The 144,179-nt window shown below is 46.1% G+C and overlaps 2 pseudogenes; both read left to right on the forward strand.

Moving 5' to 3' along the window:
• The first annotated feature begins 23,458 nt into the window (after positions 1 to 23,458).
• Positions 23,459 to 68,933, forward strand: LOC109769224 (putative F-box/LRR-repeat protein At3g18150; annotated as a pseudogene).
• Positions 68,934 to 79,649: 10,716 nt separating this feature from the next.
• Positions 79,650 to 96,759, forward strand: LOC141022244 (uncharacterized; annotated as a pseudogene).
• The last annotated feature ends 47,420 nt before the right edge of the window (positions 96,760 to 144,179 follow it).

The following is a 144,179-nucleotide window of genomic DNA, read 5'->3' on the forward strand; positions in this document are numbered from 1 at the left end:
TTCAAAAAGTGCCCATGAAATACAATCGAGAAATGAAGGCTACAATTTAAATACAATCGATCTTAGCTAGCTATCTGTTCACAATCTTCTTGCCCTTATTTTTCGTAAATGGAGTTCTTCTCTTGAACGGACGTCCTTTAGGTAGGGTGGTCCTGCTTCTTCTTGTGGTGTATGCTGATACTTCATCGTCGTCGTCATGTTCCATCTTCGGGTCGCCGTACTTGTCGAAGTCTTGCTCATTGGCAACTCCATCCATTCCGATGATCTTCCTTTTGCCTCTCCTCACGACAACACGACTGGGCTTTGACGGGTCGGTAATGAAGAAGCATTGGTCCACTTGGGAAGCCAGTACCCATGGCTCATTTTTCGCGGTGACGTTCGCGCCTGCGGTCTTGGATTTGGCTTCGGGTATAACCATGGTGGTGAAATACCGGTCTTCTTTTATGACGCTCTTGGCCCATCTGACACGGAACATCGGGGCCTTCTCTCCAGCGTAGCTCAGCTCCTAGATCTCCTCGATCCTTCTGTAGTATCTGTCCTTGTCATTACCGGTGTAGGATTCCATCGTTACCCCGGAGTTCTGATAACCATCGCTCTTCATGTCCTTGTCCTCGGTGTAGAATGTGTAGCCATTGATATCGTACGCCTCATACGTCATTAGGTTGTGCTCGGCGCCCTGTGACAAGGCGAATATGAGTTGTTCTTCCGCGGAAGAATCCTCATGTAAAGGGTACGACAGAAGCTTCTGCTTGAACCAACGCGTGAAACATGAGTTGTGCTCTTTGATTATATCTCCGTCCGTCCTCTGTTGGCCTCGGTCATTGTACGTCTTCTCAATAAAGGTTTTGTGCTCTACCACCCAAGGATCGACCACGTCTACGTGTTGTAGCGCAACTAGGTTTGCTCTTTCAAAGTCGGCGAGTCGACCCTCGAAGTCGATAAGCATTTCGCGGCGACCCTCACGGTGACCCCATCCAGCGAGCCTGCCGAGGTGCCTGTTGACGGGCAGACCAACGGGGTTCTCGATGCCTAGATAATTCGTGCAGTAGGAGATGCACTCTTCAGTCAGAAAGCCCCTGGCTATGCTTCCCTCTGGACGTGACATGTTGCGAACGTATCCTTTGATGACACCATTCATCCTTTCGAACGGCATCATGCTGTGCAGGAACGTCGGCCCGAGTTGGATGATATCCTCCACGATATGGACCAGCAGATGCACCATAACGTCGAAGAATGCGGGCGGGAAGTACATCTCAAGCTCGCATAGTATCACCACGATCTCTTCCTGTAGCCTTCTGAGTTGCCTCACGCCAACCGACTTCCGAGAGATGACGTCGAAAAAGTTGCATAGGCCAAATAGCGTTTCACGGACGTGCGCGTCCATGATCCCACGGATTGCAACTGGAAGTATCTGCGTCATCAGCACGTGACAGTCGTGAGACTTCATCCCGCTGAACTTCTGCTTCGCTGAGTCTAGGTATCTGCTTATCTTCCCCGCGTAACCGTAAGGGAGTTTTACTCCTACGAGGCAGGTGAAAAACTGATCGATCTCCTCTTGACTGAGAGTGAAGCACGCGGGAGGGAAGTCATCTCCGGTCTTCTTGGCCTTTTTGCCTTTGCGACGACTTTCCATGTCCTGCTTCGCCTCATCATCATCATCATTAGCGTGAAGCTCGTCCCTGATGCCCATTGATTTCAAGTCTGCCCTTGCTTTCGGCCCATCTTTGGTCCTCTCTGGCATGTTGAGAAGGGTACCAAGCAGACTCTCGCACACGTCCTTCGTGATATGCATGACATCAAGGCTGTGAGGCACACGGTGGATCTTCCAGTACGGCAAGTCCCAGAAAACAGACCTTGTTTTCCATACCTTCAGCAGCGGCTCTGGCGCCTTTCGCTTCTTTCCCCGACTATGGCGCCTTTTGCTTCTTTCCCGGCAGTGGGCAATCTTTCCAATTTTTCAACAGCTCGTCTATTTCCTCGCCGCTCCTCATACGCGGGCGTCTTTGGGGTTCGGTTTCACCATCGAACAGATCCTTGCGTTTCCTCCACGGGTCATCGTCGCGAAGCCACCTTCGATGTCCCATGAATATGGTTTTAGAAGACTCGGGATATCTATCTAGCTGGCGATACGTTGTGTCATCCATGCACCTGACGCATCCAAAAAATCAGTGGACCACCTGCCCCGCGAGATATCCGTAACCGAGATAGTCGTGCACCGTCGTGAGCAGTGCGGCTCTCATAGGGAAATATTCTTTCTCTGCGGCGTCCCACGTATTGGCTGGCGTTTTCCACAGCATGTCTAGCTCCTCTTTTAGCAGCCCCAGATACAGATTGATGTCGTTCCCTGGTTGTTTCGGCCCTTCAATTAGCATACTCATGTGAATGTACTTCCTCTTCATGCACAACCAGGGGGGAAGGTTGTACATCCACACAAATACAGGCCAGGTGCTATGTGTGCTTCTCTGGCTGCCAAATGGATTGACTCCATCGGTGCTGGCGCCCAGCACGATGTTCCTTGGATCCTTCCCAAATTCTGGGTGTTCGAAGTTCAACGCTTGCCACTGGCTCCCATCCTTAGGGTGACTCAGCATCTTGTCTTTTTTATTTATCTCCGGATCATTTGCGTCATCTTCTCGCTTCTTCTCCTCCCTATCCGCGTGCCAACGCAGGAGCTTTGCTACCTTAGGGTCCGTGAGATACCGCTGTAGACGAGGAGTGATCGGAAAGTACCACACCACTTTTCGAGGAGCTTTCTTCCTCTTCTTGTATCGAGTGACGCCGCACACTGGACATATGGTAGACTCCGCGTGCTCGTCCCGATAAATGATGCAATTTTTCATGCACACATGGTATTTCACGTGCGGTAAATCCAGAGGACACACGATTTTCTTCGCCTCCTCGAAACTGGTCGGGCACTTGTTCCCCTTGGGAAGACGTTCGTGCCAGAATGACATGTTCTCGTCGAACCATGCGTCGGTCATTTTGTGTTTTACCTTCATCTCCAGAGCCATGAGCATTACTTTCAGGTGGGTATCCTCGGGCCTGCATCCTTCATACAATGGAGTAACCGTGTCTATCTCCAGTTGATCCAGCTTGGCTTTCTCTCGGGCGGCAGCTCTTGCGTTATCCGTCTTCTTGAGAAGCAGCTCTTGAATATGAGGGTCCTGCACCCAGCCCATCGATGGTCCATCGTCGTCTGCTCCGCCGGCATCTTCATCTTCATGATCATGCCCTTCGTCTGCTCCGGCATCTTCCTCATCATCATGTCCGACATCTTCTACATGATGACTGTGTACAGCATCACCGTCGTGATCATGTCCTGGAGATTCTTTGTCTTCTCGCCCACCCGAGCCGCGGTGGTTGTCTTGCTGCCCATCCTCATTTCTTGCCCGGCCCCCATGGGCGACTTCATAGTCATCTTCATCACCTTGCCACCGATAGCCATCCATGAAACCACGCAAGAGCAGGTGGTCCCGCACCTGCCCGCAATCCGGGTCCGCAATAAGGCTCTTCAGCTTGCATCTTCGACACGGACATCTTATCTCCGTCTCGTTCTTTTGAAGCATCTCGGCCTTCGCGGAGCTCAAAAACCTATTCACGATGCCTTCGTTCATCGTGCGGACCATGGTCGCCTGCGGGGTATAGCAAAACGATATTTTAGAACCAAGAAAAAATTTGGCATGACTTTCCCTAAAAATAGGACAAAAAAGAATGCATAGTGCCAAAATTCTCGCCGAAACGGAAATGAATCAACATTCCGGCAAAATATTGGCAAGTATCGCATTTCAAATACCGGTACCTGCAAACACAAACATATATGCAACACCACAAACATATGCAACACCACAAACATACATAGATCTAGCTAGGCCATAAAAAGTGCATGTGCACATTGTTGGAGGGAGAACAACATAAAGATAGCTTCCCCCTTACTTACCTAACAAAAAAGGTAATTTAACCACTTAATTTGGATGAAATTATGGTGCAAATGAGGTGAGGAGGAGGAGGCAGCCGAGACAAGCTTGGTGGAGGAGGTGGAGAGAATGAAGTGGGGAAAGTGAGTGGGTAGGTGTGGCTGTCCAAAATATCTAGCTGGTCCCAGGTTACTAATGGCGCACCACCTACAAATGCGCCATTAGTAACCCTGGTTACTAATGGCGCACCTGCTGGTGGTGCGCCATTAGTAGTTTCGCAAAAAAAAAATATATACACTAATGGCGCACCTGGGCACAGTGCGCCATTACTAGTTTAAACTAGTAATGGCGCACTATACACTAGTGCGCCATTAGTAGTTTTGCAAAAAAAAAATATAGTATGTTGGGGAACGTAGTAATTTCAAAACTTTTCCTACGCATACGCAAGATCATGGTGATGCATAGCAACGAGAGGGGAGAGTGTTGTCCACGTACCCTCGTAGACCGACAGCGGAAGCGTTATTACAACGCGGTTGATGTAGTCGAACGTCTTCACGATCCGACCGATCAAGTACCGAACGTACGGCACCTCCGAAGTTCTACACACGTTCAGCTCGATGACGTCCCTCGAACTCCGATCCAGCCGAGTGTTGAGGGAGAGTTTCGTCAGCACGACGGCGTGGTGACGATGATGATGTTCCACCGACGCAGGGCTTCGCCTAAGCTTCGCGACGGTATTATCGAGGTGTAATCTGGTGGAGGGGGGCACCGCACACGGCTAAAATATCGTATATCAAGTGTGTTCTTAGGTGCCCCCCTGCCCCCGTATATAAAGGAGCAAGGGGGAGGCCGGCTGCCTATGGGGCGCGCCAAGGAGAGGGGGGAGTCCTCCTCCTAGTAGGAGTAGGACTCCCCTTTCCTAGTCCTACTAGGAAAAGAAGGGGGGAAGGAAAGAGAGGGAGAGGGAGAGGGAAAGGGGGCTGCGCCCCCCTCTCCTAGTCCAACTAGGACTCCTCTGGGAGGGGGCGCACCACCTCCTGGCTGCTGCCCTCTCTCTCCCCTCAAGGCCTACTAAGGCCCAATACTTCCCCGGGGGTTCCCGTAACCGTCCGGCACTCCGGTTTAATCCGAAACTTCTCCGGAACACTTCCGGTGTCCGAATATAGTCGTCCAATATATCAATCTTTACGTCTCGACCATTTTGAGACTCCTCGTCATGTCCGTGATCACATCCAGGACTCCGAACAACCTTCGGTACATCAAATCACATAAACTCATAATATAACTGTCATCGTAACTTTAAGCGTGCGGACCCTTTGGGTTCGAGAACTATGTAGACATGACCGAGACACCTCTCCGGTCAATAACCAATAGCGGGACCTGGATGCCCATATTGGCTCCCACATATTCTACGAAGATCTTTATCGGTCAGACCGCATAACAACATACGTTGTTCCCTTTGTCATTGGTATGTTCCTTTCCCGAGATTCGATCGTCGGTATCTCGATACCTAGTTCAATCTCGTTACCGGCAAGTCTCTTTACTCGTTCCGTAATACATCATCCCGCAACTAACTCATTAGTCACAATGCTTGCAAGGCTTATAGTGATGTGCATTACTGAGTGGGCCCTGAGATACCTCTCCGACAATCGGAGTGACAAATCCTATTCTCGAAATACGCCAACCCAACAAGTACCTTTGGAGACACCTGTAGAGCACCTTTATAATCACCCAGTTATGTTGTGACGTTTGGTAGCACACAAAGTGTTCCTCCGGTAAACGGGAGTTGCATAATCTCATAGTCATGGGAACATGTATAAGTCATGAAGAAAGCAATAGCAACATACTAAACGATCGGGTGCTAAGCTAACATAATGGGTCATGTCAATCACGTCATTCTCCTAATGAGGCGATCCCGTTAATCAAATAACAACTCATGTCTATGGCTAGGAAACATAACCATCTTTGATTAACGAGCTAGTCAAGTAGAGGCATACTAGTGACACTTTGTTTGTCTATGTATTCACACATGTATTATGTTTCCAGTTAATACAATTCTAGCATGAATAATAAACATTTATCATGATACAAGGAAATATATAATACTTTATTATTGCCTCTAGGGCATATTTCCTTCATAGTAGTGGCGCATTATGAGGCTGGTGCGCCATTACTAGTTACACTAGTAATGACGCACTGTGCCCTGGTGCGCCATTAGTATGTTTGGAAAAATAAAAAAAATTATTACTAGTGGCCCACCGTGTGTCTGGTGCGCCATTAGTGTCTTTCACACTAATGGCGCACCAGCACATGGTGCGCCACTGCTATATAGTAGTGGCGCACCACATGTCTGGTGCGCCATTAGTGGCCATTTCATCTATAGCCCTTTTCCTAGTAGTTTTTTTAATTATCTGCACACATACGGTAGTGCAAGGCAGAAGTAATAATAATAAAGTAAAAAATTCGTTGCATAATTAATATTTTAAGCAAAGCAAATAGTAATAGAAATATGGCCCGTGCGCCGAACACCCGCCGAGGTATAGCTCTTTCGGTGATACCGAAGTCCTCGAGGCAACCGAACATGTCGGTATGGCAATTCGACCAACTGGGACGACAACGTCGGCTTGCCGGAGTGACCGCGTGACGCAGTCGATGTCTATTACCTACACATGTAAAATAGTGCAATTCAAAAAAATAATATAAAAAATCCTTGCATAATTAGTTTACGCAAAATAAAAAATTTCAAAGAAAATGTCGATGCGGGGTGTTGGCGTGATAAATCCTGAATTCACAGTGCGGTCCGAGTCCCTGACGCGGCATTTGCCGAACTGCGGACCGGAAACTAACCGAACCATCACGCAACCATCATTAATGCGGCCATCATTTGATAGACCTGTGTACAGATGATGGAGCAAACCAGAGTAATAATTCCTCGGGAAAAATAAACCCATGCAAGAAAAAATTATTAGGATTAATAGCACCTGGTTTATTTGTTGTAACAATCCGAAGAGACACATGTGGGCGTTGGTGAAACACTAATGCAATGCTAGTTTGCACTATTCGTTTGACATTAAAAACCATGCCTGTGCTGAAGTGTCCTCGGGCTAGCCGACGTGATGGAGCAGGTCGGCGCGGTACAAGTCAACTTGAAGAAGTGACGGCGTGGCGATGCCGTCATAGGGCGGCTCACCAAACTGACGACGCGGTTTCGACCACGCTAGCGAGATGACGACATGGACCCGCCAAGGTAACGGCGTGGCTCGACGAAGTCAAGTACCTGTTCGACGGTGGTGACCGGGACATCGACCAACAGACCAAGTTGCAAACCTGTCATAGAAAATCTATGCAGAAAAATCCATACCAATGGACAGAAAAAATATTATGTGAAAATTAATATGTACAACAAATATAATTTAGAGAGATAGAACCCGATTTCTGGTACTGAGGCGTAGATGAGAAAGCCTTCGAGTGGAGTTCTTCATGTGAGATGTACTAGTAGTCTCCATGGATTTTGAGAGTTTTGAAGCTTCACGTGACACAGTATCGCTTGGTCTGCGCGCCATGCATGATTGAAGGCGCTAGCACTTTTCCCAGGCCGAATTAACCTCCACTGACGTACTATCAATGAGTAATTAATCACTGTTGTAAGCTGCATTCATTTATTTATAGTATTTGCATAGGCCTGAAGTAGCAATGGTAAGACTTGAGTAATAAAAGAAAGAAAGGCAGAGAATTATTCCTGTGTGTGCGCTGGCCCAGCATAGCTGTTCCAGTCTCCTCGGCTGCGTAGGGCCCCAGGCCAACGCTTAGCCGACCTGCACAGGATGCGCCTTGCACTGGTCTTGGCCGCCGTCGCCGTCACACGGTCCGCTGCTGTGCAGATTTGTAGGTGCTCATCAGGTACCCGCGGACAAACTCTCTTCGGCCTGATCTCAGATCGAAACTGATCTCGGATGGACCTGTGAAATAAAACAGCGAACCAGAACAATAATTCCAAAGAATTTGATCTATGTAGAATAGATCTAGCTGAAAAAATTACACAAAATAAATGATTAAAATAGATGCGGCCTGATGCGAGGCCGTTGTCAACACAGGACGTCGGCGCGATGAGGTGACAGATCTGAATTCAAGAGTTGTCCGAGTTATGGACGCAATGCGCGCGGGCAGCGACGGCATATTAGGTCGCCTTGGAACGGCGGCGGCACCGTAGACCGAATTGCAGACCTGGGTCTGCAAGCATGGAAATCTAAAAGGAATTATTAACCACAATCAACCACTGGAGGCCGCGTATACGTACTAGTAGTAGTAGCATCAAACCACCTAAGATTTGACGGCCTGCACACGGGTTAGTACATAGCATAGCTAAAGCAAACTAGCTATAGCACGTGAGCAGATCATGAAAGACAAATCAGTAATGACAAGCACGACTTGATTAAATAAGAAGGAGAAAAGGAGGATGGGATCTCCCTGTGTTGCTGCCGGTCAGAACTTTTGTCAGCCTTAGCGTTGCACTGCTTCGTATGAGCCTCGCTAGTCCGATCGCTAGCACACTGCTTGATGGATTGGATTTGTTTAATCTGTTCTTCACAGAGGCAGCGTGTGCGCTAGCTTCCTCGGGATCTCTATGGCGCGCACGTATCTGCCGTATTGCCAGGTGCCGAGTATGGCAGTCGCCGTTAATTTTTATTATCTTGATCCGCCTGTGATCAAAGTAGCACGGGAGCGGCAATGATTTGGAAAAAGGGGATAATTTACGTAGAACAAATCTGACTCGGAGGATATCACCTGATCGTTGAATTTGATTCCCATCGAACCTCGACGAACACCTAGCAGGCTCTCGATGAAAGCACCAATGTCGGTGTCAAAACCGGCGGATCTCGGGTAGGGGGTCTCGAACTGTGCGTCTAAAGTCGATGGTAACAGGAGACAGGGGACACAATGTTTACCCAGGTTCGGGCCCTCTCTACGGAGGTAATACCCTACTTCCTGCTTGATTGATCTTGATGAATATGAGTATTACAAGAGTTGATCTACCACGAGATCGTAATGGCTAAACCCTAGGAGTCTAGCCTATTTGACTAAGGTAATGAGTATGAGATGCCTATTGACTAGCCTGGCCTCGGTTTATATAAGACACCGGAGGCCTAGGGTTTTAGGAGAGTCCTTATCTTGGGCGCCAAGTCTTGTGGAGTCTTCCTTGTATGCGGCAGGGGCTGTCCGAACTGGCCCATGAATGAGCCGCCATGAGGGTCCTCGGCCCGATCCAGTCGGGAGACGACGTGGTGAGTCCCCCTAGTCCAGGACACCGTCACTCTGCATTTATGTTTTGCGGTCTCAAAAAGGGCTAGCGAGATACCACTATTGTCATATTATATCATGGTTGTTTTGACAACGTGTTGCTGTTTGAGATATCTTATTATTGCTCGCCACCTGATTATGTCATTGATATGAGTTAATATAATCTTTAAGAGTTATTGTCGGCATGGTTAGTTATAATGTTGGCTGAAAACCTGGGTGTTGTTTAAGCTTATTTATGCAAACAAGAGCAAAAGAGTTCGTAAAAGTTTTTCTTTTTCACTTTTAGTTTATCAACTGAATTGCTTGAGGACAAGCAAAGGTTTAAGCTTGGGGCAGTTGATATGTCTCCAACGTATCTACTTTTCCTAATGCTTTTCCTCTTGTTTTGGACTCTAATTTGCATGATTTGAATGAAACTAACCCTGGATGACGCTGTTTTCAGTAGAACTACCATGGTGTTGTTTTTTGTGTAGAAATAAAAGTTTTTGGAATGGAACGAAACTTTGCGAGGAATTTTTATATAATAAATAAGAATTTCTGGAGCCAAGACCTACCGGAGAGGGGCCCCTGGGTAGGCACAACCCACCAAGGGGCGCCCCCCTCTCCTGGCGCGCCCAGGTGGGTTGTCCCCACCTGGTGGCCCCGCAGACCCTGAAACCGACGCTATAAAATTCTATTTTTCGAGAAAAAAATCAGGGAGAAAGAATTATCACGATCCACGAGACGGAGCCGCCATCACCTCCTGTTCTTCATCGGGAGGCCAGATCTGGAGTCCGTTTGGGGCTCCAGAGAAGGGGGTCTTTGTTCTTCGTCACCAACCCTTCTCCATCGCCAATTCCATGATGCTCCCCACCGGGAGTGAGTAATTCCTTTGTAGGCTCGCTGGTCGGTGAGGAGTTGGATGAGATTCATCATGTAATCGAGTTAGTTTTGTTAGGGCTTGATCCCTAGTATCCACTATGTTCTAAGATTGATGTTGCTATGACTTTGCTATGCTTAATGCTTGTCACTTTGGGCCCGGGTGCCATGAACTCAGATCTGAACCATTTATGTTATCATCATTATATCCATGTTTTAGATCCGATCTTGCAAGTTATAGTCACCTACTACGTGTTATGATCCGGCAACCCCGGAGTGACAATAGTTGGGACCACTCCCGGTGATGACCGTAGTTTGAGGAGTTCATGTATTCACCGTGTGTTAATGCTTTGTTCCGGTTCTCTATTAAAAGGAGGCCTTAGTATCCCTTAGTTTCCAGTATGGACCCCGCTTCCACGGGAGGGTAGGACAAAATATGTCATGCAAGTTCTTTCCATAAGCACGTATGACTATTTACGGAATACATGCCTACATTATATTGACGAACTGGAGCTAGTGACGTATCGCCCTAGGTTATAACTGTCTCATGATGAATTCATCCAACAAGTCACCGATCCAATGCCTACGAACTTATCTTATATTGTTTCTGCTGAGTAACTACTGCTATCATCACTGTTACACTTGCTACAAAATACTGCTATCACTGTTACTGTTACCGTTTCTGCTGCTACTATTATCAAACTATGATATTACTTTGCTACTGATTACTTGCTGCAGATAATTAATCTCTAGGTGTGGTTGAATTGACAACTCAGCTGCTAATACCTTCAAATATTCTTTGGCTCCCCTTGTGTCGAATCTATAAATTTGGGTTGAATACTCTACCATCAAAAACTGTTACGATCCCCTATACTTGTGGGTTATCAAAGCTCATGGCGGGTATCATTATTTTCTGACCTTCACAGATGATTTGAGCAGATATGGGTATATCTACTTAATGAAACATAAGTCTGAAACATTTGAAAAGTTCAAAGAATTTCAGAGTGAAGTGGAGAATCATCGTAACAAGAAAATAAAGTTTCTACGATCTGATCACGGAGGCGAATATTTTAGTTACGAGTTTGGTCTTCATTTGAAACAATGTGGAATAGTTTCGCAACTCACGCCACCTGGAACACCACAGCTTAATGGTGTGTCCGAACATCGTAACCGTACTTTATTAGAAATGGTGCGATTTATGATGTCTCTTACCGATTTACCACTATCGTTTTGGGGTTATGATTTAGAGACAACCACATTCACGTTAAATAGGGCACCATCTAAATCCGTTGAGACGACACCATATGAACTATGGTTTGGCAAGAAACCTAAGTTGTCCTTTCTTATAGTTTGGGGTTGCGATGCTTATGTGAAAAAGCTTCAGCCTGATAAGCTCGAACCCAAATCGGAGAAGTGCGTCTTCATAGGATACCCAAAAGAAACTGTTGGGTACACCTTCTATCACAGATCGGAAGGCAAGATATTTGTTGCTAAGAATTGATTCTTTCTAGAGAAGGAGTTTCTCTCGAAAGAAGTGAGTGGGAGGAAAGTAGAACTTGACGAGGTAGTTGTACCTTTTCTCGAATTGGAAAGTGGTTCATCATAGAAATCAGTTCTAGTGATGCCTACACCAATTAATGAGGAAGCTAATGATGATGATCATGAAACTTCAGATCAAGTTACTACCGAACCTCGGAGGTCAACCAGAGTACGTTCCGCACCAGAGTGGTACGGTAATCCTGTTCTGGAAGTCATGTTACTAGCCCATGACGAACCTACGAACTATGAGGAAGCGATGATGAGCCCACATTCCGCAAAATGGCTTGAGGCAATGAAATCTGAGATGGGGTCCATGTATGAAAACAAAGTATGGACTTTGGTTGACTTGCCCGATGATCGGCAAGCCATAGAAAATAAATGGATCTTCAAGAAGAAGACTGACGTAGACGATAATGTTACTGTCTACATAGCTCGACTTATTGCGAAAGGTTTTCAACAAGTTCAAGGAGTTGACTACGATGAGACCTTCTTACCCGTAGCGATGCTTAAGTTTGTCCGAATCATGTTAGCAAGTGCCGCATTTTATGATTATGAAATTTGGCAAATGGATGTCAAAACTACATTCCTTAATGGATTTCTTAAACAAGAGTTGTATATGATGCAACCAGAAGGTTTTGTCGATCCTAAAGGTGCTAACAAATTGTGCAAGCTTCAGCGATCCATTTATGGACTGGTGCAAGCCTCTCGGAGTTGGAATATACGCTTTGATAGTATGATCAAAGCATATGGTTTTATACAGACTTTTGGAGAAGCATGTATTTACAAGAAAGTGAGTGGGAGCTCTGTAGCATTTCTAATATTATATGTGGACGACATATTGTTGATTGGAAATGATTTACAATTTCAGGATAGCATAAAAGGATACTTGAATAAGAATTTTTCAATGAAAGACCTGGTGAAGCTGCTTATATATCTGGCATCAAGATCTATAGAGATAGATCAAGACGCTTAATTGGACTTTCACAAAGCACATACCTTGATAAAGTTTTAAAGAAGTTCTAAATGGATCAATCAAAGAAAGAGTTCTTGCCTGTGTTACAAGGTGTGAAGTTGAGTCAGACTCAATGCCCGACCACTGCAGAAGATAGAGAGAAAATGGAAGTCATTCCCTATGCCTCAGTCATAGGTTCTATCATGTATGCAATGCTCTATACCAGACCTGATGTGTGCCTTGCTATAACTTTAGCAGGGAGGTACCAAAGTAATCCAGGAGTGGATCACTGGACAGCGGTCAAGAACATCCTGAAATACCTGAAAAGGACTAAGGATATGTTTCTTGTTTATGGAGGTGACAAAGAGCTTGTCGTAAATGGTTACGTCGATGCTGCTTTGGCACTGATCCGGATGACTCTATGTCGGAAACCGGATACTTATCGATATTGAATGGTGGAGCTGTTAGTTGGTGCAGTTCCAAGCAGAGCATCGTGGCGGGATCTATGTGTGAAGCGGAGTACATAGCTGCTTCGGAAGTAGCAAATGAAGGAGTCTGGATGAAGGAGTTCATCCCCGATCTAGGTGTAATACCTAGTGCATCGGGTACAATGAAAATGTTTTATGACAATACTGGAGCAATTGCCTTGGCGAAGGAATCCAGATTTCACAAGAGAACCAACACATCAAGAGACGCTTCAACTCCATCCGTGATCAAGTCAAGGAGGGAGACATGGAGATTTGCAAAATACATACGGATCTGAATATTGCAGACCCGTTGACTAAGTCTCTTCCACGAGCAAAACATGATCAGCACCAAGACTCCATGGGTGTTAGAATCATTACAATGTAATCTAGGTTACTGACTCTAGTGCAAGTGGGAGACTGAAGGAAATATGCCCTAGAGGCAATAAGAAAGTTGTTATTTATATTTCCTTCTATCATGATAAATGTTTATTATTCATGCTAGAATTGTATTAACCGGAAACTTGATACATGTGTGAATACATAGACAAAAACAAAGTGTCCCTAGTATGCCTCTACTTGACTAGCTCGGTAATCAAAGACGGTTAAGTTTCCTGACCATAGATATGTGTTGTCATTTGAAGAACGAGATCACATCATTAGGAGAATGATGTGATGGACAAGACCCATCCGTTAGCTTAGCATAATGATCGTTACGTTTTATTGCTATTGCTTTCTTCATGACTTATACATATTCCTCTAGCTATGAGATTATGCAACTCCCGAATACCGGAGGAACACCTTGTGTGCTATCAAACGTCACAACATAACTGGGTGATTATAAAGATGCTCTACAGGTGTCTCCGAAGGTGTTTGTTGGGTTGGCATAGATCGAGATTAGGATATGTCACTCTGAGTATCGGAGAGGTATCTCTGGGCCCTCTCGGTAATGCACATCATGATAAGCCTTGCAAGCAATGTAACTAATGATTTAGTTGCAGGATGATGCATTACGGAACGAGTAAAGAGACTTGCCAGTAACGAGATTGAACTAGGTATAAAGATACCGACTACCGAATCTCGGGCAAGTAACATACCGATGACAAAGGGAATAACGTATATTGTCATTGTAGTTTGACAGATAAAGATCTTCTTAGAATGTGTAGGAACCAATATGAGCATCCAGGTTCCACTGTTGGTTATTGACCGGAGATGTGTCTCGGTCATGTCTACATAGTTCTTGAACCCGTAGGGTCCGCACGCTTAATGTTCGATGATGATTTGTATTATGAGTTATGTCTTTTGGTGACCGAAGATTTTTCGGTGTCTCGGATGAGATCACGGACATGACGAGGAGTCTCGAAATGGCCGAGAGGTAAAGATTGATATATTGGATGATGATATTCGGACATCGGAATGGTTCCGGATCGTTTCGGGTATTTTTCGGAGTACCGGGAGGTTACTGGAACCCCCCCCCCCCCCCCCCCCCCCGGGGAAAGTAATGGGCCTACATGGGCCATAGGGGAGAGGGGAGGCAGCCCACAAGGGGTGGCCGCGCCCCCTCCCATAGGGAGTCCGAATTGGACTAGGGGAGGGGGTGCGCCCCCCTTTCCTTCTCCTCTTCCCTCTTTCCCCCTCCATAAAGGAAGGGGGAAACCTACTAGGACTAGGAGTCCTAGTGGGTTTCCCCCCCACCATGGCACGCCCCTAGGCCGGCGGCCTCCTCCCCTCCTCCTTTATATACGGGGGCAGGGGGACACCCCATAGATCATCAATTGTTCTCTTAGCCATGTGCGGTGCCCCCCTCCACAGTTTACTCCTCCGGTCATAGCGTCGTAGTGCTTAGGCGAAGCCCTGCGCGGATCACATCACCATCACCGTCACCACACCGTCGTGCTGACGAAACTCTCCCTCAAACCTCTGCTGGATCAAGAGTTCGAGGGACGTCATCGAGCTAAACGTGTGCTGAACTCGGAGGTGTCGTACGTTCGGTACTTGATCGTTTGGATCGCGAAGACGTTCGACTACATCAACCGCGTTGAACTAACGCTTCCGCTTTCGGTCTACGAGGGTACGTGGACACACTCTCCCCTTCTCGTTGCTATGCATCTTCTAGATAAATCTTGCGTGATCATAGAAAATCTTTTGAAATTGCATGCTACGTACCCAACACCTAGCAGGGTAGCCATCCATACCAGGTGCTTTCAAGGGGCCGATAAGGCATTAGATACTTCCTCCTCTCAGAATGTGGGCACATAAAATATTGTTCATACCTTGTGTTACCTTCGGCAAGATGCCCTCCAGTACACTTTCAGAAGCCAAGGTGGGGTCCTTCGTGTCAACTAATTTGAAGTATGACGTGGCCATTAATTACTCCACATCCGTTGGCGTAGTACACCAAGAACCATCCAACCGTTTAAGGCGCTGTATGTAATTTCTTCGTGCACGCCACACAGCCCGTCGGTGAAGGTACGCTGTATTCCGTTCACCCTCCTTATGACAAGTATAATCCGAGACCTCTGCAACCATAACATCTCCTCACAATAGAGGAGTTCATCTAGTTGATTCATTTTCTGTCGTATGATAGCCCGATCAGCATCCCGAAGTTGTAGATCAGCAAGTTCTGTCCTGAGCTTCTCTATTTCAGTTGTGACGTGGCCAAAATTTTCCTTGCTCCACACCTGAAGGCTAGCCATCATCTCCCTTAGGGCATCTCGGACTAGACAAGATCACCCGGAGGTTTACTTTTCATCCAGTTATCCGTCACCACGGACGACAAATCCGGGTGTCGTTCCCACATAATTCATATTTCGGCGCTGCCCTAGCTCGTTGTGGACCCACATGTGATAACCGTATAAGAATTGGGCAGTGATCTGAACATGATGTCGCTAGGTGCACAACTTGCGTGAATGGGAACATCTCCCTCCATGGTTTGTCCTGACACGCTCTGTCCAATCTGACTCGGACATTCCTATCCCCCAACTGACCATTTTCATATGTAAATGGGACCCCTGAAAAGCTGGGATCCATCAAATCATAAGCCATTAAACTGTCCCGAAACAGCAACATCTAATTTTCAGAACATTGAGAACGCGAAAAATGCTCATGTTGCCACATTACCTCATTAAAATCCCCACACACTATCCATGGTTCCGTTGACTCTGCTCGTAAGTTGGAAAGAGAACTCCACATGCGATGACGGTTCTCTACCCTCGGCTCACCATAGAGAAAAGTAGTTCTCCAAGTCTTGTCATTTGCAATGTCAACAATACGTACGTCAATATATACCTTGCACATGTATCTAGCACTGTTTGCAAGTTTCCGTCCCAAAATAGGGCGAGACCCCCACTGAGACCATCACTATTCACACCTTTAAAACCCTTCATCTGTAATCGCCACTTCAACTTCTCCATATTACTTGAGGCTTGTCTTGTTTCAGAGAGAAAGATCAGCCCCAGGGAATTGGCTTTTGATAGGGCCAACACCTCTCGAACTGTCTGGCGGCTCCCTCCTCCCCAGCAGGTCCATACTAACATACTCATTGCGTCCGGCAGTCCTCCTCGAGGGAGGCCGCCGATCTATCACCAGAAACACCATCTGAATTGATCTAAGGTCGCTTGCTATTTGTACTGCTGCTAGGTGAGTTGTTCTCCTCCCCATCCTCCCCAATCCCTTGGGTCAAAGCCAAAACACCCACCGGTAGCTTGACATCTTGCCCCTTTCCTGTATTTTCCACCTCCAATGCCAATCCCTTCCGAGCCGAAAAATCCACTAGCATGGGAGTATAATCCTTCTTCACTGGACCCGAGGCCGTATCTAGTACGCCAGGATCCACCGTAGTCCTTCCTGCTGTATTCCTTTGTTGGGGAAATGTTTCAGTTTGCTTTCATCCACCGTTCCGCACAAACGGCTCATCAGATCGTGGCTTGTACGGGACCTCAACACAGAGCCAAGTCCCATACTTTTGTTTTTCTCCTCATGCACACCCGACCCGCACTCCTTGAATTCATGTCCAATTAGACGACAGTCGCTGCAAAATCTTGCTAGTTTCTCATATCGAACCAAGAACACCTGACGACTTCCCCCCTGATAATGCTTACGAACTTGCTGAGGGGCTGGCGAACATCATGGCGTACCCTTACTCTGACATAGTCACCACGGGAATTCCTATTTAATCTCATCTCCAAGATCTTGCCCGAATTCTCGAGAAGCTGTTCCACAAGGCTCTTCTTGCAAAAACCGTCCGGAAGCTTATGGATTTGAAGCCATATCCGCATATACACCATTGGAACCTCATCGGCCTTTGTAAATCGACACATCAGTACCAGCATGTTTCCGAACAATCATGGCCCTTGCTCGCCCATACGCTCCCAGTCTCCTAAGCATGATGCTTGAACTACAAAGACATTGGGACCGACCGGCCGAAACCTAACTTGCTGCATGGGATTCCACGCCGCACGCATGTCCCTGTAGAAAGCACCATGGCTGAAAGTTGTATTCGTATGCACCCTGGCCAAGGCCAGCCATCGTACACTTTCATTGATCACAAGACTATCCTCATCGATTACCAGGTCCTCGAAAACTTCATCCTCCAGGTTTAGCTGCTCAAGGAAATCACCCAGACCGGACTTCATGGTGGCGCCTCCGCCGCCGCTGGTGCCAGACTGGGCATTGCAGGCTCCATCGCGACAGAGGGAGGCGAGGGAGAAGGCAGCGTGATCACGAAACCCTACGGGAGGCGAAGGATTACGGCCGGTAGAGGTACCCGCTGACGAGGAATCGCCAGAGACGAAACCCTAGCCGCGGCTTAGGGGATTCCTGGTCAATTTTTCACCAATAAAGGAGGTAATATTTATATTCCTGGTCAGCGTGATCTCAGTCAATTGAAACCTAGCCATACCCTAAAATATAAATATATAATACATCTATACCGTACCTACCAATAAAGGAGGTAATATTTATATTCCTGGTCAATTTTTTGCCAAGATGCTCAAGACCAGTGCAGCTGCCATGATGAGGATCTGCACGGCCCTAGCTGGAACGGCGATGGACTGATGGTGCTGCTGCTGATCGGCCTTCATCTATGTTAATGCGCAAAAAAAATAAAGACTTTGGCCTTCGGTTATGCTTTGCGTTTGATCTTTTGCTCCTGCGTGGGCTCTTTTCTGCTCAGCTTTTGAGCCTTCCCCCTTTTGGAGATTATCTCTGCTGATACATTGGCTCGTTCTGGTTAGGATAGGTGGTTTTAGATGACACTAGGTTTTCGCCCCACGGCGAGCTGCTCGATGACGAGTGCTCGCAGTGGGTTTCCCAGTGGTGTCTTGAACTCGTTTTCCCCTTTTCAGTTTCCTTTAGAACGTGGACGTTGTATTTCCGTTATGTCAAAGTAATGGAAAGGGATTATACCCGGTTAAAAATATATTTATGGTTTCGTCTGCTTCGGTGATGTTCTTTTACATCCGCTTCATCCTACGTCGTCCTATGTGCAAAGGAAGTCATCCATATGTTCGTATGTCGAGTTGTGTCTTCGTACTTTGCTACCCTGCTGCACTCCATGCAGTTTCTGTTTTGTTACATGATCGATGGCAAGTTTTTGTTGGTAGTGTACCAAGCTGGCCGCTTGGTTGGTATGCAATCGATCGGTTGTAGTTTTTGTTATATGTGATTAGTCTTCCCACTGCCACCCGAAAGAAAAAAAATAGCTAGAGCCCTTGAGCTCAGGTACCCCTCACTTTCTCTCACCAAAAGATGAGTAATTGACAAAAAAACTACCGCTTTTGGGGTCACTGTCCCACAGAACCTACCAACTTTAAAATTTAGATCAAAAACTACCACATTTTTTGTAATTTGTCCCTAAAAACTATCACTTTTTGTTTATGACCATTTTAGAGCATCTAAACATGTTTATGACAAGCAAGACCCACCTGTCAGGGCTGATGTGGCAGAAAAGTCAACACCTTTATTTTGAATGGTATGCTGACCGTTAGGACAGGTGCGGCCCACATCAACCTTCTTCTTCCTTCTCTCTCTCTCTCTCTCTCTCTCTCTCATTTCAACAAAACATCTTAGGTGCAACAATGGGGGAGGGCTCGAACTCGAGCATGCCAGCGGGAGAGCGGCCCGCCGACGACGAGGTTGACGAAGGTGGTGGAGGTGGCGTCAGCGAAGCTGCCGTGGCCGTGGGAGCTAGGCACAGCGGAGAAAAGCACGGGGCGGAGGGGCGCGGGGGCCAGCCAGCAGCGGTTGCGCATGCACGCACATGGCGGCCAGCAGCGGCTGCACACGCACGCACACGACGGCAAGCAAGCAGCGGCGCTGCACACGCACGCATAGCCTCTGCTTCGACAACCACGTACGCAATCCAGACAGGCGGGACGACCACACGTGGGCGGCTCGGGAGCAACGGTGGCAGTGGCGGTGGTGGCGGCGTGCACACCGACACGCGGTGGCAGTGGCCGAGTACGACTGCGAGTGCCGGCAGCGGAGGGCGGCGCAGGTGCACTGGAGGTGTTTGTTAAAATGCTAGAGAGAAAAAGGAGGAGGAGGTTGACACCGATGTGTGGGCCCCACCTGTAATAACAGTCAAGTTAACGGTCAAAATTAACGATGTTGACTTTCCTCGCAGATCAGCCATGATGGGTCCCGCTTGTAATAAACATGTTTAAATGCTCTAAAACGGACATCAACAAAAATTGATGATTTTTAGGGACAAATTACAAAAAATGTACTAGTTTTGGGTCAAAAGTTTAAAGTTGGTAGTTCTGTGGGACGATGACCCGAAAACTGATATTTTTTTTGTGAATTACTCCAAAAAATAGTTAGAACCCACGAGCCCAGGCACTTTCTGGCATGACAGCGATCCAATCATCTTCGCTCTCTGGTGCGGCATGTAGCCTCTCCGAGTCCCGGCAGCGTGTCGCTGCGCCGTTCACCTTTCGTCCCTGTTTCTAGTGGGACCGTTCGTCGGAGCTCAAACTCCGACGAAGCCAGTGCCGGCACGCCCACGTGTCTAGCTAGAGAGACTTGATGACATCCATCCAACTGGTTCCGTGGTGTACGTCTCGTTTGCAAGCTGCAAGGCATTGACCGTGCAACAGATATATGGCCAACCTCACCTCACTGCCCGGCTGGAAGCGAGCGGCCACCGATTCCTTTCAGTCGTGAGATGGCAACAACGGAGACAACACAAACCCATTGGCGTGATCCCACAGGTTTCACGGAGAGGATCAAGGACAGATAGGGGGTGGCAATGGCAAAGAAGCCAAATCTTCATCAGCAACACGTTCACTTGTTATCCATCAGATCTAGAATAATTTTCATATCTACCCGTGTGCAGCTTTGATGTGAAAAGATAATATACTAGGAAGGGGAAGCACGTATCAACCACCTCTTTTTTTTTTTGCAACATAAGCACATGACATATGACATGTTCGTATTGTCTCATTGCAGTGTCAAGTAATCTACGGCTTTGCAAGATCTCTAGGTCGTCATGCAGATGGTGCCCTTGCAAACAAAAGTCTGTAATGCATGTGTTTTAAGGCCAATTTGAAAGCGTCGGAACTGGAAAAATGGTTGCTATCTAATAAATCTTAGCAACTGATATTCAGTTGGCCTTATAGTATATAACTAGGTATTGTTCTTTGCACACTCCTCAAAGAGAAAAAAGAATGTTTTGGCAACATACAAGCGAAATCTACTTATTATGTTTTCTTATGTATATAAAAAAATGATTTGTACTTTAAGCTTTATAGGTTGGGCGTGCATGCAAGGTCAGAATAAATTTCCTCATCACTAACGGACATCTGGTAACTTACCAATTAGACCTTAGTTTATGTCACCAATTTATTTTGTTGATGTACATAAATGTACATTCTCCTTGTAAGTTTAGTCTCTCAACAATATGTCAGCCGAGTATTGCACGTCCAAGTCCTATCTCATAAATCTTATGTGGAGATTCGTGTGGGCATTTCTTTTTCTTTTTCCTTTTTTGAAATTTTGAAAACCACAAACAAAATTTAAAGCCACGAACATTTTTTGAAATTTGCAAACAATTAACGAAACTCCTGTAAAAATGGAAACATGATTTTTTTTAAAAAAATTGTGAAGTATTCTTGAAAGCAGGAACATTTTTGAAATTCCAATTTTTTAGAAAAAGTTGTGAACATTTTGAAGATAAGCATGCCAAACAAAATTTTAGAAAACAATCAATTTTTGAAAATTGCGAACAATTTTTGAAACATGACAATTTTTTGAACTCCTGATAAAATGGAAAATTTGCGAACAATTTTTGAAATGTGAACATTTTTTAAATTTGTGAACAATTGTTTATAATTGGAACATTCTTGAAATTCTGAACATTTTTTGAAAATCCTGGATAATTTTCGGATTTATGAATAAAACATTAAACGCAACTATTTTTAAAAAATGTGAAAAGAATAAGAATGAAAGGAATGAAAGTAAAGATAGAAATAGAAACAAAAGCAAAATAAACAGAAAAATAAAAAGGAGAGAAAAGAAATTAAACAGGAAAAAAGGAAAGCGAAAAAAGAACAGAACAAGGAAAAAAACCGGTTCAGTAAAAGTTTCCCAATACCAGAAAAAACCCGGCTGGGAACCCAACACCGAGGACGTTGAAACACTTAAACGGGCCCACCCCGCTCAAACGATCGCTCGATTTCCCAGCTGGTCAACTGCATAAACGGTTTTCAATGGGTCAGCCTGCCACTGAACATCATATTCTGCCACCCACCGGGCCTAACTATGTCAGCAGAAAGCAGTCGGCCCAGTTGCTCAGGAGGAAAAAACAAGACAAGTAGACCCAGTTCAGCCAGAGACCTCCTATACGCCGCCCGTGTGCGTCCGAACGTCGCGGCTTCGCTGAAGCGGTGCGCACACGGGCCGGCCGATTATCAAGCGGTGAGCAAAAATTCCGAAAAAATAGAAGAGCTCATGCGGTATCGAGCTTCCGACCTCACGGTTGGTTCTAGAGAAGCTTGCCAGCCGGGGTAGCGACCTTGAACGACACAATCACAGCGCCACGCTAAAAGTAGAAAGGACAGCCGCAAATCCTTAAAAACATTCAACATCTTTACAATATACGTTGAACAAATTTTCAACTACGGTGAAACTTTTTGTAAAAATACAATGAAAAAATTTAATATATACAAATGAACATTTTATAGTATACATTGAACAATTTCTTAATATACGATGAACAAAATTTAAATACACAATGAACCTTTTCTAATATATGTTGAACAATTTAATAATATACAATGAACATTTCTTTAATACATGATGAACATTTTTATAATGCAAGGTGAACTATTTCATAATATACGATGCACATTTTCTTAATACGATGAAGATTTTTGTAATATGCGGTGAACTTTTTATATAATATGCAATAAAGAGAAAAAGAACAGAAACAGAAAATAAAAAAGAAAACGTAAAAGAAAGAAAAATGAAATGAAAAAAGAACAAAAAAAATCCGGAACAAAACAACTGAAAACCCTGGAAGCCAAAAACGAAAAAACAAAACCGAAGAAACACGGAAACAGCAGCAGAACCAAAATCCGTACGTGGGCCGGCCCAAGTGGTGACTCTCTTCAGCGAAGGCTCGTCCTTTTGACGCCTGCGGGCGTCAAATAGGATCCCGCGTTCAGCCAGCCCTCGCACGCACAGGGTGAGAGAGTGAGACGCCGTCAGTTGCTTAGCACGGCCGCTACCGCCGGCGACCAGGAGGCAGGACGCCGTACCACCTCGCTAACGGCTACTACAAGGTAAGGTCAGCGCGCCATTCCTCCCGCTCGATAATTTCTTTCTCACAATCTGGAGATCGGAGGGCGAAACCCTAACACTATTTCTTCTCCCCACCCAACTGTAAGTAAATCCCCAGTACATATGCTTCGGATGATTCCAAGTCTCCAAATGTGAAAAATATACATACATGCAATAGTTCCATAGATTGGCTTGCATCTACTGCTTATCTATGAACGCATTCTATGATAATCCCATCGATTGGCTGTGCATACGGGGTTAATTTTATTGAGGTGGTTATCTTATTTCTGGAGTCTACTCTGAACTGGTAGGCAAGTCTGTTTAATAATTTGTACCATGCTAGCTATCTGGTCCCACCAAATAAACTCCCTTTTTTTTTCTCTTGATGAATTCTTGATGGGTGAAAGGATTCATAGAATTCCTTATACTGTCTTAAGGATTATTCATGATTTTTTAGCCCGCAAAATAAATGTGCCGAGTTTGTAGATACGTTGTATTCATATCATGTTTCTGGATAAATCGTCCCATGAATGGAACCGGGTCACCACTCTTTGTGTTTGCAACTTCTAAGATGTCTCTGCGGACTTTATATCTGTGATTTTGACTATTGATTTATTGCCCTGCTGGATACATGCAGCCGGCTATTTGATGAAATGTCAGAGCTAGCTTCAATCCCCTGCAGTTCTGAGAGGGCGCGAGGCATCAGTGCGACAGGCTCAGCAGCCTTCCAGACGAGCTGCTACACTGTGTGATGTCCTTCCCTGCCGATGCCGGAGGCCGTGCGCACAAGTCTGCTCTCGCTGAGGTGTCGTAATCTCTAGGCCTCTACGCCATACATCAGCATCGACCACCAGGACTTTACGGATGACGGCAAGCTGAAGAAATTCGGGGACCACCTGGTGGTCATGCGCGACAGAACTACTTCCTTGGATGAAGCCTGGATCTCTGTGCACCATGTTGTTGATATAGCACCATGTCTTGTGAGTGGATTCGTCATGCCATCATGCACAAAGTTCGTCTCCTTCATGTTTCTGCATCTGTCCTTTTCGATATATAGCACAGCCATGTTTCCTTCACAGCACCTCAAAACAGTCAGGCTCCAATATAACTTGTTGAGACATGGGTTCTTTAGGCCACTGAACTGTGACTGCCCAGTGGTTGAGCATTTAGAGCTGGAGCATTGTGGTTTGTGGGACCTGAAGGTCACTCAAGGTTCTACGTATCATTGATTTCCATATCTTCGATGGTCTCGTGATTTGTGCTAGCAACCTTACCCATGTCTCTATCGTTGACCCAAGCTGTGATCACTAGTAGAAAAAGGCCCATTTGTCTTGGTTCCAGAGGCTCATTTGTCCTGGTTCTGGAACCGGGACTAAAGGGTCGGGACTAAAGCCCATGACCTTTAGTCCCGGTTCGCTTACGAACCGGGACAGGTGGGGCTCCACGTGGCCACTCCGGCGAGTCCAGGCAGGAGGGCCTTTGGTCCCGGTTGGTAACACCAACCGGGACCAAAAATCATCCACGCGTCAGCAGCTCAGGAGCTGGGTTTTTTGTTTTTTTTGTGAAAGGGGAGGGGGGGGGGTTGGGGGTCTTCGATGGTTAGTTTAGGGGTTTCATATATTGTGTTAGCTAGCTAATAGAGAGAAGTGACCTCTCTTATCTCCGTGCTTGGTCGACGCTACGTACTATACGTATAGAGAGGACTCGACACACTAGCTAGTAAGCAAATGAAGGAAACCCTTAAGTACACAAGATCGTCATGAACATATACAAAGAGAAGTGATCGACCTCCTCCTTCTCCGAGAGATTGGTCGAACAACAAGTTTTCGTATATCTATCCGACGCTACTAGCTACATATATACAATATAAGATCTCTTACAATCCCTAACATCTAAAGTCAAGTGCCACATGATATTCTCCGGCTTTATAGATGACGTGGTCAAGAAAGAATCGGGCCAATTCCTCTTGAATTGCTTTTATGCGATCATGTGGTAGGAGTTCATCCCGCATCTGCCTGATCTAAATTGAAGAAGAGGGTCAATACATGTGTATGAATGAAACTCAACACAAATGATGGTAATAAAATAAAATTGTGAATATTTTTGCTTACGCACTTCATATTGTTTTTCAGAGTAGCCCCGCTTGTTAGAGGCTGCCGCGTTATAGTTGAACTCGCAAATGTAGTATCCGCAGAAATCATTCCCGACTTCCTGCCACAAGCACTTTACGAGAAATATAGGTCAATCAAACTGATAAGCAAGCATGCTAAATGGTATTTATGAAACTAGCTAGAATCAATGGGAGATGCGCGGAACTAGGTAGTAGTACTTACTTTCGGGTGTTTAAATCGCAGCTCGGTCGGCAGTCCCGGAGAAATTGTGGTGAACTCTTTCCAAACCCTGCTAGACAAAGAAAATAATTACTTGATATTAGGAAATGAATAAAGTTGCCTATATGGTGCGATAATGATCGATTGAACTTACTTCTCGAGCATTCGAGTCATGTCCGCATACTCCTTTGGATCTTTTCGTCTGGAGTCTAAGATGGTTACTTCTCCCCGCTCAAGCTTAATCTCTAGGAGAATAAAGTGGTACCTGCGCACACATGCATAACTCATCAGTTACATTACTATAACCTCGAGTAATAAGGGAAACCGAATGTGCACAAGACAGTAAAACTCACTTGAAGTTGTAAGAAAAGAGTATTTTATCTTTGCTTTGATTTTTGAGCAAGGATTAGCAAGTTGTCCTCGGTTTCTGAGACATTGTGTTTAACCGTCCGTTCATGTATGACATTTGGGTTAATGAACCCAATGTCATAGATTTGTGCTTTTCTCCAATCGACGATCTTCAATCTGCATAATATAGTGAGGATAATTATATATACATGCAATGAAAGAGCTGAGCTATATATGGAGACCTAATTACAGAAAGTAGTACTTACAGACAGTAGCAAGCCACGAGTGATTTGTCGAGGGCCTTTAGATTGTAGAACTGGAAAAACTCGTCAAAATCAACAGTTAACAGTTCTTGTCCAATGAAGTCGTGGTCATCTTTAATTCTCATCGTCAAAGCATCCTTCCCAGACTCGCTGCAGGTTTTCATGTACCATTGATGGAATCTTCGCATCATCGTTGTTAGAGGAGGACTTCCATCTTTGACGAGAGGCTTCCCGTACTAGTATCTGAATTCGTCCACCTCCATTGTATCAAAATGTGCATCGTCAGGCAGGTAATCGATCACCAGGATTGGTACCGGGCAGCATCCCTAGCAGATTTGCGACGATATCGCTAGACACCTTCAGCGGGGGGCACGATTGGTTCGCCTGTTCGCCGAGCTGGGGAATTTTTTTCCCACTTGGTTCTTCTAACCTTTTGTCAGCTCAAGTAGTTCCCGACCGGCGCGCATCTTGCAATGTCTTTTTAAGACAGCGGACATGGTTGTCATCCGGCGGAGGCAGTGGTGGTCACTTCAGGGCGTCGATAGTGCGCTTCAATTTCACCGGATCTATCTTCTCCTCCGGAGGTGGATGTTTCATAGCTCTCCGCGTTTCAAATAAGTCCTTCGCTTGGGCTTCATAGATCTTTGTGTTTTCCTCCACGGTCATATCGTATGGTAACTTCTCTAGAGGCTTGAGAGATGGACCGAATCTGTATTGCCTCCCGCCTCTGGCTGTACTGCTAGACGTCGGAGTGGCGGCGTCTCTCTTCCATTCTGTTGATGAGTAGTAGAAGGAGGCGGAGTGCTACGATGCGCCGGAGCAGCCGGAGCGGCGACTTCTGTCTTCCGTCGTTGCTGACGAGGTGGAGGAGGAGGCAGGCTGCTCGGACGTGTCGGAGCAGGCGGAGAAGGAGGCGGAGTGCCTCCCTCACGCGCCGGAGCATCCGAAGAAGGAGGCGGAGTGCCCTGATCACTCGCCAGAGGAGGTGGAGGAGGAGGAGGCGGAGTGCCCTAACTCGCCGGAGGAGGAGGAGGAGGCGTCCAGTTCAGAAGCTTGATGTGCTCCTTCCGCCATAGACATGGAGTCTTCAGAGCAAGACCTAGCTGAGTATCCCCTTCACCTGTAGGGTTCAAGCTCGAGCTCCTCAAATCCCTCCGTTACTTCATCCACCATCACAACAGCATAGCCTTGTGGAATCAGACGGCAGTGAAAAGTTGTGTCGGGTTGAGGAGGTGCAACAGAGCCGACAACCCCCATTGACTTTGAGGTTCTGCCATTGCGTCATAAGCTGGCAATGTTGAGCCTCCGTGATAGCATCCACGGGGTAGCTAGGAGCCATGAAGTCAGGCTGCTGAACGAGCTCGGTGGAAGCCACACTGCTTCTCCGCTGAGATGGCGGGGTAGCTTCTGGGGTAGCTCCGGCACCTCGCTGGCTCTCAACTTGTTCCTCTAGCTTTCATACCCTTGCATTCAGCTTCTGCAGTTCGCTCTACTCTAGTTTCCTCTTCCTCTCCTGGGTTTTGTAACCGCCTGCGCCGGGAAACCCAACCTTCCATGGAACGGAGCCTGCCGTGCCTCGTGTTCGTCCAGGGTGCTCAGGATTCCCGAGGGCCTTGGTGAGCTCGTCATTCTCTCTGTCGGGAACGAATGTCCCTTGCTACGCTGCGGCGATACACTTCTGAAGCTTCTTGACGGGTATTTGAAGTTGCTCCTCCATCCAAACGCACTTCCCTGTTTCAGGGTCCAAGGTTCCCCCAACCCTGAAGAACCAACGGTCTGGCCAGTGCAATGTCTCTGGTTCGACCCCTTTAGCAAGCAGGTCATTCTCAGCCTTGTCCCACAATGGTCGGGCTTTGAGGTAGCCACCTGACCCCGTGTGATGGTGAAACTTCTTCTTTGCAGCATTGTTCTTGTTTGTCTCTGACATCTTCTTACTCCTGTTTGATGTCTTATAGGCCACAAATGCGGGCCAGTGATCTCTTATCTTCTCAAATCGGACGGTGAATTCTGGAGTCTTCCCTTTGTCGACATAGGTTGATTTCAACTCATTCTTCCACCTCCTGAATAGATCTGCCATCTTCTTAAGAGCATGAGCCTTGACCAATGTCTCTATAACTGGCTTATCCGGATCCTCCTCTAGCGGTAGGGTGAAATTTTCCTTCAGCGCTGTCCAAATATCATCTTTCTATCTATTGTTCACATAAGGAACTTGAGGGTCTACATTCTTAGGCTGATTCCATAGCAGGATGCTGATCGGGATCATGTCCCTAACAATAGCCCCGCATTGAGCAGAAAATGCTTCCTTGGTCCGCCTGGGTTCAATCGGTTGGCCATCGTTCGCGATTGCTATGATCGTGAACCTTTCATCCTGGCGCAACCTTTTCTTCGGGCCTCGTCTCGTTACCGAAGTTTGGCTCGATCTGGAGGGCTATAAAAGAAGAAAGAAGAGTTAATATATGTACATACCAAAACAATTAATGCATCAATTAGCTAGTCAGCACAGGCTTAATTAATATATATATATACCTCGCCGTACTTTGCAACACCTCCCTCCTTTGTTCGCTCACCGGAGCCGTCATCATGGTCTCCTTCTTCCGCCGGCATTCGGTCACCGGAGACATCATGATCATGTCCTTCCTCCTCCATTGTTTGATCACCGGAGCCTGCTTCACCCTCTCCTTCCAGACCATCGGTGTCGTTGAGATACGACAAGATATTACCTTCGCCGAGGATTATGTCCCCCAACAACTGTTCTGTTTCCAAGTCTCTGTGCTCCATAGTTTCTGCAAATATTACAACATGGAAATTAATATACAAACATTAGAGATGGATATATAAGTGGCAAACATAGACCTAGCTAGCTAATCACAACAAGGAATATTAATTAGTGGCCTCGAAGAGAACGCTTCTTGGGTTAGGGGTGGCCTCGACGACAACGCTCTTTTAACTTGGTAAATTTGGTGGCCTCGGCAACACTTCTAGGGTTTGGGGTGGCCTCGACGATTCTAGGGTTTGGGGTGGCCTCGGCAACGCTTCTTGGGTTTGGGCCGGACCGCCTCTCTCATGAATGTCCGACGTCTGGACCGACAAGGGATTTAACAAAATGGCGCCATTCTGGATGTGCAGAAAATGGTCCCTATTATTCCTGATCTCATCTACCCTTCTATATGTCACGTTGTCTAGTGTCAAAGGATTCAAGAAAACCATGGCTTCATCATCAGCCGGAAGTAACAGGCGCATGATGGTATGAAGCTCTCCAAAATTATTTTGGAACGGAGTCCTGATAGGATAATTCGCTTTTTGGTACGAAGTTCAATAAGAGCCTTTCGAATATCGCTATTTGGAAGGCCTTTGCTGAACTTCGTACCAAAAAGAGAATTATCCTATCAGGACTCCATTTCAAAATAATTTTGGAGAGCTTCATACCATCATGCGCCTCTTACTTCTGGCTAATTATGAAACCATGGATTTCTTCAATACTTTGACACAAGAGAACGTGCACATATAGAATGGTAGATCAGATCAGAAAAAATATGGATCAACTTAATTATGCACATCCACGTAATGGGGGAATTCTTGATAAATCTCTTATAAATCTGGAGAGAGTTTGTCGGGTAGGGGCGGGAGGGGGTAGGAGACCGACAACATTTTTTTCGAGGGTTTGGGTGTCCTCGAGAGTTGGTCAAGCGAGGGAGGGGTGCTCGATCGCGTGGTCTAAAATCGGACTATGCACGATAGAAACATTTTACCTTAATAACTTAGAAAAAAATGTTATCAGGGAGGGGGTATATCGACCGCCCCTCATGGCGAAGTTATCGGGGAGGGGGTATATCGACAAAGACGACATACATACATGAAAAAATGTTATAGGGGAGGGGGTATATCGACCCCCTCCCCCCATGTCGAAGTTATCGGGGAGGGGGTATATCGACAATGACATACCCGATAAAAAATAAGAAGAGGAAGAAGAAAAAAAATAGGAGAAGAAGAAGGAATAAAGGAGAAGAAGAAAAAAAAGAAGAAAAAAAAGAGGTTATTATATTTTTTCTTCTTCTCCTCTTTTTTTTTCTTCTTTTTCCTCTTCTTATTTATTTCTCCTCTTCTTCTCCTTCTTCCTCTTCTTATTTTCCTTTTTCCTCTCCTTCTTTTTCTTCTTCTTCTTCTTCTTCTTCTTCCTTCTTCCTTATTTTCTTCTTTTTCCTTATTTTCCTTTTTCCCCTCCACTAACCTAAAATGCACTAACAGTACAACAAACCTAAAATTCACTAAATCAACTAACCTAAAATGCACTAACATAAAATCGATATCTACTAACAAGCTAAATAAAAAAATTAATACATATATAAAAAACATATATGAAGAAACAATTCATCATTCATCTCATTATGTACATCCAAGCATACATATGAACAAAAAAACATCATATATATGATCATCTATGAACAAAAAAGCATAATATGAACAAAAAAAGCATAATATGAACAAAAAAGTATAGATGAACAAAACAGGGGAGGAAAAGGGGGCCGGCCGCCAGACCGAACGGGGAGGGGCGGCGCGCACCGTCGGGGCAGGGCACCGGCGCGGGGTGGCTCGTCGACGGCGAGCTCGGGGCAGGGGCGCGGGGCGGCGCGAACGCGGCGAGCTCGGGGCAGGGCGCGCAGGGGCGTGGCGGCGGCGCGGACACAGCGAGCTCGGGGCAGGGCAAGGGCGAGGGCGTCGACGGCGAGCACTGGCAGGGGCGCGGCGGCGCGTCGACGGCGAGCTCTGGGCAGGGCAAGGGGTGCGGCGGCGAGCATGGGCAGCCTGGCGGCGTCGATGAGCTCAGCGTCGTCAGGGGGCAATTGGCGATGAAACTGTGAAATTTTCTAAGTGTGGGCTTATATACCCACACCATTGGTCCTGGTTCGTGGCACAATCTGGGACGAATGCCCCCCTTTGGTCCCGGTTCGTGCCACCAACAGGGACCAAAGGACTCTTTTCAGCAGCCCAAAGGGCGGGAAGCAGAGACCTTTGGTCCCGGTTGGTTGCACGAACCGGGGCCAAAGGTGGGCTTTCGTCCCGGTTGGTGCCAACAACCAGGACCAAAGGTGGGCTTTGGTCCCGGTTGGTGCCACCAACCGGGACGAAGGGGTGGCACAACGGTGGTGTCGTGGGAGTTTAGTCCCACCTCGCTAGCGGAGGGAGCTCAGCACCTGTTTATAAGCTGCGTTGCGGCAGATGTGCTGAGCTCCTCTCTAATTGCAGGCAGTACTTGCCTACCCTGGTCACTGCCGTGTTGGGCCTATTGGGCCTGCAGGCCTGCATCCTGGCCCATGTACAGTTGGGTTTCTAGTCGTATGCAGGCCGTGTGGCCCAGTAGGCGGCATTTTTTAATTTTTTCCAGTATTTTTTTGCATTATTTATTTTCTTTTGTTTTTTGCTTTATTTTTTTAATTCATTTTGCTTTTAGGTCAAAAAATTATAAACTTTCTGTTAGTGCCATTAGTTTTAAAATTTGAATAGTATAAATTTGAATTCTTTGAAATTTGTGTGAATCACTAGTTTGTGAATAACTTCACTATAAAAATATAATTTTGAGTGATTCTTTTTCCTGCTATTTAATATTACTATGTTTATCATTATATTCACAAACAGATTTTGTTATTTTAGTTTCTATCAAAAAATTCTTTATGAAAATTCTTTTTGCTATTAAAGTTTCTAACAAAAAATTCTTTATGATAATTCTTTTTGCTATTTCTGTTTTGAACAAAAAAATACTTTGATAATTTAAGTTGCTATAAAAGCTTTTTAGTTGATTCTTTTTCCTATTGAAGAGTATTATAGATTTTTTTATGATAATTCTTTTTGCTATTTCTGTTTTGAACAAAAAATACTTTGATAATTTAAGTTTCTATAAAAGCTTTTTAGTTGATTCTTTTTCCTATTGAAGAGTATTATAGATTTGTTTTAGTTGATCATAACAGAATATTTTAATTGATTCCTTTTTCTATTGAAGAGTATTATATTTTTGTTTTAGTTGATCATAACAGAATATTTTAATTGATTATTTTTAGTTCATTATTTTTGCTATTAGAGTTTCATAAAAGTTTTCTAGTTCATTCTTTTTGCTATTAGTTCATTCTTAGAGCTAAATGGCCCTGAAATTTGAAAGCACTACAAATGAACTCTGAAAAGGTTGAAAGTTGGCATCATATCATCATTTCACCCACATAGCATGTGCTAAAAACTTGAGAGGGTTACGGCAAAAGCTGGATGCAATTCGTGTACAAAATGGACAATCTCTTTCGAAGTATCAGGGTTTCGGACGAAAACTCATCTGTTACAAAGGGATTTCATTTTTTTTGAAGTTATTTGAACTCTAGACTTTTTGTGTGTTCAAAATGCACCATTCAAAGCCACATCATCAATTTTCAACCCTTTCTGACTTCATTTGGTATTTTTCATGCATTTAATGATTTTTTATGCTAAATGACCCTGAAATTGAAAAGCACTACAAATGAACTCTGAAAAGGTTGAAAGTTGGCATGGTATCATCATTTCACCCACATAGCATGTGCTAAAAAGTTGAGAGGGTTAGTACAAAAACTGGATGCACTTTGTGTACAAAATGGACAATCTCTTTCGAAGTATCAGGGTTTCGGGCGAAAACTCATCTGTTACAAAGGGATTTCATTTTTTTGAACTTATTTGAACTCCAGACTTTTTGTGTGTTCAAAATGCAACATTCAAAGCCACATCATCAATTTTGAACGCTTTCTGACTTCATTTGGTATTTTTCATGCATTTACTGATTTTTTAAGCAGTTGCGTCATAATCAAATGGCAGTCAAGAGACTTTAGGTTCTGGAACTTTTTATCTGCCATATTTATTATTCCCTTTATATTCGACGAGAAGCCAGACGGGACCTTCATACTAAGCAGGCATTCAAAGAAGATTTCCTTCTCTTCTTTGGTAAGAGCGTAGCTGGCAGGACCTTGATACTGCTTTGGAGGCATGCCGTCTTTTTCGTGCAAATGTTGCGGGTCCTCCCGTGCCTCCGGTGTATCTTTTGTCTTCCCATACACGCCCAAGAAGCCTAGCAGGTTCACGCAAAGGTTCTTCGTCACGTGCATCACGTCGATTGAAGAGCGGACCTCTAGGTCTTTCTAGTAGGGTAGGTCCCAAAATATAGATTTCTTCTTCCACATGGGTGCGCGTCCCTTAGCGTCATTCGGAACAGACAGTCCACCGAGACCCTTTCCAAAGATTACTTGTAAATCATTGACCATAGCAAGTATGTGATCACCGGTACGGATGGCGGGCTTCTTCCGGTGATCTGCCTCGCCTTTGAAATGCTTGCCTTTCTTTCGACATTGATGGTTGGTCGGAAGAAATCGACGATGCCCCAGGTACACATTCTTCCTGCATTTGTCCAGGTATATACTTTCGGTGAAATCTAAACAGTGCATGCATGCGTGGTATCCCTTGTTTGTTTGTCCTGAAAGGTTACTGAGAGCAGGCCAATCATTGATGGTTACAAACAGCAACGCATGCAGGTCAAATTCCTCCTATTTGTGCTCATCCCACAGACGTAGACCGTTTCCATTCCAGAGCTATAAAATTTCTTCAACTAATGGCCTTAGGTACACGTCAATGTCGTTGCCGGGTTGCTTAGGGCCTTGGATGAGAACTGGCATCATAATGAACTTCCGCTTCAAGCAGCCAAGGAGGAAGGTTATAGATACATAGAGTCACGGGCTAGGTGCTGTCATTGCTTATCTGCTCCCCAAAAGTATTAATGCCATCCGTGCTTAAACCAAACCATACGTTCGTTGTGTCACCTGCAAACTCCTCCCAGTACTTTCTCTCGATTTTTCTCCACCGCGACCCGTCAGCGGGTGCTGTCAACTTCCCGTCTTTCTTACGGTCCTCTGTGCCATCGCATCAACTTGGCATGCTCTTTGTTTCTGAACAGACGTTTAAACCATGGTATTATAGGAGCATACCACATCACCTTGGCAGGAACCCCCTTCATGGGGTGCTCGCCGTCAACATCACCAGGGTCATCTCGTCTGATCTTATACCGCGATGCACCGCATACCGGGCATGCGTTCAAATCCTCGTACGCACCGTGGTAGAGGATGCAGTCATTAGGGCATGCATGTATCTTATTCACCTCCAATCCTAGAGGGCATACAACCTTCTTTGCTGCGTATGTACTGTCGGGCAATTCGTTATCCTTTGGAAGCTTCTTCTTCAATATTTTCAGTAGCTTCTCAAATCCTTTGTCAGGCACACCATTCTCTGCCTTCCACTGCATCAATTCCAGTACGGTACCGAGCTTTGTGTTGCCATCTTTGCAATTGGGGTACAACCTTTTTTGTGATCCTCTAACCTGCGATCAAACTTCAACTTCTCCTTTTCACTTTTGCACTGTCTCTTTGCATCAACAATGACCCGGCGGAGATCATCATCGGGCACATCGTCTGGTTCCTCTTGATCTTCAGCTTCCCCCGTTGCAGCATCACCGTATTCAGGGGGCACATAGTTGTCATCATCCTCTTCTTCTTCACTATCTTCCATCATAACCCCTCTTTCTCCGTGCTTGCACCAGTACAACAGGGTGCTATACAAACGGTTTTTAACCCCTTTCCGCAACGACATTTGGAACCATCACCAAGTGAGTGTGGGTGAAAGGGGGGTCCTTCCCACACGACCCAGAAACCGTCGGGGATATGCCCTCCTGGCACACACGCTCGGCAAAATGAGGTCGTGTGCGACCGGCGGCGTTCAAATACGGAAATACATACAGTAGAGCTCAAAAAATACAATTATACAGGCGAAATCATTTCCGGTCGCAAGTACATCCCACATAGTCAGTCACCGCTAAACGTTTCCGTTCGTATATACATCCCACGCATTCGCTCCAAGGAAAACGTTTCTGTTCGCAAGTACATCACACACAATTTTCCCCGTTAAATCGTTTGAGATAGCATTTCCATTGCACACGGTATTAACAATTTTATCATTTGCGTTATCGAATGCATCACACACGGTGCGTAGAAGAAACTATGTGTCAAGGGCTGTCCATCACACATAGTTTTTACGTATTAAATATTTGCGCCAGGTGGCCTAACGCAAACAGTTTTCAAGAGGATGTCGTGTGTGATTGTTCATTAATCTAACACGGTTTATTCCTGGAAACTGTGTGCGTTATTGAATGCATCACACATGGTGTTTTCTCAATAACCATTTGCAATACAAAAACCCAATTAGCAAGCTAATTATCTGATTATTAATAATCCATTTATTAATCTAATTGACATTTCATATTAAGCACACAATATATTTCATTCTCATAATTGAAATACATCAGAGTACAACATCATATAGCTCCAGCACTCAGCTACCCCATTACACAACTACACCAGCACCAAGTTTCACATGCAACATCTATAACCTTTCTAAATTAGCATCATAGACGATACATAGACAGATGTATCTCATCTGGAAAACTGCTGAAGCAGAAGGCGAATATTGAGCCTTCATTGATGTTGAAGGTCTTTGTAACTTTAGGCCAGTGCCTGTGGATGATTGACCGTCCATCCTTCGTCCTCTTCAAGAACACTTCAATATTGAACCGTGGGTGTTGTATGAATACCTTCCTCGCCTCCTGACCATACAAGTGGTTTGAGAGGTAATCATCTGTGAACTGCTTTGGAAAGGCCTGAAAACAAGGATGTGCATAAATATCTTCTCTATATTGGAAATGGGGCAAAGGAATAAAAAAGGCAAGGTATAATAGTTAGTACCATCTGTTGGGAATCGTAGCATAATTTTAAAAGTTTCCTACGCTCACCAAGATGCATCTATGGAGTCTACTAGCAACGAGGGGAAAGGAGTGCATCTACATACCCTTGTAGATCGCGAGCGGAAGCGTTCCAATGAACGTGGATGACGGAGTCGTACTTGCCGTGATCGAAATCACCGATGACCGAGTGCCGAACGGACGGCACCTCCGCGTTCAACACACGTACGGTGCAGCGACGTCTCCTCCTTCTTGATCCAGCAAGGGGGAAGGAGAGGTTGATGGAGATCCAGCAGCACGACGGCGTGGTGGTGGATGTAGCGGGTCTCGTGCAGGGCTTCGCCGAGCTTCTACGAGAGAGAGAGAGGTGTTGCGGGGAAGGAGGGAGGCGCCCAAGGCTGTTGTGTGCTGCCCTCCCTCCCCCCTTTATATAGGCCCCCTGGGGGGGGGGCGCCGGCCCTGGAGATCAGATCCAAGGGGGGGGGGGGCGGCCAAGTGGGGGGGAAGGGGTGCCATGCCCCCCAAGGCAAGGGGGAACTCCCCCCTAGGGTTCCCAACCCTAGGCGCATGGGCGGAGGCCCAAGGGGGGCGCCCCAGCCCACTAGGGGCTGGTTCCCTTCCACTTTAAGCCCACGGGGCCCTCCGGGACAGGTGGCCCCACCCGGTGGACCCCCGGGACCCTTCCGGTGGTCCCGGTACAATACAGATAACCCCCGAAACTTTCCCGGTGGCCGAAACTGGACTTCCTATATATAATTCTTCACCTCCGGACCATTCCGGAACCTCACGTGACGTCCAGGATCTCATCCGGGACTCCGAACAACTTTCGGGTTTCCGCATACATATATCTCTACAACCCTAGCGTCACCGGACCTTAAGTGTGTAGACCCTACGGGTTCGGGAGGCATGCAGACATGACCGAGACGCCTCTCCGGTCAATAACCAACAACGGGATCTGGATACCCATGTTGGCTCCCACATGTTCCACGATGATCTCATCGGATGAACCATGGTGTCGAGGATTCAATCAATCCCGTATACAATTCCCTTTGTCAATCGGTATGTTACTTGCCCGAGATTCGATCGTCGGTATCCCAATACCTTGTTCAATCTCGTTACCGGCAAGTCTCTTTACTCGTACCGCAATGCATGATCCCGTGACTAACGCCTTAGTCACATTGAGCTCATTATGATGATGCATTACCGAGTGGGCCCAGAGATACCTCTCCGTCACACGGAGCGACAAATCCCAGTCTCGATCCGTGCCAACCCAACAGACACTTTCGGAGATACCCGTAGTGCACCTTTATAGTCACCCAGTTACGTTGTGACGTTTGGCACACCCAAAGCACTCCTACGGTATCCGGGAGTTGCACGATCTCATGGTCTAAGGAAAAGATACTTGACATTGGAAAAGCTCTAGCAAACGAAACTACACGATCTTTTATGCTATGCTTAGGATTGGGTCTTGTCCATCACATCATTCTCCTAATGATGTGATCCCGTTATCAATGACATCCAATGTCCATAGTCAGGAAACCATGACTATCTATTGATCAACGAGCTAGTCAACTAGAGGCTTACTAGGGACACTTTGTGGTCTATGCATTCACACATGTATTACGATTTCCGGACAATACAATTATAGCATGAATAATAGACTATTATCATGAACAAAGAAATATAATAATAACCATTTATTATTGCCTCTAGGGCATATTTCCAACAGTCTCCCACTTGCACTAGAGTCAATAATCTAGTGACATTGTGATGAATCGAACACCCATTGCGTCCTGGTGTTGATCATGTTTTGCCCTAGATAGAGGTTTAGTCAACGGATCTGCTACATTCAGGTCCGTGTGTACTTTACAAATATCTATGTCTCCATTTTGAACACTTTCACGAATGGAGTTGAAGCGACGCTTGATATGCCTGGTCTTCCTGTGAAACCTGGGCTCCTTCGCAAGGGCAATAGCTCCAGTGTTGTCACAGAAGAGAGTCATTGGGCCCGACGCATTGGGAATCACCCCTAGGTCGGTAATGAACTCCTTCATCCAGACTGCTTCCTGTGCTGCCTCTGAGGCTGCCATGTACTCCGCTTCACATGTAGATCCCGCCACGACGCTTTGCTTGCAACTGCACCAGCTTACTGCTCCTCTATTCAAAATATACACGTATCCGGTCTGTGACTTCGAGTCATCCAGATCTGTGTCGAAGCTAGCGTCGACGTAACCCTTTACGACGAGCTCTTCGTCACCTCCATAAACGAGAAACATATCCTTAGTCCTCTTCAGGTACTTCAGGATATTCTTGACCGCTGTCCAGTGTTCCTTGCCGGGATTACTTTGGTACCTTCCTACCAAACTTACGGCAAGGTTTACATCAGGTCTGGTACACAGCATGGCATACATAATAGACCCTATGGCCGAGGCATAGGGGATGACACTCATCTCTTCTATATCTTGTGCCGTGGTCGGGCATTGAGCCGTGCTCAATTGCACACCTTGCAATACAGGCAAGAACCCCTTCTTGGACTGATCCATATTGAACCTCTTCAATATCTTGTCAAGGTATGTACTCTGTGAAAGACCAATGAGGCGTCTTGATCTATCCCTATAGATCTTGATGCCTAATATATAAGCAGCTTCTCCAAGGTCCTTCATTGAAAAACACTTATTCAAATAGGCCTTTATACTTTCCAAGAATTCTATATCATTTCCCATCAATAGTATGTCATCCACATATAATATGAGAAATGCTACAGAGCTCCCACTCACTTTCTTGTAAACACAGGCTTCTCCATAAGTCTGTGTAAACCCAAACGCTTTGATCATCTCATCAAAGCGAATGTTCCAACTCCGAGATGCTTGCACCAGCCCATAGATTGAGCGTTGGAGCTTGCATACTTTGTTAGCATTCTTAGGATCGACAAAACCTTCCGGCTGCATCATATACAACTCTTCCTTAAGGAAGCCGTTAAGGAATGCCGTTTTGACGTCCATCTGCCATATTTCATAATCATAGTATGCGGCAATTGCTAACATGATTCGGACGGACTTCAGCTTCGCTACGGGTGAGAAAGTCTCATCGTAGTCAACCCCTTGAACTTGTCGATAACCCTTAGCGACAAGTCGAGCTTTGTAGATGGTCACATTACCATCTGCGTCCGTCTTCTTCTTAAAGATCCATTTGTTTTCTATGGCTCGCCGCTCATCGGGCAAGTCAGTCAAAGTCCATACTTTGTTTTCATACATGGATTCTATCTCGGATTTCATGGCTTCTAGCCATTTGTCGGAATCCGGGCCCGCCATCGCTTTTTCATAGTTCGAAGGTTCACCGTTGTCCAACAACATGATTTCCAGGACAGGGTTGCCGTACCACTCTGGTGCGGAACGTGTCCTTGTGGACCTACGAAGTTCAGCAACTTGATCTGAAGCTTCATGATCATCATCATTAACTTCCTCCACAGTCGGTGTAGGCACCACAGGAACATTTTCCCGCGCTGCGCTACTTTCCGGTTCGGAAGGGGTGACTATCACCTCATCAAGTTCCACTTTCCTCCCACTCAATTCTTTCGAGAGAAACTCCTTCTCTAGAAAGGACCCGTTCCTGGCAACGAAGATCTTGCCGTCGGATCTGAGGTAGAAGGTATACCCAATAGTTTCCTTAGGGTATCCTATGAAGACACATTTTTCCGATTTGGGTTCGAGCTTTTCAGGTTGAAGTTTCTTGACATAAGCATCGCATCCCCAAACTTTTAGAAACGACAGCTTAGGTTTCTTCCCAAACCATAATTCATACGGTGTCGTCTCAACGGATTTAGACGGTGCCCTATTTAAAGTGAATGCGGCAGTCTCTAAAGCATAACCCCAAAATGAGAGCGGTAAATCGGTAAGAGACATCATAGATCGCACCATATCCAATAGAGTGCGATTACGACGTTCGGACACACCATTTCTCTGAGGTGTTCCAGGCGGCGTGAGTTGTGAAACTATTCCACATTTCCTTAAGTGTGTACCAAATTCGTGACTTAAATATTCCCCACCACGATCTGATCGTAAGAATTTTATTTTCCTGTCACGTTGATTCTCAACCTCACTCTGAAATTCCTTGAACTTTTCAAAGGTTTCAGACTTGTGTTTCATTAGGTAGACATACCCATATCTACTTAAATCATCAGTGAAAGTGAGAACATAACGATATCCTCCGCGAGCCTCAACACTCATTGGACCACACACATCGGTATGTATGATTTCCAATAAGTTGGTTGCTCGCTCCATTATTCCGGAGAACGGAGTCTTGGTCATCTTACCCATGAGGCATGGTTCACACGTGTCAAATGATTCGTAATCAAGAGACTCCAAAAGTCCATCTGCATGGAGCTTCTTCATGCGCTTGACACCAATGTGACCAAGGCGGCAGTGCCACAAGTATGTGGGACTATCGTTATCAACTTTACATCTTTTGGTATTCACACTATGAACATGTGTAACATCACGTTCGAGATTCATCAAAAAATAAACCATTGACCAGCGGGGCATGACCATAAAACATATCTCTCAAATAAATAGAACAACCATTATTCTCAGATTTAAATGAGTAGCCATCTCGAATTAAACGAGATCCAGATACAATGTTCATGCTCAAAGCTGGCACTAAATAACAATTATTGAGGTTTAAAACTAATCCCGTGGGTAGATGCAGAGGTAGCGTGCCAACGGCGATCACATCGACCTTGGAACCATTCCCGACGCGCATCGTCACCTCGTCCTTTGCCAGTCTCCGTTTATTCCGTAGTTCCTGCTTTGAGTTACAAATATGAGCAACCGCACCGGTATCAAATACCCAGGAGCTACTACGAGTACTGGTAAGGTACACATCAATTACTTGTATATCACATATACCTTGGGTGTTGCCGGCCTTCTTCTTGTCCGCTAAATATTTGGGGCAGTTCCTCTTCCAGTGACCACTTCCCTTGCAATAAAAGCACTCAGTCTCGGGCTTGGGTCCATTCTTTGACTTCTTCCCGGTAACTGGCTTACCGGGCGCGGCAATTCCCTTGCCGTCCTTCTTGAAGTTCTTCTTACCCTTGCCCTTCTTGAACTTAGTGGTTTTATTCACCATCAACACTTGATGTTCTTTTCTGATCTCTACCTCAGCTGATTTCAGCATTGAATATACCTCGGGAATGGTCTTTTCCATCCCCTGCATATTGTAGTTCATCACAAAGCTCTTGTAGCTTGGTGGAAGCGACTGGAGGATTCTGTCAATGACCGCGTCATCCGGGAGATTAACTCCCAGCTGAGACAAGCGGTTGTGCAACCCAGACATTCTGAGTATGTGCTCACTAACAGAACTGTTCTCCTCCATTTTACAGCTGAAGAACTTGTCGGAGACATCATATCTCTCGACCCGGGCATGAGCTTGAAAAACCAGTTTCAGCTCCTCGAACATCTCATATGCTCCATGTTTCTCAAAACGCTTTTGGAGACCCGGTTCTAAGCTGTAAAGCATGCCGCACTGAACGAGGGAGTAATCATCAGCACGCTGCTGCCAAGCATTCATAACGTCTTGGTTCTCAGGGATTGGTGCTTCACCTAGCGGTGCTTCTAGGACATAATCTTTCTTGGCTGCTATGAGGATGATCCTCAGGTTCCGGACCCAGTCCGTATAGTTGCTGCCATCATCTTTCAGCTTGGTTTTCTCTAGGAACGCGTTGAAATTGAGGACAACGTGGGCCATTTGATCTACAATACATAGTGTAAAGATTTAGACTAAGTTCATGATAATTAAGTTCATATAATCAAATTATTTAATGAACTCCCACTCAGATAGACATCCCTCCAGTCATCTAAGTGAAACATGATCCGAATTCGACTAGGCCGTGTCCGATCATCACGTGAGACGGACTAGTCAAGATCGGTGAACATCTCCATGTTGATCGTATCTTCTATACGACTCATGCTCGACCTTTCGGTCCTCCGTGTTCCGAGGCCATGTCTGTACATGCTAGGCTCGTCAAGTGAACCTAAGTGTATTGCGTGTGTTCCGAGGCCATGTCTGTACATGCTAGGCTCGTCAACACCCGTTGTATTCGAACGTTAGAATCTATCACACCCGATCATCACGTGGTGCTTCGAAACAACGAACCTTCGCAACGGTGCACAGTTAGGGTGAACACTTTCTTGAAATTATTATAAGGGATCATCCTACTTGCTACCGTCGTTCTAAGCAAATAAGATGCAAAAACATGATAAACATCACATGCAATCAAATAGTGACATGATATGGCCAATATCATCATGCTCCTTTGATCTCCATCTTCGGGGCACCATGATCATCTTTGTCACCGGCATGACACCATGATCTCCATCATCATGATCTCCATCATTGTGTCTTCATGAAGTCGTCACGCCAATGATTACTTCTACTTCTATGGCTAACGCGTTTAGCAACAAAGTAAAGTAATTTACATGGCGTTATTCAATGACACGCAGGTCATACAAAATAATAAAGACAACTCCTATGGCTCCTGCCGGTTGTCATACTCATCGACATGCAAGTCGTGATTCCTATTACAAGAATATGATCAATCTCATACATCACATATATCATTCATCACATCTTCTGGCCATATCACATCACATAGCACTTGCTGCAAAAACAAGTTAGACGTCCTCTAATTGTTGTTGCATGTTTTTACGTGGTTTGTAGGTTTCTAGCAAGAACGTTTCTTACCTACGTATGACCACAACGTGATTTGCCAATTTCTATTTACCCTTCATAAGGACCCTTTTCATCGAATCCTTTCCGACTAAAGTAGGAGAGACAGACACCCGCTAGCCACCTTATGCAACTTGTGCATGTCAGTCGGTGGAACCAGTCTCACGTAAGCGTACGTGTAAGGTCGGTCCGGGCCGCTTCATCCTACAATGCTGCCGAAACAAGAAACGACTAGTAGCGGCAAGAAGAATTGGCAAACTCAACGCCCACAACTGCTTTGTGTTCTACTCGTGCATAGTAACTACGCATAAACCTGGCTCTGATACCACTGTTGGGAATCGTAGCATAATTTTAAAATTTTCCTACGCTCACCAAGATGCATCTATGGAGTCTACTAGCAACGAGGGGAAAGGAGTGCATCTACATACCCTTGTAGATCGCGAGCGGAAGCGTTCCAATGAACGTGGATGACGGAGTCGTACTTGCCGTGATCCAAATCACCGATGACCGAGTGCCGAACGGACGGCACCTCCGCGTTCAACACACGTATGGTGCAGCGACGTCTCCTCCTTCTTGATCCAGCAAGGGGAAGGAGAGGTTGATGGAGATCCAGCAGCACGACGGCGTGGTGGTGGATGTAGCGGGTCTCGTGCAGGGCTTCGCCGAGCTTCTACGAGAGAGAGAGAGGTGTTGCGGGGAAGGAGGGAGGCGCCCAAGGCTGTTGTGTGCTGCCCTCCCTCCCCCCCTTTATATAGGCCCCCTGGGGGGGGGGGGCGCCGGCCCTGGAGATCAGATCCAAGGGGGGGGGGGCGGCGGCCAAGTGGGGGGGAAGGGGTGCCTTGCCCCCCAAGGCAAGGGGGAACTCCCCCCCTAGGGTTCCCAACCCTAGGCGCATGGGGGGAGGCCCAAGGGGGGCGCCCCAGCCCACTAGGGGCTGGTTCCCTTCCACTTTCAGCCCACGGGGCCCTCCGGGACAGGTGGCCCCACCCGGTGGACCCCCGGGACCCTTCCGGTGGTCCCGGTACAATACCGATAACCCCCGAAACTTTCCCGGTGGCCGAAACTGGACTTCCTATATATAATTCTTCACCTCCGGACCATTCCGGAACCTCTCGTGACGTCCGGGATCTCATCCGGGACCCCGAACAACTTTCGGGTTTCCGCATACATATATCTCTACAACCCTAGCGTCACTGGACCTTAAGTGTGTAGACCCTACGGGTTCGGGAGGCATGCAGACATGACCGAGACGCCTCTCCGGTCAATAACCAACAGCGGGATCTGGATACCCATGTTGGCTCCCACATGTTCCACGATGATCTCATCGGATGAACCATGGTGTCGAGGATTCAATCAATCCCGTATACAATTCCCTTTGTCAATCGGTATGTTACTTGCCCGAGATTCGATCGTCGGTATCCCAATACCTTGTTCAATCTTGTTACCGGCAAGTCTCTTTACTCGTACCGCAATGCATGATCCCGTGACTAACGCCTTAGTCACATTGAGCTCATTATGATGATGCATTATCGAGTGGGCCCAGAGATACCTCTCCGTCACACGGAGCGACAAATCCCAGTCTCGATCCGTGCCAACCCAACAGACACTTTCGGAGATACCCGTAGTGCACCTTTATAGTCACCCAGTTACGTTGTGACGTTTGGCACACCCAAAGCACTCCTACGGTATCCGGGAGTTGCACGATCTCATGGTCTAAGGAAAAGATACTTGACATTGGAAAAGCTCTAGCAAACGAAACTACACGATCTTTTATGCTATGCTTAGGATTGGGTCTTGTCCATCACATCATTCTCCTAATGATGTGATCCCGTTATCAATGACATCCAATGTCCATAGTCAGGAAACCATGACTATCTATTGATCAACGAGCTAGTCAACTAGAGGCTTACTAGGGACACTTTGTGGTCTATGCATTCACACATGTATTACGATTTCGGACAATACAATTATAGCATGAATAATAGACTATTATCATGAACAAAGAAATATAATAATAACCATTTATTATTGCCTCTAGGGCATATTTCCAACACCATCCTGTAGTGAACTGATGTCTTCTTCATTGTGCAGACAAAGATCTTGTTGTTTTTTGTCACTAATTTATTTATCCTAACAATCTTTCTGAGTTTCTTGACTTGACTGATATTCATGGACAACTCATTTCCCCATATGAAAAAAGGGTCGAACAGTGGGTCAAAACCTCTGATAGCAGGACCTACATGTGCAAGACCAAATTGTTAAAAACCTAAATATTAGAATGGTTCCTGCAATTGCACAATAATGTGCTATTAGACAACGGACATGAGCGTGCTAACCTCGATTGTAAACCTCAGTGCTTCTTATTGTTTCCCTGCAACACATATAAGGTAGTTAGTCATCAGGTTAAGTAAGGGTTTGCATGCTATCAGTAAAATATGTTGATGAAAAATAAGCACATTGCAGATTCATCAGATTAATTCAAGCCACATGGAAAACCCATTTATCCAAACCAAGCATGATTAAGAACTAGGAAATATAGCACTTGTATATGTTTCTGATGTATTAAGTGCAGCCAAATTCGATTTATTCCTCACATGCACAACAATACAAAATTCTACCCACGACAATTGGACATCGCATTGCAGAATTGAACCAAGCAGTTAACTAAACACCACAACAAATGAACCAAACATTAACTGAGCACCACATTGGACAATATAACATACTCCTAATAGATGATCAGACAGTTAACCAAACCAAGCATGCTTAACAACTTTGAAATATAGCAATTGTATTTGTTTCTCATGTATTTACTACAGCCAAATTCAATTTATTCCTCACATGGTATACAATAACAGAATGCACCCACAACTATTGAACATCGCATTGCAGAATTGAACCAAACAGTTAACTAAACACCACAACACAAATGAAGCAAATGTTAACTAAGCACCACATTGCACAATGTATAACCAAACCAAGCATGCTTGACAACTTGGAAATATAGCAATTGTATTCGTTTCTCATGTATTTTGTAAAGATAAATTCGATTTATTTCTCACATGGAAGACAATACAAAATTGCAACCTGAAGAATTGAACATCACATTTGCAAAATTGAACCAAACAGTTAACTGAAGACGACAACTAAATAACAAAACAGTTAATAAGTGAGCACCACACTGCACGACATATAGAACATATATAGTAGAGCAACAGATTGCATGGTAAAATTAGATATCAGAATTCACTAGAATTTGTGAAGGAAAGGTAGGAGTAGCACACGCAATGGGTAAACCGAGCATGCTTAACCGGTGTAGCTAGAAAATGGCAAGATGCTCCTCAAAGATCTGGGGGTCGGCACGAATGGCAGCCATCATGACCTCATCCACGCGTGCGGCCACGATTTGCTTCTCCGCTGCCAAATGCTCCTTGAGATCCTGGCTAAACTGCGTGCACCATGGCTTAGGGCAGCGCTTATTTGGTGGAGGGGTCGGTGATTTGGGTGGAAGGTGTCGCGCTCGCGCCGGCGGTCGGGGCATGTGGGACGTGGAAGGAGAAGGAGGATGGGGGTAGGGTGTGGATTACCTGCCTGGATAGGCGAGGCCGAGCAGCGTGAAGGAGGGTCGCCGGCGAGGAGGCGGCGCTGCAAGCAAGGAGTGAAGGTTTCAACTTGGAAAGGAAGGCGGAAACAGGGGAAATGTGGCTTTTGGTAAGGGGGAGGGGGTGGGGAGGTAGATATTTCCGCGGAAGCCGAAAATTTAGAATCGCTTCAGCGAAAAAACTGGCGCGCAAAGTGTCATCAGACACGATCCCTTATTTAGAACTGTGTATGATATGTGAATATCACAAACGATTCAGATAGCTTAACCCGTGTGTGATGAGTTTGAACGTCAAAAATTTTGGTTCGAATTTCCATGGTTACTATGGTCATCCACGTCATTGCATAATTTGGGTACACAAAGGAGACTACAGCATACCCACACTTCTTAATCGAGCAAGTTTAGCAATTTAACAGAGCTACCTGGCCTAAACATTACTCTAACAAATTAAAGACCGGCGCTCTTAATTAAATAAAACAAAGAGTACTAGTACTACGGTTGATGCTCGTCGATCTCCGCTGCTGCCTCCATGTCCAGCTCGCGCCCGATTGTCTCCTAGGGAAGGGGCTCTATGGCATTAATCGCACCATACTCGGCAAGCATCTCGCCATCCGCGTCTGCCATATCTTTGGAATAGGCCGCCACGAGGTGGGTGTGGGCGGCCGTGATCTGGGCTTTGGCAGGCTCCGTCGTGGCAAGGTATGCCGCGCAGGAACGGATGGCTGCTTGAACTCTCTCGGCGATTGCCAACTCTTCGGCCGTGGGTTGCCAACCGTTGTCAGAGAAGCTTCCTTCGATTTGTGCAGTGACTGCCACAAGGTGGACGTAGACGGCCTCGACATGGAGGTGGGCGGCCTCCATCAGGGCTAAGGCTGCCGCTACAGAACGGACAGCTGTTGTGCCACTCTCGCCAGTTGCTATCCCCGAGGCAGATGTTGCTGCCGCCGCCTGAGAAGCAACAACGGCCGTTTGGGCTACCTTGGCTGCCCGGACGCAGATTGTGGTCTCCCTCATGAAGCTTGTTAGCACGTGCCTGGCGGCTGTGGCCACGCTCTCGCCGGAGTGGGCCACCAAAGGTGCCCTCACGATGCGGGTCCACGTCCCCATCTTTCACCGGCAATGATTGAACAGTGAAATGATAATTGGGGAGTGAGCTAGTGTGCTTGACACGCCGGCTATGGACTGTAGCCTACGCACCTTCTCGCGCAAGCCATAGGCATACTATACACCGACGGTGCTCCAAGATATTTTGTGTTGCATCTCACACGGTTGGTGATAATAAACTGTGTGCGATCTACTTGATTTTTCGTCTTGATTTGAATTATGTAATGGGGTCACAGCTGCAAAGGATTGTGTTTGCGTTGCTAGAACTTTTATCTGCAGTGAACATGCAACTATATGTGTGTCGTCAAAAAATTGGAATTATTCAGGGTCCGTTTGGACGTTGTTATACATTAACTTGGTTTTGTAGGCATTTCAGGTGCATAATTCAAATTTGAACTACATGCACATGCTCCAGTGCATATAAACTGGTTGAATAATCAAATCTGTGTCCTTGGTTGCATGCTTAGGTCCCATGCAAGAAATGGGAATAATGTCAAATACCCTGCCACCGTCACTCGGCCACAAACATTGAGATACTTGGTTTTTAAATTCTAGTAAATCCAAAACTCGTCTGAAATTCATGAAACTTGGCATGCTATCATGGAGCGGCATCAACATGCCGTGGTAAAATTTTTGTCCCATTTGGGGCAGGTTTGGGTATAAGCTTCTCCCAAACCAGAGCTTCTTACAACAAGCGTGATGGTTTGGGTAGGGAACGTGCCACCTTTGGGGACGAAACGATATTTGTTGCCTCTTATTGCTTTCAAAAATTATCTAGTGTCAACATAGAACAACAGGAGTGTTGCGTTTAATTTTCGAATTTTTCGGGGTTCGTTGGGACATTTTTATACATTAATTTGGTTTTGTAGGCATTTCAGGTGCATAATTCAAATTTTAACTATATGCACATGCTCCAGTGCATATAAATTGGTTGAAAAATCAAATATGTGTCCTTGGTTGCATACTCCGGTCCCATGCAAGAAATGCGAATGAATTTCAAACACCCTACCACCGTCACTGGGCCGCAAACATTGAGATACCTGGTTTTTAAATTCTACTAAATCCAAAACTCGTCTGAAATTCATGAAACTTGGCATGCAATCATGGGGCGGCATCAACATGCCGTGGTAAAAAATTTGTCCCATTTGGGGCAGGTTTGGGTATAAGCGTCTCCCATACCAGAGCTTCTCACAACAAGCGTGATGGTTTCGGTAGGGAATGTGCCACCTTTGGGGACGAAATGATATCTGTTGCCTCTTATTGCTTTGAATTTTTTTCTAGTGTCAACATAGAACAACAGGAGTGTTGTGTTTAATTTCTGAATTTTTTGGGGTTCGTTTGGACATTTTTATACATTAACTTGGTTTTGTAGGCATTTCAGGTGCATAATTCAAATTTGAACTACATGCACATGCTCCAGTGTATATAAACTGGTTGAAAAATCAAATTTGTGTCCTTGTTTCCATGCTTAGGTCCCATGCAAGAAATGTGAATGAATTTCAAACACCCTGTCACCGTCACTCGGCCGCAAACATTGAGATACCTGGTTTTTAAATTCTACTAAATCCAAAACTCGTCTGAAATTCATGAAACTTGGCATGCCATCATGGAGCGGCATCAACATGCCGTGGTAACAAAAAATTTGTCCCACTTGGGGCCGGTTTGGGTATAAGCGTCTCACAAACCAGAGCTTCTCACAACAAGCGTGATGGTTTCGGTAGGGAACGTGCTACCTTTGGGGACGAAATGATATCCGTTGCCTCTTATTGCTTTCAAAAATTTTCTAGTGTCAACATAGAATAAAAGGAGTGTTGTGTTTAATTTTGGAATTTTTCGGGGTTCGTTTGGACAGTTGTATACATTAACCTGGTTTTGTAGGCATTTCAGGTGCATAATTCAAATTTGAACTACATGCACATGCTCCAGTGCATATAAACTGGTTGAAAAATCAAATATGTGTCCTTGGTTGCATGCTTTGATCCCATCCAAGAAATGGGAATGAATTTCAAACACCCTGCCACCGTCACTCGGCCGCAAACATTGAGATACCTGGTTTTTAAATTCTAGTAAATCCAAAACTCGTCTGAAATTCATGAAACTTGGCATGCTATCATCGGGCGGCATCAACATGCCGTGGTAAATTTTTTGTCCCATTTGGGGCAGGTTTGGGTATAAGCGTCTCACAAACCAGAGCTTCTCACAACAAGCGTGATGGTTTCGGTAGGGAACGTGCCACCTTCGGGGAAGAAATGATATCCGTTGCCTCTTATGAAGGAAATATGCCCTAGAGGCAATAATAAAGTTATTATGTATTTCCTTATTTCATGATAAATGTTTTATATTCATGCTAGAATTTTATTAACCGGAAACTTGATACATGTGAGAATACATAGACAAAACAATGTGTCACTAGTATGCCTCTACTTGACTAGCTCGTTGAATCAAAGATGGTTAAGTCTCCTAGCCATACACAAGAGTTGTCATTTGATTAACGGGATCACATCATTAGAGAATGATGTGATTGACTTGACCCATTCCGTTAGCTTAGCACTTGATCGTTTAGTATGTTGCTATTGCTTTCTTCATGACTTATACATGTTCCTATGACTATGAGATTATGCAACTCCTGTTTACCGGAGGAACACTTTGTGTGCTACCAAACGTCACAACTTATTTGTGGCACTGCCGTTTAGGTCATACTGGTGTAAAGCGCATGAAGGAACTCCATGCTGATTGGCTTTTGGAATCACTTGATGCTTGCGAACCATGCCTTATGGGCAAGATGACTAAGACTCCATTCTCCGGAACAATGGAACGAGCTACTGAATTATTGGAAATAATACATACTGATGTATGCGGTCCGATGAGTATTAAGGCTCGCGACAAGTATCATTATTTTATGACCTTCACAGATGATTTGAGCAGATATGGTTATATCTACTTGATGAAACACAAGTCTGAAACATTTGAAAAGTTCAAAGAATTTCAGAGTGAAGTGGAGAATCATCGTAACAAGAAAATAAAAGTTTCTATGATATGATCGCAGAGGTAAAATATTTGAGTTACGAGTTTGGCCTTCAATTAAAACAATGTGAAATAGTTTCACTACTCACGCCACTTGGAACACCACAGTGTAATGGTGTGTCCGAACGTAATAACCGTACTTTATTAGATATGGTGCGATCTATGATATTTCTTACCGATCTACCACTATCGTTTTGGGGTTATGCATTAGAGACAGCTACATTCATGTTAAATAGGGCACCATCTAAATCCGTGGAGATGACACCGGATGAACTGTGGTTTGGCGAGAAACCTAAACTGTCGTTTTTAAAGTTTGGGACTACGATGCTTATGTGAAAAAGTTTCAACATGATAAGCTCGAACCCAAATCGGAGAAGTAAATCTTGATAGGATACCCAAAAAGAAACGATTGGGTACACCTTCTATCACAGATCCGAAGGCAAGATCTTTGTTGCTAAGAATGGATCCTTTCTAGAGAAGGAGTTTCTCTCGAAAGAAGTGAGTGGGAGGAAAGTAGAACTTGATGAGGTAATTGTACCTTCTCCCGAATTGGAAAATAGTTCATCACAGAAATCAGTTCCAGTGATGCCTACACCAATTAGTGAGGAAGATTAATGATGATGATCATGAAATTTCAGATCAAGTTACTACCGAACCTCGTAGGCCAACTAGAGTAAGATCCGCACTAGAGTGGTACGGTAAACCAATTCTGGAAGTCATGTTACTAGACCATGACGAACCTACGAACTATGAGGAAGCGATGATGATCCCAGATTCCGCTAAATGGTTTAAGGCCATGAAATCTGAGATAGGATCCATGTATGAAAACAAAGTATAGACTTTGGTGGAATTGCCCGTTGATCGGAAATCCATTGAGAATAAATGGATCTTCAAGAGGAAGACGAACGCTGATGGTAGTGTTACTATCTACAAAGCTCGACTTGTCGCGAAAGGTTTTCGACAAGTTCAAGGTGTTGACTACGATGAGATTTTCTCACTCGTAGCGGTGCTTAAGTCTGTCAAAATCATGTTAGCAAATTGCCACATTTTATGAAATCTGGCAAATGGATGTCAAAACTACATTCCTTAATGGATTTCTTAAAGAAGAGTTGTATATGATGCAACCAGAAGGTTTTGTTGATCCAAAGGGAGCTAACAAAATGTGCAAGCTCCAACGATCCATCTATGGACTGGTGCAAGCATCTCGGAGTTGGAATATACGCTTTGATGAGTTGATCAAAGCATATAGTTTTATACAGACTTGTGGTGAAGCCTGTATTTACAAGAAAGTGAGTGGGAGCACTACATCATTTCTGATAAACATATGCGAATAACATATTCTTGATCGAAAATAATGTAGAATTTTCTGGAAAGCATAAAGGAGTATTTGAAAGGAGTTTTTCAAATAAAGACCTCGGTGAAGCTGCTTAGATATTGAGCATCAAGATCTATAGAGATAGATCAAGACGCTTGATAAGTTTATTCAATGAGTACGTACCTTGACAAGATTTTGAAGTACTTCAAAATGGAACAGTCAAAGAAAGAGTTCTTGCCTGTGTTACAAGGTGTGAAATTGAGTAAGACTCAAAGCCCGACCACGGCAGAAGATAGAAAGAGAATGAAAGTCATTCCCTATGCCTCAGCCATAGGTTCTATAAAGTATGCCATGCTGTGTACCAGATCTATTGTGTACCCTACCACTGAGTTTGGCAAGGGAGTACAATAGTGATCTAGGAGTAGATCACTGGACAGCGGTCAAAATTATCGTTAGTGGAATAAGGAAATATTTCTCGGTTATGGAGGTGATAAAGAGTTCGTCGTAAAGAGCTACGTCGATGCAAGCTTTGACACCGACCTGGATGACTCTAAGTCTCGATCTAGATACATATTGAAAGTGGGAGCTATTAGCTAGAGTAGCTCCGTGCAGAGCATTGTAGACATAGAAATTTGCAAAATACTTACAGATCTGAATGTGACAGACCTGTTGACTAAAATTATCTCACAAGCAAAACATGATCACACCTTAGTACTCTTTGGGTGTTAATCACATAGCGATGTGAACTAGATTACTGACTCTAGTAAACCCTTTGGGTGTTGTTCACATATCGATGTGAACTATGGGTGTTAACCACATAAAGATGTGAACTATTGATGTTAAATCACATGGCGATGTGAACTAGATTATTGACTCTAGTGCAAGTGGGAGACTGAAGGAAATATGCCCTAGAGACAATAATAAAGTTATTATGTATTTCCTTATTTCATGATAAATGTTTATTATTCATGCTAGAATTGTATTAACCGGAAACTTGATACATGTGTGAATACATAGACAAAACAATGTGTCACTAGTATGCCTCTACTTGACTAGCTCGTTGGATCAAAGATGGTTAAGTCTCCTAGCCATAGACAAGAGTTGTCATTTGATTAACGGGAACACATCATTAGAGAATGATGTGATTGACTTGACCCATTCCGTTAGCTTAGCACTTGATCGTTTAGTATGTTGCTATTGCTTTCTTCATGACTTATACATGTTCCTATGACTATGAGATTATGCAACTCCCGTTTATCGGAGGAACACTTTGTGTGCTACCAAACGTCACAACGTAACTGGGTGATTATAAAGGTGCTCTACAGGTGTCTCCGAAGGTACTTGTTGAGTTGGTGTATTTCGAGATTAGGATTTGTCACTCCGATTGTCGGAGAGGTATCTATGGGCCCTCTCGGTAAAACACATCACTATAAGCCTTGCAAGCAATGTGACTAATGAGTTAGTTGCGCGATGATGCCTTACATAACGAGTAAAGAGACTTGCCGGTAACGAGATTGAACTAGGTATTGAGATACCGACGATCGAATCTCGGGCAAGTAACATACCGATGACAAAGGGAACAACGTATGTTGTTATGCGGTTTGACTGATAAAGATCTTCGTAGAATATGTAGGAGCCAATATGAGCATCCAGGTTCCGCTATTTGTTATTGACCGGAGATGTGTCTCGGTCATGTCTACATAGTTCTCGAACCCGTAGGGTCCGCACGCTTAACGTTCGGTGACGATTTGTGTTGTGAGTTTATATGTTTTGATGTACCGAAGGTTGTTCGGAGTCCCGGATGAGATCGGGGACATGTCGAGGAGTCTCGAAATAGTCGAGACGTAAAGATCGATATATTGGACGACTATATTCGGACATCGGAAAGGTTCCGAGTGATTCGGGTATTTTTCGGAGTACCGGAGAGTTACGGGAATTCGCCGGGGAGTATATAGGCCTTATTGGGCTTTAGGGGAAAGAGAGAGGGGAGGCTGCGCGCCCCCCAATGCTTAGTCCGAATTGGACTAGGGGGAGGGGCGGTGCCCCCTCCTTCCTTCTCTTCTCTTTTCCCTTCCCTTCTCTCCTACTGCTTGGAAGGGCTCCTAGTTCTACTAGGAAAGGGGGAATCCTACTCCCAGTGGGAGTAGGACTCCCCTAGGGCGTGCCATAGAGAGGGCCGGCCCTCCCCCTCCTCCCCTCCTTTATATATGGGGAGGGGGGCACCCCTTGAAGACACAACAATTGATCATTGATCTCTTAGCCGTGTGCGGTGCCCCCCTCCATCATATTCCACCCCGGTTATATCGTAGCGGTGCTTAGGCGAAGCCCTGCGTCGGTAGCATCATCAACACCGTCATCACGCCGTCGTGCTGACGGAACTCTCCCGCAAAGCTCTGCTGGATCGGAGTTCGTGGGACGTCATCAAGTTGAACGTGTGCTGAACTCGGAGGTGCCGTACGTTCGGTACTTGGATCGGTCGGATCGTGAAGACGTATGACTACATCAACCGCGTTGTGCTAACGCTTCCGCTTTCGGTCTACGAGGGTACGTGGACAACACTCTCCCCTCTCGTTGCTATACATCACCATGATCTTGCGTGTGCGTAGGATTTTTTTTGAAATTACTACGTTCCCCAACATCTTATTGTTTTCAAAAAATTTCTAGTGTCAACATAAAACAACAGGAGTGTCTTTTTTTTAATTTTGGAATTTTTCGGGGTTCGTTTGGACATTTTTATATATTAACTGGGTTTTGTAGGCATTTTATGTGCATAATTCAAATTTGAACTACATGTATATGCTCCGGTGCATATAAATTGTGTGCGTTCTGTTAACCATTCACGTGACGCCACGCCTCACTCTTTTAATGGCTAGGAGGTGCCGTGCGGACAGGTGCTTGAGTGCTTGACTAAACGGGAGGCATGCAAGCTGTACACCAATGCAGAGGCTAACCGGGAAGCGTGCGAGCTATACACCGCGCTGGCTCACCGGAAAGCGAGCCCTTTGACTTCCATGGCCGCCCATCTTGCTCGCATCCTGTCCATTAATGGCGCCCAAGACAAAGTTTAATTTGATTTTTAAATATAAAACACTCATCGCAAACGTTTTAGTTAGAACACCCGTATGCAAAACCGACAACTTCCCCAGGAAGCCAAGGGAAAATGTGCGTAGCAGGATTTGTGCAGCTCTTGATCGCAAACGTTTTAGTTAGAACACCCGTATGCAAACCGACAGCTTCCCCAGGAAGCCAAGAGAAAATGTGCCGAGCAGGATTTCTGGAGCTCTTGATCACAAACGTTTTAGATAGAACACCCGTATGCAAAGTGAGAGCTATGGTCTTCCCCCTTAAGTCGAGGGAAAATTCGTAGCGCAGGATTTGTGCATCCCTTCAACGCAAATGGTTGTTTTGGATAACCCGTGTGCAACCAGGTACAAACAATTTGGTAATATTTGCATCTGTCATATTGGGTATGTTGCCATTTGTCAAACTGGAAAGATTGACATTTGTTGATCTAGTAACATTGCCATTTGTCAATCCTTGTAACACTGCAATTTTTCAAAATATGCAACTAAAAATCACTAGCACTATCTAATTTTTGCAACTAGAATTCAGTAATTAAGCATAGATTGCATTCATAGATTAAGCGGTCGTTCTTAATTTATACAAACAGTTCAACTCGACAGCTGAACCGACCAAACTTTTCCCCAATTTTTGCCAACCACGTACTGAAATAGCTAGTTCAACTATATGTAGTAGCTACTTTTAAGTACGTTGTACAGTTCCACCACACATCTATAGTTAGATGAACTGAACAAAATAGCCCATAAATACTAGTACTACTACAGAGGGGCTTGTGCTACTTCTAGTAGCCTTTCCTCTGCTGAGCGCACTCAGTAAGAGGAAGAGGAGGAGGTGGAGGAGGAGCCTACCGACGAGCTGGACAAATGCAATACGGTGTCGGCCGCTGCTGCACGTTCAGCGACGCTCGCCAGCTTGAACTCCCACTGCCGCTCCAGACGATTCCTCTCGAAGCGGCCGGACTGCTCGTAGATCTCCTGATTCCTCGCCTCTGCGTCGGCGTGTGCTGCGGCCACGACTGCGGTAAGGCTCTTTGTGTGCTCGATGAGGCGCTCCTCCTCCCCCCGAAGGAACTCGATGTAGCGCGCAAGGTCGCTGACGCACGTGTGGGCCTCCACCTCTGCCTCCCTCCTTCGGGCGGTGGTGGCGGAGCGGGTGATGATCCCGGCGGTCGACGATGGGCTGGCGACCACAGCGACCGACGATGGGATGGCGGCCATGACCACCACCTCCCGCCTTCGGGCCGCGGTGGCGGAGCGGGGGATGGCCACAGTGGCCGGCAGTGGGGTGGCGGCCACGATGGCCACCTCCCGCCTTCGGGCCACGGTGGTGGAGCGGGAGATGGCCCTGGCTTTCGACGGTGGTGTGGCAGCAACGGCGGCCGGCAACCACAGCCGACGGGCAGCGTTGGCGGAGTGTGTGGTGGGTGTTCCGTGCACACCCAACAGGGACGCCACGCACAATACACTACCCTGGGGACTGCGCCGCCGCCGCGGTGTAGCCTCCCAGCTGGAGCTGTCCTCTGGTGACGGCGGAGTGGCTGAGCTATGACGATGGACCAGTGCCATTGGCGATTGTGGGAGTAGCAGACGAGATAAGCTATGATGTCTACTACGCAACCTTCTTCTTGTAGACGTTGTTGGCCTCCAAGTGCAGAGGTTTGTAGGACAGTAGCAAATTTCCCTCAAGTGGATGACCTAAGGTTTATCAATCCGTGGGAGGCGTAGGATGAAGATGGTCTCTCTCAAGCAACCCTGCAACCAAATAACAAAGAGTCTCTTGTGTCCCCAACACACCCAATACAATTGTAAATTGTATAGGTGCACTAGTTCGGAGAATAGATGGTGATACAAGTGCAATATGTATGGTAGATAAGGGTATTTGTGATCTGAAAATATAAAAAAGAAAGGTAACTAATGATAAAAGTGAGCGAAAACGGTATTGCAATGCTAGGAAACAAGGCCTAGGGTTCATACTTTCACTAGTGCAAGTTCTCTCAACAATAATAACATAATTGGATCATATAACTATCCCTCACCATGCACAAAGAGTCACTCCAAAGTCACTGATAGCGGAGAACAAACAAAGAGATTATTGTAGGGTACGAAACCACCTCAAAGTTATCCTTTCTGATTGATCTATTCAAGAGTCCGTAGTAAAATAACATGAAGCTATTATTTCCGTTCAATCTATCCTAGAGTTCGTACTAGAATAACACCTTAAGACACAAATCAACCAAAACCCTAATGTCACCTAGATACTCCAATGTCACCTCGAGTATCTGTGGGTATGATTATACGATATGCATCACACAATCTCAGATTCATCTATTCAACCAACACATAGAACTTCAAAGAGTGCCCCAAAGTTTCTACCGGAGAGTCAAGACGAAAACGTGTGCGAACCCCTATGCATAAGTTCACATGGTCACGGAACCCACAAGTTGATCACCAAAACATACATCAAGTAAATCACGTGAATATCCCATTGTCACCACAGATAAGCACATGTAAGACATACATCAAGTGTTCTCAAATCCTTAAAGACTCAATCCAATAAGATAACTTCAAAGGGAAAACACAATCCATTACAAGAGATAGAGGGGGAGAAATAAGATCCAACTATAATAGCAAAGCTCGCGATACATCAAGATCGTACCAAATCAAGAACACGAGAGAGAGAGAGAGATCAAACACATAGCTACTGGTACATACCCTCAGCCCCGAGGGTGAACTCCTCCCTCCTCATCATGGAGATCGCAGGGATGATGAAGATGGCCACCGGTGAGGGTTGCCCCCTCCGGCAGGGTGCCGGAACGGGTCTAGATTAGTTTTCGGTGGCTACAGAGGCTTGCGGCGGCGGAACTCCCGATCTAGCTTATTTTCTGGAGGTTTATGTATTTATAGGAATTTTTGGCGTAGGTCTCACGTCAAGAAGGTGCCCGAGTCGTCCACGAGGTATGCCCACACGCCCGGGGGGTGGGCGCGCCCCACACCCTCGTGGACGGCCCGGGACTCCTCTGGCCCAACTCTTTTACTCCGGGGTCTTCTTTTGGTCCATAAAAAATCGTCAAAAATTGGCACGTCAATTGGACTCTGTTTGGTATTCCTTTTCTGTAAAACTCAAAAACAAGGAAAAATAGAAACTGGCACTAGGCTCTAGGTTAATAGGATAGTCCCAAAAATCACATAAAATAGCATATAAATGCATGTAAAACATCCTAGATGGATAATATAATAGCATGGAACAATAAAAAATTATAGATACGTTCGAGATGTATCAAGCATCCCCAAGCTTAATTCCAGCTCTTCCTCGAGTAGGTAAATGATAAAAACAGAATTTTTGATGTGGAATGCTACCTAACATAATCTTCAATGTAATTTTATTTATTGTGGCATGAATGTTCAGATCCGAAAGATTCAAGATAAAAGTTTAATATTGACATAAAAATAATAATACTTCAAGCATACTAACTAAGCAATCACGTCTTCTCAAAATAACATGGCCAAAGAAAGTTCATCCCTACAAATCATATAGTTTGGTCATGCTCCATTTTCGTCACACAAGAATGCTGTCATCATGCACAATCCCGATGACAAGCCAAGCAATTGTTTCATACTTTAGTAACCTCAAACTTTTTTCAGCTTTCACGCAATACATGAGCGTGAGCCATGGACATAGTACTATGGGTGGAATAGAATATAATGATGGGGGTTGTGTGGAGAAGACAAAAAAGGAGAAAGTCTCACATTGACGCGGCTAATCAACGGGCTAGGGAGATGCCCATCAATTGATGTCAATGCGAGGAGTAGGGATTGCCATGCAACGGATGCACTAGAGCTATAAATGTATGAAAGCTCAACAAAAGAAACTAAGTGGGCGTGCATCCAACTTGCTTGCTCACGAAGACCTAGGGCATTTGAGGAAGCCCATTGTTGGAATATACAAGCCAAGTTCTATAATGAAAAATTCCCACTAGTATATGAAAGTGACAAAATAAGAGACTCTCTATCATAAAGATCATGGTGCTACTTTGAAGCACAAGTGTGGAAAAAGGATAGTAGCATTGTCCCTTCTTTTCTTTTCTTTTTTTTGGGCCTTCCCTTTTTTATTTGGCCTTTTTTTTTCTTTTTTTGGCCTTTCTATTTTTTGGGAACAATGCTCTATTAATGATGATCATCACACTTCTGTTTATTTACAACTCAATGATTACAACTCGATACTAGAACAAAATATGACTCTATATGAGTGCCTCCGGCTGTGTACCGGGATGGGCAATGAATCAAGAGTGACATGTATGATAATTATGCATGGTGGCCTTGCCACAAATACGATGTAAACTACATGATCATGCAAGGCAATATGACAATGATGAAGCGTGTCATAATAAACGAAACGGTGGAAAGTTGCATAGCAATATATCTCGGAATGGCTATGGAAATGCCATAATAGGTAGGTATGGTGGCTGTTTTGAGGAAGATATAAGGAGGTTCATGTGTGATAGAGCGTATCATATCATGGGGTTTGGATGCACCGACGAAGTGTGCACCAACTCTCAAGGTGAGAAAGGTCAATGAACGGTACCAAAGAGGCTAGTAATGATGGAAGGGCGAGAGTGCGTATAATCCATGGACTCAACATTAGTCATAAAGAACTCATATACTTATTGCAAAAATCTATAAGTCATCAAAAACCAAGCACTACTATGCATGTTCCAGGGTATAGATTGGTAGGAAAAGACCATCGCTCGTCCCCGACCGCCACTCATAAGGATGAAAATCAAAGAACACCTCATGTTTCAAATTTGTTACACAACGTTTACCATACGTGCATGCTACGGGACTTGCAAACTTCAACACAAGTATTTATCAAATTCACAATTACTCAACTAGCACAACTTTAATATTACCATCTTCATATCTCAAAACAATCATAAGGAATCAAACTTCTCTTAGTATTCAATGCACTTTATATGAAAATTTTTATTATACCCATCTTGGATGCCCATCATATTAGGACTAAATTTATAACCAAAGCAAATTACCATGCTGTTCTAGAAAGACTCTCAAAATAATATAAGTGAAGCATGGGAGTTCATCTATTTCTACAAAATAAAGCCACCGTCGTGCTCTAAAAGATATAAGTGAAGCACTAGAGCAAACTACAAACTACTCCAAGAGATATAAGTGAAGATCAATGAGTAGTCGAATAATTATGTAACTATGTGAAGACTCTCTAATATTTAAGAATTTCAGATCTTGGTATTTTATTCAAACAACAAGCAAAACAAAAGAAAATAAAATGACGCTCCAAGCAAAACACATATCATGTGGTGAATAAAAATATAGCTCCAAGTAAAGTTACCGATGAACGAAGACGAAAGAGCGGATGCCTTCCGGGGCATCCCCAAGCTTAGGCTCTTGGTTGTCCTTGAATATTACCTTGGGGTGCCTTGGGCATCCCCAATCTTAGGCTCTTGCCACTCCTTATTCCATAGTCCATCGAATCTTTACCCAAAACTTGAAAACTTCACAACACAAAACTCAACAGAAAACTCGTAAGCTCTGTTAGTATAAGAAAATAAATCACCACTTAGGTACTGTTGTGAACTCATTATAAATTCATATTGGTGTAATATCTACTGTATTACAACTTCTCTATGGTTCATACCCTCCGATACTACTCATAGATTCATCAAAATAAGCAAACAACACGATGAAAACAGAATCTGTCAAAAACAGAACAGTCTGTAGTAATCTGTATCAAACGTATACTTCTGAAACTCCAAAAATTCTAAAATAAATTGGTGGACGTGAGGAATTTATCTATTGATCATCTTAAAAAATAATAAACCTAAAATCACTCTCCAGTAAAAAATGGCAGCACATCTCGTGAGCGCTAAAGTTTCTGTTTTTTACAGCATGATCATAAAGACTTCACCCAAGCCTTCCCAAAGGTTCTACTTGGCACAAACACTAATTAAAACATAAAACCACATCTAAAAAGAGGCTAGATTAATTATTTATTACTAAACAGGAGAAAAAAGCAAAGAACAAAAATAAAATTGGGTTGCCTCCCAACAAGCGCTAACGTTTAACGCCCCTAGCTAGGCATGATGATTTCAATGATGCTCACATAAAAGATAAGAATTGAAACATAAAGAGAGCATCATGAAGAATATGACTAGCAAATTTAAGTCTAACCCACTTCCTATGCATAGGGATTTTGTGAGCAAACAACTTATGGGAACAATAATCAACTAGCATAGGAAACCAAAACAGGCATAGCTTCAAGATTTTCAACACATAGAGAGGAAACTTGATATTATTGCAATTCCTACAAGCATATATTCCTCCCTCATAATAATTTTCAGTAGCATCATGAATGAATTCAACAATATAACCATCACATAAAGCATTCTTTTCATGATCTACAAGCATAGAATTTTTATTACTCTCCAGATAAGAAAATTTCTTCTCATGAATAATAGTGGGAGCAAACTCAACAAAATAACTATCATGTGAGGCATAATCCAATTGAAAACTAAAATCATGATGACAAGTTTCATGGTTATATTTATTCTTAATAGGATACAAGTCATCACAATAATCATCATAGATAGCAACTTTGTTCTCATAATCAATTGGAACCTCTTCCGAAATAGTGGATTCATCACTAAATAAAGTCATGACCTCTCCAAATCCACTTTCATAATTATCACAATAATATTCAACATCCTCAAAAATAGTGGGATCATTACTTCCTAAAGTTGATACTCTTCCAAACCCACTTTCAACAATATAACCATCATAAATAGGACGCATGCTATCATCATAATATATTTTCTCATCAAAACTTGGGGGACTAAACATATCATATTCATCAAACATAGCATCCCCAAGCTTGTGGCTTTGCATATCATTAGCATCATGGATATTCAAGGAATGCATACTAACAATATTGCACTCATGATCATCATTCAAATATTTAGTGCCAAGCATTTTAATGCATTCTTCTTCTAGCACTTGAGCACAATTTTCCATTCCATCATTTTCACAAAAGATATTAAAAAGATGAAGCATATGAGGCAACCTTAATTCCATTGTTTTGTAGTTTTCTTTAATACACTAAACTAGTGATAAAACAAGAAACTAAAAGATTCGGTTGCAAGATCTAAAGATATACCTTCAAGCACTCACCTCCCCGGCAACGGCGTCAGAAATTGCTTGATGTCTACTACGCAACCTTCTTTTTGTAGACGTTGTTGGGCCTCCAAGTGCAGAGGTTTGTAGGATAGTAGCAAATTTCCCTTAAGTGGATGACCTAAGGTTTATCAATCCGTGGGAGGCGTAGGATGAAGATGGTCTCTCTCAAGCAACCCTGCAACCAAATAACAAAGAGTCTCTTGTGTCCCCAACACACCCAATACAATGGTAAATTGTATAGGTGCACTAGTTCGGCGAAGAGATGGTGATACAAGTGCAATATGGATGGTAGATAAGGGTATTTGTAATCTGAAAATATAAAAACAGCAAGGTAACTAATGATAAAAGTGAGCGAAAACGGTATTGCAATGCTAGGAAACAAGGCCTAGGGTTCATAGTTTCACTAGTGCAAGTTCTCTCAACAATAATAACATAATTGGATCATATAACTATCCCTCAACATGCAACAAAGAGTCACTCCAAAGTCACAAATAGCGGAGAGCAAACGAAGAGATTATTGTAGGGTACGAAACCACCTCAAAGTTATCCTTTCCGATCGATCTATTCAAGAGTCTGTAGTAAAATAACACAAAGCTATTCTTTCCATTCAATCTATCCTAGAGTTCGTACTAGAATAACACCTTAAGACACAAATCAACCAAAACCCTAATGTCACCTAGATACTCCAATGTCACCTCGAGTATCCGTGGGTATGATTATATGATATGCATCACACAATCTCAGAGTCATCTATTCAACCAACACATAGTACTTCAAAGAGTGCCCCAAAGTTTCTACCGGAGAGTTAAGACGAGAACGTGTGCCAACCCCTATGCATAAGTTCACATGGTCACGGAACCCGCAAGTTGATCACGAAAACATACATCAAGTAAGTCATGTGAATATCCCATTGTCACCACAGATAAGCACATGCAAGACATACATCAAGTGTTCTCAAATCCTTAAAGACTCAATCCGATAAGACAACTTCAAAGGGAAAACTCAATCCATTACAAGAGATAGAGGGGGAGAAACGAAATAAGATCCAACTCTAATAGCAAAGCTCTCGATACATCAAGATCGTACCAAATCAAGAACACGAGAGAGAGAGATCAAACACATAGATACTGGTACATACCCTCAGCCCCGAGGGTGAACTAATCCCTCCTCATCATGGAGATCTCCGTGATGATGAAGATGGCCACCGGTGAGGGTGCCCCCCTCCGGCAGGGTGCCAGAATGGGTCTAGATTGGTTTTCGGCGGCTACAGAGGCTTGCGGCGGCGGAACTCCCGATCTAGTTTATTTTCTGGAGGTTTCTGTATTTATAGGAATTTTTGGCGCAGGTCTCACATGAAGAAGGTGCCCGAGTCGTCCACGAGGTAGGCCCACGCGCCCGGGGGGGGGGGAGGGGTGGGCGTGCCCCCACCCTCGTGGACGGCCCGGGACTCCTCTGGCCCAACTCTTTTACTCCTGGGTCTTCTTTTGGTCCATAAAAAATCATCAAAAATTGGCACATCAATTGGACTATGTTTGGTATTCCTTTTCTGTAAAACTAAAAAACAAGGAAAAAACTGGCACTGGGCTCTAGGTTAATAGGTTAGTCCCAAAAATCATAGAAAATAGCATATAAATGCATATAAAACATACTAGATGGATAATATAATAGCATGGAACAATCAAAAATTATAGATACGTTGGAGACGTATCAAGCTACAGGGAGGGAGGGGAAAATGCGACGCAGGACTCGCTGGCCGTGAGGGGTTAAGCATTGGGATTTTGGGGGATTTCACCGAGTCGAGCGGGAAGCTTGCGCGGGAACCTGCGAGGTTGCGCGGGAACGGGCTCACCGACGATTCATTGGCGCCACTTCGAGCCACCGTTTGGCCAAAAGAACGCCCCCGTGCACTGCGCAAGCTTGTGCTGTAAGCCGCCTGCGGCAGCTGGATGACAAGACATGCGAGAGGAGGACGAAAGGACAAGTACACATACGGTTAATACAAAAAAACGTTTGTGATTTAATTACCTACTATACCCCGTCTTGGTTTATAAGTAGGATTTAACTAATAAAATACGAATGCATGTCGCCAAAGATTATATCGTTGGAGTCGTATTTGAACATAGTTTCCAGCTATACAATTTTTGTAACATGCATTAACACTTTTTTGGTTAAATTTAAGGTCATATACCAGCAAGCGTTTGCCCGCAACACACACGGCTTATTCCATCACAAACAACTCAGATGCATCAACTGTATACCACGTATCGCACACGCAACTCCAATCTGATTCGTGCTTGATGTCTCTGACATCGCTCACATAGTTCGTCTTATTTGCCACCTATCATTGTGCCGGCCTCTACTCGCGTCCCTCGGCAAGCTCTGCTCGCCGTTAGGCGCCGCGGTGCGCTCTACTCGCGTCCGTCGGCGCGCTGGGCTTGTGGACACTTTTTCCTTGCGTGTTCATCTGCTATATGCATATATATATAGTTGCTCGCCGTTGAGGTGACGCTCTGCTCGCGTCCCTCCGCGTGTGCTCTGCCGACGGTTGGGCATGCACACGATCACGTCGGGGGGCCCATATGCATGCGGTTGCGCCGCACGCATTGACACGCGATGCAGCTACGCGCGGCACGATGGAGTTACGCGCTGCAAATTAGAACTGCCATCAGGGCCTGCCGATATTCCTGGTCGTCCGACTTCCCCTTTAATTCACGCGGCCATTATAACCTTAGTCTCTTCAACCCTTTGATCGCGCCCCACAAAACAACAAGCACACCCACGATGACACATATAGAGGGGATGTCTAGCGGCGCTCCAATGGAGTTCGGCGAGCATAGAGTGGAGACCCACGCGAGGGAGACGGATCTCTTGGTGGTGTACACCATCGACCCGGCCGTGCTGGACGACTACATCAACAGCGTTGAGCAGTTGCTTGCTTGAGACAAGTACAAGGTGGTTGGCATCGACCTCTAGTACACCGCCGGTCGTCCCGGCATAGATCAGAAGGTTGCCGTCGCCCAGTTGTGCGTGCGCCATCATGTCCTCATCTGCCACTACTGCATGGCCACAGAGCCTTGCGACCATTTCAACAGGTTTGTCAACAACACCGACTACAAGTTCGCCATGGTGGAAACCAAAGTCGATGTAAATGCGCTCAGTGTTACGGGCTTGGCCTGCAAGAACCTTGTCGAAATCTGTGACCACTACATGGTCTGGGGTAGCACGAAGAAGGGCTCCCTGGTCGAACTTGCCTCGGCCATCATCGACCCCTACTACGAAAAGATGAAGCAGGATGCCCAGAGAACAAGTCCCGTATCCTGGCACAGGACCTAGATGCGGCAACTGGATGAACCTCACCTCAGGTTCACGGCCAAGAGCGTGTACACATGCTACGAGATGCACAGGCGGATCGTTGACATGAGGAAGTGCCTCGTTACCCAAATCGACGATCCCTGATCGAGCAACAAGCAGAGCAAGCGTCACAAGAGTAGATGATGATCAGATGATCATTTATGCTAGTTAATCATGCATGTAATATATAGTTTACTTTATTGGTGTCTGGAAATGTCATGTGTGTAGTAGCTACCTATGTAATTATGCATGTAATAGTTTACTTTGGTGTGTGCAAATGCCATGGTTGTAGTAGCCACCTATGTAAGTGGATCTTTAATTTGGTTATGCAACCATGTCCTTATAAGTGTGTATATAATGTTGTTGTTCTATATGCAATCCCATCGCACAACACACACGTCTTATTAGCAGCAACCGTCTGTATTATTATCGGTACTCGCACACATTTCTGATTACAGACCTATTTGCCGCGTATCACACACATCTTGTTATATTGAACCATTTCTGTTCTCTTGTCTCAACACAGAGAGTTCATCCGAGTGAACCGCATGTCGTATATCGCACACACCTTGATCTGGCTGACCGTTTCTTTTGTGTTGCGTAATCACAAACAGTTCATCCGAGTGAACCGTATGCTGTATATCGCACACACCTTCATCTGGCTGCCCGCTTCTTTTGTTCCTCCTCATCGCAAACAGTTAATTGAACTGAACTGTATGCCCTGCATCGCACACGCAACTAAAATCTGAACCGTGTTTGATGGATCCTCCATCGCAAATGTGTTGCACCTTTCTGACGGTTTTTTACACCATCGTTTGCGATTAATGCATCACACACAGTTTCGTCGAAGGGTCTCTAATTGTAGTGTCGCATTAGCAGCAACCTGCATTAGTGTTGGTCCAAACATTATAGTGTGGCATGAAACCCTTAAAAAGCAGGTGGGTGTGAAGGGTTTCCGACTCAGAGTAGACTTCGTATTCCCACTACTAGGGCATGGACAACACATAAAACCATTCTGCTTCTTTGCCTCAGCCACTGCGAGAAATTTATGCACACCCTCAATGTACTCGGAGGTGCGTCTGTTATCGTACATCCATTACCGGTTCATCTGCGTGCATTACTAAAACCATTACAGAACATCATGAATAGATAAGTGACCAAACTAATAGAAGTTCATCATCACATTAAAACCAAAGTACATACATAGTTCTCATTGAACAACATATAGCTCTCCAGAGCATCTAATTAAACCATACATTGAAACTATGTAAAAAAATTCAATGCAAGAACAAATGCGATCATAATCGCAACCAAGGTAACAATTGATCCAACAGCATAATGATACCAAGCCTCGGTATAAATGGCATATTTTCTAATCTTTCTAATCTTCAAGTGCATTGCATCCATCTTGATCTTGTGATCATCGACGACATCCACAACATGCAACTCCAATATCATCTTCTCCTCAATTTTTTTAATTTTTCCTTCAAGTAATTGTTTTCTTCTTCAACTAAATTTAACCTCTCGACAAAAGGGTCGGTTGGAATTTCCGGTTCACATACCTCCTAGATAAAAATATCTATGTCATGTTGGTCGGCATAATTGTCATAAACAATAAATGAACCAAATAGTTATAAAATATAATATATACCACATCCGAATCATAGACAGGACGAGGACCGACGGGGGCGGATACCAAAACCATCGCACTATATAATAACAAACAATAATAAAAGTAAGAAAATTATACAAGTATCTATCTAAATCATACAAGTAAGATTTTTTTTCTTTTTGAAAGAAGATAAGAACAAGAGGCGCACCATGGTGGTGCCGGCGACGAGGTCGGCGCGGGCGATCGCCAGTGGTGAAGACAGGGACGGGACATGACATACTGCTAAACCTAGGCAAATCTTGAGGAAAATGGAGCTTGGAGGTCGAACTTGGAGAGGAGAAAGCTTAAGTAGTGTGGCACGGGCATTTCATCGAACACCTCATATGCATAGAGGTGAGCTAGAGCACCACAAAGCTCTCCCCTCGCCGGCCAGAAAAAACAGAGCAGTGGAGTGCTCTGCTCGCGGGCGAGGGGGTATATATAGGCACCTCATTGGTCCGGGTTCGTGGCTGGAATCGGGACTAAAAGCCCCCCTTTGGTCCCGGTTCCGGCCATGAACCGGGACCAATGATTGTGGGCCCGGAGCGAGGCCCATAGGTCCCGGTTCGTGTCTGGAACCGGGACCAAAGGGGACAGATGAACCGGGACCAATGCCCCACGAGGCCCGGCTGGCCCCCTGGGCTCACTAACCGGGACCTATGCCCCCATGGGTCCCGGTTCGTGACTGAACTGGGACTAATGGGCTGGCCACGCCTGGACCAAAGCCCTGTTTTCTACAAGTGGATCCTGGTGCTATAGTAACTAGGGATCTGTCTTCTCTAGTAACATCGTCAGTTAGTCTAACACCTAAGTTTCATTATTATAAGCGAAACACAGTAGCGGATCATCTTCTACTTGATGGGCTCTCACATGACACCACCTTGGAGTTGCATGCACCATTACCTGAGGTTCAAACTAGTTCTTCTTTTCATGATATCCATACAAGTCTAGATGAATATATTTGCTTCCTTGGTTAGATTTTGTTATATAGTTGCTTCTTGGATTTACAATTTACATTCAGAGGATCTTCACGTTTTGAGCTTACTTGTTTCTGTCTTATGTGCTGGTCTTATTTTAACAAGCTAGCATGGAAATATCGAATAATCAAACTATTAAACTCACTGTCTTTGATCATTTTTTTATTTTACCTCTGATGAATATGAAGCTCTCATTCGAGAGAAGTATGAGGACATGCCCTATGTTCAGCAACCTGACAAGCCTAGTGCTGGGTGAGTGGTGCATGATTGCTGACTTCTACCCGCTGCTTCGCATTCTCCAGCCCTCGTGCTAGCTGAAGGAGCTAAAACTTAAGCTCACAATGGTATACTTACTCAAAACTATGTATATACAGTTATACAGCAGTTGATCTACTAGGGTAGTAGAACCTCTCACCAATAATAAGTTGTGATTATGCAGGAGGAATTTAGTACATGCAAGGATTCTGAATCTGCTCTGTCGTCAACAAGAGGAGCACCGCCGTCGAGCTCAGTCAGCCACCCTTGCATCGAGAGGATCAAAATCTACCGCCATGAAACCAAGGGTCAGCTCGTTGGTGCAGGCATTGCAGCAGATTGTCGGCGATGTGGAAATCAGCATCGAGCATCGCTGATCTATGGTAATCAAGACCTTGTTTTTGTTTGGGGGACCTGCAACCCCTGACCAGTGCTAAGTTAATGTGTTGAGACGAGTGTTTTGGAGACTCCAACGTTAACGAGAGAGGAGCCGCATGTCAGGAAGCTGTAGCCATGTGAGTTCTAAAATCATGTTTCAGATAATGGGTGTGATCGAATTTTGCTGTACATGCGTGATGGCTGATCTGAGACTGGTTGAGTGCCATTTGCATGATGGGTTCTGAGTATATATAGTTGTGTTTCAGCTAAATACTCGATTGCTCTCCTTGTTTCTATGCTGAGAAAGTGGAGGTCACAGAAGCCGATTGAAGTGTTTTTGGTCAAATGCCAGTGGCATCGCAGCCTTTTCTCATGATTTGCTTTGTATTTCTGATATTGGCGCAACTCATTTGTTTCAAAGTAGATCCTAGTTTTCAAAACGGACCGGACCGGCGGTCCAACTGAAAAAACTGGGAACCGGCGCCTTCTCCGGTTTTTAAGGTGTACTGGTATTTTAGTACAAAAGTAAAAAAAAATACTCCCTCCATTCCTAAATATAAGTCTTTTTAGAGATTCCAATATAGACTACGTACGGAGCAAAATAAGTGAATCTACACTTTAAAATACGTCTATATACATACGTATGTAGTTCATATTGAAATCTTTAAAAGGACATATTTAGAAACGGAGCAGGTATATTTTAAAAAAGGTGCATCAACAAGGAATCAAACACCTAACCTTGGGGCATGGCCTACTACAGGCCAAATAACCGACTAGGCTAATAACACTTTGTGATTTAGTAATGGTTTACATCTAATATTATGTTTATGCATTTGATGCGAGGAAATTGTGTCAAGGATCTAGATGTCCTATGTTCTGGTTGTAACATTCATCACAAGACCAATTTTGACATGACTTTCTTCTTCAAACCCCTAGCTGCTTCGGATATTTGGATGTGCTACAATATTAGGTGATGGTATGTGCACTCATGCAAAAAAATTATTTATTCGGCTATGGCCGTGAAGGTGCGTAGCCGAATTATGAGCATGCAAAGTAGTATATGGTGCAGAAAAATTACTAACATGAGGTGTAGCATATAACGGTTGAGAACTGGCCGACTAGCTAGTAGTAGCATGACCAATTCTCCCATCCATCGGCATGGTTGAACTAGTATATTGCAAATTAATTGTCGATGAATAAAAAGGTGAAACACTTTGTCGCATGCTATCGGAAGTTCCTACACGAGGCATTTCAACTTGATTGACTAAACTCATCATGTTGTTCTCGGCATAATGTTTGTGGGGTTGCCGATGCATGAGAGTTGGAATACATATGGTGCATGTTACTAGTATCATACGATTACTTCTTGACATGGCTAGATCTAGTTAGGGAGGTAGATAGGTCAGTTCACTAAATGGGTAGATCTACCTTGCTAGTTGGGGAAGGAGATGGCTCTAACTAGTGGAGGGGGAGGAAAAGTGAGGAAAAAGAGAAAGGTGTTGCATTCATAGAGGTGGTGTAGTTAGCTAGGGGCATTAAAAAGAGAGAAAGAGAGGTAGAAGAAAGAGAGTAATGGGGGGACAAGTAGTGAGGAAGAAGCAAAGTGAGGGAGAGAGGAGGCGGGGAAGTGAAGGGAAAGAGGAGGGGGAGGGGGAGGGGAAGAGGGATGGAAAAGGTGGCTAGTGCGCCTTAGCAGCAGCGCGTGCCAGTAAACAGCGCTACTGCTAAAGAGTGAGCAGCAGTGCAGATAGCAGGATCGCGCTGCTGCTAAGTGGGGCCTGCCACATGGCACAGTACAGACTTAGTTGTAGCAGTGCTCCTGAAAAACGTGCTACTACTATCTTTTTAGCAGTAGCGTGCCTCCTTTGAGCCGCGCTGCTACTATGCATAGCGTGTTGGCTAAGGTGTGGTTCTCATAGCCGTAGCGCCTTTCGGTAGGGCCGCGCTGATGACCCTAATGACCCACAAGTATAGGGGATATATCGTAGTCCTTTCGATAAGTAAGAGTGTCGAACCGGACGAGGAGCAGAAGGAAATGGCAAGCGGTTTTCAGCAAGGTATTCTGTGCAAAGCACTGAAATTATCGGTAACAGATAGTTGTGTGATAAGATAATTCGTAACGGGTAACAAGTAACAAAAGTAAACAGGGTGCAGCAAGGTGGCCCAATCCTTTTTATAGCAAAGGACAAGCCTGGACAAACTCTTATATAAAGCAAAGCACTCCCGAGGACACATGGGAATTGTTGACAAGTTAATTTTCATCATGCTCATATGATTCGCGTTCGTTACTTTGATAATTTGATATGTGGGTGGACCAGTGCTTGGATGTTGCCCTTCCTTGGACAAGCCTCCCACTTATGATTAACCCCTCTCGCAAGCATCCGCAACTACGAAAGAAGAATTAAGGTAAACGTAACCATAACATGAAACATATGGATCCAAATCAGCTCCTCACGAAGCAACGCATAAACTAGGGTTTAAGCTTCTGTCACTCTAGCAACCCATCATCTACTTATTACTTCCCAATGCCCCCTAGGCCCAAACAATGGTGATGTGTCATGTAGTCGACGTTCACCACTAGTAGAAAACTGGGCTTTGGTCACAGGGCAATATTCACATTAGTCCCTGTTCAGTCACGAACCGGGACTAATGTGAGCATTGGTCCCGGTTCGTGCGGCCAGGGGCCTGCCGGGCCTCATGGGGGCATTGGTCCCGGTTCGTCCGGACCCTTTGGTCCCGGTTGGTGGGACAAACCAGGACCAATGGGCCACGCTCCTGGCCCACCACCCTTTAGTCCCGGTTCCTACCACAAACCGGGACTAAAGGGCTGGTCCTAGTTGCGGCCAGTGTTTAGTCCCACCTCGCCAACCGATGGGCGCTCACACCAGTTTATAAGCCCGTCCCTCTATGCCTTGTTGAGCTTCTCTTAAAGTGAAAATAGATGCCCTTATACAGGGAATTTGACCTAAATTCATAGTAAATGAATTTACTATGAATTTAGGTTGAATTTTCTCTATAAGCGCATCTATGTTCATTTTTTTATATTTATAAAATAAATAAACCTTAATAAAAGAAATAAACCTTAATAAAATAAATAAAACTAAATAAATCTTAATAAAATAAAATAAAATAAACTATAGTAACTACAATAAATAAACCTTAATAAATTAAGTAAAAATAGCAGCAGTAAAATAAATAAAAATAAAATAATTAAAGTAAAATACATAAGTAATTAGGAATAAAATAAATAATTTTTTTGTTGTAAGTAGAAACAAAACAAAACAAATAAAGCAAGTGAGAAAAAAAACACGAGCCATCAACTCCATAACCGCCATATCTGGGATAGAGAAGGGCGATCCCTTGGAGTGGGATTCATATACAGTTGCCCGTAACATCTACCATTCGAGCCTAGCAGGTGGAACTCGGATCTGTCAACAGTGTCAAAGCGGCAAATAGCAGGCGGAGGAGAAGCCACCGATGTCATGTGTAGATCCCTTCTAGGTCTTGCGGATCGTGCTATTACAGCAATTTGGTTGGTTGATCCCAAAATAAAGGAACTTGGTTGGTTTTCTTGAAGCCCTAGCTTGTTGTGCCGTCCTATTCTCTCAATGCAATTTAGCAAATGCTACTACAGTACAGTAAAGGGCACAAAGAAAAAGCATGCAGTGAAGGAAAATACCTCCATATCAAAGCTGCTACTTATCTTGTTGGTTATCAGGAGGTGGATATGTAGAATTTTCTCTAGCCACGGCAACAGACATGCATTCATCGAGGGGGTTCACTACAGAACAAAATAAATGCTGACGTTAGTTGTTGAGGGTACGTTTGACATCCCTGAGAGACTAGATAATGAAAAGATGAATCGTCAAACCTGGATGAACAAAGACGCTACCAAGTGGATGAATCTGATGGCCCGTCCTCCCTTGAAGATCACGCGTCCTCCCTTGAAGGCGCCACCAGGGCCATGGACGCCTCATACACTGCCGCCAACGTGTTGTAGTGATGAGGTATCGTGCAGGATCTGACACAGGATCACCTTCAGGCAAGATGAATAGGTCTTCAGGGGCACGACGACCGGCCACAGCAGGCCCCTGCCATGGACGGCGCCGCCCGAGCCACAGCCGCTCGCCTGCTCGTCTCTGTAGCAGTCCAAGCTTATCCGCGAGCTCGTCCACTAGTGCCCGTCGCCGCCACGACGTCCTGCAGGCTAGAGAACGGCGGTTCGCCGTTCTTATCCACGGCCACCGTTGGAACCGACTCCGGCCGCCTATATAAGGAGCCCCCGAGTCCGTCCAGTCCCTCAGGCGACCTCAAGCCACCCCACCTAGCACCCCCATAGCAGGCAATCGACCAGGGAGGGTCTTCTTCCCCATCTCTGGCCAGTACAGCCGCCGCCGCCCTCTAGTCCATTCAGTCACAAACAGAGCCCCCCTCCCCCCCGTCCATATAGCACCACCATCCTCCTCCCCTCGACCGTGCGGAGCCGCACAAACCCTCAGCTGCGTCGGGGAACCACCGTAGGCCAAAGCCCCAAACCTCCCGAAGCTGCCGTCCGCCGCGGAGCTCGCCGCCGGCGACTCCCTCCATCCCCGCCACCTCCTCGACCACCGGGAGGACCGCCCCGGCCTGGCGGATCCATCCCCGCCCTCAGGTCCCCGCGAGGAGCCGCCGTTCGCCGGCGTTGATCGCCGGAGCCCCGCCTCTGTTCGGCCAGTGGAGGAAGGAGGCGGGGGCGACTGGTCAAACCTGACCAGTGGGCCCAAGGGACCTACTGTCAGTGACCCACGAGCCGGTCCACGCGGGTTATGTGGAGGATCTGACACAGGATCACCTTCAGGCAAGATGAATAGGTCTTCAGGGGCACGACGGCAGCGGCGGCGCCATGGCCGGGACTGGTGACGACGGCGGCAGCGAGCGAGCGGGAGGGTGGCGGCGGCTGCGTGCGAGTGGGAGGCCGGAGGATCACCACTCATTGTGCTCGACATATCACTTCAAGAAACCTGTTAATCCATGACGGATTTCTAATGACATTTTTGGAAACTCTCATCGATGACCTGGTAAAACCCCACAAGCCCGGTGAAAGCCCGCTAAAGCCCGTCTAACCGTTCCCGTATAAAAACTTAACCCTAAATTACCTCCTCGGCCCCTGCATCGTGTCCCACAGCACGTCGCCACCCCTCGTCCCTCCCACAGCTCGTAAACCTTAATAAAATAAAATAAAATAAACTATAGTAACTACAATAAATAAACCTTAATAAATTAAGTAAAAATAGCAGCAGTAAAATAAATAAAAATAGCAGCAGTAAAATAAATAAAAATAAAATAATTAAAGTAAAATACATAAGTAATTACAAATAAAATAAATAAGTTTTTTCTTGTAAGTAGAAACAAAACAAAACAAATAAAGCAAAAGAAAAAAAACAGAGGAAATTTTTTATGCCACCTACTGGGCCACCACGGCGTGAATACGACTAGAAACCCATCCATGGGCCAGGATTCAGGCCCGCAGAAGGCCCAGTAGGCCCCACAGGCAAAGAGAACAGTTAGGCCCGAAAGCCTGCAGTTGAGAGGAGTTCGAGAGGGTGGGCGCAGCAGCGCTTATAAACCACTCTCGAGCTCTCTCAACTAGCGAGGTGGGACTAAATTTTAACGCGGGGCAGCACAAGGCCTTTGGTCCCGGTTGGTGCCACCAATCGGGACTAAAGGGGGCATTGGTCCCGGTTCGTGGCACCAACCGGGACCAAAGGCCTTTAGTCCCGGTTGGTGCCACCAACCGGGACCAAAGGCCTTTAGTCCCGGTTGGTGCCACCAACCGGGACCAATGAGTTCCCTATATATACCCCATCGCCACAGCAGAGCACTCCAGAGTGCTCTGTTTTTTCTGGCCGGCGAGAGGAGCGCATTTGGGTGCTCTAGCTCACCTCCTATGCACATGAGGTGTTCGATGAAATGTCTGAGCCACACTAGTTAATCTTTGTCCTCTCGAAACTCGAACTCCGAGCTCCATTTTCCCCGAGATTTGTCTAGGTTTAGCGGTCCGTCACGTCCCGTCCCCGTCTTCACCGCCGTCGATCGCCCGCGCCGATCTCGTCGCCAGCACCACCGTGGTGAGCCTCTTGTTCTTATCTTCTTTCTGAAAGGAAAAAATTCTTACTTTAGATAGTTACTTGTCTAATTTTGTTACTTTTATTATTCCTTCTTATTACATAGTGCGATGGTTTTGGTATCCGCCCCCGTCGGCCCTCGTCCTGTCTATGATTCGGATGTGGTATATATTATCTTTTTATAACTATTTGGTTCATTTATTGTTTATGACAAATATACCGACCAACGTGACATAGATTTTATTTATCTAGGAGGTGGTTGAACCGGAAATTCTAACCGACCCTATTGTCGAGAGGTTAAATTTAGTTGAAGAAGAAAACAATTACTTGAAGGAAAAAATAAAAAAAATTGAGGAGGAGAAGATGATATTGGAGTTGCATGTTGCGGATGTCGTCGATGATCACAAGATCAAGATGGATGCAATGCGCTTGAAGATTAGAAAGATTAGAAAATATGCCATTCATACCGAGGCTTGGTATCATTATGCCGTTGGATCAATTGTTACCTTGGTTGCGAATATGATCGCATTTGTTTTCGCATTGAAATGTTTTACATAGTTTCAATGTATGGTTTAATTAATTAGATGCTCTGGAGAGCTATATATATGTTGTTAGATGAGAACTATGTATGTACTTTGGTTCTAATGTGATGATGAACTTCTATTAATTTGGTCACTTAATTATCTATTCATGATGTTCTGTAATGGTTTTTGACACACTTAATTATATATAATGCACGCAGATGAACCGGCAATGGATGTACGGTGACAGACACACCTCCGAGTACATCAAGGGCGTGCATGATTTTCTCGAAGTGGCTGAGGCAAACAAGCAGAATGGTTTTATGTGTTGTCCATGCCCTATATGTGGGAATACGAAGTCTTACTCTGACCGGAAAATCCTTCACACCCACCTGCTTTACAAGGGTTTCATGCCACACTATAATGTTTGGACGAGGCACAGAGAAATAGGGGTTATGATGGAAGACGGCGAAGAAGAAGAGGACGATGACAACTATGTGCCCCCTGAATACGGTGATAATGCAACGGGGGAAGCTGCTGAAGATCAAGAGGAACCAGACGATGTGCCCAATGATGCTGCAAGGGGGGAAGCTGCTGAAGATCAAGAGGAACCAGTGCCCGATGATGATGATCTCCGCCGGGTCATAGTCGATGCAAGGACGCAATGCGAAAGTCAAAAGGAGAAGCTGAAGTTCGATCGCATGTTAGAGGATCACAAAAAAGGGTTGTACCTCAATTGCGAAGATGGCAACACAAAGCTCGGTACCGTACTGGAATTGCTGCAGTGGAAGGCAGAGAATGCTGTGCCTGACAAAGGATTTGAGAAGCTATTGAAAATATTGAAGAAGAAGCTTCCAAAGGATAACGAATTGCCCGACAGTACATACGCAGCAAAGAAGGTCGTATGCCCTCTAGGATTGGAGGTGCAGAAGATACATGCATGCCCTAATGACTGCATCCTCTACCGCGGTGCGTACAAGGATCTGAACGCATGCCCGGTATGCGGTGCATTGCGGTATAAGATCAGACGAGATGACCCTGGTGATGTTGACGGCGAGCCCCCCAGGAAGAGGGTTCCTGCGAAGGTGATGTGGTATGCTCCTATAATACCACGGTTGAAACGTCTGTTTAGAAACGAAGAGCATGCCAAGTTGATGCGATGGCACAGTGAGGACCGTAAGAAAGACGGGAAGTTGAGAGCACCCGCTGACGGGTCGCAGTGGAGAAAAATCGAGAGAAAGTACTGGGCTGAGTTTGCAGCTGACCCAAGGAACGTATGGTTTGGTTTAAGCGCGGATGGCATTAATCCTTTCGGGGAGCAGAGCAGCAATCACAGCACCTGGCCCGTGACTCTATGTATGTATAACCTTCCTCCTTGGATGTGCATGAAGCGGAAGTTCATTATGATGCCAGTTCTCATCCAAGGCCCTAAGCAACCCGGCAACGACATTGATGTGTACCTAAGGCCATTAGTTGAAGAACTTTTATAGCTGTGGAATGGAAACGGTGTACGTACGTGGGATGAGCACAAACAGGAGGAATTTAACCTGCACACATTGCTGTTTGTAACCATCAACGATTGGCCCGCTCTCAGTAACCTTTCAGGACAGACAAACAAGGGATACCATGCATGCACGCACTGTTTAGATGACACTGAAAGTATATACCTGGAGAAAAGCAGGAAGAATGTGTACCTGGGCCATCGTCGATTTCTTCCGACCAACCATCAATGTCGAAAGAAAGGCAAGCATTTCAAAGGCGAGGCAGATCACCGGAAGAAGCCCGCCATGCGTACCGGTGATCACGTACTTGCTATGGTCAATGATTTCCACGTAATCTTTGGAAAGGGTCCCGGCGGACTAGCTGTTCCGAATGACACTGAGGGACACGCACCCATGTGGAAGAAGAAATCTATATTTTGGGACCTACCCTACTGGAAAGAGCTAGAGGTCCGCTCTTCAATCGACGTGATGCACGTGACGAAGAACCTTTGCGTGAACCTGCTAGGCTTCTTGGGCGTGTATGGGAAGACAAAAGATACACCTGAGGCACGGGAGGACCTGCAACGTTTGCACGAAAAAGACGGCATGCCTCCGAAGCAGTATGAAGGTCCTGCCAGCTACGCTCTTACGAAAGAAGAGAAATAAATCTTCTTTGAATGCCTGCTCAGTATGAAGGTCCCGATTGGCTTCTCGTCGAATATAAAGGGAATAATAAATATGGCAGAGAAAAAGTTCCAGAACCTAAAGTCTCACGACTGCCACGTGATTATGACGCAACTGCTTCCGGTTGCATTGAGGGGGCTTCTACCGGAAAACGTCCGATTAGCCATTGTGAAGCTATGTGCATTCCTCAATGCAATCTCTCAGAAGGTGATCGATCCAGAAATCATACCAAGGCTAAGGAGTGATGTGGCGCAATGTCTTGTCAGCTTCGAGCTGGTGTTCCCACCATCCTTCTTCAATATCATGACGCACGTCCTAGTTCATCTAGTCGACGAGATTGTCATTCTGGGGCCCGTATTTCTACACAATATGTTCCCCTTTGAGAGGTTCATGGGAGTCCTAAAGAAATATGTCCGTAACCGCGCTAGGCCAGAAGGAAGCATCTCCATGGGCCATCAAATAGAGGATGTCATTAGGTTTTGTGTTGACTTCATTCCTGGCCTTAAGAATATAGGTCTCCCTAAATCGCGGTATGAGGGGAGACTGACTTGAAAAGGCACGCTTGGAGGGGGGGACTCAAACAATAATATGCAGGGACGGATATTCTTGGTCTCAAGCACACTACACAGTTCTACAGAACTCTACCTTGGTGACCCTGTATGTCGATGAACACAAGAACAGTCTGCGCTCCAAACACCCGGAGCAGTGTGACGACTGGATTACATGTGAACACATCAGGACTTTCAGCAGTTGGTTGGAAACACGTCTCAGAGGTGACACCACTGTTTGTGATGAGTTGTACTCGTTGTCCCGGGGACCATCTTCGACTGTATTGACTTACAAAGGATACGAGATAAATGGGAATACATTTTACACGATCGCCCAAGAACAAAAGAGCACCAACAAAAACAGCGGTGTCCGCTTTGATGCAGCAACCGAGAGGGGAAAGGACACATATTATGGTTACATAATGGACATATGGGAACTTGACTACGGACATGATTTTAAGGTCCCTTTGTTTAAGTGCAAATGGGTCAATCTGTCAGGAGGCGGGGTACAGGTAGACCCACAGTACAGAATGACAACAGTGGATCTGAACAATCTTGGGTACACTGACGAACCATTCATCCTAGCCAATGATGTGGCACAGGTTATCTATGTGAAGGACATGTCTACCAGACCGAGGAAAAGAAAAGATAAGGAAGCGAATACATCATACGATGAGCCAAAGCGCCACATAGTTCCTTCAGGAAAAAGGGACATTGTGGGAGTGGAGGGCAAGACAGACATGTCTGAAGATTATGAAAAGTTTCATGAAATTCCTCCCTTCAAAGTCAAGGCTGACCCAAGCATCCTGATAAACGATGAAGATTATCCATGGTTACGGCGCAATAAGCAAATGACACAAGCGAAGAAAAAGTGAAGACTTTCTCCCGCAACTATTATGATGATACCATGCCAACTTTGTAATAGACGAGTATGATACCATTGTCCGTTTTGTACAAGAAGTGCATCTAGTTTTTGCCGTAACCCTCTCAACTTTCTTGCACATGCTATGTGGATGAAATGATGATACCATGCCAACTTTCAACCTTTTCAGAGTTCATTTGAAATGCTTTTCAATTTTAGGGTCTTATAGCTCAAAATAATTAGTAAATGCATAAAAATAACAGGCCAAAAATTAAAAATTATGCCACCTACTGGGCCACCACGGCCTGAATACGATTATAAACCCATCCATGGGCAAGGATTCAGGCCCGCAGAAGGCCCAGTAGGCCCACAGGCATGTACAGAGAGGTTAGGCCCGTAAGCCTGCTTTAGAGAGGAGCTCGACAGCTCAGGCGCACCGCACCTTATAAACAGGTGCGGCTCTCTCTTAGCTAGCGAGGTGGGACTAAACTCACCACCACGCCGCTGTGCAAGGCCATTGGTCCCGGTTAGTGGCACGATCCGGGACCAATTCCACCCTTTGGTCCCTGTTGGTGCCACGAACTGGTACTAATGAGGCTGTGGCCCCACGAGCACCTTTAGTACCTGTTCGTGGCACGAACCGGTACTTGAGTTTCTTACTAAGAAGTAAAATAAATAAGTAATTAGAAACTAAATAAAATAAAATAAATAAGTTTTTTGTTGTAAGTAGAAACAAAACAAAATAAATATAGCAAAAAAGAAAACAAAAAACTAAATACAGCAAAAAGAATTTTCATAAAGAACTAATGGCACTAATAGAAAGTTTATATTTTTTCTAAAACTAATGGCACTAACAGACAGTTTATAAATTTGCTGACCTAAAAGCAAAAAGTATTAAAAAATAAAGCAAAAAACAAAAGAAAATAAATAATGCAAAAAAACAAAACAAAAAAACTGAAAAAAAACTATTTTTATAGTAAAGTTAATCACAAACTTGTGATTCACACAAATTTCATAGAATTCAAATTTTAACTATTTAAATTTGAAAACTAATGGCACTAAAAGAAAGTTTATAAATTTTCTGACCTAAAAGCACAAAGAATTAAAAAATAAAGCAAAAAACAAAAGAAAATAAATAATGCAAAAAACAGAACCAAAAAACTGGAAAAAAAATTAAAAAAACTGCCACCTATTGGGCCACCACAGCCTGAATACGACTAGAAACCCAACCTGGGCCAGGATTCAGGCCTGCAGATGGCCCAATTGGCCCACAGACAGCACAGTGTGACATTAGGCCCGTAAGCCTGCATTTGAGAGGAGCTCGAGACGGCAGCCGCAGTGGGGTTTATAAACCACTCCGAGCCCCTCTCAACTAGCGAGGTGGGACTAAACTTTTGGCCGCGGGCAGCGCAAGAACCGGGACCAATGCCCCCCTTTAGTCCCGGTTGGTGCCACCAACCGGGACCAAAGGCCCACGGTTCCCGCCCTTTGGGCTGCTGAAAAGGGACCTTTGGTCCCGGTTGGTGGCACCAACCGGGACTAAAGGGTGGCATTGGTCTCGGTTGGTGCCACGAACCGGGACCAATGCCCTTGCTATATAACCAGGACTTGTGAAAATTTCACATCTCCCTCGCCTCCCTCGCCAGTTGCCCCCGCCGCCAGGCTGCCAAATCGCTCGTGCGCTCCTCGTCGCCGTCGCCGCCGCCGGCCGCCATCCCCGTCTCCTCGTGCCCCTGCCCCGTGCCCGAGCCCACGCCGGCCGCCGCCCCATGCCCCTACCCCGTCCCCGAGCACGCACGGCCGCGCCCCTGCGCCCCGGCCCGCCCCCACCATTGTCGTCGTCGCCGGCGCCCGCCCCCACTGCCTCCCCTGCCTCGACGCCGCCCCTCCTCCCCGTTCGGTCCGGCTCCGGCGACCCCCTTTCCTCCCTGTCCCCTCGAGATCCTCTTCATATAATTTTTTTTCATATAATTTTTTTTCATATGCATATGTTGATTATATGGATGGATAGATGATGTATATGTTCATTATATGGATGGATGGATGATGTATGCTTTTTTTCATATAATTTTTTAGGCAGATTTTTAGAATTTTTTGTGTATGTATGTTATGTTTATATGTATGTATGTATGTTCATATGTATGTATGTTTATATGCAAAGCATATGCAAAGAAAATGTATGAATGGTCATATGCAAAGAAAAATGTATGTATGGTCATATGCAAAGAAAATGTATGTATGTATGTTCATATGAAAGAAAAATGTATGTATGTATGTTCATATGCATATGTAAAGAAAATGTATGTTCATATGCATATGCAAAGAAAATGTATGTTCATATATATGATGATATGTTCATATAAAAAGGAAAATAAGAAGAAGAAGAAAGGAGAAGAAGAGGAGAGGAAGAAGAGGAGAAATAAATTAGAAGAGGAAAAAAGAAGAAAAAGAAGAGGAGAAGAGGAAAGGAATAGAAGATAAGAAGAAAAAATAGAAAAAATTCTATTTTTCTTCTTCTCTCCTCTATTCCTTTCTTCTTCTCCTCTTTTTTTTCTTCTTTTTTTTCTTCGATCTTCTCCTCTATTCCTTTTCTTCTTCTCCTCTTTTTATTTATTCTTCGTTTTCTTATGTTTTATCGGGTCTGTCGTCGTCGATATACCCCTCTCCCGATAACTTCAACACGAGGGGGGGTCGATATACCCCCTCCCCGCCGATAATATTATTTCCCCATGTACGTATGTCGTCGTTGTCGATATAACCCCCTCCCGATAACTTCAACACGTGGGGGGGGGTCGATATACCCCCTCCCCGATAACATTATTTTCCCATGTATGTATGTCGTCGTTGTCGATATATATAACTCCCTCCCAGATAACTTCGACATGATGGACGGTCGATATTTATACCCCCTCTCGACCGTGATAACTTATACCACGGGAGCACCCCCCGGCCCTCTCGCAAGACCAAAACTCTCGAGGACACCCAAACCCTAGAAAAAAATGATGTCGGTCTCCTACCCCCTCCCGCCGCGCCCCTACCCTTGAAGCGTTTCCTAGGCCACCCCAAACCCGGAATAAGCTAGGTCTACGTTTGCACTAATATATCCACCTGCTGTCATGTTTGTGTAATAATTGCCATGTTGTAATATTTGTAGAAACAAGGGAGCACGGACGAGATGAGCAAGCAGAAGAGGTGTTGGGGGACATAATCTTAGCCGGAGGTGATATCTTGTCGTATCTTAATGACAATGATGGTCTGGAAGAACAGGGTGAAGAAGCAGGCTACGGTGATCGAAGAGTGGAGGAGGAAAGACATGATTATGATGGCTCCGGTGACCCAATGCTGGTGCAAGAAGGAGCCCGTGGTGACGGCTCCGGTGACCGAACAGAGTCCGGCCAGGTAAATATATTAGTTAAGCCTGTGCTGACTAGCTAATTGATGCATTCATTGTTTTGGTATGTACACATATTAATTAACACTCGTCTTTCTTCTTTTTTCTAGCCCTCCGGATCGAGCACAACTTCGGAAAAGAGACGAGGCCCGAAGAGAAAGTTGCGCTCGGATGGAAGGTTTGAGATCACAGCAATCGCGCGCGACGGCCAACCGATTGAACCCCTCCGGACAAAGGATGCATTTGCTGCTCAGTGCGGGGTTCTAGTTAGGGACAAGATCCCGATCAGCATCCACCAATGGTATAAGCCTAAGAAGGAAGACCCTGAGGTGTCTTATGTCAATGATATGCAGAAAGATGATCTTTGGACTGAGCTGAAGGCAAATTTCACCCTACCGCCAGAGGAGGATCCGGAGAAGCCAGTTATAGAGCAATTAATCAAGTCTCATGCTCTTAAGAAGATGGCAGACCTATTTAGGAGGTGGAAGAATGAGCTGAAAACGTTTGTCGACAAAGAAGAGACACCAGAATTCATCGGCCGGTATGAGAAGATCAGAGATCACTGGCCCGCATTTGTGGCCCACAAGACATCGGAAAAGAGTAAGAAGATGTCAGCGACAAACAAGAAGAATGCTGCGAAGAAGAAGCTTCACCATCGCACGGGGTCAGGTGGCTACCTCAAAGCCCGACTTAAGTGGGCCAAGGCTGAGAATGATCTGCTTGAAAAAGGGATCGAATCACAGACAATGAACTGGACAGACCGTTGCCGGACTTGGTTCTTCGGGGCTGGCGGAACCTTGGACCCTGTATCAGGGAGGTGCTTTTGGACGAACGAGCTTCTGAGAATACCAGTCAAGAAGATTCAGCAATATATCGATAGAGCGCAGGAAGGGACGTTCGTTCCAGACAGAGAGAACGACGAGCTCGCAATGGCCCTCGGGAATCCTGAGCACCCTGGACGGACACGAGGCACGCCAGGCTCCGTTCCGTGGAAGGCTGGTTTTCCGGACGCGGGCGGTTACAAAAGCCAGGAGAGGAGGAAAAAAGTGGAGCAGATCCAAATTCAGAAGCTGCAAGAAAGGGTTCAAGCGCTAGAGGAACGAGACGGCAATCGAGATGCTGAAACTGCCCCCGAAGCTACACCTCCATCTCAGCAGAGAAGCAGCGTGGCTTCCACCGAGCTGCTTCAGTGTCACGACCGGTTTTTCCAATAAAAATATTTATTGAGAAACCGATCCCGATAAAGGACCAGTAGAGAAAAATCTTTCTTACTAGTAGACAATTTCTTGATCACAGAAGAAAAACCAGGAGTACTAAATATAATACAAGGTTGAGCGGAGACTGCTCAACAATTTATTACAAGCACGCCGATATTAAACATAAAGGCGGATATGGTGGCATAACTACTAGCTCGTAATAAAAGCGGTGGCGGATATGTCACAGTGAAGTGGGTGACATGACTCCTGAATCTAACAGCTCTTCGAGCGTCGGAGTGAGGCTCGAGGATTCTTATTGCGGGTGGCGGAAGCGTATATAATACAAGTGACCAATATCCAGGATCGCACGGGACTGACTGGGACTCCTCTAGGCGTCGGACTCACTATCAAACTCTTCATCCATGAGATCGCCTTCGTCAACATCTGGCCAAATCAACAAGCCAGGTGAGTACTATAAAAGTACTCGCAAGACAGTTTGGACATAAGATATAACAAATGTAAACATGATGCATATGAACAGATTAATAATGCGCACTCAGGTATTAAAATAGCTATGCATGGGGAATAAAAAGGAAGTCGGGCGGTAGTTCTCCCGAAATCCCAATGTAATACTGAAGGCCAATCGAGTGTCTGAATGACTCCTCGAAAGGATACAAATAAAAACAACAATGCCACAGTCGGGCGTCAAAGCGACACCACATAAAGGGCTTATGATGGAATATAAATGACAGTGCGTGCCACAGTCGGACGTCTGAGCGACATCACGTAAAGGGCTTATATCAAAAGTAAATAACGAGCATGCCACAGTCGGACGTCTGAGCGACATCACATAAAGGGCTTATATCAAAAGTAAATAACGAGCGTGCCACAGTCGGACGTCTGAGCGACATCACATAAAGGGCTTATATCAAAAGTAAATAACGAGAGTGCCACAGTCGGACGTCTGAGCGACATCTCATAAAGGGCTTATATCAAAAGTAAATAACGAGAGTGCCACAGTCGGACGTCTGAGCGACATCTCATAAAGGGCTTATGTCAAAAGTAAATAACGAGAGTGCCACAGTCGGACGTCTGAGCGACATCACATAAAGGGCTTATATTTCGTAACTTGATATTTCAGTAGCTCATAAATTTAAATCATTTCAAGGAAATACTCAGGTACGAAATAATAAACCGGTTAGTCCATCCATAGGGATAACATTCAACGGAGTTTACCACTCAAGCTTGTTTACCGGGGATTTCCACGGAAACTGACACGGGGACTGACATGAATGTGGATATGTTGGCCATGGTCCTTGACCATGGACACGATGACTCGGAAGGATTTGACTCTGCAGAGTTTGTACTATTTAACAACAGCCAACGGATTTCAGTAGTCACAAGGGACTAGTTCCGTTTACGGTGTTTTAGGAGAAACACATCTAACCAGTACACACCCATTCAACATTCCGATGCCAGGAATCACCCTCGGCAACGTTCAAGAAAAACCTTGAGACGGGGAGGCTACAACCTCGCGTAGCATGGGATCAAATTTATATCGCGCGCTCTAAGGGGTGCCCCCCTCTCGGTCCCAACCGGAAACACCCATGCCCCCTGACCGGATGACTGGCTTTAATCCAGGGCCATGGAACCCTCATCCCGGCCCCTCTATTTGGTGTGTACAAGGAAAGAGGTTAGCAACTTACTAATCCGTATTCTTTGCAAAAAACATGTGGCCGCACGAAAGGGGAAGAACGGTAACGTGGCTCAGTCCACGTTAACGTCGGAGTTTATCGGATGACGTAAGTCTGGCATGCTACAACAATACCATCTTACTACCTTTCATGTCACCACATGATCAGGTCATCTCTCATCGAAGATCATAGTAACTTCGAAGCACACAGTTAGTTGCCTTGCATGCAACTTAATACTCACCGATGCTCATATGCCATGCACAAACCAATCAAGCAAACATGCAAAACACACATCATATCAAAGGTTCAAACATGCTTGCCTGGTTCGAAGAAGTTGGAGTCTAGCTCGGCGAAGTTTGCGGCTCCGTCACCTCCTCCGGAACCTACGGTATAACGAAACCGTATACTAACGTGAAAACCGTTGCGTGTATAAAAATTGTGCCAAATTTTTTCCAAATAAATACTATAAAAAACTAGACAAAAATATAAGACTGACAGAAAAAGAATCAATCAAAAAGCATCTTCTGTTTAAAATATATAAGGGTTTTAGTCCAAGGACTGATTTGTGATGAAACAGAAAAGATCCAGGGGCTTGTTTGAGAAAACAGAAAACGGTTCGGTATGAAATACGCCAGCCCAGAGAGAAACACACGTTTTGCCCGAAGGCGCTTTCAGAAAACGGTTCGAAGGGGAAAAGAAGAGAGGCTGACGGGGGGGTCCCACCCGTCAGGTTCAAATCTTCCAACGGAGCTCGCCGGCACCCGAAGGCTGCGGTGGTCGCCGGCGTTGAACCACGGCGAGGCAGAGTGATCGGAGGGTACCTACGGGTTCAGGGTGTTCTTCCGCGTCGGTGGGTGGTGGACTTGACCGTCGGTGAGCACCACGTCGACGGCAACACTATCTCCGGCGGACGGTGGTTCGGGCGATGGTGGAGTTATCCGGTGGGTGCTGCAAGCTTCAAATTGATGCGCGGGTCAGAAGAGTGGATGTACTAGGAGACTACTGGCAAGAGCTGAGAGGTAGGGGTGCACGCACGGGAGTGAATCGAGCTGGGTCCCGAAGCGGGTCGAGTCGGCCGGAGTTGGGGAAGAAGACTCCCTCGGGGCTCTTCCAGTGGCTTGGCGTGGTACTGGTGGTGTCTAGAGGTGGTGTGGGTTCGAGTTCGAGCTCGGGGCCTCCTTTTATAGGCTATCCGAGGGGGTGGCCGTGAACGGGATAACGCCGGCGAGAAATTACGGTGAGGCAGAGGTTGGGCAGGGGGTTTAGGTGGCTAGGCATCACCGTGGAGGATCACTGGTGCCATTCCTCCGCTAAACCTCGGTCGGGCTTGGTGTAATACGTCGGTCCTCGACGGAACGGCCGTACGGGCACGGCGGCGGCAAGGAGCGCGCTCCGCGCCTACCAGTTCACGACGACGGACTGCAGCGTGCACGGGTGAGTGGATGGCCACGCGGTGGCCTCTGGTGGCTTGGGCGGCGCTGGACGGCGCCGTCTAACGCTGCGCCTCTCTGGCAGCCGCAAAGGGCGCTGCTGCCGTCGCTCACGGGGTGGCGCACCTCCACCAGCTCGTTGCCGACGCCCGCAAGCTTCCAGGCGATCGTGCGGCACAGGGATAAGAAGGAGGCACAGGCCGCATGGCGCCACTGCGGCTACTGGCGATATCGAGAAGGGGTTCTGAAGAAAACGACAGCGGCCACTGAAACTGTATACTAAACTTTTGAACTTGACAGTAACAGTGTCCTTCAGGTGTTCGACGAAATGATTTGGCATGAAGAAATTTTTTTCTGGAGCTGGGGCTTGGTGAGGTGACCTCTCAATGCATCCAGAGGTTGCCAGAATTTTCTCCGATTTTTAGGAGGAGAAAACAAATGAATTTCATCAAATTTGACAAATATGGTCCAAACTTGCAGCAAGCAAAATTTGAAATATTTCAACTGGAGACCAGTGGATCTTCATGGATCTTGGTTGAGGGCTCTAAGGACTAGCCAGGGAAAATGGTTTGGAGGCAAAACTCAAAGGAGAAAAGGTAGTTCCTTTGTAAATCTCCAAGGGCCAAAGTAGAAGGCAGAAAATATTTTTGATAAGAAATAAATGGAAGAAAAATCATGGAGGAGTTCGACTTGCTGGATTTGAAGTATATCTTGACACAAAGATGGGGAATGGCTTTTGGGAGGGGATTTCCACTTAGGTCATGGCAAGAGGAGATTTTGAAAGGGGAAAAGATCACTCCAAATGCCATAGGGCTATTTAAAAAGATTTTCAAAAATTTTCCCAAATGAAAAACATTTGTGATGAGTCAACATAAGATGGAAAAACCTCCAAGGCCAAAGACCAAGTCTTGGGTGAATCCAAACAAAATACTTGTCATAAAAGAAATTTTTTGAGAGGGAGAGTTCTTTAGAAGAAACTTTTAAATAACCTCCCTCAAATCAAATAAAAGTTTGAAAAAGCCAAATAAAATTTTTGGGTGTCACATTCAGCTGGAGCATGCGGCTCCTGCTAGCTACCCCGTGAATGCTATCACGGAGTCTCAACATTGCCACCTTATGGCGGAATGGTAGAACTTCAAAGTCAAGGCGGCTGTTGGCTCTGTTTTACCTCCTGAACCCGGCGCAACCTACCACTGCCAGCTGATTCCAGAAGGATATGCTAGGGTGATGGTGGATGAAATAACGGAGTGATTTGAGGAGCTCCAGCTTGACCACCCTACCGGTGAAGGGGAGACTCGGCTGGGTCCTGCTCTAAGGACTCCATGCCTATGGCGGAAGGAGCTCATCAAGCTTCTGAACTGGACGGCTCCGGCGAGTAAGGGCACTCTGCCTCCTCCTCCGCCTCCTCCAAAGCCTCCTCCTCCGGCGAGTGATCAGGGCACTCAGCCTCCTTCTCCGGCACGTGGCGGCACTCCGCCTCCTTCTCCGCCAGCGCCGGCGCGCCAGAGCAGGCAGCCTCCACCTTCTCTGCCTCGTCAGCAAGGGCGAAAGAGACCCGCCGCCGCTGCGGCTGCTCCGGCGCGTCGTAGTCCTTCTCCTCCGCCTCGTAAGCAAGGAAAGAAGACAGCGGCAGCCGCTCCGTCTGCTCTGCCGGTGTCTAGCAGTACAGCTGCCAGAGGCGGGAGGCAATACAGATTCGGGCCTTCTCTGAAGACTCCAGAGAAGTTACCATACGAGAGGACCGAGGAGGAGAACGCGAAGATCGTGCGAGCCGAAGTGAAGAACTTCTTTGAAGGGGTGAAAGCAAAGAAACATCCACCTCCGGAGGAGAAGGTAGATCCGGTGAAAGCAAAGCGCACTCTGGTTGCCCTGACAAAACCACCAAAGTCTCCGCCGAGAGGCAACTATGAGCGCGTTCTTGCAAAGACATATGCCGAAGCAGAGCGGTCGGGAAGTACTGTCAGTGATAAAAGGTTAAAAGAACGACGAGCTGGGAAAAAAATTGCCCAGCTCGGCGAACAAGTGAACCAATCGTGCCCGCCGCTCAAGGTGTCAAAAGACATCGTCGCTAATGATCCGAGTATGGTGCCCGGTTATAGCAATCTTGGAGATTACCTGCCCGACGATGTACATTATGAAATCATGGAGGTGGAGGAACACAAATACCATTATGGGAAGCCTCTCGTCAAAGATGAAAGATCTCTAAGCACGATGATGCGAAGACTACATGATTGGTACATGAAAACCTGCAGAGAGTCTGATGGGATGGATACTTTGACGCTGAGAGTTAAACCGGAGCATGACCTCGTTGGAATTGATCTGCTGAGTGTTCCATTTGAGAATTTCTTCCAGTTTTACAATCAAAAGGCCCTCGATAAAACAACAATCACTTGCTACTGTCTGTAAGTAGTACTACTTCTGTCATAAAGTCTCTCTATATAGGTCAGCTGTTTCATTGCATGTATTTATACTTATCCTCACTATATTATGCAGATTGAAGATCGCCGAATTGAAGAAAAGACAAATCGGTGATATTGGGTTCATTAACACAAATCTCATAGATGCATATACAGTTGAAAAACATCCCAAAGAAGCCGAGGACAACTTGCTACAATCGTTGGTATTAAATCAAAACAAAGATATAATACTCTTTCCTTACAACTTCAAGTGAGTGTTACTGTCTTGTGCATATTCGGTTTCCCTTATTAGTCCAGGTTATGGTAATGTAATTGATGACTTATGCATGCATGCGCAGCTTCCACTATATTCTCCTAGAGATTAAGCTTGAGCAGGGAGTAGTAACCGTCTTAGACTCGAGACGAAAAGATCCCCAGGACTATGCGAACATGACTCAAATGCTCGAGAAGTAAGTTAAATCGATCATTATCCACCATATCAGCAACTTTGTTCATTTCCTGATATCAAGTAATTGTTTTCTTTGTCTGGCAGGGTTTGGAGAAAATTCACCTCAAAAGCTTCGGGACTGCCGAAGAAGCTGCAATTTAATCACCCGAAAGTAAGTACTATAGTAGCATGTTCCGCGCATCTCCTAGTGATTCAAGCGCTAGTTTCATCATACCATTTAGCATGCTTGCTTATCAGTTTGATTGACCTCTATTTCTTGTAAAGTGGTTGTGGCAGGAACCCGGGAATAATTACTGTGGATACTACATTTGCGAGTCCATCTGCTACACGACCTGTGAGCGGGGCTACACTGAAGAACAATATATAGTGCGTAAGCAATAATATTCACAATTTTATTTTATTACCATCATTTGTGTTGAGTTTCATTTATTCATATATATATGTATTGACCCCCTTCTTCAAATTAGATGTTTCGGAAGCGGGATGAACTCCTAGCAGAAGATCGTATGCGAGGAATTCAAGAGGAATTGGCGGCATTCTTCCTTGAGCACGTGATCGCTGAAAACGGAGAATACTATGTGGACCCTGTGTTCCTACAATTTAATTAGGAGATTGTATTGTAAGAGATAATTATTGTATATATGTAGTCGGTAGTGTCGGATAGATATACGAGAACTTGTTGTTCGACCAATATCTCGGAGAAGGAGAGGTGGTCGATATCACTTCTCTCTGTATGCATATGTTCATGACGATCTTCTGTTTCCTTCATTTGATTACTAGCTAGCGTGTCTACTCCTCTCCATACGTAAATAGTACGTAGCGTCGACCAAGCACGGAGATAAGAGAGGACACTTCTCTCTATTAATTAGCTAGCTAACACAATATATGAAACACCTAAATTAGCCCCCCAAAACCCCTAAACCACCCCCTTTCAAAAAAAACAAAAACCTCAGCTCCTGCCAGCTGCTGACGCGTGGATGCCTATTGGTCCCGGTTGGTGACACCAACCGGGACAAAAGGCCCTGCCTACTGGTCCCGGTTGGTGGCACCAACCGGGACCAAAGGCCCTCCTGCCTGGGCTCCCCGCACCGGCCACGTGGACGGCCTTTAGTCCCGGTTCGTGTAAGAACCGGGACTAAAGGGCTAGGGCATTAGTAACGACCCTTTAGTCCCGGTTCCAGAACCGGGACTAAAGGCCCTTATGAACCGGGGTAAAAGCCCCTTTTCCTACTAGTGCACATAAGACCACTAGAGGAAAGACAACATACATCTCATCAAAATATCAAACGAATACCAAATTCACATGATTACTTATAACAAGACTTCTCTCATGTCCTCAGGAACAAACGTAACTACTCACAAAGCATATTCATGTTCATAATCAGAGGAGTATTAATTATCATTAAGGATCTGAACATATGATCTTCCACCGAATAAACCAACTAGCATCAACTACAAGGAGTAATCAACACTACTAACAACCCACAGGTACCAATCTGAGGTTTTAAGACAAAGATCGGATACAAGAGATGAACTAGGGTTTGAGAGGAGATGGTGCTGGTGAATATGTTGATGGAGATTGACCCCCTCTCGATGAGAGGATCGTTGGTGATGACGATGGCTTTGATTTCTTCCTCCGGAAGGTATGTTTCCCCGACGTAACAGCTCCGACGGAGCCCTAGATTGGTTCTGCCCAGGTTCTGCCTCGAGACGGCGGCACTTCATCCCGAAAGCTTCCTTCTGATTTTTTCCAGGTCAAAACACACCATATAGCAGAAGATGGGCGTCGTGGGCCTGCTAGGTGGCCCACAAGACCGGAGGGCGCCCCCAGGGGGTAAGGCGTGCCCTCCACGCTTGTGGATGGCAGGTGGCCCCCCTCTGGTGCTTTCTTCACCCAATATTTCTTATATATTCCAAAAATATTCTCCGTGAAGTTTCAGGACTTTTAAAGTTGTGCAGAATAGGTCTCTAATATTTGTGACGAGGCCCAGGGCTCCGGGGGCGATGGGGAGCTTGGGGGGGTGCCTCCCTGACCAAGGGGAAAAGGAAGTCATCCACTGCCTCCCACAGATCGCGTTGCGGAGACTAGATATCTCCCACCACCAAAGGTGGCCTTCGTGCTCTCCCCCATCATCATCATCGATGTCGGCGATGTCTGCACTTGAACGATGCCCAAACCTAAAGGCAATGAAATTGTTATGTTTCATCCCCTTTCTCATCTAAGGATTAGGGTTCCCCATCCATCCATTCCTTTTGGACTTGATTCGTAATAGTCCTAGAGAAGCAGACAATGCCAGCTCCCTCAAAGCAAAAAGCACCTCGTAGGCTAGTCACAATGGGAAGTATCATATACTATTATCATGCATATGATACTAGTGTATGATACTACCTCCATGATGCATAGTATCATAGCTTGGTATCATAGAGACGTCATTTCTTGACATGCATGACACAAACTAGTACATCATTTAATATGATACAGTATCATATAATGATACTCAACATTATCTTTCTTCATTTATTTGTGTGACACCTCAGAAAAAATGTGTAGTTGGCATGTATGATATGAAGGAAATATGCCCTAGAGGCAATAATAAAGTTGTTATTTATATTTCCTTATATCATGATAAATGTTTATTATTCATGCTAGAATTGAATTAACCGGAAACTGGGTACATGTGTGAATACATAGACAAAACAGAGTGTCCCTAGTATGCCTCTACTTGACTAGCTCGTTGATCAAAGATGGTTATGTTTCCTGACCATAGACAAGTGTTGTCATTTGATGAACGGGGTCACATCATTAGAGAATTATGTGATGGACAAGCCCATCCGTTAGCTTAGCATAATGATCGTTAAGTTTTATTGCTATTGCTTTCTTCATGACTTATACATATTCCTCTGACTATGAGATTATGCAACTCCCGAATACCGGAGGAACACCTTGTGTGCTATCAAACGTCACAACGCAACTGGGTGATTATAAAGATGCGCTACAGGTGTCTCCGAACGTGTTTGGTGGGTTAGCATAGATCAAGATTAGGATTTGTCACTCTGAGTATCGGAGAGGTATCTCTGGGCCCTCTCGATCATGCACATCACTATAAGCCTTGCAAGCCAGGTGACTAATGAGTTAGTTGCGGGATGATGCATTACGAAACGAGTAAAGAAACTTGCCGGTAACGAGATTGAACTAGGTATGAGGATACCGACGATTGAATCTCGGGCAAGTAACATACCGATGACAAAGGGAATAACGTATGTTGTTATTGCGGTTTGACTGATAAAGATCTTCGTAGAATATGTAGGAACCAATATGAGCATCCAGGTTCCGCTATTGGTTATTGACCGGAGATGTGTGTCGGTCATGTCTACATAGGTCTCGAACCCGTAGGCTCCGCACGCTTAACGTTCGATGACAATTTGTATTATGAGTTATGTGTTTTGGTGACCGAAGTTTGTTCGGAGTCCCGGATGAGATCACGGACATGACGAGGAGTCTCTAAATAGTTGAGAGGTAGAGATTCATATATCGGAAGGTAGTATTCGGACATCGGAATGGTTTCGAGTGGTTCGGGTATTTTACCGGAGCACCGAGGGGTTACCGGAACCCCCCGGGGAAGTATTGGGCCTACATGGGCCTTAGTGGAGAGAGAGGAGATCCGCAAGGGGTGGCCGCGCGCCCCCCCATGGCAGTCCGTATTGGACTAGGGTGGGGGTGACGCCCCCCTTTCCCTCTCCCTGTCCCTCTCCTTCCTTTTCCCCTCCGGTAAGAAAGGAAAAGAGGGGGGGCAAATCCTACTAGGAGTGGAGTCCTAGTAGGACCCCCCCATGGCGCGCCCCTCATGGCCGGCCACCTCCTCTTCCCCTCCTTTATATACGGGGGCAGGGGGCACCCCAAAGATACATCAATTGTTCTCTTAGCTTTGTGCGGTGCCCCCTCCACAGTTTAGTCCTCCGGTCATAGCGTCGTAGTGCTTAGGCGAAGCCCTGCGCGGATCACATCACCATCACCTTCACCATGCCATCATGCTGACGGAACTCTCGCTCGACCCTCTGCTGGATCAAGAGTTCGAGGGACGTCATCAAGCTGAACGTGTGCTGAACTCGGAGGTGTCGTACGTTTGGTACTAGATCGGTTGGATCGTGAAGAGTTTTGACTACATCAACCGCGTTAACCTAATGCTTCCGCTTTCAGTCTACGAGGGTACGTGGACGCACTCTCCCCCTCTCGTTGCTATGCATCTCCTAGATAGATCTTGCGTGATCGTAGGAGTTTTTTTGAAATTGCATGCTACGTTCCCCAATAGTGGCATCCGAGCCATGCCTATGCGTAGATGATATGCACGAGTAGAACACAAAGAGTTGTGGGCGATAATAGTCACATTGCTTATCACCAACGTCTTACTTTGATTCGGCGGTATTGTTGGATGAAGCGGCCCAGACCAACATTACATGACCACGCTCATGAGACCGGTTCTACTAACGTGCTTTGCACACAGGTGGCTAGCGGGTGTCTGTTTCTCCAACTTTAGTTGAATCGAGTTTGACTATGGCCGGTCCTTGTTGAAGGTTAAAATAGCACACTTGACGAAAAATCGTTGTGGTTTTGATGCCTAGGTAAGAACAGTTCTTGCTAGAAGCCCGTAGCAGCCACGTAAAACGTGCAACAACAAAGTAGAGGACGTCTAACTTGTTTTTGCAGGGTGTCGGGGATATCGTGCGACATATGTCAGGGGGTGGCTTATCATGGATGGGGACAAGAGTACGTCGCCGGGATCTAGAAGCGGAAGTGAGCGAGACCGCATACGCCTGCGAATCTTACCCAGGTCTGGGGCTCTCCTCGGAGATAACACCCCTAGTCCTGCTCTTCGGTGTCTCCGCATGATCACTATGTCAACAAGGTAGCTACAAGGTTGCTCCTTGAGCTGTTTGGCTAGAGGAGGAGGAAGGGCAAGGCTAGCTTTACTCCTCTTTCTATGTGGTGTGTCTGATCTCTGGGGTTGTAAACCCCTTGCATGGGGAAGCTTGGGGGGTTTATATAGGCCTACCCCCCAAGGGTACAATAGTAATCCGGCCGGGTGTAGGACCCGACCGTCAGTGTCTCTGGTCGCCGGCTTCTCCGCCGACTATGGGGCCCGCCGCCTAGTGGGTCCCACCGACTGCCGTGATCTCGGCCGACAGGTAGGACCCGCCGCCTGTGGGCCATGTTGACTGTTTTATACTGTAGCCTTGCCCCTGATGACAGAGGCTATGTCGGGGGGACCGTGGCTACAGTCCCGCCGTCTGGCGGGCGCTCACTGTAGCCACACCCCGTCTTATCTAGTTAATGGCGCACAGACTCCATGGGGGAGAAGGGCTACCTGCTAGGAGTCGGCCCACCCTTGTTGCCGTGTGCTTGGGGTTCGCCGCCTTCTGGTGGCTCGCGGACATGTAGGGCCTGCCGCCTGCGTGCCGTACCGACAGCCCGTCGTGGGAGCATGGCTTGCTCTGGCGGAGGTGATGTCATGGGTTGCGTGGTAACAGTGTCGTGACAGGCGAGGAGTGTCCGCCTGGTACACCGCACTATGGCCACGATCCGCCCTGGATTCGGGGGGGGGGGGGCAGGTTGCACTGTAGCCACGCCCCATCTCGTCGTGGTAATGGGGTGCTAACTTTGAGGGGACGAGGGGCCGCCTGCTAGGAGTCGCCCCCCTTGCGGCCGCCTTCTATTGTCTTGCCGCCTTCTAGCAGCCGGCCTCTTGGACCAGCCGGCCCAAGAAGGCGGTCGCGCTTCCGGGAAATGTGAGGGGCGCAGCTGGCCCTGATGTCTTGAAATACCAAGGCGGGCTGATGAGGCTACCCGTGGTCATTTACTCCGACAGAAGTCCCCGAAGCTGGTGGGACACCGCGGCTGAAAAACGAGGAGCCTCAGCAGCTTCCTACTCTGAATGGTCTGGTAAATTTGCGGCGTCCGCCTTCTGGAGTTGCCGACAGTTAGGAGCCGGCCACGGTCAGGCCGGCCGCCTGGTGAATTCGAACCGTCGTGGTGGAGGCCGGGTGGAGCGCCAGCCGGATGACAGGCTTGCCGCCCATTGCTCGCCCGCCAGGCGGCGCCAGCAGGCCAGGCCGGCTTGCCAGCCCACGCACACGATGGGACATCGCCAGAGGCCTGGGCCCGCCACTACAGGGCCTCGGCACGCGTGCAGATCTGCTGTGGCCGAGGCGGGCGGTTGCGGTTCCCAGGTGCGGTTAATACACGCCATTACGTCGCGGTATATGCGGGGTCATGGGGGGAGTGGGCTCAGTTAATCCTGCGCCCCCCACGTCTCGCCCCCTCAGCTCTGCCGCTGGGGGGCTATAAGTAGGGGGAGGAGGGGGGCGGCAGAACGCACGCGCGCCCTCCTCTCGCTTCGTCTTGCTTTCCTCCTTCCTCTTCTTCTTGCTGCCGCCGCGCCCTCTCCTCTCGTCAGAGCGCTGCTGCAGCCCGCCGTCGCTGGACCGCCTTGCACCGCAACCACCTCGCACCGCTGCCGAGCACGGAGCCCATGGCGCAAAGCAGCCGTGCGGGCGACTGCGACGGCTCCAATTTCCATGACGGGCACTTGGAGTTCCTCCGCCAGACGCGGCGGCTCCCCCATGCATCGAACGTCAAGGTGCACGTCCCCCCAAAAGTGAGATCTCGCCGGCGCCGGAAGACGGCGAGCGCATCGTCTTCAGGTCGCATTTCCTCAGTGGCTCCGGCCTTTCGGCGAGCGGATTCCTTCGCTCGTTTCTGGATTTCTACGGAGTGCAGCCCCACCACCTCACTCCGAATACGGTCGTGCTGCTCTCCGCTTTCGTCACCCTGTGCGAGGGCTACCTCGGCACGCTCCCCACACTCGAGCTATGGGGAGAACTCTTCTATCTCCAGTTGGTGCGGAGCCTGCGCCACGAGCGGCGGACGGGCTCCAGGGTCCGCTTCCCGGCTCTCGCCCTGCTGCAGTCGGCCAAGCTATGGCAGAAGTCGTACTTCTACGTCGAGAACATCCACTCGTTGTGGGACTACGTCAACCTGCCGGCTTACGCAGGCGGCCCGCCCACTGAGCCCCGCACGAACTTCAGATTCCGGCCGAAGAACCTGTGGGCCGCCTCCTCCACCGCTCTCGCCCGGCTCCACGATATGATGGAGTCGGAGGGCCTCAAGGCCTCAGACCTGCTGGCCGCCTTCGTGGAGTGCCGGGTGCTGCCTCTTCAAGCCCGGCCCCACATCATCAGCAACATGAGCGGGCGCTGGGATCCACGCCGGCTGTCCACCAACATGATGTCGGACGTGGAGGTTGTCCACATGGTGAACTTCTTCTCCGACTGCAAGCTGCTAGAGACAGAGTGGCGGTTCGGCAAGCCGCCGTACAGCCGGGCCAACCCACCGCCACCGGTAAGTCTTCTAATTTTTTTTCCTTTGTTTGTCTGGGTTCTTTCTTGCCGCCTGACCAGTCGGCCTTGGTGCAGCGCTTCTCGGGCCAGATGGCCACTGACGCACTGGCCCCGGGTCACCAGTACATGGAGGACTGGGCGGTGACTGACGTGGACGACCCCGACTTGGGGGCGGCCGCTCAGGAGAAGGACGATGCCACAGACAGTGGCGGTGATGGGGCAGGCGGCTCCTCAGGAGGCGGCCTCGGGCATTGGCCGGACGACGACGAGGAAGACAACGAGCCTCGCCGCACCCATGGCACCGACAGGGCGGGCGCCAGCTCTTCGACCGCACTGAATGCAGCAGGTGGCGCGCCGAAGCGCCGGGCCGATGCCGGGTTGTTCGGCAGCTAGCCCAAGAAGGTCAAGACCTCGGCCACCGTGACCAAGCGGTAGGAGGCTGCTCCGAAGGCGGCCTTCTTCCAGAAGGGCCCAAAGCAGCGCCCGATGGTATCCGTGTAAGTACTTTGATCTTTTCTCGCATTCGCTTTTCTTCTTTTCTTGCAGACTCCTTAGTAGTTTTTCTTGCTTTGCTTAAACAGGGCCCCGCTCTCTCTCTCGCGAGCCCCTTCTGCCTCGGTGATTGGGGTGGCGGACAGCTCCGCAGAGCCCCGCCGCGTGGATCCACTCGCCGCCCACCAGGCGGCGATGGAGAAGAACACGCGGGAGGTGCGAGAGGAGCGGGAGGCCGCGGCCCGGGAGAAGGCGGAGGCGGCCAAGGCGGCGCAAGCGAAGGCCGATGCAGTGGCCAAGGCACAGGCCGATGCAGCGGCCAAGGAGCAGGCGGACGCGGCCGCCAAGGCGCAGGAGGAGGAGGTGGCTCGCAGCCGGGCCCCAGAGTCCACCGGCCCGCAACACGCGGAGCCGCAGGTGCCGGAGGGCCAGGCGCCGACTGGAGGGGCCGGCGGCGACCAGTCGGCCTTGGAGAGGGGAGGGGGCGACTCCGTCGTCTTGGAGAGGGGAGGGGGCGACTCCGTCGTCTTGGAGGTGGAGGTGCCACCACGCGCGCCAACTACCGACGCTCGGGGCAGTCGGCCTGAAGCACCGCCGGTGTCACCATCTGGCGGTGAGTTGGTGGTGGGTCCGACTCCCACAGCTCGCTCTCCCCCGCGCTAGCGCCCAGTGAGGTCGAACTCGGCGCCTAGGCCAATGGAGATCGGGGCCGCCAGCTTGATGGCGCCCGACACCGAAGCCACCAGTGCCGCCCCAGCGGATTGGACGTCTAGGGGGGGGCACAGGTGTCCTGAACGTGGTTGTGCAAGACGTCTTGGCCCAGTTCAGCTCCCAAGGTGCCGCCCTCCAGCGATCCATCCAGGAGTTCTTGGCGACACGGACGGTCGTCCGGGTACATACTTGCTTCTTGTTTTCTTCATTCTTGCAATCTTCCGTGGAGGCACACCAGCGCACCCACTGGGTGTAGCCCCCGAGTTCCAGGCCGGCTGCTAAGCAGGCGGCTTGGAACTTCGAGGTAAGTTCCGGGTGCTAACTTATTTTTTCTTCTATTGATGTCTTTTCTTTCTTGTCTTTGCAGGGGCAGCTGCCGAACTGCAGCAGCGCCTGGACAAGGTCCAGACCGAGCTTCACGCCAAGGAGCAGGAGTACAGCCAGGCGGCCCAGGAGTGCGACCGCCTGCCCAAGGAGCTGGCGGACCAGGCGGAGCAGCACAAGGCGGAGCTCCAGAAGCTGAAGGAGGAGGAAGACTCCCTCAAGGCCGAGTTCAAGACTCAATGCTCGAACTGGGCCGAGAAGGAGAAATTCTTGACCGACGGCCACGGCGAGATCGAGGACATGATCGATGATAAGTTACTTATTTTTTTGAACAGCCACCGACTACTGCAGGAGCCAGCTTCCGGCTTCTAATCTTTGATCTTCTTCTTGTGTAGAATTCCTTCCTGGTCACTCCGTCGCCATCAGCCAGGACACCGAGGCGCGTCGCGACATGCGAAGGAGGGCGGGCCCGGACATCGCGCCCAACCCGCCCCGGAATCTCGGCGAGCAGCTCCTCACCGTCAAGACGCACCTGCAGCCGGCCCAAAGGATGCTCCACCGCCTGCAGCGCGCCAGAGTTCAGGTGCTGACCGCCCTCTGGCCAGACGCTCAAGTTCCATGCACCCTCAGTCAGACTGCCGACTGGTTGGAGGTAGCTGCCGGCCGCTTCGAGGCTTGGAAGGGCGCCGCCGCTCAGGCAGGTGCGTGGACGGCCTTGGAGTTCACCAAGGCGTGGTATGCTGGGCTGGACCTGGCCCAGCTGGCCACCTTTCGGCAGGAGGCCGGACCGGAGCTGCTGGCGGTGGGCCGCGCGCTTACTCAACGCGCGGCGACGATCGCCGAGTATGCCAATAGCACCGTCTTCATCCCCGAACTGGACGAGGAGGGCGCCGAGGTGCCGTCCAACTGGTTCGGGCTGAACCGGGCGGACGGGGAGGACTTGGCGGAAGAGATCGCTTCCAGCGATGAGGGAGAGGACAAAGAGGACGAGGACGACGAATACGCCGCGCCGGAGAACCGGCCTGAGCCTGACCAAGCCTCGACCAGCGAGCTATGCAATGCCGCGCCGACTGCTGCCGACGCCGACCAAGCCGAGACCAGCCAGTCGGCCGCTCCAACATCCAGTGCCGCAGCCTCCGCCAGCCTGTCGGACCCGCCTGCTGCTCCTCTGGCATAGGCGGCCGCTTTACATTATCTTTTCTTGTTCTTGTAATATTTTGAACAAGTACGTTAAATTCGCACAATTCCACCCGCTGGTGGTGTATTTGAAAGTGCAACTATCCCTGGGTGGTTTTGGTAATTCCTAACAACATATAGCTCACTGAACTAATGCTACTTCAATATGATTATTTTAGAAAGTTCAATGATTGTCATAGCATGGACTGGGAATGTGGACCCCTCAAAACGCTAAGGACAAAGGATTGGCTCAAGATCTAAAGCTCAAGACTCTACATTTTCATTTTATTGATCCAAGATCACATTGAGTCCATAGGAAAGCCAATACTATTAAAAGGGGATGAGGTGTCGCTTAGTGGCTTGCTTGCTCAAAATGCTTAGTGATATGCTCCAAAAGCCCTCAACCACTTTCTCATATCCACATATGTCCCAAACCAAAAGTCAAACTCGGCCCCACCGATTTGATCCATCCGGCGCCACCGAGTTCATTTGACATAGCCACTGCCAGAAACCCTAGTCAGTTCGGTCTCACCGATAGGGATCTCGGTCTCACCGTGATGGGATTGCAAACTCTCTGTTTCCCTTCGTAACGTTTCGGTCTAAACAAGATGAGCAATCGGTCCCACCAAGTTCGCAATGCAAACTCTCTGTTTCCCATTCGTAACGTTTCGGTCTCACCGAAATGAGCGATTCGATCCCACCGAGTTTGCCTGACCAACTCTCTATTTGCCCATTACCGAAATCGGTCCTACCGAGTTTGTGTGATCGGTCTCACCGAGATTACGTTATGCCCTAACCCTAATGAAATTGGTCACACCGAGTTGACATGTCGGTCCCACCGAAAAGCCTAAAATTCACATTTTGAACTAAATCGGTCTGACCGAGTTTTATGATTTGGTCCCACCGAGTTTGGTAAATCATGTGTAACGGTTAGATTTTGTGTGGAGGCTATATATACCCCTCCACCCACTCCTCATTCATGGAGAGAGCCATCAGAATGTGCCTACACTTCCAGCATACATTTTCTGAGAGAGAACCACGTACTCATGTGCTGAGACCAAGATATTCCATTCCAACCACATGAATCTTGATCTCTAGCCTTCTCCAAGTTGCTTTCCACTCAAATCATCTTTCCACCAAATCCAAATCCATGAGAGAGAGTTGAGTGTTGGGGAGACTATCATTTGAAGCACAAGAGCAAGGAGTTCATCATCAACACACCATCTATTACCTTTTGGAGAGTGGTGTCTCCTAGATTGTCTAGGTGTCACTTGGGAGCCTCCGTCAAGATTGTGGAGTTGAACCAAGGAGTTTGTACGGGCAAGGAGATCACCTACTTCGCGAAGATCTACCATAGTGAGGCAAGTCCTTCGTGGGCGATGGCCATGGTGGGATAGACAAGGTTGCTTCTTCGTGGACCCTTCATGGGTGGAACCCTCCGTGTACTCGCGCAACCGTTACCCTTCGTGGGTTGAAGTCTCCATCAACGTGGATGTACGATAGCACCACCTATCGGAACCACGCCAAAAGTCTCCGTGTCTACATTGCGCTTTCTCCCTTTACCTTCATATGCAAATGTTTTACATTCCGCTGCTAGACTCTTAGACTTGCATGTGTAGGTTGATTGCTTGACTTGTGCCAAGTTGCTAAAATCTGCCAAGACTTAAAATTGGGAAAAGGATAGATTTTTATTTGGTCAAGTAGTCTAATCACCCCCCTCTAGACATACTTTCGATCCTACAAGTGGTATCAGAGCTTTGGTCTCCATTTGCCTTGATTTCCATAGCTTTTGGTGATCATAGCCTTGGTTTCACAACCTAGGAGAGTATGGCGTCTAGCGAGGGAAATTACCACCGTAGAGGTCCTTACTTTGATGGTACTAATTTTGCTAGTTGGAAGCATAAGATGAAAATGCATTTTCTTGGACATAACCCCGCCGTTTGGGCTATTGTGTGTATTGGCTTGCAAGGTGAATTATTTGATGGGAGAGAACCGAACCGTGAAGCTACCGCGGATGAGTTGAAGATGCTGCAATACAATGCTCAAGCTTGCGATATCCTCTTCAACGGATTGTGCCCCGAAGAATTCAACAAAATCAGCCGTCTTGAGAATGCAAAGGAAATTTGGGATACTTTGATTGATATGCACGAGGGTACCGACTCCGTCAAGGAATCCAAATTGGATGTGCTTCAAAGTCAACTTGACAAGTTCATAATGAAGGATGGTGAAGGTGTCGCTGAAATGTACTCTAGGCTTGCTCTCATCACAAATGAGATTGCCGTCTTAGGAAGTGAAGAGATGACCGATAGATTCATCATCAAGAAGATCCTAAGAGCCTTGGATGGAAAATATGATACCGTGTGCACATTGATCCAAATGATGCCCAATTACAAAGATCTCAAGCCAACGGAAGTCATTGGAAGAATTGTTGCTCATGAGATGTCACTCAAGGATAAGGAAGAGCTTCACAACAAGTAAAGTGGTGCTTACAAAGCCTCATGTGATACTCCTACATCATCATGTGAGAAACAAACCTTCAATGAGGAATTGAGCCTAATGGTGAAGAACTTCAACAAGTTCTACAAGAGTAGAAGCAAGGAAAGAAGTTCCAAGTCAAGGTCCTACAATGACAAAATATCTTCAAGTCGTGAGCGTAATTGCTACAATTGTGGAAGACCCGGCACTACTCCAATGAGTGTACGGCCCCATACAAAAGAAGAGAAGATTCACCCAAAAGAAGAAGTAGAAGAAAAGAATCACCTCCAAGGGACAGAAGGAGTAGAGATGATCGCTATGAACGGAGAACCTCTCGCAGGAGCAAGGATTCGAAAAGGAAGGACAAATCATCAAAGAGCTACACAGAACGAAGACATCAAGCTCACGTTGGTGAATGGGTATCTGGCTCCGACTCCGACCATCACTCCGAGAGAAGTTATCATTCCGACTCTGAATATACTCAAGATGAAGGTGTTGCCGGTCTAGCACTTGTGTCAACCAACACCTACGACATATTTGACTCACCAAATGAAGGAATTGGAAGATGCGTCATGGCTAAAGGCCCAAAGGTATCACACCCCGAGTATGTTGATTTCAATAGTGATGAAGATGATTTGCTAGGTGATGATGATTTACTTGTTGACAACTCTAGTGATGAAAACTATGATGAACTTGCTATTAATCATGTTAATCAAGATAAAACGAACGACGATGATAAGAAGGAGATTGAGCGTCTAACTAAGGAACTAAACACTCTTAAGTTAGCTCATGAAACTACCTTCGAAGATCATCGAGAACTTTTAAAGACTCATGAGAAGCTACGCTTTGAAAAGCTCAATCTTGAGCAAGAATAGGGGTTCTTAAAAGCAATCAATGATGATCTTCGTAAGAAAAGTTCTTCTTACATTTCCAAGCGTTTACTCTTGTCTACTTACATGCCACAAGTAAAATCTAGCAACAAGAGTAAGAAAGATTCTTCATCTAGTTGTAACAATAATCATGCTAAATCCAATGTTGTTGCTTCTAGTAGTTCTCTTGATTCCACTAATGATTCTCTTAGCCAAGTTACACTTGAGCAAGAAAATAGCTTATTGAAGGGAATTATAGAGAAAGGTGTTTACAAGAGCCTTGCCGAGAGTAAGCAATTTGAGGAAATTGTATGCAAGCAAGGAAGGCACCGGAAGAATCAAGGAATTGGTTTTGAACGAAAGGTCAATGCTAATGGAGTTGAGTGGGAAGAAGATCAATACCCCAACACGAAGTTTGTTCCTCAACAAGAGAAGTATGATCCTACTTCTTTTCAAGGGACACAAGCTCAAGATGATCTTCCACCACAACACCACAAGCAAAAGGGCAAGGATAAGCTTCAAGAGGAGATTGATGCATTTGAAGAAGCTCCTAAGGCCTTGGTAAAGTGGGTTCCCAAGACTACATCAAGTTCTACTTCATCAAGTACGACTACAACTCTAAGGATTCCCATCAAGATGATGTGGATCCCGAAGAAGAAGAACTAGAGAGTTCTTGAGGGTGACTCCGCCAACATACTTCACTCATATCTTCTTGGCGAGGACAAGTGCAAACAACTTACACATCTTGCACTAGTTCAAGGAGTCACAAACCCTCTTGTTGGTAAGACAAGGGACAAGGTAACCTAATGCTCTCATGGACATCATCTTGTGTGAACATCACTCTATTTCCATGGATATCCTTGCTTGTTCCTTGTGGGACTAACCCATGTAGGTATTGAAAGTGCAACTCACTCCAATGGATTTCTCCAAATGATCTACATCAACATTGAGCATCCACATATTCAACATCTACATGAAGTCATCATCGATAAACCCAAGGTTAGTTCATCCCTCCTAGGGGGTATATCACATCTAGGGGGAGCTTTACTCTAAAAATTGAGCTAAAGAAACTCTAATGGTGTGAACACAACAATGCTTTATGTAAAAGTGGTAACTCCACTTGTGCTTAAACGATGAGTATGACCTATGATCAAATGTTCTCATTTCACTCCTAAGTCAATATGCTCATATATAGATGACATAGTCATCGCCAATTGCCTGGTAGATGCTAGAGTGTTTGTGCATGCTTTGTCACATATTTCATTTGTCATTTTATTGTGTGAGCATGTTGATTGCATATTTTACTCATTCGAGGACATCCATTTGTTGCTTTGATTGTTTAGCTTTTTCTCTTTTACCAAATGGATGGACAAGAATGCCTAAGAATTTCCTCTAGCTATCTATGCTTTTCTCTCTCAAACTCTATTCATGCTACATCACAAAGTTTGATCAAGTCAGATTCGAACCACTCTGTGTGAGGAGCACTCGGAGTCCCCGATTTGTCATAGACTTAAACTTCCAAAACCTCTCTGTGCATTTCGGTCAGACCGATTCATCCATTTCGGTCATACTGAGTTCACTGAGTTTATCTAGGTTTTCAATCTCGGTGCAACCGATTTGAACTTTTCGGTCACACCGAGTTACAGTAACCGCTTGCGATTCTGCATCTCGGTGCCACCGAGTTGTTCCACTCAGTCACACCGATAGGGTCAGGATATATATATACCGACGAGTGAGATTTTGGAAATTTCTTCAAAACCTTCCATCCCGCACGTGTCCTGCTCTACCGCCTCGGGTCTCCGGGTCGTCTTCTCATCGCCAGCGAACTCCCACCGCTGGTCTCCGTCATCGTCACCGGAATTCAACCCCGCCGTTGCCGCCGTAGCGAACTCACCGCCGAACTAGGGTATGAGTTCGACTTTTTGTGCTAATTCCTCACTCCGATTCTTAGCACAATGCAATGCCATGTTCTTTACGACGTATGAGATCAATCTATCCAGAGAAAACCTCCATTAGGTTAGGTTTGATTCGAAAATTTAGGGTTAGGTTTTCGCCGAACTCATCTCGGACCGACCGAGTTGTAGAAATCGGTCTCACCGATTTGGCTTACGCCATTGCACTTGCACTTTTCGGTCTGACCGAAAGCTGCAAATCGGTGTGACCGAGTTCGACTCTCTGTGAAACCCTAGAAATCTCGGAGTCACCGAACTGTGACTCAGTCTAACCAATTTCACTAGTTTAGATTCCAAAAGTTGCTTCGGTGTCACCGAGTTTGACAAATCGGTAGCTCCGAAATGCTTTCTGTGGAAAACTAAAACTAAGTTTTTGACTCATTGATACGTCTCCAACGTATCTATAATTTTTGATTGCTTCATGCTATATTATATTCTGTTTTGGATGTTTAACTGGGTTTATTATACACTTTTATATTATTTTTGGGACTAACCTATTAACCGGAGGCCCAGCCCAGAATTGCTGTTTTTGCCTATTTCAGAGTTTCGCAGAAAAAGAATAACCAACGGAGTCCAAACGGAATGAAACCTTCGGGAACGTGATTTTCGGAACAAACGTGATCCAGAGGACTTGGACCCTACGTCAAGAAAGCAACCAGGAGGGCACGAGGTAGGGGGCGCGCCTACCCCCTTGGGCGCGCCCTCCACCCTCGTGGGGCCCACGTTGCTCCACCGACGTACTTGTTCCTCCTATATATACCTACGTACCCCCAAACCAACAAAAGCATGCACGAAAACCTAATTCCACCACCGCAACCTTCTGTACCCATGAGATCCCATCTTGGGGCCTTTTCCGGCGTCCCGCCGGAGGGGGCATTGATCACGGAGGGCTTCTACATCAACACCATAGCCTCTCCGATCATGTGTGAGTAGTTTACCTCAGACCTTCAGGTCCATAGTTATTAGCTAGATGGCTTCTTCTCTCTCTTTGTATGTCAATACAAAGTTCTCCACGATTCTCGTGGAGATCTATTCGATGTAATCTTCTTTTGTGGTGTGTTTGTTGAGACCGATGAATTGTGGGTTTATGATCAAGTTTATCTATGAACAATATTTGAATCTCCTCTGAATTCTTTTATGTATGATTGGTTATCTTTCCAAGTCTCTTTGAATTATTAGTTTGGTTTGGCCTACTAGATTGATCTTTCTTGCAATGGGAGAAGTGCTTAGCTTTGGGTTCAATCTTGCGGTGTACTTTCCCAGTTACAGTAGGGGCAGCAAGGCACGTATTGTATTGTTGCCATCGAGGATAACAAGATGGGGTTTATATCATATTGCATGAGTTTATCCCTCTACATCATGTCATCTTACTTAAAGTGTTACTCTGTTCTTTTGAACTTAATACTCTAGATGCATGCTGGATAGCGGTCGATGTGTGGAGTAATAGTAGTAGATGCAGGCAGGAGTCGGTCTACTTGTCGTGGACGTGATGCCTATATACATGATCATACCTAGATATTCTCATAACTATGCTCAATTCTATCAATTGCTCAACAGTAATTTGTTCACCCACCGTAATACTTATGCTCTTGAGAGAAGCCACTAGTGAAACCTATGGCCCTCGGGTCTATTTTCCATCATATTAATCTTCCAACACTTAGCTATTATTATTGCCTTTTATTTTACTTTGCATCTTTATTATAAAAATACCAAAAATATTATCTTATCATATCTATTAGATCTCACTTTCGTAAGTGACCGTGAAGGGATTGACAACCCCTTTATTGGTTGGTTGCGAGGTTTTTATTTGTTTGTGTAGGTGCGAGGGACTTTGGCGTGGCCTCCTACAGGATTGATACCTTGGTTCTCAGAAACTGAGGGAAATACTTACGCTACTTTGCTGCAGCACCCTTTCCTCTTCAAGGGAAAACCAACGCAGTGCTCAGGAGGTAGCAAGAAGGATTTCTGGCATCGTTGCCGGGGAGTCTACGCAAAAGTCAACATACCAAGTACCCATCACAAACTCTTATCTCCCGCATTACATTATTTGCTATTTGCCTCTCGTTTTCCTCTCCCCCACTTCACCCTTGCCGTTTTATTCGCCCTGTCTTTTCCGTTCGCGTCCCTCTTCTTTTTTTTTCTCCTCGCACTTTCTGCCGTTATGTCTGAAATTGGGGAAACTATTGTCGATATGGACAATAGTAATAACATGGAAAATTCTGCTGCTCCTGCTGAAGAACCCCCTATCTTACATACAAAACAAATCCGAGTTGGTAGTGGCAATATTATTGGAAAAGGGGTTATTCAAGATTTCTTTACTTGTGCCGGTGCATTGCCTTCTATGGGTGATTCTATTCTTCATAGAACTAGTAGTCTTGCGGACGCTATTGCCATGCTTGTAGTTGAACTTGAAAGGCAATTTATGCACATGCACCCTTTCATACAAAGGATTTTCCTAGAATTTTCTAATATTGAGCATTCTTCTGTTAAGCATTCTGCTACTATCTTTTTGGCTCATGAACTCAGATTTATAATAAAAGAGGCCAAAGAAATCTTTGCGCACTATAGGGTGGACACTGGCCGTCCTCCCATAGAGACTATCTTATTTGATCAAGAGGAAATAATGCGTTTTCAATCTCTAGACTATGTTGCTTTTAATGAAAACCTTAGAAAAAGAGTTCCTACCAATGTTCTAGTTGATAAAATTTCTGAACATAATAATGATTTTGCTATCCGAAACAATGAGCTAGGATATTCTCTCAAGTATAGGCTCACAAAGTTCTGTCAGAAGAATGCTTATAATGATGAATTGGTTGTGCAATACGAAGGGCCGAAGGAGGAACCTATACCTCCCAAAATTGATCTTGGGGACTCTTGTCCCATTAAATTTAGCACTTTTGATTACTTTTTCTTGCCTCAAAGAAAACTTGCTGCTGAACATAGAGAATATGAAATGAGTTTTGGTGATATATCCTATTACTATGGCAATACCTAGATCTATCCTTGCTTTTATGCCTAGCTAGGGGCGTTAAACGATAGCGCTTGTTGGGAGGCAACCCAATTTTTTTTTTTGCTTCTGTTTAGGAATAAATATTTTATCTAGCCTCTGGTTAGATTTTCTTTTATGTTTTAATTAGTGTTTGTGCCAAGTTAAACCTATAGGATCTTCTTGGATGATAGTTATTTGATCTTGCTGAAAATTCCAGAAACTTTCTGTTCACGAAAACAATTGTTAAAAATCACAAGAACGTGATAAAATATTGATTCAAATTTCTGCTGATCAATAAACAAATTGTCTAGGCCGTCCTATTTTGGCTGAATTTTTTTGGGTTCCAGAATTTGCATTAGCTACAGATTACTACAGACTGTTCTGTTTTTGACAGATTCTGCTTTTCGTGTGTTGTATGCTTATTTTGATGAATCTATGGCTAGTATACTTGTTTATAAACCATAGATAAGTTGGAATACAGTAGGTTTAACACCAATATAAATAAAGAATGAGTTCATTACAGTACCTTGAAGTTATGTTTTGTTTTCTTTCGCTAACGGAGCTCACGAGATTTTCTGTTAAGTTTTGTGTTGTGAAGTTATCAAGTTTTGGGTAAAAGATTTGATGGATTATGGAACAAGGAGTGGCAAGAGCCTAATCTTGGGGATGCCCATGGAACCCCAAGTTAATCTAAGGATACCAAAAAGACAAAGCTTGGGGATGCCCCGGAAGGCATCCCCTCTTTCGTCTACTTTCATCGGTAACTTTACGTGGAGCTATATTTTTATTCACCACATGATAAGTGTTTTGCTTGGAGCGTCTTGTATTATTTGAGTCTTTATTTGTTAGTTTGCCACAATCATCCTTGCTGTACACACCTTTTGAGAGAGACACACATGATTCGGAATTTATTAGAATACTCTATGTGCTTCACTTATATCTTTTTAGCTATATAGTTTTTGCTCTAGTGCTTCACTTATATCTTTTAGAGCACGGTGGTGGGTTTGTTTTATAGAAACTATTGTTCTCTCATGCTTCACTTAGATTATTTTGAGAGTCCTACAAAACAGAGTGGTAATTTTCTTTAATTATGATAGGCATTCAAGATTAGTAAAAAAATTCTTATGAGTGTGTTGAATACTATGAGAAGTTAGATGCTTGATAATTGTTTTGAGATATGAAGATGGTGATATTAGAGTCATGCTAGTTGAGTAGTTGTGGATTTGAGAGATACTTGTGTTAGAGTTTGTGATTCCCTTAGCATGCACGTATGGTGAACCGTTATGTGATGAAGTCGGAGCATGATTTATTTATTGATTGTCTTCCTTATGAGTGGCGGTCGGGGACGAGCGATGGTCTTTTCCTACCAATCTATCCCCCTAGGAGCATGCGCGTAATACTTTGCTTTGATAACTTGTAGATTTTTGCAATAAGTATATGAGTTCTTTATGACTAATGTTGAGTCCATGGATTATACGCACTCTCTTCCTTCCACCATTGCTAGCCTCTCTAATACCGCGCACTTTTCGCCGGTATAATACACCCACCATATACCTTCCTCAAAACAGCCACCATACCTACCTATCATGGCATTTCCATAGCCATTCCGAGATATATTGCCATGCAACTCACCACCATTCCGTTTACTATGACACGCTCCATCATTGTCATATTGCCTCATGATCATGTAGTTGACATCGTATTTGTGGCAAAGCCACCGTTCATAATTCTTTCATACATGTCACCCTTGATTCATTGCATATCCCGGTACACCACCGGAGGCATTCATATAGAGTCATATTTTGTTCTAAGTATTGAGTTGTAATTGTTGAGTTGTAAGTAAATAAAAGTGTGATGATCATCATTTTTAGAGCATTGTCCCAAGTGAGGAAAGGATGACGGAGACTATGATTCCCCACAAGTCGGGATGAGACTCCGGACTAAAAAAAAGAGGCCACAAAAATAAGAAGAGAAAAGGCCCAAATAAAAAAATGAGAGAAAAAGAGAGAAGGGACAATGTTACTATCCTTTTACCACACTTGTGCTTCAAAGTAGCACCATGATCTTCATGATAGAGAGTCCCCTATGATATCACTTTCATATACTAGTGGGAAATTTTCATTATAGAACTTGGCTTGTATATTCCAATGATGGGCTTCCTCAAAATGCCCTAGGTCTTCGTGAGCAAGCGAGTTGGATGCACACCCACTTAGTTTCTTTTGTTGAGCTTTCATATACTTATAGCTCTAGTGCATCCATTGCATGGCAATCCCTACTCACTCACATTGATATCTATTAACGCGCATCTCCATAGCCCGTTGATACGCCTAGTTGATGTGAGACTATCTTCTCCCTTTTTGTCTTCTCCATAAGCACCATTCTATTCCACATATAGTGCTATGTCCGTGGCTCACGCTCATGTATTGCGTGAAGATTGAAAAAGTTTGAGAACACCAAAAGTATGAAACAATTGCTTGTCTTGTCATCGGGGTTGTTCATGATTTAAATACTTTGTGTGGTGAAGATAGAGCATAACCAGACTATATGATTTTGTAGGGATAACTTTCTTTGGCCATGTTATTTTGAGAAGACATAATTGCTTAGTTAGTATACTTGAAGTATTATTATTTTTATATCAATATTAAACTTTTGTCTTGAATCTTTCGGATCTGAACATTCCTACCACAATTAAGAGGGTTACATTAAAAAATTATGCCAAGTAGCATTCCGCATAAAACAATCTGTTTTTATCATTTACCTACTCGAGGACGAGCAGGAATTAAGCTTGGGGATGCTTGATACGTCTCCAACGTATCTATAATTTTTGATTGCTTCATGCTATATTATATTCTGTTTTGGATGTTTAACGGGCTTTATTATACACTTCTATATTATTTTTGGGACTAACCTATTAAACGGAGGCCCAGCCCAGAATTGATGTTTTTGCCTATTTCAGAGTTTCGCAGAAAAAGAATATCAAACGGACTCCAAACGGCATGAAACCTTTGGGAACGTGATTTTCGGAACAAACGTGATCCAGAGGACTTGGACCCTACGTCAAGAAAGCAACCAGGAGGGCACGAGGTAGGGGGCGCGCCTACCCCCCTGGGCGCGCCCTCCACCCTCGTGGGGCCCATGTTGCTCCACCGACGTACTTCTTCCTCCTATATATACCTACGTACCCCCAAACAAATAGAAGCATCCACGAAAATCTAATTCCACCGCCGCAACCTTCTGTACCCATGAGATCCCATCTTGGGGCTTTTTCCGGCGTCCTGCCGGAGGGGGCATTGATCACGGAGGGCTTCTACATCAACACCATAGCCTCTTCGATGATGTGTGAGTAGTTTACCTCAGACCTTCGGGTCCATAGTTATTAGCTAGATGGCTTCTTCTCTCTCTTTGGATCTCAATACAAGGTTCTCCATGATTCTCGCTGAGATCTATTCGATGTAATCTTCTTTTGCGGTGTGTTTGTTGAGACTGATGAATTGTGGGTTTATGATCAAGTTTATCTATGAACAATATTTGAATCTCCTCTGAATTATTTTATGTATGATTGGTTATCTTTGCAAGTCTCTTCGAATTATCAGTTTGGTTTGCCCTACAAGCACTACAAGAAATATGTCAACTTGTGACCTTGACTATTGGTCACTGAGAGGTCATTGTTTTTCATTTGCGACCATTTTGTGACCAAAAACAGAAGGTCAAAAGCTGGCAGTCGTAAACTGAAATTAACGACCTTCTCTGTGAGAAGGTCGTAGATGTTTACGACCAAAATATGCCTACTGTTTTGTTTTGGTCACTAGCGGTCTGCCCAGGCCACGTCGGATCCGACGTGGCAAGCTGACGTGGGAATATTATGACCAATTGAAAAGGTCAAAAATTAGAATCGGCCCGGTCCAATTGGGTGTTTATATGGGCCGAGCCCATTAATTCAGCCAATTTAGTTTATTTTTGTGTCAATTTTTGTTAGCTTCATGGGCCAAGCCCAACATCGCAGCCTTTTTATTTTTGGGCCATTGCCATTTTGGCTAAGCAGTTCAAGTATTTCTTTTTTTTAAAGATGGGTCCACTATTAAAATGGGTCCCAATTGTCAGGTTCTTCTAGTAAGTGGGTCCCAATTGTCAAGGTCATTTTCTTTAAATTTCAATTTTCCAATAAATAAATCACCAACATTCAAATGGGAACAGATAGAGGACACAAATAGTACTTCACATAACAGCCAGAATCAGTTTTGGAACTACATGCCGAGTAGAGGAACTACATGCCGAGTACATGGTAGTACAACTACATGGGACTACAGCTACCAGCAGAAGTAGACGCCTGCAAGAGATATAGGGACTAAACGAATAGCAACCGAGCTAAACTAAGTGACAGTAGCAATGACTGGCAGCGGCGACATTTGAGAGAGCCCCTCCCCTGCTGCTGCTTGGTATGCCTGCTACTGCTTGGTGTACTGCATCACTAGTCACCCTGCACACAGCAAGAATTTTAGCTTTACATAAGGTTTGCCAACTTTCATATTGCCAGCAGAATGCTCAGCGTAGAGGGAAGATATTATCTCCACTGCACTAAGTCCCGCATTTTCTGACAGTGTTCTTGGAACCATTTCAAAACTTTCACCAAATTTTGAAATGGCATACTGATCCAACCTGCATAATTGACCAACAACAGATGACGCAAATTAGCACAGGATTAATAAGTAACATTCTGTTTAATAAACCAACTACAAAAAAATACTATGGCAAGAACATTGTTCACATATCAAATATGTCTTGAGTCCTACAAAATTATGGAACTCTAACAAAGAATACAAACATGACGTTACAAACTAAAACCCCAATGTGGACTTCAGATGCAACCACTCAATAAACACCAGGAGAACATGCACAATATGACTTGTATATTTTATTTGTTGCCATTGTACTGGAATGCATGCAACGATAAAATTTGTGCACTTGAAGGTGGTTAATAAACAGAACTATCATTTGTACCCTCATGTTTCAGATGTGCCCTTTTACATGTATATATGAAATTTATTTGTCTCACAATCAAATGTAGTTACCATGTTTCCTTCAGAGAAAACTCCTTCAATCTCTTTGCCAGTTCTACTTCTGTTGCGGCAGCTCCAGGAATAATCCGACTGTCCCTGCACATTGACTGGTATAAACACAACCAGTTAGATAACATTCCACAAATCAGATTATAGTGGAGCATGAGTAATACAAAACAATGCAAGGACCCTAATACATGAGACTGACATTCACAAGCTATTTGCATTTATATTTAGAACTGCGTCACAGCATTTACATTACTAGTTATGTATTGACATACTTATCTAAAAGAACATATATAGAAATATATGAATTTTATTTCTGAATACCATTACAGAAGTACTAAAAAAACAAGAGCTCATTACACAAGAATCCAGGAAGAATCCATCAATTCTGCGCCGGAGCGGGAGATGTGCAGGCAGATCAAATAGTAGATTCGAGCAAGAAGGATGTACTACCTGAAATAGGAAACGAGGAGGCCGATCCAATGAGTCCCACCCAAACTGTGGAAGGAACAGCGGCAGCAGCTGCAGAAGGACTCGACGGGCCAGACGCCATCGTGGAACTGGTAGGTGACGACGATGTGGTAGTGGTGGAAGCCGTCGCTGAGGCCGACGACGCCTGCCGTGTCCTCGTTGTCCTCGAAGGCGATGACGACGGACGGGTCAACGTCGAAGCAAGTGCGCTGCAGGCCACATCATCATATTTGAGCATTAACATTTATGTATTACTACACAGCAACTACAGCACTAGGAGTACACAACAACTAGTAGCAGAACTAGAAGAAATAACCAGATTGAGTGTACACCAATATCATCAGGAACATGAGTATAACAAGCATCTTGCTTTACTAGGATAGAGTGACACAGCAGAATTACTAGGATACAATAACACATACACATTTTTGATTTAACACGTTCAGAAATAATCTAGTGTGTATATTGTACTCTGCTAGGCTTGATTTAACACACATTGTTTATTTAACACATGTCCCAAAAATGAACTACTCCTGCAAATCTCAGAAGAGCATAAGCACACACTACATCTACTCCCCAAACAATCACTTGCCAAACTCAAAAGTGCATAAGCAAAAGACCAGTGCATATTAACCAAAACAATTTCTTCAGTACTTAGGCATCACAAGGAAAAAGAGCAGTGCATCACTAGTGACACTCAGAATTTTGATGCCAATTATAGAAAATTAGCTTCAGATCTATCAATGCTAGTACAAGATCTCTTTAGATGGTCATAAAGAGGAAAGGCATTGACCTGATCTCGGTGCGCAGGTTCCGGTTGATGCTCTTGAGCCGGCTCAAGGTGCGCTGCATATTCTACCATGATATCAAACGGAAGCAAATCAGCCACATCAAAGAAAGGAGAAAGTGATACAGCTAAAGAAAAATATGGATGGAGGTAAGATAGAGAATCAGCAACCAACCTCATACTGCTCGGTCCACAGGCTGGTCCCAGTGGCCTGCTGGTAGCGGTCAAAAATCCCCTTGATGCTGCAAGTAGCACATGAAGAAGAAGAACAAAATGAAGCTTGGAGGTCTTCTCCTTGTCATCCTCACAGTTTCTGCATACACACAGTCGCATGAACAACATTCAGCATTGTTATCTACACAGAGAAGTGATAAATCAAACAGAGCTCAATCATTTTGTCGTATTCAGAGCATGAACAACATTCAACATTCAGCATGTTATCTACACAGAGAACAACAACATTCAGCATGAACAACATTCAGACAAATCAAACAGAGCATGAACAACATTCAACATTCAGCAGGCATCAACAAGCTACGAAAACCTGTTGTAGCAGAACTAAGTGAGCAAGTAGAGTCACCAAACAACAGAACTTTTGCAATTGAGGCTACACCCAATCTGGGCTGCTGCCATGTACTACTTTTATTCTAGTTCAGAACCGAAGCATGGACTGTATAGATATAATGGGGTTATAAGTAATGAGCATCCCTTACACTGGAACTCAACAGTGCAAAGAACATGCATAATTGGCAAAAGAAAAGGGGAAGATCCTGCCAATATGCCATCATAAACAAGCACAATTGATCCATGTCCCTCAATCTTAAGCTGACCAACCAAGAAAGGAACAAGATAATGCGACTGTCTGCATCAGAGTTCCACTTTGACATGTCAAAGAGACGCTCATAACTCCTACCTACCCAACACTGGACCATGCAAGCAAGGCTTGTTTGTAATCCAAATGATGAGCACCTGAGAGAGCACTAATCTACACCTAGCCATAATCCACCACAACAAGAAACACAAGGCGCTCCCTCAATCCCCACGAATCAATTCCAAACTAGAGAATCCTGCCAGGATCTCACCTACACATGTACAAACAAATCCACTGACAATAGTTCACATGCATGAACTAGCCAGTAGCCACCAGCAGGAATCATGAAGCAACTAACATAATACTGCTAATACCACACTTGCCCAAATTACTAGTAAACCCAAGAAGTTTTCCTCATGCTGGATCTGCCTGTCGAAGTTTCCTGCAACCAACCCAAACCAACAGAGAAGAGAAGCATACATTAGGGAATGGAAGGGAAGGGGATAGATGAAGAGGAAATAGACAGAGGGGGTGGACCTTGATGCGGCGGATGCTTCTGCTTTTCCTCGTGCTGGAGGAAGAAGGACCTTGACGAGCACAAGGTCCATGGCGTCTCGAGCAGAGGAAGCTCCACTCCATGGCGCCTGCCTACAGAGACGAGACGAGACGGGGTCAGAGAGGGAGAGAAGAAGAGGAGGGCAAGGAGGCGAGTAGGGATTCATACCAAGCACTGTCGTCGAGCCGAGCCCTGTGCCTGCGCCCTGCGGTCGGTCGCCATGGCAGGCGGCTAGGGTTTCCGGCGCGGGCAGGGGTCGAGGGACGGCGGGTCTGACCGCGGGCTGAGCAGCTCCAGCGGATCTGCGTTGACGGCAAGACGGGGAGGGGCCAACGATGGTGGAGTGGAGGCCGGGGTTGGGGGAGACAACGGAGGTCGGCGGCGGCCATGGTGACCTGCCGCCACCGGTGGCGCTCGTCCAGCGTGGGGGGGGGGACTAGGATCGACGGGGGGATCAGCGCGGGGGCGAGGGGAGGCCGGAGGTGGCGTGCGGCGTGGTGGGAGACAGGGGCGAGGCAGAGAGGGAGGGATGGTGAGCGTGCGTGGACGGCGAGGTGCGGCGTGGATCTGGGCACCACGAGGCGTGGGGAAGGACTGCGATGGGGAAAAGGGAGCGGCGGCGGCGATGGGGAGAAAGGGTCATGCGGTGATTCATGGGAGAGAGGAGTGCGTGGGGGAGGCCATGGACAGCGGGGCGCTCCGCCGGAGGGAGGTGGCGGCCGCGATCTGGAAGGGAGGAGGAGTGGTGTGCGGGGAGAAAGGGGCACGAGGACTCACGAGAGCTAGGGTTTCGGCTTAGGTGGGCTTCGGGTGAGGACAACCGTTGGATCCAGGAGCATCTGACGGTGATCCATCCACGATCCGCGTGAAACGCCCACGGAGCAATCAAAATGCAGCACACGCGTACGATGTCATGACCATCTAAATTGGTCGTAGTTAACTGAAAAATTGGTCATGGTTGATTAAAAATTCATTTTCCATTTTTTGAGTGCCCAAAATGAGTTTTTTTGTAAAGGATCTACCATATATTTATTTCAAAATTGTACCAAATAAATTTTCTAAAATACTAGGAAATATTTAATGCACAATTGACCAAATGGTTGGGTGTAAAAAGTTTTTATACACCTCTGGTGAAAAAGACAAATTTTGGTCGATTCAGTTGGAAGCGGGTCAAATTTGAACTACAGCTGCCTCATAGTTTGCTCTTTATTTTTTCCAAAAATCATTTCTAGGTACATAAGTATCTATTAAATCATAGAAACACAAAAAAATTTCCAAGATTCAACCACTAGCTTGGAACGGTCATGCCCGCCGTTTTGACCGCATTTTGAAACGGGCATAAAAAATTCAAAAAAAATCAAAAAATTGGAAAACCTTCGCATTGTGTCATTATATGTGACCAAGTTACCAGCAAAAATTATAAACTTGTAATACGGTGATTATTTCTAAAAAATGTTCTCAGAAACGAGCTATCAAGTGTGAAGATGCATGGCTTTCAACCCAAATGCTCAATCTTATGGCCACATTCATGGCATAGTTTGTTCAAATGCTCTCGTATTGTGCACAAGGGTGCATATTGGAATGACAAACAATGTTGTCTAAGGGAGTTTTCATTTTCTTTGGACGAAAAATTCATTTTCCATTTTTCGAGTGCCCGAAATGAGGTTTTTTTGTGAAGGACCTACCATATATTTGTTGCAAAATTGGACCAAATCAATTTTCTAAAATACTAGGACATATTTAATGCACAATTGACCAAATGGTTGGGTGTAAAAATTTTTGATCCACCTCTCGTGGAAAAGACAAATTCCCGCCGATTCAGCTGGAAGCGGGTCAAATTTGAACTGTAGCTGCCTCGTAGTTTGCTTTTTATTTTTTTCCAAAAATCATTTCTAGGTACATAAGTATCTATTTAATCAGAGAAACACCAAAAAAAATCAACATTCAACCACTAGCTAGGAACGGTCATTCCCGCCGTTTTGACCGCATTTTGAAATGGGCATAAAAAATTCAAAAAAAATCAAAAAATTGGAAAACCTCCGCATTGTGTCATTATATGTGGCTAAGTTTCCAGGAAAAGTAATAAACTTGTAATACGGAAATTATTCTAAAAAAGTGTTCTCAGAAACGAGCTATCATGCGTGAAGATTCGTGGCTTTCAAGCCAAATGATCAATCTTATAGCCACATTCATGGCATAGTTTATTCAAATGATCTCATATTGTGCACAAGGGTGCATCTTGGAATTCCAAACAATGTTGCCTAAGGGAGCTTTCATTTTCTTTTCACGCAAAATACATTTTCCATTTTCCGAGTGCCCGAAATGAGGTTTTTTTGTGAAGGACCTACCATATATTTCTTGCAAAATTGGACCAAATCAATTTTATAAAATACTAGGACATATTTAATGCACAATTGACCAAATGGTTGGGTGTAAAAAGTTTTGATCCACCTCTCGTGAAAAAGACAAATTCCCGCCGATTCAGTTGGAAGCGGGTCAAATTTGAACTGTAGCTGCCTCATAGTTTGCTCTTTATTTTTTTTCAAAAAATCATTTCTAGGTACATAAGTATCTATTTATTCAGAGAAACACCAAAAAAATTCAAGATTCAACAACTAGCTAGGAACGGTCATTCCCGCCGTTTTGACCGCATTTTGAAATGGGCATAAAAAATTCAAAAAAAATCAAAAAATTGGAAAACCTTCGCACTGTGTCTTTATATGTGGCCATGTTTCCAGGAAAAATAATAAACTTGTAATACGGAAATTATTTTTAAAAAGTGTTCTCTGAAACGAGCTATCATGCGTGAAGATTCATGGCTTTCAAGCCAAATGATCAATCTTATGGCCACATTCATGGCATAGTTTGTTCAAATGATCTCATATTGTGCACAAGGGTGCATCTTGGAATTCCAAACAATGTTGCCTAAGGGAGTTTTCATTTTCTTTGCACGGAAAATTCATTTTCCATTTTCCGAGTGCCTGAAATGAGTTTTTTTTGTGAAGGACCTACCATATATTTGTTGCAAAATTGGACCAAATCAATTTTCGAAAATACTAGGACAGATTTAATGAACAATTGACAAAATGGTTGGGTGTCAAAAGTTTTGATCCACCTCTGGTGAAAAAGACAAATTCCCGCCGATTCAGTAGGAAGCGGGTCAAATTTGAACTGCAGCTGCCTCATAGTTTGCTATTTATTTTTTCCAAAAATCATTTCTAGTTACATAAGTACCTATTTAATCAGAAATACATGGTTTGGTGCTGATACGTTGAGGTTTGGACGGTGGCCGAGGGCCCCAACTCTAGAGCGCGTAAACTCGCATGCCCGCCGCGAGGTCACCGCGTGACCGTGGCGTTGCCATGTGTTCTGGGCGGCCTAGGCATGTCTAGTGGGTTGGGAACTCCCCAGGTAGTTGCTAGGAAGAAAATCACAACATAAGATTCTCACGAGGAGACTGATCGATGCTCAAACATGAATAAGCAGCCAAGTGTTTGATTAGCGGTACGGGAAATGCACATGGCTAATGGGCGTGAGTTTTGGCTGAGGATGATCAGTTACTAAGAAGACTGTATTCACAAATTTTTAGCTCAAAAGGAGGAGCCTAGGTGGTACTTGCTATGCAAAGTACCACACTGGACATAAATACGAATGTTGAAGCTGGGCTCAAAATAATGAATGGATTGAGCTGGCATTTGGTGGAGGACGGTTATTTGGGCATACGAAAGCACTGTAGAAAATGGATACTATTTGGACATGCCAAAGTGGTACTTCCTTCACAAAGTGTTCTTCTGAACAGAATAGGAAAATGAATATTTTTGAATTATTTTTTAACTAGGCAAGGAAGGTTTTTTACATATTTGACGAAGATATGACCCAAAGAATTTATGAGATTTTTTTGGGAATTTCGGGAATGACAGAAATATAGGTTGCTTCACAACCTAGGGCAAAAACTACCACATGGACATGACACATAGGCAAAACTGATGAGGTGGCGCCTAGTCATAGCAACCCACCACAATTTACAAGGTTATGACCATCTATATTGGTCATGATCAGCTAGAAATAAGGCAGCGGACCAGTGCTATCTGCTTTATGACCATTTCGTGTAAGGAAATTACGACCTTTCTAACCAAAATGGTCGTTATAGTTTAGGGTTTGGAGCCCCCCGAACAGCTTTTGACCAATTGGTCTGAAATGGTCATAAATCTATGACCAATTCTTCCAGGGTCACTACCAGAAGGTCACTAGTTGACATATTTCTTGTAGTGTAGATTGATCTTTCTTGCAATGGGAGAAGTGCTTAGCTTTGGGTTCAATCTTGCGGTGTCCTTTCCCAGTGACAGTAGGGGCAGCAAGGCACGTATTGTATTGTTGCCATCGAGGATAACAAGATGTGGTTTATATCATATTGCATGAGTTTATCCCTCTACATCATGTCATCTTACTTAAAGCGTTACTCTATTCTTTTGAACTTAATACTCTAGATGCATGCTGGATAGCGGCCGATGTGTGGAGTAATAGTAGTAGATGCAGGCAGGAGTCGGTCTACTTGTCGCGGACGTGATGCCTATATACATGATCATACTTAGATATTATCATAACTATGCTCAATTCTATCAATTGCTCAACAGTAATTTGTTCACCCACCGTAATACTTATGCTCTTGTGAGAAGCCACTAGTGAAACCTATGGCCCCCGGGTCTATTTTCCATCATATTAATCTTCCAACACTTAGCTATTTTTATTGCCTTTTATTTTACTTTGCATCTTTATTGTAAAAATACCAAAATATTATCTTATCATATCTATAAGATCTCACTTTCGTAAGTGACCGTGAAGGGATTGACAACCCCTTTATTGCGTTGGTTGCGAGGTTTTTATTTGTTTGTGTAGGTGCGAGGGACTTTGGCGTGGCCTCCTACTGGATTGATACCTTGGTTCTCAAAAACTAAGGGAAATACTTACACTACTTTGCTGCATCACCCTTTCCTCTTCAAGGGAAAACCAACGCAGTGCTCAAGAGGTAGCACTCATCTGTTTTGCAAAAACTCTGCACTTTGTGATGCTCATCCACTCTATCTCATTTATATCTATTCGCAGGGTCTGCTATCTGCTTGCTTTGCCAGAATGTCTGACCAGAGTGATAGCCAGAACAAGTCAGAAGAGCAAGTGAACATGAGTGAGGGCACTAGTTCCTCTAGCAGCTATGATGATGGCAGCAGGAGCACTCCAAGCTATTTCCCCAAGGCAGCCACTAGGACAAGGAAGAAGAGAACCTCAGACTCAGAGGATGAGGACTATGTGGCCACTGAGGAAGAAGTTAGCTCCAAGAAAAAGGTGGTGAAGAAGGAATATGCTTCAGCTGCATCAACCATGCCAGGATTGCACAAGAAGGCACCTGCCAAGAGAGTTCCAACGTCTAAGGACAGAGCCTCCACTCAGGAAACTATGGAGTTCTCTCTTGAACCAAAGGAGGCTGGTGATTGCAAGAAGAGGAAAGAGACGGTCAAGAAGACCACTGCCAGAGTCATTGGGAGATCCTATATGATAAGAGATCCAGCTGAAGAAGAGGAAGAGGAAGAGGATGCTGCACAAGCACCCAAGTCCCAAAAGCTGACGGGGGACTTCAAATCCCAAGAGGAGCACAAGGAACATTCTAGCTGCAGAGAAGAACAAGGCCCCAGTGCCTGAGCTTGAAGAAGAAGATGCTGAAGCCCAAGTGCTGAGGAAGATTAAACCAAAGATTCTAGATCATGATGACAGCCATCCAGTGGCAGAAGATATGAGTATCAGGAAGGATGCTAGTCTGAGACTTTGGAGACAGAGTGATCCCTATGCTATGAGGAGGAAGACTGCAGTGGACTACAAGTTCCACACCAAAGAACAACAAGATTTCTATGAAACTATTCTCCTTGACAAGAAGCCCATAGTTTGTGACATGAAGTGGGCAGACTGGAAGTACATTGATGAGAATGAAGATCATTTTCCAGGTGTGCATGAGAGCTTCAGAGCTTGTGGTGTTGACAAGTTTGTGGGTCAAAAGCTGACAAAATGGAATGATGAACTCATCATGCAATTCTACTCTACAGCTCATTTTTATCCAGATGGCAGAATTGTATGGATGTCTGAGGGTACAAGGTACCAGTCAACATTGATGAGTGGGCTAAGTTGATAAATGCCCCTAAAGAGCATTAAGATGGCTTGGGTATCTGTGCCAAGAATAAGAAAGACCACAACTCTATGACCAACATGTACAAAGAGATCCCAGACAAAGCTTTGGATAGACATAGATTTGGATCTGTTCATTACTTGTTGTCTGGTCTAGCTACAATCAACACTATATTGAGGCATACTTTGTTGCGCAAATTTGGAGATCACAAGATGATCAGATGCCATTCAATCAACTTGCTGCAAATATTTGATGTACCTCAGAAATTCAAAGTTATGAGCCTGATTGTTGAAACAATCAAGAGGACTGCTGCAGACCAGAAGAGATCTTGTCGGTATGCTCCACATATTCAGGTGCTCGTCAACTCTAAGATGGGCACAGGCACCTATTTGTTGGATATGGAGCATCTATCCCTATGACCAGAATTTGAGGACAATACGGTTGTGATGAATGAAGAAGATCCCACATCTGTGCAAGCACAAGAGAAGAGAGAAAAGGCAAAGGCAGAGAAAGCTGCAAAGATTCCAAGTGTTGAAGAGGCATCTCAGGTATTTCTGAAGAGCAAACAAGATCAGCTTGCATACCTGATTCAGGCAACTTTGAGGATTGAGAAGGCTTGGCCACCCTGACTCAAAATCAGGAGAGCTTGGAGAGGATCATTGAGACAAAATTCTATGATCTTGATTTGAAAGTGACCGAGATGCAGACAGCTGTTGAGCAGCTTCAGGAGGAAGCAGAGGAGAAGAAAGGGCAGGCTACCACAGATGCCTTTCAGAGAGTGCCTAGAGGTCAGAGGTCTGCCGCAGTGCCCATGGCTGACACTAGAGCAACTACATCAGCACTAGCAGCTACAGCTTCAGTGCCACCTCCAGTTGGCACTCCACCAGCTCCAACAACATCTACAGATGCCTTCGTCCTTGGGGTCCTCTCAACACCACCTCCCGAAGATCAAGCCTAGAGAGACGCATAGCACTATGCATCTTTAAACTTTTTGGTAACTTGTTGCCAAAGGGGGAGAAATGTATAGATCATAGGCTTCGAGAGAGAGTGTTTTGCTTCTTTGGTCTTTTGCTATTTGGTTGAACCTTTTGTGTGTGCTTGTTTAATACTCTTTATGTCTGTGTGTGACATACTTGTATGATCATGTGTTTGATCATATCCTACTTTAATGCTTGCTTGGATGATACTATCTTTTATATCCCATATATGATCATTCACTTTGCTTGGTGATGAGTGCATGTTTTTAATTTCTATCATTTTGAGCGCTCCTCCAAGATGTATGTGACATGGAAGAGTAACCCATGATCCTAATCGATTGTGCATTTGCATTCAAAAGCAAATTTAAAATAATGCACAAATTTAGGGGGAGCTCTTACTTATCACATACTTCTCAAAGGGACGATGTGTTTAAATCTTATTATCATTTGTCGAAGCTTTGATCTATATGTGGTCATCAATTACCAAAAAAGGGGGAGATTGAAAGTGCAACTATCCCTGGGTAGTTTCGCTAATTCCTAACAACATATATCTCATTGAACTAATGCTACTTCAAGATGATTATTTCAGAAAGTTCAATGATTTGCATGGCATGGACTGGGAATGTGGACCCCTCAAAATGCTAAGGACAAAGGATCGGCTCAAGATCAAAAGCTCAGGACTCTACATTTTCATTTTAGTGATCCAAGATCACATTGAGTCCATAGGAAAGCCAATACTATTAAAAGGGGATGAGGTGTTGCTTAATGGCTTGCTTGCTCAAAACGCTTAGTGATATGCTCCAAAAGCCCTCAACCACTTTCTCATATCCACATATGTCTCAAACAAAATGTCAAACTCGGCCCCACCGATTCGATCCATCCGGCGCCACCGAGTTCATTTGACAAAGCCACTACCAGAAACCCTAGTAAGGTCGGTCTGACCGATAGGGATCTCGGTCTCACTGAGATGGGATTGCAAACTCTCTGTTTCCCTTCGTAATGTTTCGGTCTAACCGAGATGAGCGACCAGTCCCACCGAGTTCGCAATGCAAACTCTCTGTTTCCCTTTCGTAACGTTTTGGTCTCACCGAAATGAGCGATTCGGTCCCACCGATTTTGCCTGACCAACTCTTTGTTTGCCCATTACAGAAATCGGTCCTACCGAGCTTGTGTGATCGGTCTCACCGAGATTACGTTATGCCCTAAACCTAATGAAATCGGTCCCACCGAGTTGACATGTCGGTCCCACCGAAAAGCCTAACGTTCACATTTTGAACTAAATCGGTCTGACCGAGTTTTATGATTCGGTCCCACCGAGTTTGGTAAATTGTGTGTAATGGTTAGATTTTATGTGGAGGCTATATATACCACTCCACCCAATCTTCATTCGTGGAGAGATCCATCAGAACATGCCTATACTTCCAGCATACATTTTCTGAGAGAGAACCACCTACTCATGTGTTGATACCAAGATATTCCATTCCAACCACATGAATCTTGATCTCTAGCCTTCTCCAAGTTGCTTTCCACTCAAATCATATTTCCACCAAATCCAAATTCATGAGAGAGAGTTGAGTGTTGGACATACTATCATCTGAAGCACAAGAGCAAGGAGTTCATCACCAACACACCATCTATTACCTTTTGGAGAGTGGTGTCTCCTAGATTGGTTAGGTGTCACTTGGGAGCCTCCGTCAAGATTGTGGAGTTGAACCAAGGAGTTTGTACGGGCAAGGGGATCGCCTACTTCGTGAAGATCTACACTAGTGAGGCAAGTCCTTCGTGGGCGATGGCCATGGTGGGATAGACAAGGTTGCTTCTTCGTGGACCCTTCGTGGGTGGAGCCCTCCGTGGACTCGTGCAACCGTTACCCTTCGTGGGTTGAGATCTCCATCAACGTGGATGTATGATAGCACCACCTATCGGAACCACGCAAAAAAATCTCCATGTATACATTGCCTTTGCTCCATCCAAACTCCTCCCTTTACCTTCATATGCAAATGTTTTACATTCCGCTGCTATACTCTTAGACTTGCATGTGTAGGTTGATTGCTTGACTTGTGCTAAGTTCGTAAAATCTACCAAGACATAAAATTGGGAAAAGGATAGATTTTTATTTGGTCAAGTAGTCTAATCACCCCCCTCTAGACATACTTTTGATCCTACAGTATTCAAACTCTGTTGAATGCTGGCTATGAGCCTTTGCTATGTAAATTAACTTTATTCGCACAAGTTGTGCTCTGCCGGGTTCTGACTTTGTCTTGCTTTTCTGCTCTTTTTTGGATTTTTCCTTTGCCGCCTTCCCTTGGCTGCCACCCTGCTAGCCGGACAGCCGCTCTGCGGTCTATGGCTGGGTCAGGTACTTGGCCGTTTAGGAAGACAAGTACTTTGGCCGCTTAGAACGTAGAAAGTCAAGTGAGAAGTCGGCCGGCTGCTCAGCAGCCGGACGGCGAGGCGAGGAGTCGGCTTGGCCTATGTTGATGCTTTTTTACTTAGTCATTTTTCATGTGGACACCATTTCCTGCCTCTGGCTCTTGCCAGCAAGACGGTCGCTCTGCAAGCTGCGGCTTAAGGCAAGAGAGGGCTTAGATGTCGGCACATTACTTGTCCGACTGCAGGTAGCATCATCATAGGACAAGGTGACAAGCCCCCGGGCCGACTGGTCGGACCCGGTGCTGGGCGGACGAATGAAATGATACATTCACAGGCATAAAACTTATCATATAGATAAAAAGGGAAGCCCCCAAGTGCTCCTTGAGGGACCCAATGTCTTTGCTCTTAATACAATAGGTAGCATGGTACATACTGCATTAATTGTAAAATCTTCAGAGGAGATTTGCGTGCCATGGGCGCTCTGTTTCCTTGCGGGAATCGTCCCTCTTGCGTGCCTTGGCTTCTGCGTGTCGATCAGGTAGTAGGAGTCGTTGCCCAAGGCTTTGCTGAAGATGAAGGGCCCTTCCCAAGGGGCCGAGAGCTTGTGCTAGCCGGCTGTTCGCTGGATGAGCCGGAGCACAAGGCCTCCCTCTCGGAAGGATTGTGGCTTGACCTTCCGGCTGTGGTAGCGGCGCAGACCCTGCTGGTAGATGGCGGACTGGCTGAGTGCTAGCAGTCGGGCCTCTTCCAGCAGGTCGACGCCGTCTTCTCGCGCCTCCTTCACCTCCGCCTCCGTGTACATGGTGACGCTAGGTGTTTCAAAATCGATGTCAGTTGGGATGACGGCCTTGGCCCCGTACATGAGGAAGAAGGGAGTGAAGCCGGTTGCTTTGTTCGGTGTGGTGCGAAGACTCCAGAGGACGGCTGGCAGCTCCTCGATCTAGCAGCCGGCCGAGCGCTCCAGCAGCTCGCCCAGTCGAGGCTTGATGCCGGACAGGATGAGGCCGTTTGCTTGCTCGACTTGGCCGTTTGACTGCGGATGGGCAACAGGCGCTAAGTCTAGTCGGATGCCCCACGTCACGCAGAAGCGGGCCAAGGTGCCTTTGGCAAAGTTGGTGCCATTGTCGGTGATGATGCTCTGCGGTACGCCGTACCGGACAGTGATATCTGCGATGAAGGTCACAGCAGTCGGACCATTCAGCTTTTTGATTGGCTTTGCTTCAATCCACCTGGTGAATTTGTCCACGGCGACAAGCAGATGGGTCAGGCCGCCGCTGCTGTCTTGAATGGGCCCACCATGTCCAGCCCCCAGACGGCAAATGGCCAAGTGAGGGGGATGGTCTTGAGTGCAGAAGCCGACAGGTGTTGCTTGGAGCTGAATCGTTGGCACCCTTTGCACTTCTTGACCAAGTCCTTGGCGTTGTCCCAAGCAGCCGGCTAGAAGAAGCCATAGTGGAAAGCTTTGGCGACAAGGGATCTGGAGGCCGCGTGGTGGCCGCACTCGCCTTGTTGGATGTCTCTGAGGATTGCTTTGCCCTTCTCTGGCTCTACGCAGCGCTGGAAAACACCAGTGACGCTGCGCTTAATGCTACCTCTTGAGCACTGCGTTGGTTTTCCCTTGAAGAGGAAAGGGTGATGCAGTAAAGTAGCGTAAGTATTTCCCTGAGTTTTTTAGAACCAAGGTATCAATCTAGTAGGAGGCCACGCTAAAGTCCCTTGCACCTACACAAACAAATAAGAACCTCGCAACCAATGCGATAAAGGGGTTGTCAATCCCATCACGGTCACTTACGAGAGTGAGATCTGATAGAGATGATAAGATAATTTTTTTGGTATTTTTATGATAAAGATTAAAAGTAAAGATTGCAAAATAAACGGCGCCAGAAATAGCTTGTTGACGGGAGATTAATATGATGGAAAATAGACCCGGGGGCCATAGGTTTCACTAGTGGCCTCTCTCAAGATAGCATAAGTATTACGGTGGGTAAACGAATTACTGTCGAGCAATTGATAGAATTGAGCATAGTTATGAGAATATCTAGGTTTGATCATGTATATAGGCATCACGTCCGTGACAAGTAGACCGACTCCTGCCTGCATCTACTACTATTACTCCACACATCGACCGCTATCCAGCATGCATCTAGAGTATTAAGTTCATAAGAACAGAGTAACGCTTTAAGCAAGATGACATGATGTAGAGGGATAAACTCATGCAATATGATATAAACCCCATCTTTTTATCCTGGATGGCAACAATACCATACGTGTCGTTTCCCCTACTGTCACTGGGACCGAGCACCGCAAGATTGAACCCAAAGCTAAGCACTTCTCCCATTACAAGAAATATCAATCTAGTAGGCCAAACAAAACTGATAATTCCAAGAGACTTGCAAACATAACCAATCATACATAAAAGAATTCAGAGAAGATTCAAATATTGTTCATAGATAATCTGGATCATAAACCCACAATTCATCGGATCTCGACAAACACACCGCAAAAGAAGAGTTACATCAAATAGATCTCCAAGAGAATCAAGGAGAACTTTGTATTGAGATCCAAAGAGAGAGAAGAAGCCATCTAGCTAACAACTATGGACCCGAAGGTCTGAGGTAAACTACTCACACATCATCGGAGAGGCTATAGTGTTGATGTATAAGCCCTCCGTGATCATTTCCCCCTCCGGCGGAGCGCCGAAAAAGGCCCCAAGATGGGATCTCACGGGTACAGAAGGTTGCGGTGGTGGAACTAGGTTTTCGTGGTGCTCCTCGATGGTTTGGGGGTACGTAGGTATATATGAGGAAGAAGTAGGTCGGTGGAGCCACGAGGGTGGTGGGCGCGCCCAGGGGGGTAGGCGCCCCCCCTGCCTCGTGGCCTCCTCGTCGGTTGCTTGACGTCCACTCCAAGTCGTCTGGATCACGTTTTTTCCAAAAATCACGTTCCCGAAGGTTTCATTCCGTTTGGACTCCGTTTGATATTCCTTTTCTGCGAAACACTGAAATAGGCAAAAAACAGCAATTTGGGCTGGGCCTCCGGTTAATAGGTTAGTCCCAAAAATAATATAAAAGTGTATAATAAAGCCCATTAAACATCCAAAACAGAATATAATATAGTGTGGAACAATAAAAAATTATAGATATGTTGGAGACGTATCAAGCATCCCCAAGCTTAATTCCTGCTCGTCCTTGAGTAGGTAAATGATAAAAACAGAATTTTTGATGTGGAATGCTACTTAGCATAATTTTCAATGTAATTCTCTTATTTGTGGTATGAATATTCAGATCCGAAAGATTCAAGATAAAAGTTTAATATTGACATAAAAGTAATAACACTTCAAGCATACTAACTATGCAATTATGTCTTCTCAAAATAACATGGCCAAAGAAAGTTCATCCCTACAAAATCATATAGTTTGGTCATGCTCCATTTTCATCACACAAGAATTCTCTCATCATGCACAACCCTGATGACAAGCCAAGCAATTGTTTCATACTTTAGTAATCTCAAACTTTTTTCAACTTTCACGCAATATATGAGCGTGAGCCATGGATATAGCACTATGGGTGGAATAGAATATGATGATGGGGGTTATGTGGAGAAGACAAAAAAGGAGAAAGTCTCATATTGACGCGGCTAATCAACGAGCTAGGGAGATGCCCATCGATTGATGTCAATGCAAGGAGTAGGGATTGCCATGCAATGGATGCACTAGAGCTATAAATGCATGAAAGCTCAACAAAAGAAACTAAGTGGGTGTGCATCGAACCTGCTTGGTCACGAAGACCTAGGGCATTTGAGGATGCCCATTGTTGGAATATACAAGCCAAGTTCTATAATGAAAAATTCCCACTAGTATATGAAACTGACAAAATAAGAGACTCTCTATGATAAAGATCATGGTGCTACTTTGAAGCACAAGTGTGGAAAAAAGGATAGTAGCATTGCCCCTTCTTTTTTGGGGGCCTTTCTTTTTTTTATTTGGCCTTTCTCTTTTTTTTTCTCTTTTTTTGGGACAATGCTCTATGAATGATGATCATCACACTTCTATTTATTTACAACTCAATGATTACAACTCGATACTAGAACAAAGTATGACTCTATATGAATGCCTCCGGCGGTGTACCGGGATGGGCAATGAATCAAGAGTGACATGTATAAAAAATATGCCTGGTGGGTTTGCCACAAATACGATGTCAACTACATGATCATGCAAGGCAATATGACAATGATGAAACTTGTCATGATAAACGGAACGATGGAAAGTTGCATGGCAATATATCTCGGAATGGCTATGGAAATGCCATAATAGGTCGGTTGGTTGTTTTGAGGAAGATTAAGGAGGTTTATGTGTGATAGATCATATCGTATCACGGGGTTTGGATGCACCGGCGAAGTTTGCACCAACTCTCAAGGTGAGAAAGGGCAATGCACGGTACCGAAGAGGCTAGCAATGATGGAAGGGTGAGAGTGCGTATAATCCATGGACTCAACATTAGTCATAAAGAACGCACATACTTATTGCAAAAATCTACAAGTCATCAAAAACCAAGCACTACGCGCATGCTCCTAGGGAGATAGATTGGTAGGAAAAGACCATCGCTCGTCCCCGACCGCCACTCATAAGGAGGACAATCAAAGAACACCTCATGTTTCAAATTTGTTACACAACGTTTACCATACGTGCATGCTACGGGACTTGCAAACTTCAACACAAGTATTTCTCAAATTCACAACTACTCAACTAGCACAACTTTAATATTACTACCTCCATATCTCAAAACAATCACCAAGCATCAAACTTCTCTTAGTATTCAACGCACTTATAAGAAAGTTTTTACTAATCTTGGATGCCTATCATATTAGGACTAATTTCTCAATTTAAGCAAATTACCATGCTGTTTTGTAGGACTCTCAAAATGATATAAATGAAGCATGAGACATCAATAATTTCTATAAAATAAAACCACCACCGTGCTCTAAAAGATATAAGTGAAGCACTAGAGCAAAAACTATATAGCTCAAAAGATATAAGTGAAGCACATAGAGTATTCTAATAAATTCCGAATCATGTGTGTCTCTCTCAAGAGGTGTGTACAGCAAGGATTATTGTGGTAAACTAAAAGCAAAGACTCAAATCATACAAGACGCTCCAAGCAAAACACATATCATGTGGTGAATAAAAATATAGCCCCAAGTAAAGTTACCGATAGACGAAGACGAAAGAGGGGATGCCTTCCGGGGCATCCCCAAGTTTTGGCTTTTTGGTGTCCTTAGATTTATCTTGGGGTGCCTTGGGAATCCCCAAGCTTAGGCTCTTGCCACTCCTTGTTCCATAATTCATCAAATCTTTACCCAAAACTTGAAAACTTCACAACACAAAACTTAACAGAAAATCTCATGAGCTCCGTTAGCGAAAGAAAACAAAACACCACTTCAATGTACTGTAATGAACTCATTATTTATTTATATTGGTGTTAAATCTACTGTATTCCAACTTCTCTATGGTTTATAAGCTCTTTTACTAGCCATAGATTCATCAAAATAAGCAAACAACACGCGAAAAACAGAGTCTGTCAAAAACAGAACAGTCTGTAGTAATCTGTAACTAACGCAAACTTCTGGAACTCAGAAAAATCTACAAAAATAGGACGACCTAGAAAATTTGTTTATTGATCTACTGCAATTGGAATCAGTATTTTATCACGTTCTGGTGATTTTAAACAATTGTTTTCATGAACAGAAAGTTTCTGGAATTTTCAGCAAGATCAAATAACTATCATCCAAGAAGATCGTATAGGTTTAACTTGGCACAAACACTAACTAAACCACAAAAAAAATTCTAACTAGAGCATAGATCAAATATTTATTCCTAAACAGAAGCAAAAATCAAAATACTAAAATAAAATTGGATTGCCTCCCAACAAGCGCTATCGTTTAACGCCCCTAGCTAGGCATAAAAGCAAGGATAGATCTAGGTATTGTCATCTTGGGTCTTTAATTTTTTAGCGGAGTTATGCTCGAATCCGGGAGGTTCCTTACGTTTCCCTTCATATTCGGAAATTTTGAGATCTAAAGAATCCAACCGCTTATTGCAAAGGGTAATCAACATATTGATGCGGTGGAGATTTCCGCTAACACTCTTAACAGGTTCAAGAGATTTTTGTAAAATCTTCGTTACTTCGCAAATTTTCTCAAAAACATGCGTTTCTTCCTGGGTATGATGAGCCCCCCTTTTTGAGGTAGTGTTCCCACTATACGTTCTATAATTTCATGCGCAATATTGGGATCAATTTCAATAAAATTGCCTTTGGCAACGCAATCCAAGAGTTATCTATGAGACATATTCAGTCCAACATAAAAATTGCGAAGCAAAATTCTAAAGATCACCTCTAGGGTACAATTACGATAAGATTCCATCATTCTAAACCAAGAATCTTTTAAGTTTTCTCCTTGTCTTTGTTTGAAGTGAAGAACTTCAAACTCGGGAGACAATGGAGTAGATAAAGGACTAGCCATAACGACGAAGCAAGCGAAAAAGAAGCGAATGGAAAAGAGGGCGAATAAAACGGCAATGGTGAAGTGGGGGAGAGGAAAACGAGAGGAAAATGGAGAATAATGTAATGCGAGGGATAGGAGTTTGTGATGGGTACTTGGTATGTCTTGACTTGTGCGTAGACTCCCCGGCAACGGCGCCAGAAATCCTTCTTGCTACCTCTTGAGCACTGCGTTGGTTTTCCTTTGAAGATGAAAGGGTGATGCAGTAAAGTAGCATAAGTATTTCCCTCAGTTTTTGAGAACCTAGGTATCAATCCAGGAGGAGGCCATGCTCATGTCCCTTGCACCTACACAAACAAATAAGAACCTCGCAACCAATGCGATAAAGGGGTTGTCAATCCCATCACGGTCACTTACGAGAGTGAGATCTGATAGAGATGATAAGATAATTTTTTTGGTATTTTTATGATAAAGATTAAAAGTAAAGATTGCAAAATAAACGGCGCCAGAAATAGCTTGTTGACGGGAGATTAATATGATGGAAAATAGACCCGGGGGCCATAGGTTTCACTAGTGGCCTCTCTCAAGATAGCATAAGTATTACGGTGGGTAAACGAATTACTGTCGAGCAATTGATAGAATTGAGCATAGTTATGAGAATATCTAGGTTTGATCATGTATATAGGCATCACGTCCGTGACAAGTAGACCGACTCCTGCCTGCATCTACTACTATTACTCCACACATCGACCGCTATCCAGCATGCATCTAGAGTATTAAGTTCATAAGAACAGAGTAACGCTTTAAGCAAGATGCATGATGTAGAGGGATAAACTCATGCAATATGATATAAACCCCATCTTTTTATCCTCGATGGCAACAATACAATACGTGTCGTTTCCCCTACTGTCACTGGGATCGAGCACCGCAAGATTGAACCCAAAGCTAAGCGCTTCTCCCATTGCAAGAAATATCAATCTAGTAGGCCAAACCAAACTGATAATTCGAAGAGACTTGCAAAGATAACCAATCATACATAAAAGAATTCAGAGAAGATTCAAATATTGTTCATAGATAATCTGGATCATAAACACACAATTCATCAGATCTCGACAAACACACCGCAAAAGAAGAGTTACGTCAAATAGATCTCCAAGAGAATCGAGGAGAACTTTGTATTGAGATCCAAAGGGAGAGAAGAAGCCATCTAGATAATAACTATGGACCCGAAGGTCTGAGGTAAACTACTCACACATCATCGGAGAGGCTATGGTGTTGATGTAGAAGCCCTCCGTGATCAATGCCCCCTCCGGCGGAGCGCCGGAAAAGGCCCCAAGATGGGATCTCATGTGTACAGAAGGTTGCGGCGGTGGAACTAGGTTTTCGTGGTGCTCCTCGATGGTTTGGGGGTACGTAGGTATATATAGGAGGAAGAAGTAGGTCGGTGGAGCCACGAGGGGCCCACGAGGGTGGAGGGCACGCCCAGGGGGGTAGGCGCACCCTCCTGCCTCGTGGCCTCCTCGTCGGTTGCTTGACGTCCACTCGAAGTCCTCTGGATCACGTTTGTTCAAAAAATCACGTTCCTGAATGTTTCATTCCGTTTGATATTCCTTTTCTGTGAAACACTGAAATAGGAAAAAAAACAGCAATTTGGGCTGGGCCTCCGGTTAATAGGTTAGTTCCAAAAATAATATAAAAGTGTATAATAAAGCTCATTAAACATCCAAAACAGAATATAATATAGCATGGAACAATCAAAAATTATAGATACGTTGGAGACGTATCACCTAACAAGCTCTCTGGTTACTATTGTGTATGTCGCCGCCCGTCGTTGCACTTGTCGGGCCAAGATCTCATCAGCTGGTAGCTCTCCGCTCACCAGGAAGTTGAGGATGGGCTGCGCCCAAGATGGTGCTTCTACCACTGTCATCACGACCACTGGTACCAGGGCGGTTGGGTTGGGAGGCGGCGGGTTGGAGTCGGCCGCCGCTTGTTGCATCGTTGAAGTCCCCAGGCCACCTGCTGCAGCCGCCGGGCCGGGTTCTGAAGTCCCCGGGCCGGGGTGTGACTGCTGCAGTCCCCGAGCTGCCTGCCGAAGTCCCCTGGCCAACTGCTGCAGCCCCCGGGCCGGGTTCTGAAGTCCCCGGGCCGGGTGCGACTGCTGCAGTCCCCGAGCCGCCTCCCGAAGTCCCCGGGCCGACTGCTACAGTCCCCAAGCCGGATCCGACTGTTCCGGGGACAGCCGGCACGAAGATGTACTCTGATTCCGGCGAAGGCTTGATAGACGGCTTGCGGAGGCACTGAAGGGAGACGCCGGCTGGTATAGACGACTACTGGACCACCAAGTCCGAGTCACCGTAGCACATAATCCGGCAGATGCCAATCTCCTTGGCAAATTGGAGTCCGTCTACGAGCGCCTCGTACTCAGCCACGTTGTTGGAGGCGGCAAAGTGAATTTGCAGCGTGTATCTGAGCTTGTTGCCCTTGGGAGAGGTGAGGACGATGCCGGCTCCCAGATCGGTGCGCATCTTCGAGACATCAAAGTGCATCCGCCAATGAGTGGAATCCGGCGCTGGCGGCAGGTACTGAGTCTCGGCCCAGTCGACGAGGAAGTCGGCCAGCGCTTGGGACTTGATGGTGGTGCCGGGCTGGTAGAGGATGGTGTGGGGAGCCAGCTTTATGGCCCACTTTGCCACCCGGCCTGATGCATCTCTATTGCCTATGATCTTGGCAAGTGGGGCAGTGCAGACAACCGTGCTGGAGTGCTCTTGAAAGTACTGCTTGAGCTTCTTGGTGGCAAAGTACACAGCATAGCACATATTCTGGTAGTGGGGGTTAGTTCTGCTTGGAGGCCAACAACACCTCACTCAGGTAGTAGACAGGCCTCTAAACCGGTTGTGCCTTGCCGTCTTCTGGGCGCTCGAACACGATGATGGTGCTGACCACCCGGCTGGTGCCGGCGATGTAGAGGAGCACGGGCTCCTTTGCAGCCGGAGCCACCAGGATAGGCAGCGTGGTCAGCATCTTCTTGATCTGGAGGAAGGCCTTGTCCGCCTTGTCGTTCCACTCGAAGCAAGTGGTTTTCTTCAGTAGCTGGTATAGGGGAAGAGCCTTCTCGCCCAGTCGGCTGATGAAGCGGCTGATGGATGCCAAGCACCCGGTGAACTTCTGGACGTCGCGCAGCCGGGTTGGTCTCTCCATCCTCTCAATGGCCTTGATCTTCACAGGGTTGCACTCGATGTCGCGTTCTGAGAAAAGGAAGCCAAGGAGCTGGCCGGCTGGGACTCCGAAGAAACACTTCTCTGGGTTGAGCTTGATTTGAAAACGGCGCAGGTTGTCGAAGGTCTCCTTGAGATCCTCCAGGAGGGTGCCTCGCTTCTCCATCTTCACCACAATATCGTCTACATAGACGTGGTTATTTCTGCCGAGTTGCTTGAGGAGGCACTTCTGCATGCAATGCTGAAACTTGGCACCGACATTTCACAAGCCGAATGTAATCGTCAGGTAGCAGAAGGCTTCGAATGGTGTGATGAAGGCGGTCTTCAGCCGATCTGCCAGGTTCAGCTTGATCTGGTGGTAGCCGGAGTAGGCATCAAGGAAAGACAGCAGCTCACATCCGGCTGTGGAGTCGATCACTTGATCTATCCAGGGCAGAGCAAATGGATATTTGGGGCAGGATTTGTTGAGGCTGGTGTAGTCAATACACATGCGCCACTTGTTGTTCTTCTTCAGCACAAGGACTGGGTTGGCAAGCCACTCTGGGAAAAACACTTCCATGATAAAGCCGGCTGCAAGACGCCGGGCAATCTCTTCGCCAACAATTCTTCTCTTCTCTTCTGACAAGCGGCGGAGGGGTTGTTTGACTGGTTTTGCATCTGATCTGACATGTAGCTTGTGCTCGGCAAAATCCGTCGGAACACCCGGCATGTCCTTGGGAGACCATGCGAAGATGTCCCGATTCTCATGGAGGAAATCGATGAGCTCGCTTTCGTATTTGCTATCAAGGTGGGCCCCTATGACAGGGAATCTCTCCGGGTGCTCTGGGTCCAAGGGGATCTTCTTGGTTTCTTTGGCCGGCTGGAAGGAGCTCTGATCCTCCGAATCCTTGGGGTCTGGCGACAGGTCCGGCTGCTTGCAGGCCATGGCCACAACCCGGTCAAGGAACCGCCTGTCTGCAGCAATGACAAGGGACTTGGCCAGCCGACTACTAGCAGCAGCACATGTGGCCGACTTCTGTTAGTCGCCGGCTATGGTGATAATGCCCTTGGTACCCGGCATCTTCATCTTGAGGTAGGCGTAGTGCGGCACCACCATGAACTTGGCCAGGGCAGGCCGGCCAAGGAGCGCATGGTAGGGGCTCTCCAGGTCAACTACCTCGAACCAGATTGGCTCCTCGGCGGAAGTGATCTTTGTCTCTGAAGAGGACGTCTATCTTAATCTTGGCGATTGGGGAGCAGGAAAGGCCAGGTACAATGCCATGGAAGACAGTCCAACTGGGCTGGAGCTGCTTCTCCTTGATGCATAGCTTCTCCAGGGTGTCGCGGTAGAGGATGTTGATGCTGCTACCACCGTCTATCAGAACTCGGGAGAAGCGACAGGATCGCCACTCTGTTGAGAAGGTGGCATCCAGCACCAGGGCGTAGGAACCCGAAGAAGGCAACACCTCTGGGTGGTCGGCGCGGCTCCAGCTGATAGGCCTCTCAGACCAGTGCATGAACTCTGGGACTTCAGAAGCGACATCGTTCACCTCATGGTGCTACTGACGCCGGCTGTGCCTGTCGTCGGCCACACTGGTGAAGACGACGTAGACTCCGTGTTCTTCAGGGAATTCGTCTTGGATCACGGCGACCGGTCGGGCCGCCGGCTGCTGGGGAGGCGGTGCCGGCAGGCCAGCAGGCGGGAGGTGACAGTCCTTCGCCCTAGGCAATTCGGGTGAGCCAGTGGCACTTTTTAGTGGTGTGGTTGGACGGCTTCGTGCCGCTATGAAACTTGCAAGGGGCATCGAGGGTCTGCTCAAAGGAGAAGCCGGGCAACCAAGCAGGCTTGACACCCTTCTGACGCTTGGGGCCGGGCTGCCCTTCCGGCTGCTGGTCCTCAACTGTTGACACCTGCCTGCTGGTGGAAGCTGGCTGCGGGGCCTTGCGCTTGTTGTTGTTCTGCTGCTGGCACTCACTGGAGTCACCGGCTGGTGTATGAGGAGCCGGAGGGAGCACCTTCCCGGACGCGTCCACCCGGAGCTCCGACTTCATGGAGGTGTCGGCAATGGCGTACTTGTCTGTTATGATCATGAGCTCGTCGAGCGTGGCTGGCTCGTCGCAGAGGAGTCGGTGCTTGAGCAGGGTGCCTTCTCTGCACCAGGCGGTGAAGTACTTTATAGCCTACACCTCGTACACCCCTTCGCAGGAGTTGCAAAGTTTGGCCCACCACGTCAAGTAGTCGCGGGTGGACTCGGTCGGGCCTTGGACGCACAGAGAGAGCTGGCGGGGCTTGGGCGGCCGCTTGTAGGTGCTCGTGAAGTTGCGGATGAAGACTGCAGTGAAGTCCAGCCAGCTGTTGACGCTGTAGGGCTTGAGGTTGTTCAGCCATGTCCGGGCCGTGCCCTGGAGCATGAGCGGAACATACTTCACGGCAAAGCGCTTGTTGCCGTTCACTATGTTGACGGCGGTGGATTAGTCAACCAGCAAATCTTCCGGCTTCACTGAGCCATTGTAATTGGGAGTGTCTCGCGGGAGTGAGAACCCTTTGGGAAAGGGCTCGTCGCGAATGCGGGGGCCAAAGCAGGTCGGGCCGATTGCATCTTCTTCTTCTCCCGCCAAGGACCAAGCTAGTTGGTCGATCCGGTGGCGGGCGTCGGTCTCTCCGACTCCTTCACGGGGGCCTAGTCGGCCTCCGAGAGTCGGGTGCTCAACAGGCGGCGGGGAGGCGCTCCTCTCCCTGCGTGGGGGAGGCGGACGATCGTCCCGCCGTTCCACTGCTTGTGGGCGACCGTCTTGGTCGCGCTCGATGGTGATGCGTGTGCGGCTGCAGCTAGCAACCGGCTCTTGGTCTCTTCCGTCGCGGGCGCCGCCTGTCGTCCAGGAGGTCGCGCCATGCTCTCGGCGAGGGGGGAGGATCTTAGCCTGCAGGCCGGGTTCTACCACGCGGCGGCCGGCTTCTTGCTGTGCGGCGGCTGCGTCGAGGAGCTGCTGAACACGCTTCTTCATGCAGTGACGCTCGTCGCCCTCCAGGTGGTCCGGCTCATCTACTGCCGCATGGGCGGCGCGTAGGTTCTCTATTGGCGTGGCGCAGACCGAGCGGTCGGCCCCAGCATGCTGGTGATGGCCGCGCCACGCTACCGAATCGTGCCCACGCGGCTGGGCTTGCCACCAGCCGGCATGCCACAGACGGCGTGGTCGATCTCACGCCGGTAGGCTTCGGTGAGGCGCCTCATGGCCGCCAGCTTGTTGGCGCTGTCGAGGAGCGCGACGCGGCAGGTCTCCATGTGACACCCCAAAATTTTGACCTGGTTTTATTAAATAAAATTTTGCCAGGAAATTAAACTTTTCCATTTGTCTGGATTTATCTTTCGATTTCAGAACCCCTCTTCTCTTTTATATTGTGGGTTTTTACCTCAAGTGGAAACTTTCCAAAAATATTATTGGACTTGTATACTCTCTCTATAAAACAATTCTTTATCAGTGGATTTAATTGCATAACTGCTTTTCCTGAGCTTTATTCTTTTAAAATGACTTTTCATGAAATTGGAGCCTCTTTTGCACTGCAACCATTTGATAAATGCATTTAAAATTTTCACCAAAATTTGGGGATGTCATGTGATGTTTCCACATCCCTTTTATGCAAGATACCTTTTGGTCATTGGAGATTTTGAGCTCTACATCAAGCTTTTCAAATCTGGTCCAGTAGGTATTTTTGCACTACAACCTATTTAAATATTCCTTTAAAAAATTCTTCCAAGTGTTTGGAGATGTCAGTAGATGCACATGATTCAACTTTATGCAAAAACCCATTGGAGTTCTTTGAAATATTTGAGTGAATCAACCTCATCTTCTCTCTGCCCCAGTTTGGTGATTTGTACTGCAACCCTAATTTATTTTGCTCTAGTGCCCATGAGCTTTTTCCTGCTTATTGTCCACCCTGCAAAACCCTTAAGTCCAGGAGAGTGGACCCATTTTAAGGATTTTAAGTGCATGCAATAGGGCCTTTTTCTTTCTGTCCAAAACTGAAAGTTTGCAAAACTTGCACTAGCAAGTTTCTGGTTTTGCCCTAATGATGCCATCATCACCTACATATAAAGAGACCCTGATCTGGAGTTTTTGGCCACTCCAAGAGTTGCATAGATACACTTAGCATTCTGTCGAACACCTTGTGTTCATGGATAGTTTTGGCATGTTTTCTAGTTGGCATTATGAACTTGATCCACTGACCCAGCAACCTTGTCCACTAAGATCCTAGGTACTCCTAACCTAGGTCTGCTAATTGCCAGCCTCACCCAAACCCTATGGCACGCTTTGGCATTTGGCCGAACAGTTGGCGTGCACGCTCTGGGCGCGCCCAGAGAGCACGTTTTGCACGCGCGCGCACCGAGCCGCCGCGTCGCACTGCCGCCCTCGCCGCGTCCCGCCCCTGGCCCTTGCTCGCCTACAGAGCCACGCCCTGCCCTCGCCCACTCGCCAGAACCCTCCAAGCCACCCCTAGCGCCCTACAGCGCTGCCGTCAGGGCTCCCTTGGCGGCACGCCGGCGTCGGCAGTGGGCTCCTGCCATGGACGGCGCCGCCCAAGCCACCCGCGCGCACCAGCTACCCCCTGGAACAGCCCCAGCTCATCCACAAGCTCGTCGGCACGCGCTCGTCGCCGCCACGTCGCCCTGCAGCTACAGAACGACGGTCGCCGGCATTCTTATCCACGGCCGCCGTGGGACCGACCTCGAGCGCCTATATAAGGGGACCCCGAGCTCAACCTAGCACTCAGGCAACCTCGTTCTATCCCCCTAGTGCCCCCAACACCCAGCAATCGACGTCGGGAAGCTTTCTTCCCCGTCTCCGGCCAGTTCGGCCGCCGCCACGCTCCGGTTCAATCCGTCGCGGTCATAGCCTTCCTCGGCCATCTAGTACCACCATACCACTCCCCTCGACCTCACGGAGCCGCCCAGCCTCTCAAATCTGACCAAGGACCATCGTAGCCCGAAACCTCCTCCGCCGCGGAGCTCGCCGTCGGCGACTCCTTCCACCCCAGACGACCCAGCGACCACCGGGAGGACCGCCCCGGTCTGGCAGGTCCATCCCTGCCCTCGGATACCCTCGAGGAGATGTCGTTCGCCGGCGTCGATCGCCGGAGTCCCGCCTCCGCACGGGCAAAGGAAGAGGAGGGAGAAAGGACTGGTCAAACCTGACCAGTGGGCCCCCTGGACCCACTGTCAGTGACCCAGCCCCGCCACCGCTTGTTTAAGTGGTCGCGTAATCCCCCGAAGTACGTCTCCTCTGCTTCGAAAGCGTATTCTCCCCCAAAACGTTTTCTTTTTCTGGTTTTATTAAAAACAGAACTTTGACTGGCTATATCTTTTAAAATAAAACTCCAAATGAGTTGATTCTTTTTCCTACCTCTCTCAAATTTCATCTAGTTTATTTTAAGATTTATTTCAAAAATATCTGGGACAACTTTTTGTACTGTTTTTGAAATATATGTTATTTGAATATTTTTCAAAATAGGAAATGGAGAGAGAAGAAAACTTTCAAAAAGTTTTGGAATGCACACTTCCTCTCCACAACCTGAAGGCAAGCACTCTGAACCCTGGCATAATAGTTTTGGGTGTTGTTGATACGGTTACAACTCCACCCTGACTTGGAGCATACGTTATTTTATGTGACGATAGAATCATACGCATGAGTGCGCAATGGAGATTCTTTGCTGTTAGAAATGGATATGCTGGTGATAGTGATCATCCTCGTGAGCTTCTCATGCATGCCGGAAGGAAGCCGGGAAAGTCGTGGTCTTGGGTAGACACGAGCTTATCCCTAGTTCCTCGTCGAGATGAGTGTGTCCGGTATGGCATGATGAGGTACGATGAGTGGTTTTTCTGTCTGTTGGTTGAAGTATTTTGGTTATGCTAATCATACAGGGAATACGTGAACCCCTTGAGTCGATCGTAGATCGAGTCTTGTTCCAGTAAAACCCCCATACTTGTTTTGTACTACCACTTGTCTCTGCCGCAGGAAGGGTACGGTTCAGTAAGTTGTAAACCCCTTACCAAAGCACACACCGTACAGAGAGGCCATGGTGGAAGATACCGGCTGCATCCGGTAGGCATGCCACCTGGTCCGGGGCATGGGTGTTTCCGGTTGGGACCGAGAGGGGGGCACTCCTTAGAGCGCGCGATATAAATTTGATCCCATGCTACGTCGAGGTTGTAGCCTCCCCACTTAGAGTTTTGCTTGACAGGTGTCGTGGGTGATTCCAGACACCGGTAAGTTAAGCTGGTGTGTGCAGGTTAGGCATGTTTTCAATTAAATGGTCGTAGATGGAATTAGTCCCGATGGACTAAATAAATCCGTTACTCGTGGGTAAGGAGTACACCCTCTGCAGAGGTTAAATCTATTCGGATAGCCATGTCCATGGGAGAGGACTACAGTCTGAGATGGGTTTAGTGACGGTCTTCGGATGGAGAAACGGCTAAACTAGATCATTGATTATGACCTGTGACATATGAGGATTATGATTATTTTAGTGACGGTCTTCGGATGGAGAAACGACTAAACTAGATCATTGATTATGACCTGTGACATATGAGGATTATGATTATTTTAGTGACGGTCTTCGGATGGAGAAACGGCTAAACTAGATTATTGACTATGACCCGTGGCATATGAGGATTGTAATTATTATTATTGTGGACTAACCATTTACATTATGTGAATTATTGAGTATCCCTGGGACGGTGCTACCTCCTGGATACTCACTGTGACTATTCTCTTATAAGCCTTTTATGTGGTGTCGCTCAGACGGCCGACTGTGGCATGCTTGTTATTACTATTATTTATAAGCCCTTTATGTGGTGTCGCATACACGCCCGACTGTGGCATGCGTGTTACTTCTTTTATTTATAAGCCCTTTATGTGGTGTCGCATAGACGCCCGACTGTGGCATGCTTGCTATTTTCTTTATATTATAAGCCCTTTATGTGGTGTCGCTCAGACGCCCGACTGCGGCACGCTTGTTATTTATTTATGTTATAAGCCCTTTATGTGGTGTCGCTCAGACGCCCGACTGTGGCACACTTGTTATTTATTTATGTTATAAGCCCTTTATGTGGTGTCGCTCAGACGCCCGACTGAGGCGTGACTTATTTTATTTTTTCCTTTCGAGGCGTCGCTTCAGACACTCGATCGTTGCATTCTATTTCTACTCCCGTAATGCATTTTACGTGAATAACCTGCATGCGTGCATCATGAATTTTGATTATTTCATGGCTGACGTTATGATCATAGAATCTTTCGGAGCATGATTACCCACCATTATATTATACCTGTGTTCATAATGTTTGCGAGTACATTCCAAAGTACTCACTGGCTTGTCCCTGGATATTGTCTTGGCCAGATTTCTCGCATGGAGAGAGCATTGCGATGACTGCCCCGGAACCTACGCAATGATGATAGCAGCCTCGCGAAGATAGGAGTTATCCTGGTCAGCTGTTCTTGTGGGAAATGGAGTCCCATAAACGCAGATGAACCACAAACCGCTTCCGCCATCAACCACTAGAAACCAAGTGTTGTACTCATAGGCCACAATGGTCTTGTACTACATATTGTGTACTTTGCTTGGGAATTCTTGTATCAAGTTGGTGCCTCATCAGCTAACAGTAATCCTGGGGCTGGTGAGCTCAAAGGCCATTTTCTGGGAAATTAATATCCCAAAAACCCGGTCCTGACAAACTTGGTATCAGAGCCAGGCTGACCATTGGCTAATCCTATCTTAGCCAGGTCGATAAACCTAGGTTAACCAAACAACCAGACCTTAACCTAACCCCGACCAAGCTTCTCACGTAAGATAGCCACACAGTGACCCCGACGCTTTTGGCAGTCGGTGCCCAACCTATCAGCCTAGCCTATCGATCACGCGCCAGTGACCGACACCTAACATGTCTCATTCGCAAGCGTGCGAAGGAAGACTCCGTCCCTTTTTTCTATAAAAAGGGCACGCTAGCCTCAACCCAGCACATCACAGCCTCTTTCCCAAACCAAGCCACGATGCCTGGCCCCATTGTTCACAATGAGACCACAGCAACCAACCTTGGAGGTTTTGTGACCGTGCTCGCAAACCTCACCCGCCGTGCCTATGCATTAGAAGAGCCCCCTGAATATGTTGTGTACCAAGGACTCATGAGCGGTGAGAGCCGTCAGTTCTGGGCCACTGTGCACATCTATGGTAGGGGTCTATCGCCAGAACGCCCCTACAGGTTCACTGGAAGGACAACTTCCTTTGAGCCACAAGCCATCCAACAGGCAGCTCGAGAAGCTATAGTTCAACTCCGGCACTTGTCGCCCAGAGTTAACTGTCGCTCGTTCTACTACTACCCCAGTCGTGACGGGTATGGTAGGCCGCCCCAGGTTGCCAACGGAGATCACGAGACGGATCCTGCACTATTGCATCTGGTGCGCTATGTAAGCGCACTAGAGCAACTGTTCGATCAAATCACCCTTGATCTGATTGCAGCTCGTGGATAACTGGTTCGCCGAGCCCCGGTGACAGGAGAAGAGGAGCCCGACGCCGACAACCCAGTCGTGCTGTTCGGACACCCGATCGAGCCCTTGCGGTCTGCCCCAGCCATCGACCAAAATACTTTGTTGTCCCCAGAAGTGCTTCGTCGCCTTTTGGGAACACGCTCCAACGGGATTGTGGCCAACAACCCCCGCGATGGTCATCATCGCAAACCTGACTCTGCAACCCCTCAACCTCATCCGGCTAATCCCGACGGTGAAACCCGTGGAGAAGCCTCGACGTCCGCAAGGCCAGCCCACTTAGACATTAACGAAGTAGACTAAGTCGCTCGAGTAATAACGAGCCTTAATATGTCTACACCTTGTAATTGTGTGATCTTGTATCTCCATTATTAAAAGTTGTCTGCTTGTGTGCCCCTATTTCTGAATAGTAGCCATGCATTTGTACGTCAGTGTACAGTTACATTTTTAAATTCCGGGCACAGCTTCCAAAACCAACCCCGACGTCACCCACAGCAATGTGTCACATTTATGAGATATGTGTATCTGTGGCATTGACCCCGACCCCATAGAACAGAACCGGCAACTAGTTACCCTTCACCATGGTAAATAACCCAGCCCCAATGCTATATAAAAGGCCACCTCGTGACCTTGCCAAGTGCCCCTCACCTTGTGCGCAACGCTCACAGCCATTTCTTTGCCATGCCGACCCCCAGTATTTATCTAAGAACCCCAGACGCAACCCCCGGTAGTTTTGTTAAATTATTGTGGGACTTTACCTGCAGTACCATGAGTGCCATCCATCCACCCCAGTACGAGTTGCTCAAATCGAGGATCACCCCTTCCACCTCGAAATATTGGGCAGTGGTGCACATCCCTCCCACAAACCCAAACCAAGACCCAACGGAAGTTTCCTTCATGCGGGAATCCATGCCGACTCCGCATATGGCCATAGAAGCTGCTGCGTACGAAGCGCTCGCTCGTCTTCGATTCGCGGTACCCTATGCCAGCGAACGAGGATATTATTATTTTTCGAGTCGTGCAGCACCCAGAGAAGTTGCATCTTTTCCCGGTGGACGAATTGAGAGAGATCCAGTACTGGCCAACCGTGCCCAGTACGTTATCGCTCAGGAGCATTTGACTCAGCGGGTAATGGGTTATCTCCAGAGCCTCGCTGATTTAAATCCTCGGATCGCTATTGGCAGACCACTGAGGCCTGACCAGGAGAGACGCGTTCATCAACTGGTCAACCCGCTTCCCCCGATAGAAGAGGAGTGTGCCCCAGTACCAGAGACGTTTTCTCAGGACCCTGTCCGTTTACCATTTTTATTGTAGACGTCACCGCTGTGTTTATTATCACAGTATTTATTTATGTGTTGTAACTTGTGCGTGGTATCCAAAATTTG

This window comes from Aegilops tauschii, chromosome 5 (assembly GCF_002575655.3).
Source record: "Aegilops tauschii subsp. strangulata cultivar AL8/78 chromosome 5, Aet v6.0, whole genome shotgun sequence".
Lineage (NCBI taxonomy): Eukaryota > Viridiplantae > Streptophyta > Magnoliopsida > Poales > Poaceae > Aegilops > Aegilops tauschii.